This window comes from Ptychodera flava, unplaced genomic scaffold (genome assembly GCF_041260155.1).
Source record: "Ptychodera flava strain L36383 unplaced genomic scaffold, AS_Pfla_20210202 Scaffold_92__1_contigs__length_404208_pilon, whole genome shotgun sequence".
NCBI lineage: Eukaryota > Metazoa > Hemichordata > Enteropneusta > Ptychoderidae > Ptychodera > Ptychodera flava.
Window position 1 is genome coordinate 248388 of NW_027248414.1, and position 144179 is coordinate 392566.

General features: G+C 37.7%; 2 protein-coding genes and 2 long non-coding RNA genes across 4 annotated transcripts; 2 read left to right on the plus strand and 2 right to left on the minus strand.

The window, feature by feature from the left end:
* Nucleotides 1-2739: 2739 nt before the first annotated feature.
* Nucleotides 2740-10386, minus strand: LOC139129112 (uncharacterized). Its single transcript, XR_011551515.1, has 4 exons — nt 10058-10386; nt 6157-6296; nt 5209-5282; nt 2740-2902 (listed from the first exon to the last, which is right to left on the minus strand). It is a non-coding gene; the product is annotated as an uncharacterized lncRNA (long non-coding RNA).
* Nucleotides 10387-24723: 14337 nt separating this feature from the next.
* Nucleotides 24724-61117, minus strand: LOC139129110 (uncharacterized). The gene is made up of 3 exons (XM_070694765.1): nt 60979-61117; nt 26009-26263; nt 24724-25575 (listed from the first exon to the last, which is right to left on the minus strand). The coding sequence occupies exons 1-3, from the start codon at nt 61049-61051 to the stop codon at nt 25433-25435; spliced, it is 471 nt and encodes a 156-aa protein (XP_070550866.1). The 5' UTR covers nt 61052-61117; the 3' UTR covers nt 24724-25432.
* A 120-nt stretch (nt 61118-61237) lies between these two features.
* Nucleotides 61238-64335, plus strand: LOC139129108 (uncharacterized). The gene is made up of 3 exons (XM_070694764.1): nt 61238-61502; nt 62671-63803; nt 64267-64335. The coding sequence occupies exons 1-2, from the start codon at nt 61322-61324 to the stop codon at nt 62982-62984; spliced, it is 495 nt and encodes a 164-aa protein (XP_070550865.1). The 5' UTR covers nt 61238-61321; the 3' UTR covers nt 62985-63803; nt 64267-64335.
* Nucleotides 64336-65235: 900 nt separating this feature from the next.
* On the plus strand, nt 65236-68902 carry LOC139129111 (uncharacterized). The gene is made up of 4 exons (XR_011551514.1): nt 65236-65301; nt 65760-65979; nt 67205-67363; nt 68058-68902. It is a non-coding gene; the product is annotated as an uncharacterized lncRNA (long non-coding RNA).
* Nucleotides 68903-144179: the final 75277 nt, after the last annotated feature.

Genomic DNA, 144179 nt, shown 5'->3' on the forward strand with positions numbered 1-144179 from the left:
GCGATACAATTCCGCTGCATATTCGTCTAAGCTCATTACGAGATTTCCTGTCCGAGTTTTCGGAAAACATCTGATTTTTGTACTTTTTTGTTTCCAATACAAACAAAGTCTCGCAACACAAATTGGCAATAATGTAATACACGATAATCTAGACTTGTTTTCTGACTTACGACGCCATCTTGGCCTCATAAAAGTTTTACTGGTTGAGTACGTCGGGATCACGGTTCAATCTTCAGAAAATACTCATTTTATATTATTTCGACACCAAATTTAATAAAACATTAATTCTAAGAATTTGAGAGATTCGAACGATGCAGATCGTGTTTTTTGCATACCAGTATTTGACTTGTAATTTTGTGGATCAAGGTATAGACAGCAGAGGGGGAAATGGTCGAGGGCACTGTCCGCATCCGGTGCCAAGCGACACACTGCTGGAATCGGTGAAATCTGTAACTCGAAAGCAACAAGTATGGTGAAAATACCTCATGCCAAAATGTACGTACTCCTACGTGCTCATCGATGTTCAACGTGAATCTATGTTAAATCTACTAATATAGCGGTGTTTGACACAAAACAATGAAAACGATACAATGTTGACAGGGTGGAGTACCCACTAATGCGCGAACCTGAGATTGAGAAGGGTGGCTTTAAGGATTCCCCTGGCTTGTGCCAGCAAGCCAGTACAAGCTGGCTCGCAGGCATACCACTCTAGGGCTTTTATATGGCTTGCTGACAAGCCAATTCAATATGAACCATAATGGTGAATAATTATTTCTGACCATTCTTCAAACTCAAATTGCATTTCTTCAAATTTTGCAGACAAAGGGGAGGATTATCACCCAATAGAATGGCCTATTGGGTCCTCTATATGATGTCGCTACACAAAGCAGGATTGTAAAACATCTGAAACAAAAACAACAGCTGAACTAGTTAGAAATTCTGCAAGCTAGATTTAAAAAAAAACAACAACAATATCATCAAAATGAATTTCAGACTAAAATTTATTGCAACTTACAAGAAATGAAACAGTAATTGTTGCAACATAATCAAATCTAATACTTACAAGGGTATACTTGCAAAAAATTGACATTCTTATGAATGGTACCTGTAAAATCACATTGATAAGTAAACATAATTTGATGTTATAAATTTACCTTATGCATCTGATGCAAAATTGCTGGCTGTGTCACAGGTAAATTACCTGCACAGTACAAACCACTCATAATTGTCAGCCCATTTACCTTGCATGCCAGCTTTGCCAAGCCAGAAGTTCTGTTCTCTACAAATTGAAAAGTTCCTTTCACACATCAGATGTAATCAAAGTTTGAAACCCTATATAATTAAGCAAACGTAGCACGCATGTCTCTTTTCATGCTGCAGAATATCACACCTTCAAGAAGCAACACAAACTGCTTCCTCCTTCATGGCCGAGCACACCTAAACAGGGCTGCTGCTTTGCATCTCATCCTCAGAATGTGAGGTTTCCAGCATCCGGAATATAAAAGATTTAAACATTCAATATTTGAGGTACAAGAGTACCTCCTGGTAAAACACTCAGTGCCCAGCTACTAGTACAATGAGGGCAAGGCCTACACTGCAAATTTTTTCTGGTTTGCCGGCCAGCTAAATTCAAGCCCAAAATAAACCGGCTTGTTTGTCAGTAACGGATTGTTTCGAGTTGTGAATTTTGGCTTATATTTGGCTTTCTGGCATGCCAAGTCTGGTTTCTGTGCATGCCAGTTTGGGTTTTGATACGGCATATATACATGCCAAGTACAGATCACTTCAGCTTGCCAGTAAGCCAGTTAGTACTAAAGAATGGTTTACAGGCAATCCACTATTATATGAACTAGGCTTGCTAGCAAGCCATGTTTAAGATACTGTGGCTTGCCCATATACCAGATAATGCTGAACAGTAGCTTATTTTTAAACCAATACCACACTTCCATGGATCAATAGTAAGCCAATTCTGGTTCCATCTGGTTTGAAGATAAGCCAATATTACTGCAATGTGGCTTACAAACAAACCAATTTCTGACTAATTCTGGTTTACAGGCAACCACTGTAAGGATTCCTCTGGTTTACCAACAAGCCATTACAAGCTGGCTTGCAGGCATGCCAATCTATGGCTTTTTGTAGGGCTTGCTGACAAACCAGTTCAATATTAGCCATATTTCCGGGGGGAGGGGGGAGGGATAATTATTTCTGACCATCCTTCAAATTTAAATTGGATGTCTTCAAATTTTGTAGACACAGAGGAGGATTATCATCCCATGGAATGGCCTATTGGGTCCTCTATGTGATGGAGCTACACAAAGCAGGACTGTAAAATATCTGAAACACAAACAACAGCTGAAATAGTTAGAAATCCTGCAAGCACATTAAAAAAACAACAACAATCATCAAAATGAATTTCAGACTACAAAATGAATTTCAGACTAACATTTATTGCAATTTACAAGAAATGAAACAGTCTTTGTTGCAACATAATTGAATCTAATACTTACAAGGGAATACTAAAAATGACATTCTTATGAATGCTACTTGTAAAATCATACTGATAACATAATTTAATGCATCTGATGCAAAATTGCTAGCTGTTTCACTGGGAATCCCCTGTACACTGCAGACCACTCATAATTGTCAGCTGATTTACTTCTCATCCCAGCTTTGTCAAGCCAGAAGTACTCTACAAATTGAAATGTTCCTTTCACACATCTGATGCAATCAAAGTTTGAAACCCTACATAACTAAGCAACCTAGCACAACATTGTCTCTTTCCATGCTGCAGAATATAACACCTTCAAGAAACAACACAAACTGTTTCCTCCTTTATAGACGAGCACACCTAAACAGGGCTGCTGCTTTGCATCTCGTCCACAGAATGTGAGTTTCCAGCATCCTGCAATATAAAAGATGCAAACATTCAAACTCTGCAGTCCAAGATGAGCTCCTGGTAAAACACTCAGTGCCCAGCTACTTGTACAATGAGGGCAAGGCCTAGAAACTGGTATGTTTAGGGAATTTGTACAAGTATATAACAGTCATGTTCTTAAACACATATTTGACTGCAGAACACAATTTCAAGTCTTTCTTGGTGCATCAATAATCTGACATGACTGCTCAGGGCAAGTCTCTCAGTATGACAAAGATAGCTCTTACAAGTTACTGTCAATGTCATAGGCTTGCTGCAACAGTGCACTGGCAAAAAGTGTGTGAAACTACGGAGTGATATTTCACGATAATGAATTTAATTCAAGAATATCAAATGATTATTACAAGACAAGATATATCAGAGTCACAGTGCAATGTCCTTTTGAGACTTGCAAGTTAGTAGACCTTTGAGAAAGCATTTTATCACTCTGGCTATGCAACCCTCATCATTGATGACATCGATGATATACTTCACATGTATGTAGTTTGAAATAAGTAAATGAGGCTCATTAACTGTAACTTTTGTCTACTTCTTCAGTATTTCAGTACTGTTTATCAACTACAATTTCTTGCTCTACTTTCCACAGCATACTAAAATGCCAAGTTTTATAGCCTGTATATTTGATCATTTTTATAATTGACTAATGAAGTCTTGTACGGCCCTAAATGAAATTTTCAACAATAACAATGCTACATGTACATACTGTATTGAGTAGCTAAACATTAGGGATTTCATCATGCTTCAATGACTTGAATGGGAAACTGCAGTTGATAAGCAGAACAATTGTACTGGACTGTTCACACACTAGGTACATGGATGTAAATGCAGCTGTGCTAGTTATTTTTCTGACTATGCTATACTGGGGATATTATTTTAATAGCTGGTAGTCTCTGTTGCTTCTCAGGGCTCGTACAGCTGTGTGTACATCCCTGAACCAGCCCTCTGAAGGTAACAGGGTTGTATGAATATTCAAGTGTGGTGTTACACAATGTCCATGCACTGAATCTGACAGTAATCAAATCCAGCATGTTGAAAGCTCAATCAGCTGTAACTTTTAGCAATTTCCAAGTAATTTTATTTTGTGCAAAAAAACTGCAGTTTCTTGTTCTACTTCTTAAGGCATGATGAGTGTCAAAAATACATTATCAACCCAGTTCATATGTGCATATTTAGCATTGTTACTGTTGAAAATCAAATTTCAGTCTGGAATACACCCTTTGTGCCTGTCCTGAGGGGACATGGAACTATGGGAAAATACTAACCGGACGTGCGGTAAAACATACGACCTATACTTTAACATGGAAAGGTGCAATTTTCGAGTGAAAAAAGTGAAATACGAAGTGAATATTTATGCTACAACAAGAAAACACTAGTGGTGCATTGGGCTAGCTTAGGTAAGTGTTTGTGTGCATTGTTTAGCAAGGTAATATTTTATAACTGTAGATATCGGTGATTTTTGGCACGCGAAGCGGGCGAGTTGTAGACTTTCATTTCACTATGTAAATGTATGACGGCGTAACATGGCCAGTGTGTCAAACCTTCAGAATTAAGGGTAAAAATTAAAATTTTTACGAATTCATACTTTGTTGACTTATGTTTTCATTGCTGTGTTTTTTTTTGAAATATTTGAAAAAATTGAACATTCACGTAAACTTGTTTCCGCTGAGCTACTACGGGTCCCTTAAGTTCGGGAAGCGCACAGTCATCATACCGGCGCTACTGTCAGCAGGGCCATGTGACACAGTTTGCGTCACCCACTCTCATATCGAGTCTACAACTTGGCCGCATCGCAGGCTGAAAATTGCCGATATCTACAGTTATAAAATAATACGGATCTAAACATTGCACATGAACACTTACCAGAGCTAGTCCCATGCACCATTAGGTGTTTTCTTGTTGTAGCATAAATATGCATTTCATAGTTCACTCACTTTTTCCGCTCGAAAATTGCACCGTTCTGTGTTAAAGTATAGAAGTCGTCATATGTTTTACCACACTTCCGTTTAGTATTTTCCCCTAGTTCCATGCCCCCTGGCGACAGGCGCAAAGGCTATATAGAACTCATTTGTCAACAACAACAATAGTAGTTAAACATGTACACAGTACACTGTCAAGCAGAATATTGGTATTCATGAGACTGTTATATAGCTATCAAAACTGCAGTTTGTACACACAACAATGAAGATTCAAAATTGCTAAAATTTACAGCCAATGTGCCTTTACTAATTTGCACAGAATTATGGTAACAAATTTTTTCAACAAGCAATACTTACGTCAAAACCATAACCATTTGTCCAACTGCAGTTTTTCCACAAAAGACACTCTTGAGAACCGAGAAGTTTGATGCCTGTTTAACAATCAGGAAAATGGTAAATTATGTCAATTCTATTCTACTTCTATACATCAGACTAAGATTCAATATCATAAACTAGGTGCATGCAAGTGCCTCCCCTCATGTGATTGATTATTATACACCTGCTTCTTTAAGCTATTGAGTTTCGTTGTACTGTAAGTTTCAGTATCAGAGGATGCAGAGTCAAATAACTTTGTGGCGCAGTACAATAACATTTGGTGTCATTGGACGCTATTTGACATTTGCCCTCAAAAAACCTTTACGTCAGTGCAGGGAAAAATGAGAGATGATTTTAAATTTTTAACAAAAGTATACTTCTAAACATTCAGTACTTCACAACGTTACTAGTGGTGAATCAAAACCCTGTGAATTAGAGTTAAATTATGCTGCTGACGTACAATTTCTGAGCAGGTTTGAGTTTAGTTGACACGCTGAATGTGTTCTCAGTTTGCTTGCAATCGCCTGGTGAAGTATGTGACGGGCATCCCAAAAACACTTTGACTTTTTTGCGGAAAAATTGGACCAAAAAAGGTGTATAATAATAATGCTATTCACAAAATACCGAGATTTATGACCTTGTACATCGTACGCTTTAGCATTGTCCGAGAGGTGTAGCATCGAGGACAATACCTCCGCTGCACTATGTACTCGGACATAAATCCCAGAATTTTGTGAACAACCTTAAATTACAATAATAAGTGTAATGCTTATCATGTATGTTGTGTGACTACGACAAAGATATGTCACAGATATGTAATAACAGCTGAAATTTGAACAAAACCCGCATTGTTAGAGTAATATGTGGAAATATGAGGAACATTCATGGCTAACATGATTATTATCGCTGCACACAACGATAGTTGATCACCTTTTATAACCACTTTCTGAGTTCCACCATATCTGAGGGCAGAGTCTTCATTCTGTTTCCACATTGTGCTCAGAGAATCCATTGTTAATTTGTGGAGCTGAAGGCATTTTCTGTATCAAGTATATCTTGCCCTGGACCATCTGTTGAAAAAGAAACAAATAAGTATCTATTACCAGTAAGTGGAAGTCAATGGTCAACATTTGTACGTGAAGTTATTTGCTGGAAATGAATCACTTTAGTATCCCTTACGAAAGACCACAATTTGCCACAAGTTTGCATTCCTTACTTGTTACAAACTTGATACAAATTCTGACATCCAAACAAGCACCAATCTTGCTAGTCAGTTATATACACTTTGATTCAAGAATAGGCTAAGTTTGCAGCAAGTATGTGTGGAAAGTGTGATGAACATTGCACCAAGTTTGTACAGAGAATGTAGAGGTCATTTTGTTTTTGTTTGTATTGAGTGTGCACCAAGCTTGGAGATGCGCGGGGGGGGGGGGGGGATTCAATATCTGGGGCATGGTATCTGTTGCCTTAGCAACAGCAGACATACTGTTGCCCTGGTAACATTTCAGGGGATTTAGATGATTGTAATTCCTGACAGCGTCTTTTTCAAAGTAATGCTCACACAACATGTGGTACATGACATCATCGTGCTGCTACTCCCCATTGTATTGTAAACAAATGATTCTTTCTAAACTGGCTTATAAATGTACACTCTTTAGATATGTTTACCTTGTGAGCAGCACATTCAAAATTCACCTTCAAGTCATGTATCCAGATGCTAGGTTGAACATCTATGAAAAAGTTGAGAGGATATTACTACATCCAACACGCACTCACCCTATGACACATTCAACTACACTACACTGTAAAAGAAAAAAACTTCTCAGACAATAAATTTGTTAACTAAAAACACAATATATTACTGTAGAATACAGTATCTCTACTGTCATAAACATACAATCTTTGTACTTTATACTTAAAATGAGCTGTAAAATATATTCTTTTTGGCATATATGTACAGTACACTATAATTCAAAATATTCCCTGACAATGGAATTTACATTGAAAAATGGTAAATTCTGTCTCTTTAAAGAAGATCATACAGATCACAATTTTTTTCAATGTGTACCAAATAGAAACTGAATAGTGAAAAAATATTATGTTAAAGTCTCATAGATAGTTAACTATAAAAAACTTATTCAAAACATTTTGTAATTTTTGTGACATATACTTTTGTTGACGAATAAAATTCACTTTAAACATTTCAAAATACCTTTCCGATGGTATGTACATGGAAAACATGAGAGTTTTAAGTTAATGTTGTATTATTTACATGTTCAAATCAAAACGCAAAATCATGGAAAAACAATGTCCATAGCTACAAAAAAATGACCTTGACTTAACAGCGATATTTGAACAGACACTTACAGTCCAACTTCAAAAAGCAAACAACTAAACACAACCAAATTCCACATCACTTGGATGATAGATTAGTTCCGCCGAGTCCAAACATATTTCTTCCACCATTAGATACTGACAACTGTGACGAAAGTAACTCTGCCATGTCCGATTTGTCCAATGCACAGCATGCATGCAGTGGAGTTTCTATCATAAGTCCCAATGCAATGATCGATACGGACAGTCTCACTTCTTGTCATCATGATGTTCTCAAAGAACAGTGGTTGGTTTGAAATAGTCCTCTGTGGCATGGAAAGTGTCAAAGCAGCGAACTCTAGCTTGAAACTTAACTGAAATCCCGCGGAATTGTCCAAGGCCATTTGAGTGTATAACGGACATCCATGATCTACTGAATGTGTTTAACTTACATGAACTCTCGGTGTCGAATGCAGGCAATGTTCCTTCAATTTCAAACAACAATTGTACTCCCAAATCTCTTCTTTGTTCCCTTAATCGTCCGATGATAGAAATAATCTACAATTTCTCCCCAAAACGGCGGGTAAAAACGTTGTAAATTTGACAGCTGAAGCAATGCATGACTTCCTTAGTGGTACTGGAGTTCAAATGCTGGTGTTGGCAAAACTAGCCAATCAGATGTCTCTTTTTACCACATGTGATCTTGTAAGGTTGAAGTTCGAATACATAATTATCTGTGTGGACCTGTGACCTCGATGCTCTCATTTATCGGAAATGTCAGTTTCTCGAGAAATGGGAGAGTATATTACTTTTTGACCAACTTTTATGCACTTGAAATCAATCATTTGAAGACATTTGGTGTCAGCTGGGATCCATGGTCTTTGGACATGTGTAATAATGCAAGTAACGATCATGATTTATAGCCGTGACAATGACTTCCCTGCTCTGAGCATCACACTGGTATGACAGTGTGAATGTGTTTTGGCGGACATATGACAGGTATACTTTCAGTGGTTACGACTAGTAAACGGAACAAAAAAAGTCTTTAACTGGAATTCGAGTACCATTTTGGATCCTTATCATTATATGTCCAAGGAAACTGTTTGAAAAAATGGCAGCTGAACTAAGTTTTAGTTGACTTTTGATGTTTTTCATTCATGATGTTGCAATAGTTTGATCATGGATTTAGCTATACCTCCATGGTTTGATAAATTTGTACATTCCACGCGTAACCTAATTCATATGTGTTTAACAACCGAGAGTATTTAAAATTTTTAAATTTAAAAAAGAATTAATTTAAAAAAGAATTAATTTGTCATTTTGTACAATGAACACAGGGTTACCGTAGTAGTTCGATCATTGTTTCAGTTCTGTGATAAAACAGTGCCACGTGGGACAGCTAAAAAAATCTGAAGTTCGTACCAAACTTGATATGTATTTCACATATATCTACAAGCTTGGTACAAATTTCACAACTACCATGGTGAAAATCCCATAGTGTGTACCAAACTAGTACAAACTTGGTGCATATTTCACATGTTCAATTAAAGTGTGTATCAAATTTGTAACATATATGTACTAATATGTAGCAAGTTTTGATCTTTCGTACGGGTTGTACCTGTCTTGAATGACAAGATGGCTCACAGGATTTGTGTAAACAATGACGTTGAAGGACCCAAGTTAAAATCAAGCTGTGGAAACATAAAGTTGCCTTGAATAACAGAATCAACCATTACGTCATTTCGGACAAATGATTTGTGAGGTATGTTTGTCTGTATTAAATCATCTAAGTTGCCAGGTCGAGTTATTATCAACATAACCAAGAATATCATTCATGAAACAGTCTAGTTTTGTTATTGAAAGAATGGTATGAGGATACCTGCATCTACACCATGGCAAGTCAGTTTGCCGTCATGAAAGCCATACAAACACCGTATAAAAGGGACACACACACTAAAAGGGACACACATTCATCAGGCCCATTTGTTACATCCTGGCAATCATCATTGATATGAATATATGCACTAGCTGCAAAATTTGAAGCACTACAGTGAGGCGGTTGGGGAGTTTTGGTTTTTGCGACCTCACTCACCAGTAGCACTACAATGCCGACGGCCGTGTAGAGTTCCACCACATACATGAAATAAGCACATCCCACTGGACGAGGCGTGTTGATGTGAAATGCTACATATTTGCTGAATTTGGTCGTACCGATTTATCACTACTGAAGACAAACACTACACAACACTAACCTTGTCGTTTATGGGGTTGGAATTTGTTCAAACATGTCGATCGCGTTCCATAAACCATGGATGTAATTTTTTTTACATCCATGCATAAACATTGACTGAGCATACGGCATCTGTGTTTCACTGAGCCGCCTGTACCGGAAGTTGAATGGCGGCTCCAGAAATGTTTTCGGAATGCGATTGAAGTGTTTAAACAAATTCAAGCCCGGTTTAAATTAATGACTTTGCACATCTTACACGGAATATAACACGGAATAAAGCTTACTTGCCTCAAATTCCAAAGACGTCGGTTCTTTCTTTCTACCTCCATGCACAGATCTAGCGGGACTGTGCTCCATCGAGTGACTCGATGCATGGTTGAACAAATGAACACAAATACATGTAGTTTCGCTGTACATAACATGTTCTTCCAAAGTCATATTTCGTCGGTGATGGAAGCCATTGCTGTCGACTGTTATATGGGAAATTTTGGAGGTAAACTGACGGGGACTGCCGTAGTTCGGAAAGGACTTCGGAAAGGTTGGACGATCGTAGACTGCGTAGAGTACTGTCTCGGCTGCACTGCATCTCGGCTGTGGCTTGGCGCGCAGACAGAGGAATTCATCCGCCACTCCCTTTGAAGTGAAGGGGTGAGGATTCCACTAGCTCAGCGGTCACTTTAAGAGTACAATCAATCAGCAAGTACAATAATTCTTACATATGTCACGGTGATATAATATCTATAATGAAGTTCACATTGACTCGGGGAATCATTGTGTAAAATTGAACTATGTTAAAGCGTAATGTTACAAAGGCTGAACCATGGGTCAAATGTTTGTAAACACAGCCTGTATATTTGGTCATATTTATAATTGACTAATTAATTCTTGTCCGGCCCTAAATAAAAATGTTCAACGATAACAATGCAACATGTACATACTGCACTGAGTTGACTAATTGAGTTCAGAACAACAGAACTAAGCCATAATCTACCAAGTACACATATGAATCATGTGATTTGGAGTGTGATTGATGGCCATATTGGCCTTTCTATCTTGCACAAATTGACAAATGTAGATTTTGCATGGCCATGTCCTTGTACAACATCGTAGCACAGCTGTGAGGAGCACATCATTCTGTGTACCACCTATGTACTCAACAACACTGTAGCAGGACTACTTTTACACAGCCCTGATATAGGAATGTGTGCTGTAGGTATGTAACATGTCTAGCACTTTATGCATGTACCAGAAGGGCTATTCACCTCCCTGTACCAGGGCCTGCATTTGAGGGACAGTGATGAACGCATCCGCATACCAGCCTGTTGAAATTTTCAGCCCCTTTTCACCCTGTATCACATAAAAGCTTACCTCCCTGTACCAGCCTTATTGTAACACACAGTGACAAGAGTGTTGTGCTTATGTAGACATTCATGTACCAGTTATGTTGGAATTCCCACATAACGGAACTGCACACCTTGCTTCTACATGGTTGATTTGAAGGCAATGTTCAAGATGATTTTTTCAAACCCAAGTTGCATGTACTATTTGCTAACTATTGTACAGGACTGTCACACACTAGGTACATGGATGTGAAATGCAGCTGTGCTGGTTATTTTCTGACTATGCTATACCAGGGATATTATTTTCATTGCTGGTAGTCTCTATAGCTTCTCAGAGCTGTTACGGCTGTGTATACATCCCTGAACCAGCCCTTAGAAGCTATCAGGGCTGTGAGAGTTTTCCATTGTACGGTTATACAGAAGTACTGAATCTGACAGAAATCAAATCCGGCATGTTGAAAACTCCATTAGCTGTAACATTTGGCAATTTCCAAGTTGTTTTGTTTTGTGTAAAATCCTGCAGTTTCTTGTTCAATTCTTAAGGGATGATGAGTGTCAAACATACATTATCAACCTGTTCATATTAGTATATATAGCACTGTTATTGTTGAAAATTAAACTTCAGTCTGGAATAGAATTCATTTGTCAACAATAACAATGGTTGTTCAACATACACAGTTCATTGTCAAGCAGAATATTGGTATTCAAGAGGCTGTTATATAGCTATTGAAACTGCGGGTTGTACACACAACAATGCAGATTGAAAGTTGCTAAAACTAACAGCCAATGTGCCTTTAGTAATTTGCACTGAATAACTGTAACAGTTTTTTTCAACAAACAACACTTACGTCACAACAGTAACCATTTGTCCAAACTGCAGTTTTTCCACCAAAGACGCTCTTGAGAAACCAAAAAGTTTTATGTCTGTTTAACAATTAGAAAATGGCAAATTATGTTAATTCTACTCTTGATACATGAGACTAGATTCATTATCATAAACCAGGTGCGTGCAAGTGCCTCCCCTCATATGATTGATTATTATACACCTGTGTCTGTAACCTGTGGAGTTTTGTCGTACAGTAAGTTTCGGTATCAGAGGACGAGGAGTACCATAAATTTTGGTGTTATTGGATGCTATTTGATATTTGACCTCAAAAAACCTTTACCTCAGCACAGGGGAAAAAGAAGAGCTGATTTTAAATTTTCAAAAAAAAATATACTTCTAAACATTCAGTACTTCACAACGTTACTAGTGGTGAATCAAAAACCTGTGAATTAGAGTGAAATTATGCTGCTGACCTACAATTTCTATCACGTAAAGTGCGGACATGCTGAATGCGTTCTCAGTTTGCTTGCAATCGCTCAGTGCAGTGCGCGATGGGCATCCCAAAAACACTTTAATTTTGACTTTTTCGCGGTAAAATTGGACTAAAAAAGGTGTATAATAATAAGATTATTCACAAAATACCAGGATTTATGTCCGAGTACATCGTACGCTTCGGTATTGTCCTCGATGCTACGCCTCGGACAATACCTCCGCTGCACGATGTACTCGGACATAAATCCTGGTATTTTGTGAATAACCTTATATTATAACAATAATAAGTGTAAACATGTATGTCTGTTGTGTGACCACGACAAAGATACGTCACAGATATGTAACAATAGTCCAAGAAACACTCTCATGTCACGATGAAATGAAAACTTTAGGAAAAATCTGCCGTGTTTTGACAAACTACGCATTTCTGGCATCCACCGTTGTAATAACGCAACTCATTATCATAATGGAACGCCATCCGCATCGCTGAGCAACGCCATCAATGTCATCAGACTGAGATTCACCACTTTCTATGTGTGGACACCGTCCATTATGATAATTAGTTGCGTTTATTACAATGGTGGCCACCAGAAAACGCCGATGTTGTCAAAACGCGGCAGATTTCTTTTAAAGTTTTAATTTTATCGTGACATGAGTGTGTTTTTTGGACATTTGAGATCCTTCCGCATCTAACGAGATACTCAATGTAGGATTTGTGTTTATTTGTCGACGAGAACGAGCAGTTTTCTTTGCAGGCCGGATAATTCTGTTTCACAATTTGGTGATAAGGCTACGAAAGATAACTTTGGAACGTAACATAAACTACACTTTCACAAACTACCCAATAAGGGGGCATTCGTTTTTTACGGGGAGAGGGGTCGGTTGAATTGAGCGACAAATGAAATGTAAAACGCGACCCCCCTCCAATTCAAATTTCTAAAATTTGAACCCCCCACCAAAATTCATCAACTGTAAAATGTGACACCCCCGAAAAAATTATCAGATTTGATTCATTTACCCTTCGCACCCTATGGCCCTGGGCTGAAAAATTAGGTGCTTAAAAGTGGTTGCAAGAATAAGAGTTAGCAAAAAAGAGTTACCTACCCCAATTTCCATGCACAAAAAACAGTGACCCTCCCTAGATGTCACAGTCTGTATCAATAATATCTTAATTGACTTATAATTTCCAATTTGACCTTTGAACTTTCAAAGAATCCTTTATGAACTTTACAAATAATCACTGGGTGAAATTCCAATATCATATTGATTTTTCAGATCTGCTCTTTTAAATTTGATATTTTCGTCACGTATATTTACATCAAATTATCAAAGCACTGTTGTAAAAAAGTATTAAAAAGTTTCCTCACATACTATAGAATCAACATTTTTGGTGAAATTCCAAAATCAAATGTTTTGCACACACGTGAACTTGTAATCGCCCTTGTCTAATCAAGTACACTATTATCAATAATAAAGAATACATAAATACACAGATTTACCTAGTTTGTATTGGAAAAAAATTATTCATAGTTTCCTCATAGACAAGATAGTGAATCAACATTTCAGTGAAATTCCAAAATTAAATTTGTTGCTCACACATGCCCGGTAACTATCCTAGTCTGATCAAGAGCATTAATATCAATAATCAAGAGTCTACAAATACACAAATTCAGCTAGTTTTGTATTGAAAGGAATTATTCATAGCTTCCCATAGACTACTCACAGATTATGTATGGAGGACTGGTGTATTTTCTATTTTGCCTCGGAGTTCTTGTGTGTTATTATTGTATACCTAGGGAGTCTAGGACGGGAACTTTCCAGAGAGTGTTTTACGTTGCATGCTGCATTTGAAGTTTGAGTGTCAGTGTGTGTTTTTAAGTCAGATATTTCTGTACTTTGAGTTTTTCAAGAGTCAGCAGATATGTAAAGAAACTGGTGAGTGGCAGAGATCGAACTTTTTGCGGATCGGACTGTTTATTTGAACCCTACAACATTAGTCTAGTCGGAAGGTAGGGTTCCCATGCACCCCATGGATGTATTTTTTTAACCTACATTTTTGTAATCCTTAGGGTCTATATTTAATGAATTTTGATGTTCCCAAAATCAAATCGTGTCCATGGGGTTCATTTGGCGCCATCTTTGCCGCCATCTTGGCCGCCATCTTGGATTTCAACAATGGGGTAGGGGTCACGTATCTACCGCTCGACGGAAACAGAAACAATAAAATACTATAAACGTTACATTTTTAGAAAGCCAAGATCATGGCCTTTTCATTGATATATAACTTAATAGGGATTAATTAATATTCGAACGTCGATTAGACTTTATATCGGCCATTGGCCGTAAATCGTAAAATTTGCGAAATTTCACACCCAATAATTAAGTTCCCGTTCCTCCAAACAATTTTCATGAGGTATTTATATATTTTTTGGAAGAACTCAGTGCAATAAACAAGAAAAACAACATTAAAAGTATGTGTCTTGAGATTTAGTGGGTGCATGAGCTTGTTTTCTTATTACGCGGTATGCCACATATCCGTGTGTAACATAAGGGGTAGGGGTAATATTTCCTTTTCTGTTTCGAATCATGAATGATGAAACCATGAAAATATTACATTTTTTGAAAGTGCTGCATCAGACCTTTCTAAAAATATATAGATTTATGGGGAAAAGTTGCATATTTAAAAGTTACGAAGCTTAAACCTTTCGGTTTGTGTCGATTTCAAGTGATTTTTTAAGAACGAAATTACAACATATGGGGTAGGGGTAATGTTTCCCTTTCTGCCTCGAATCATGAATTATGAAACCATATAAATGTTATACTGTTTGAAAGCTCTGAAATGGGCCTTTCCAAACATGTATAGTTTTATTGGGAAAAATCCATATTTTAAACTTACAAAGCTTATGCCTTTCAGCTTGTGTCAATTTTAAGTGATTTTTTAAGAACGAAATTACAACATATGGGGTAGGGGTAATGTTTCCCTTTCTGCCTCGAACCATGAATTATGAAACCGTATAAATGTTATACTTTTTGAAAGCTCTGAATTGGCCTTTCCAAACATGTATAGTTTATTGGGAAAAGTCCATATTTGAAAGTTACAAAGCTTAAACCTTTCAGTTTGTGTCAATTTTAAGTCATTTTTAAGAACGAAATTACAACATATGGGGTAGGGGTAATGTTTCCCTTTCTGCCTCGAATCATGAATTATGAAACCGTATAAATTTTATACCGTTTGAAAGCTCTGAAGTTGGCCTTTCCAAACATGTATAGTTTCATTGGGAAAAATCCATATTTTAAAGTTACAAAGCTTATGCCTTTCAGTTTGTGTCAATTTTAAGTGATTTTTAAACAAAATTATAATATAAGGGGTAGGGGTAATGTTTCCCGTTCTGCCTTGAACCATGAATTATGAAACCATATAAATGTTATACTGTTTGAAAGCTCTGAAATTGGCCTTTCCAAACATAGTATAGTTTCATTGGGGAAAGTTGCATATTTGAAAGTTACAAAGCTTAAGCCGTTCAGTTTGTGTCAATTTTAAGTGATTTTTTGAACAATATGCACAAAACAGTTAGTCCGTTGGCCAGGTATCGAAATCATCCCCCCTTAGGCATTTTACCCACAATGATTTTCTGTTAGCTAGTATTCTCAGCTGTCATAATCTGCTTATTTTCCATTTAACTGATGGTGTGTGAGAGTGTAACGACTTGTTTGTGAAGGGCTGTCACGCCCTCAGTAGTAAAATAGGAATGGGTTAGGGGTAACATATTTACCGCTAGTCGGAAACAAAAACAAAAAAGTACCATAAACAATACATTCTTAGAAAGCCCAGATAATCCCCTTACCATTGGTATACAACTAAATGGGGATAATCGATATTCAAACATCGATTAGATTTTATAACGGACATGAAATGTAAATTGTAAAATTTGCTTAATTTCAAACCCAATAATTAAGTTCATGTTCCTCCAAACAATTTTTACAAGGTATTTATATATCATTTGAAAGAACTTAATGCAATAGAGAAGTAAAAACATTAAAGAGTGTATCTTCTTGAGACTTATGGGGTGCGTCGATTGTTTACCTAATATATGGTATGCCGTACATCGCTCTATAATATACATTTAAGGATAGGGGTAGGGTAATGTTTCCTCTCCTACCAAACGCAGCGAATAAGGAAGCCACATAAATATCATATCTCTGAAACACTAACGCCAGTTGTTTTTCCAACAAGATATGGCTTGATGGGGTAAACTCAAAATTATGCAGTGACAATGCCTAAACTCAAAAGTTTGTGTTTCTTTACTGACATTTACTTGTTAAAAGGAACATAGAAAAATACTCTATAGGCATTAAATAGCACTAAAAAGCTAAAATGGTGGTTAATAAAAGACGTTTTACTCATTTCAATAACTCAAATTAGGGAAAGAAAGTTAACAGCTATAATATGTCAAAAATTATATATTCCAAACCCACAAACACTAAATTGGATGTCATAGTCGTCATGCAAAGTTTATATGACAGCAGCAACAATCAATCCCTTTTCTTTAATTGTATCGCGAAAGATATATAAGCAATAAAGCACCACTTTGAGAGGATACCATACGGTTTCGACCGGTAAACGCACGAACTTCAGTCGTTTGTATAAGGAGTGAAATGGTCAAAACCGAGCTCGAGTGGAGTGGTGTACCCAACTTATAGGGGTTGTTTATCGCTATATTATATCAGTATATTGAAACTTGTGATGAAAATACAAACAATGTGAAAGAAACCCACTTTGGAGATAGGAATGGCCAACTTTACAGTATATAGTAAATACATGCACAGTCACGTGACCGTCTGGGCAAATCAGAGCTCACTATTAATAGTGTTACTTTTAATACCACACGGGAACACGAGAGAATCTTTTATCGCTGAAAACCAATCACCATTAATCCACAATATGAATGAATGAATGAATGAATGAATGCTTTATTTCACCAGATGCTTCACAGTATGTACAATAATGAAAATTATCAGAAACTGTGTATTACTGAAATTGTACAAAGTCAAAGAAAAGAAAAGAACATTGCAATATTGTAAAATCTGGTGGGGGCCATGAAAATAGTCTAAAAGGACTAGTCGAGTTCATGGCCCGTGAGTATACTAATAACTATTCGGTACAAGCTTAAGTGTGATGGAGGATAGAAACAAACACAGATTTAATGTAAATTCAGTAAGTGATGTTTCAATGCAGACTTGAAAACTTGTCTACTTGACAATTGTTTGAGATAGTCAGGCAGCGAATTCCAGTGTTTCACAGCTGCATACCTAATGTTATGTTGTGAAATTGTCAAATTTGAGCCTGGAATACGAAAATTTTCAACTTGTGTTAATCGTGTTGGATACGAGTGCTTTGGAATCTCAAAATAGTGTTCAACTGTATGAGGAAGATTGTTATGTTTCAAATCATAAACAAACATACAAGTACAATATTTACTCAGTTTGTAGATATCTAAAATATTCAGTTTGTAAAACAGAGGTTCGGAATGAGCAATGAAATGAGAAAAGGTAATTAAGCGAACAATCCGTTTCTGAAGGCGAAAAATACAGAGTTTGAAGAATTTCAGACAGCTGACTTTGAATGTCTTTGTTCTCTGTTTGGCTGTGCGGACAGAAGTCTCCAGTGTCGGCCATCTTGGTTTGCTTTGGCTCTGGACTGTGATCGCTACTTGTACTCAATTTGGTAGCTTCATGCTTCTTTGCTGGTTTTCTCGGCATCTTTTACTGGTTGAAGTTGTCAAACAGTGCTTCAGAATGTATAACAAAAGGTTTTCAGGTATACGAAGACATTTGGTAGCGAAAAACAGAGCAACATTGGACGAGCGATCTCACTGTGCGTCCTACCTCCATGACATGCGTGTATGTGACTATGTGATATAGCTTCTCCATAATAAGATAAGATGGATCGACAACACTTTACCTTCCTTACCAGAAAACAAGAGATCATAACCAATTTTTCGAAATTATTTTACAACGCAGAACACTATATACTCCCAATGAGGATTACATTTTCGACTGGGTACTAAAATTCAATAGCTAAATAATTCTGGAACTAAAACCCGAAAAGCCAAATGTCACAGAACGCATTCAAATTACGCAACTAAATAGTAAACAGAAGGCGAACAAACACTCTCTACACCAAGCAATAAGAAGGCGAGACAAACCTCAGAAAATGACTAAAAAGGCTTATATTCCCATTGACACCTCAATGTTTAAAATGCCTTGTGAGTGAATCTATCATTAGTTTCTTATCATGGATGACATTTAATCAATGTTAGACCCTGACGTCTTTGAAGCAAAGACCCTACAAACGGACGTTTTAGGGTCAATGCTTGAAGATACCATTCCCACCAGCATGATCGAATCAGAGAGACTAGATTGATCTAACTTTCGAGCTAGATCAGCCACCAGGAGCTGAGAAAAAATAAGTCAACATAATCATCAGAGTCAAGCGAGCTAGACAACGGCTTCACACATTATACTCCACAGAGAGGACATTCTTACACAATTCACAAAAAGCGTTCAAAAGCTTCGTTAAAGGCATTGTTCGCGATCCCAGGGACGGGCATGGCTGGTTGCGTGGCAAATGCAAAATGTTAGTCATGCTGAATCAAGGTGTAATCAAGTAATAGCTTATTTATAGATAGGGAAAATCCTAATCCTGATAGTAATGATGGAATATAAACTTTGCGAAAAGTTGAGAGAATTTGCCACTTCTTTGATTTGTATGTTTTACATTCCATGTTGTACTAGACTGTACTATACATGAACAGTCAATACATCCGGCAAGTATTCTGTGCTGTTCTTTTATAGTTAGGTCCCCGCAATCCGAGATAAGTCTTTCTATAGTGTCAACCATTCACTTCGATTACTGTAATCTACTCCAATAAATTCCCATTTAACTCATTTGTATGATTACAGGGAAGCCTAAGCCTATCTCTTACAATCTAAGATTTGAGATATTTGACAACAACATATATGCAATTTTCATATTTTTCATAGGCCTAAATAACACACAGAAGAAAGTCATACTCAATGTTTTGTCCAATTGAAAGTCAAATTTTCACCGAAACAAGTAGAGGTGGCCATCTGTAAGCCAAACGAGAATTAATATTAGCAAAGATGGATATTAATTAAGCCTTTCCCATTTCCTATCCCAGTTACTCATACAACGGGATATAAGCGAAAGCCAAGAGTATCGAATGTGTTGAAACCTAAGTGGCCCCTATTCAGTACCACGTAGCCTACAGGTACACCTTAAAGAATACTTACCAGGCCAAAATACCGAGTGTTGAATTCCTTCAAAAGTGGCAACACCTGGAAAGACACTGCGGCAACCAATTTATCACCCTGATCTCTAACTATTTACCTCTACACCCAATAAAGCACCGGGACTCAAGACAGTTGTACATCACAAACTTAAGAGAGCGATCGAAGACACTCGCTACACAGAACGCAGGATGGAAGGCTGCAAAGACGATTCTTCAAATAGGAAAAAAAAGAAGCTAAAAACAACACAAACATTCACAGCAACGACGACAGGTCGGGTTTTCTTCCTATACTACGGTACAAAACCAAACCAAAGGGTCTTTCAAAGGCCACCGCACTTCCCTTAAAGCCCGGCTCGAAATGGACTGGGATCATGATTAGTGCCAAGTTTGGTTGGGCGTTTTGGGGCATGGCTCTTCATAATGAGTCTGTTGGTAACGGTTGCGATCGTTCGCATTATCTGCGGATCTGTTAGCTCTCAGATCACGCTCAGGCTCGGACTAATATAGATACGTACAGCCTTCGTTTCAAGGTTCGTTTCAGTCATGCCATGGCAAATACTCGAAATAAAAAAGAAAGGAAAACTATCAACTTAATCAAACAAGAGTTTGCTTGAATGAATTTACCGAAGTTTTAGGCCATATCAACGTTCGTTATGTGAATGATTCAGCTGCTGACCGCCATGTACATACGGAATATTGGCGCCATCTAAAGTCGAATAATTATCAAAAAAGTAAAAAGATTATATCTGGGCTTTCTAAGAATGTATTGTTTATAGTACTTTTTGTATTTGTTTCCGACTAGCGGTAAATATGTTACCCCTAACCCATTCCTATTTTACTACGGAGGGCGTGACAGCCCTTCACAAACAAGTCGTTACACTCTCACACACCATCAGTTAAATGGAAAATAAGCAGATTATGACAGCTGAGAATACTAGCTAACAGAAAATCATAGTGGGTAAAATGCCTTAGAGCGGATGATTCGATACCTGGCCAACGGACTAACTGTTTTGTGCATATTGTTCAAAAATCACTTAAAATTGACACAAACTGAACGGCTTAAGCTTTGTAACTTTCAAATATGCAACTTTCCCCAATGAAACTATACATGTTTGGAAAGGCCAATTTCAGAGCTTTCAAACAATATAACATTTATATGGTTTCATAATTCATGGTTCAAGGCAGAACGGGAAACATTACCCCTACCCCTTATATTATAATTTGTTTAAAAAATCACTTAAAATTGACACAAATGAAAGGCATAAGCTTTGTAACTTTAAAATATGGATTTTTCCCAATAAAACTATACATGTTTGGAAAGGCCACTTCAGAGCTTTCAAACGATATAACATTTATATAGTTTCATAATTCATGGTTCAAGGCAGAACGGGAAATATTACCCCTACCCCTTATATTAAAATTTTGTTTAAAAAAATGACTTAAAATTGACACAAACTGAAAGGTTTAAGCTTTGTAACTTTCAAATATGGACTTTTCCCAATAAAACTATACATGCTTGGAAAGGCCAACTTCAGAGCTTTCAAACAGTATAACATTTATATGGTTTCGTAATTCATGGTTCGAGGCAGAAAGGGAAACATTACCCCTACCCCGTATATTGTAATTTCGTCCTTTAAAAATCACTTAAAATTGACACCAACTGAAAGGCATAAGCTTTGTAAGTTTAAAATATGGATTTTCCCAATAAAACTATACATGGTTGGTAAGGCCCATTTCAGAACTTTCAAACAGTATAACATTTATATGGTTTCGTAATTGATGATTCGAGGCAGAAAGGGAAACATTACCCCTACCCCATATGTTGTAATTTCGTTCTTAAAAAATCACTTAAAATCTACACAAACCGAAAGGTTTAAGCTTTGTAACCTTTAAATATGCAACTTTTCCCCATAAATCTATATATTTTTAGAAGGTCTGATGCAGCACTTTCAAAAAATGTAACATATTCATGGTTTCATCGTTCATGATTCGAAACAGAAAGGGAAACATTACCCCTACCCCTTATGTTACACACGGATATGTGGCATACCGCGTAATAAGAAAACAAGCTCATGCACCCACTAAATCTCAAGACACATACTTTTAATGTTGTTTTTCTTGTTTATTGCACTGAGTTCTTCCAAAAAATATATAAATACCTCATGAAAAATTGTTGGAGGAACGGGAACTTAATTATTGGGTGTGAAATTTCGCAAATTTTACGATTTACGGCCAATGACCGATATAAAGTCTAATCGACGTTCGAATATTAATTAATCCCTATTAAGTTATATATCAATGAAAAGGCCATGATCTTGGCTTTCTAAAAATGTAACGTTTATAGTATTTTATTGTTTCTGTTTCCGTCGAGCGGTAGATACGTGACCCCTACCCCATTGTTGAAATCCAAGATGGCGGCCAAGATGGCGGCAAAGATGGCGCTAAATGAACCCCATGGGACACGATTTGATTTTGGGAACATCAAAATTCATTAAATATAGACCCTAAGGATTACAAAAATGTAGGTTAAAAAATACATCCATGGGGTGCATGGGAACCCTACCTTCCGACCCGACTACATCCTCTACTTAGTCGATCGAACGAACATTGCTCACAAGTGAAAACCGTGCCATATATGTGCAATACGCACTGCACGCAGAGATAATAGTATCACCACAAGTTAAAAGCTGATCTTTCTGAATCGTCCTCGCTGTTATTAATGTATTGTCGTAATGTACAATTCCAGTTTAGAGATTAACCAGTGACTGTCATGACAATGGCTTGAAAATAGGCCGATTTATTTCAAGTGCTTGAATGGTTTAAACTTATACCATGCCCAAAAAGTTGCCACTTGTTGTTGACTTAAAGATGAGCCAATAAATTTGTCGGTATATAAACAAAACAGTGATGCCAGTGGCTCAAACTTAAATTATATTAAAAAGAAGCCATTCGGCTTAAATTTATGCCATGACGGGCTTGGCAATAAGCCACCTATGTCTTGGTATGAAGACACACCATTCATACTCTGTGTTGTGGCATGACTTCAAACCAAAAGTATTCGTGGATTACGGGCAAACCGAAATATTTCAAATAATATACACACTGGTTACCCGCAAACCATCTACAAACCAAGCGGTTATTTCAAGCCAGAATAATTTACAGTGTACAATTCTATACTCAATTTAAAAACTCGACTTTCTATGTCTCCTTCTACATTCTATTCTTAATCCCAAATTGCAACTAACATTTCTCTCAATTTTCTGTATTACTATTCCATATTTAATTTTACCACTCACAGTCTTTTGGTCAAAATTGTGTTTACGTTGTCAATGACGGCTTCATTCTATGGTTATGTAGCAAAATTGTACTTGCATTACTCGGTCAGAGCAATACATTACGTTTTTTGTTGGAACAGAGGAGAGATTGGCACAATTTTCACTGAATAAAATTTCACCCTCATTTACTAATCTGTACTGAGCGGAATGTTGTTCGTCAAACCGTCGAAAGTAAAAGACGTCGCAATTATTTTTAAAGATAAAAAGCCAGAAAATGTGTGGTTACGTACTTTCCAAGCGGGAACAATTTTAAATGTCGTACTATACTGAGTTTTGGCAGCAAATGAACATTGTCGTTTTAGTTGCTGACAGACGGGCTGTACCTGAATGTCTTTATCTTTGACCTCGTACCACTTGATCTGCTCTGTGTATTCATATTAACGAAGCAGCCCCGCGGTGAACATAAAATAATAAAAATGTATGAATTGTATTTAAATGTGTACATTGTTGGTTTGTTGGCTTCTGGGACACTATATTCACATCAAATTTTACTTTTCTAAAGTACAAAGGAGATACCATTAATCTTATAAATAACAGCACGAAAACGATTTCCCTTTAGCCGAAAACCTGAAATTTCATGAATTTTCATTTAAAAAAGTAAAATATCAGTTAAATTATGAAGATGTTCAGATTTGGAGAAGTAATTTTTGCTTTAGTTGCCTTTGCATATTCCATTGCTGATATTTATGAGGAAAACATTAATTTAAAGCATTTGGCAAGAAATCTCATACTTTCAAGTATGGTGAAAAAATCAACAATGATCAATGGTGTAAACATTTTTACAAATTACAAATGTAAAACTGATCACAAATTTGTTTAAATTAAAATTCAAAATTTCAAAGAAATGTTGATATCTGTACTCAATCACAGAAAAATTCACAACGAAAAAATCACAATGTGACATTTATGGTTTTCAAACCAATATTTTGTGTGTTATCTTACACTTAATGGGTTTTGTACTGTAAAGCCTATAATTGTTGCATAAAAAGCATCGATGGCCATTATGAAATAGATTTACAGGTTTTACACTAAAACACATGGGACTTGTTTCGTTTATGTGGTAATTCAAAGTTAGTTCTCATACAAATCAAGAAATTTCTTGCAACAGACACAACCAACCATGCAAATATTCTTACAAGGGACACACCAATCCATGCAAGAAATGTCTTGCAAGGGACACTCCCAACCATGCAAGAAATTTCTTACAAGGGACACACCCATCCATGCAAGAAATGTCTTGCAAGGGACACACCCATCCATGCAAGAAATTTCTTGCAAGGGACACACCCATCCATGCAAGAAATGTCTTGCAAGGGAACACACCATCCATGCAAGAAATTTCTTGCAAGGGACACACCCATCCATGCAAGAAATTTCTTAGAAGGGACACACCCATCCATGCAAGAAATTTCTTGCACAGACACACCCATCCATGCAAGAAATTTCTTGCAACAGACACACCCATCCATGCAAGAAAGTTCTTGCAAGGGACACACCCACAGATGCAAAACAATTGCAAGGGACACAACCATCCATGTAAGAAATTTCTTGCAAGGGACACACCCATCTGTGCAAGAAATTTCGTGCAAGGGACACACCCATCCATGCAAGAAATTTCGTGCAAAGGAAACAAAAAAGATACACTTCATAAACAGAATATTAAAAAAATCTTTTATTGTCTTGTTTATAATGAAACACTATCCTTCACAGAAAAATCAGCTCAACATAGAACAAATGTATGGGCGAACTGAACTTCAAAAAATGGTAGCCCAAAGGAACTACTGGTGGAAAAAGTTAATTTAAGTATTTCTAAGTTTCGCTAAATTTTGCTTGGTGTCAACTGACCTGTTCGAGCTTATTACTGTAAAGTTCACCAAATTTATAATATTAACTCTGTGTACTTCTTTTCAAGTAAAGCACTCACAAAAAACTTTCAAGATTTATTTAAAATAAATAATGAAGAATTTATCTATGTTGGCATTATTTCCCAGACCACTACGGAGGTATTATGTGTAAATAAAGTTCACAGCAGGCCACATGGTTAAAAAGTAACTGTTGTTTCAACTGCACATACATGTGTACATTACGAAAAACATTACCAAATACATTATGCATTACCAAATTACACAGTACAACACCAGACACTAAGTACAAATGTTTTTTTCTTATGGTAGCATAACCCTTTCAGTGTGGCTTGTTACAAATATGAAAATGTTCTGCCGTTTAAAAATAACACGTGTTTTTCTGCATCGAAATTGATTACAAACTAGCAGGAAATATGACACTACAATTTGACCAAAATTCCATCTACAGCCCAGGATGCACCTACACCTACCAAATGTGAGCTAATAATAAGACTACTCCATATCAGACATATCTCCTGAGTCTACAAGTCCAAGAAGAGATTCACATCTCACTTTGCAGTGAGAGATACATCTTTCATCGGTATCAATTCCCACTACACTGACATCATTCAACAGGCCAGCGATTACAGCAGTGCCTGAAAAATACATTTTCTTTTTGGTAAATGTTAATACATTGATTTGCCTTGCAGTAATACATCATTTTGATCACTTTTGTTTGAATTGTATCCTTATGTATGCAACTCTTTCCTGTCTGCAGTCAGGTATGTGTTCCAAACTAAAAGAGTAAGTAGTAAATGAAAATATGTATATCATTGCAAACAATGTGGTCTTTGAATTAGTGTACATAGTTCAAAACAATGTGTCTATACCTGTCATTCCCATGACTTGATGTAATATAAAATATACTGCTGGAAAAACGACATCAGTGCTAAATGTTCATTAAGGTGGTATTGGCTACCACTCTTTAATTGCTATCGGGAAAACAATGACGATGTCAATTAGCCAGTAACCTGATTGTGACAACATTTGGGTGGACTGTGGTGTGATGTATTTTGTTTTGTATCTCACCTGCACCACAGATTCCATCAAGCATCCATGATCCTGGTGGTGTAAACTCTTTGATCAGATGCTCATACAGTTGAAGTGGTTTCTGCCTTGTACAAATCACATCTCCCTCCCCATCCTTCTCCAGCACTTCTTGTTTGACACTCCAAAAATTGTGTCTCCCAGCACAGGATACCTGGTCAGCTGAAATCTGGGCTGAAGTTGACGCATAAGCGACAATTACACTCTTGACAGCACGTGTCAATGTCACCTTTGTCTCTGAAAGAAACATGAAGACAAATCAAATTAAATTGTTGCTAATGAATCTTTTAGTACGGTCTAAAATAGCAGTATGAATATGTTGTTTTCAAATATCTTTGACATCTGCTTAAGTGACATTTTGACCTATTGGCTTAAATGATGCACAGCGGGGAAATCTTGATTAAAACAAGTCACTGTCAAGGACATAGTCCCCACTTGTACTTGGGATATCAGTTGTAATTGAGCAGAGAAATGTGTGCATGTGGTAGTTGTATGTGTATGGCATAAATCATGCCCCTTTGCCAAATTTGAAAAAAATCAGTTGAGACATATCTGTATTATGCCATAAAACACAAAACATTGTACCAAAATGGCTGCCAGGTGCCCATATTGGATCATATCACAACAAAATCAACATGCATATATGTAAGGCATCAATCAATGCCCTTGTACCCAATTTGAAAGAAATTCACATGAAAAAATCATAACAAAATCTCTGCTAGGCAGCCATATTGGATCGTATCACAACAAAATCAATATACATATGCCTAACATAGATCATTGCCCTTGTATCCAATATGAAAGAAATTCACACACGTCTGTGTCACAGTGCTAAACATGAAAAATATAGAGACAATTGTCTCTGAAGCTACTATAGACATGAAGACTTCTGGAAGAGGTCTTCAGCACACAACACCAGACACCAAGCACAAAGGTCTTCTTTTATGACAGCAGTTTCAGTGTGGCTCATATTAGAAATATTGGCTGAAAATGGTCTGCTATGTCAAAGAAACCTCAATTACAGCTAATGTATTCCGTTTTATAGTATATCATCCAACTTTTGAAGACAGTTTAGCATTCATGTTAATAAGTCATATTATACCTAACATGTTACTTTATCATTCCTTGGCAACAGACTTGGTCTATCAATTGAAGTGCATAATTATGTGTTCTCACTGATGGCAGCCACATTTGGCTTGCAAGGCAAAAATTATATTAATGTGTGTTCTCTACCAACATTTGACAATTTTCTGTAGGCACACTCTGAGAAGAACTTTGGTTTCAGTTATTTTTGTATCACAATAAAAATTCATGTATGCCTATGTATGTCTGAAATAACCTTGATCCATTTACCCATGTCTGAGTTAGGGCCCCATATATGAAACTTATGTATATTGGCCCCTGACAAACATCTTGTATCACTATATCGCGAAAAAAGTGACGTGCAAACATACATTGGGGTACTGATGGAGCCCAAATAATAAGTCCCCAAGACTTTGTCTGCAGGGACCAAAAAACCTCATCAAAGTAAATTTTAGACAACCAATCTTATGGAAATACATGCGAGGATTTCAAGATTGTACTATTATTATGTGAATTATGGTTTTGAAAAAAAATATGTGATGTAGGGCCAAAAAAAAATATGTGCTGTCCGATTACCCGACCTACCCCAATTTTATCCCCCCGACCCTAGACTTTTTAGAGCTTCGTAAACCCGGAAGTAAAAATAATGATATGAAAAAAGTGAAACGCATGAAACTAATTTTAGTTCGATTTTGATACTTTTTGAACTACTTCAATAAAATGCTGTTGAAACAATACCACGCATAAATTTCCGTACGCTGATTTTGCATATGAAAGCCTATCAGCCAGTTGAGAGTTACGTTCACAAAAGTTCATTGCCCTAGCCCGATAAGGTTTCTGTGTCACATCATCTCTGTACGATTGAGAAAAGGAGACAAACTGAAGTTTTTGTGCATCATATGAATGTCCATAACACTCTGAAAATAATTCTGATAGCAAAATTGACACGAAAAATTGGACTTTACTGTCACAGAAACGTGTTCAGTGCAGACTGCACAAGCATTGAAGCAAGCTGTGGTGTCAATAGGCCCGGTTTTTGAATTCAGTGAACAGACACTGACTCATTTTTCGGGGCAAATAAACCCTAAAATTAACTGTCGGTGACAACCAACCTTTCTGTTTGTTATTTTCCCCATTCTAAAATGACTGAAAAAAAGCAACTGGAGCAAATCTGACATCGAGAAAAACTCGACTCCGCATTCAATTCAAAACAAGGGATCTGACCCTCTAAGTTGTTCGTTTTAGCTCTACTGAGTCTGCGCACAAGAATGCAAGACAGCTAGGTCACTAGAAAAATACAGCTCATTGGTTTGCAAAGGGCAATGTTGATCCAAACATAAAAAGTAGTGAGGGATGATATACGCACAGTAAAAACGTGACAAACAAGCACATTATTTTTTTTCAGAAGCTACAAAACATTCTTTTACAACTACAATAGATTTTTTTCTTCCTTTCTGTAGTGCAGACAATTCAGTGAAAATTGAAAAAAATCCCTTGAAGGTACAGTGGGAATTGCTGGCTGTTGTTAATTTTGATGTTTGAATGTACATTAAGCCCTATGAAAGCAGACTTACAGAATATGTGCAAATCAGCTCGGTAAATTAATTCTATTTTTATAGAGCCAAAATTCGGGCTGATCAAAGTACGTATAAGAATGATAGTATAATAACAAAAGCTTAAGCCACTTTAACAAATTTATTTACAGTTTAAGTATATGCTGTGCATACTTTGTGATCATATGCCAACGACCGCATCAGTGTCTCCTCTGACATGAACACGATTTATGAGCCATGACCAACTCTTTTGGTGTAACCCGCACTAATTTAAAGGCGACCACCTATAATTAAAACAGAACAAAACATTCTCAGCTGTCTTACGTCTGATCCCGAAAAGTTTTGTTTTTAAAAATCTATTCTGGGAAAATCTGGCCTTACGGTGTTCAGGACACTGTTGACGTGTTACACGTTATTTTTTTATAGATAAACACTGTACAGAGCCTTGTAATCGTACAATACTATCGAGAGTTGTCGTTGTCGGTCAGGCTGCGGCCAATCTTTTTGTTCAAGATATTTAGTATGTCAAAACGCGCAAACAAATGTCACTTAAATTGATAGCAAAGAACGATACAGACTAGATAGAGTAAATGAATAAATAAATGGAAATGATTATTGAACAAGTTTAACGTCATATTTTAAAAAAGAAAATACAATTTTCAAACAGTGTTATTCTTAATAGTAAATCACACTCTATGCAAATCGCGATCAGATTTTTTGTGCTGTATTGTCTCCTGCAGACTCATGTTAGCCATATGTTGACAAGCGCTCAGCCATATCATAATTTTTTGATACTTAAAATAATATCCAGACACTCGTCCCCCACCCTAGTAGAGGTAAATTCATTCCTGTAAACTGCTAAACTTTGGTAAATATCGCGGTAGTAATTCTTTGTGGACGCATGGACAAGATATGATACGGTCAAACAGTTCCTTCAAAATTTTGGCCACATCAAATTTTATTTTAGGTTTTCAATCAGTTCATTTAAATATAGTCGGTGGGATATGATAAAAAGGATGACATCCCATGTTATCACTGCTTGGTCGGGACACATTCGTCCTGTTTCTTAAGTGAGGTCCGAGACACATGTACCTGTCACAGTGATTGGTGTCTGCGGTCGTGTAAGGTCCGCTTACAATGAGGAAAGAAGCCTGGTACGATTGCTATCTCTAACAATAGTTACAGAAGTCAGACATAAAGCATATAATTCCAACATCATAACTGCCCGTAAAACAAAAAGAACTACCAAATTTTGAATGCTGCATCCCTTACTACCAATATCACTTGTTACCGTAAAAAATTGGGACGTTGAGTAGCAATGCTGTAAATATCGTTATATCGTAAGGTGTCGATCTGGTGGATTTACCGATATTTCGACGTTGGGTGGAATTACCGGAAATGTGGAATAAGGAAAATGGGAAATGCAATCCGGAATGTGTAGCATTGGGCGTTAAAAACTCAAACTTGTCATTGTGAAAATTTGAAAACACTCACTACTGTTTTTTTTTTTCCAACGTATACATACACTGCCCTGCGTACGATGCTGTTTTCCTGTGCGTTATACGGCCTGCCATCACAGCCCTGCTGAGGTCCATAGACAAAACAGGCGACATGCGGTCCTAATTTGGATCGCGCATGACTAATGACATACATACTTTTCCAGATCACAGTGTCTGAGCTTTCCGAATATGTAGTATAAAAACAGTAGAGAGTTTTTCTAGCATCTAAAAGTTGCACAAGCACAGATACAGCAAAAAATAAAGTCAGCATAGTCTCTCTGTTGTGCCGCGCAACAAAACATATGCAGCCATTGACGTTTTCACAGACAAAGCATACAGGCATAATAGCAAATGTCATGAAATCTTTTTTATTGAAAATAGGCGAGCGGCAAACTAACAAAAAGGGCCTTATTTTAGGAGTTTAATGTTACATACGGCCACATCATACATCATTTTTAAGCTTATTATCTCTACTTCAAGAAAAATGACGATGTGGAGCTGCCAAGAAGTGCCATAACCCCCCAATTTGCATAATTCACACGGGTATCCAATTTGCATAAATTCAATATAAAATTAGAACATTTGTTGTTTACTATTCTAAACATACTGTAAAACTATCGAGTGATATATCAAATAAAAGGTATCGCTACTTCAAGAAATTGACAATGTGGAACTGCCAAATAGGGCCATGGCGCCTAATTAGTATAATTCACACGGGTACCAAATTTGCATAAATGCACTATAAAATTAGAAACTTCATATTAACCGCTCTGAACACACTTTTATACTATCACATGATATATCAATGAAAGGTATTTGCATGCAAATACATAATTTATATTCAAAGAGACATTTAAAGTGATATTACTGAAATATTTCATATGTTTTTTGAAAACAAAATTTTTCCCCTTTAGAATAGCGGTATTGTATAGGTCAGAGGTTAGTTCTCCAAAACATGCCTAATTGTAGTGTATGATACACGCATTCGGAGCAAATGAAAACCTATTAATTACACTTTAGAATACTAACACTGTCTTGTAATATTGTAACCATGGCAACATGAGCAAACACTATAAACTTTTTGATATTGATTTTTAACATATAAATTATTTGAACAACAACATTTGTTATAAAAAATCTATTGGGAAACATCACTAATTAAAAAAACTTTCAGACAAAAAGAAAGATCCACAGGAACCATTCAATTATAGTAGTGAATAATAACTCTGTAACCGAAATAATGTGTCCGAGTAAGCTGCAGTCAGAGAATGGTATGATTCATGATACCTATAACTCATGGCAATACAGTATCATTCTTTTCGAGTAATTCTAGCAATTCCAGTAATTCATCATCCTCTTCTTAAGTAGCATCGCCATGAGTAAAATGGTTGCCACAGTTATAGCTGCCTTGGCAGGAACACAAGTCTGTGCAGAGGAGATTAATTTGACAGCAGACACAATCGTTGACACAGTGATTTTAACTGGAACATTTGCATATCAGATCTTGCATTAGTTCAGATGCCATTGGACCCTTGAAATAAATTGGCCATATTTGATCACCTTCTTTTTGCCATCCATGCTGCAGTGGCGAGCCAATATCTAGCATACCAATATGAGAAGACATCCATATCTTTGTCTGCCATGATGCTCTCTTCACATGCTCATCGAAACTGGATTCACATGGTGGTAGTTTAGCCAATGACCTATCCCTACTGCTCACTAGCTTTAGACGCATCTTTTCTTTCTGGTCGTACATTACAGCTACAAATGATCTTGCAGCTGAAGTGGCGACCTGATGATCACTGCAGTCTCCAAGTTTAACAAGATTTAAAAAGCGCTTAGCTCCTTAGATTTTACAATATTGAATACAGACTTCTTCCCAACACCAAAGAAAGACGAGACAGAGTCACATCCAGCTAGTGCATGTACTGCAGGTAATATATTACAAAAATCTGTCGTAATAGAGCTGCAAATCGCATGGACAGGACTAAAACGGCGCTTGTTAGTTGTTCTGGTTATGATTCCTGTTTCACTCCACATATGTTCTACGTTTTCCATTTTTCGTAAATACTGGAGAGCTAGGACTAAGACGTCTGTATCAGCTGACTTGATTCAGATGGTACTACTAACACCGAGTGATCTTAACTCATCATTGGCAGCTGTAGCATGCAATAGCATTCTAATGTCCGCCTCTCCTGGTTGCTGAATAGATTATGGTTTTCCCCAACGCCATCACCAGTTATAGACATTGTTATTTTAACCATTTGAAAAGCTGCCACCAAGAATAAGTTTGCAATGCGCAGGAACATGTTGCCTTGTATGTTTAACCATATATTCACAGAGAAATGTTATAAGAGCCTGTTTGTTAGCTGTAACATTAAGGAACTTTTACCATGGAGGTACAGGACGTCCACCAATCACTTGGTACTGCTTGTTCCCTACCCCACGTCCTGTTCTTTGTTGTCTCTCAGCAGTTTTGACAGACATACCGCTTTCATACCTGTCGATCAATTCAACTACCGTCGTGGCTTTCTCAAAGCCTCTCAGCACCTGCCTTAGGTATGCAGCAGCCAAATCATCAAATGTATGGAATTTGTCGCCTGCCATCATTTGAATTACAGCCATGGCATCTCGTATGTATATGGTTTGGCTTTTGTTACCTTCAGGTAGATTGCTGATCACTTCAACTTGAGCTTCAAGTTGGTGTGCTAATTCCGCTTTGTTTGTTTTCCTCATAGTGCCATACACATGGAAAAGTGATGCTGGCACTGGCCGTATTGGATGATTGAGAATTGTGGCCATCGACACATTATCTCTGTAGCTTGCTAATGATAGGGCTCTGCGGAACACCATTTCCGGACTTACTGCAACTGATATTGTCCCAGCCTTGCTGGACTTGAGTTTTGTCTTCTTAGCCACGTCACCAAAGGTTTTTTACATCAGATTTCTTGATTGGACTGAAATGCTGCGGGTTCCAGTAGATTGTAGGGTAGCCCTTACAAAGTTCTCTATCTGTTTTTCACCAATACTGGTTATTTCAGAAGAGGTTCTTGTATTTCAGGTTCTGCATGTAATCCTGTAGATATGTTGATAAGCACTTGTGGGTGTGTTTCAGGATCAAATTGATTTGTTATGTTGTTGATGACATGACTGGTGAGGGTTCTGACTTGCTCTTCATCCTTTTGCAATACAGATGTAAACTCCTGTTTGTGTAATTTGTCTTCCAAAATACTTGAAAGCCCACTTCTTTCAGTCAAGGCTTTGGCATATTTGCTCATCACATGTCCGGTAAGTGTCCATCTGATTAGTGCTTGCTTATTTCTTGTTAGCCCAACAATGCCACTGTTACCTTGGTTTCTTTGATTACAGTCTTTTATACTACCATATCTCTCCAAATCCCATTGAAGGATCCACAGGATTGGTGTATTGCAAACTGACCTGATTCAAAGGCACTTTGAACATCATGTGCGAGGCTTTAGCATATCACGGATGTAGATGGGTGTCCATCTGGAATAATTTACTTTATTTCCTGCAAAAAAGTATGGGAGCATGGATCGCTGTGTATGTAGGTGAAGTTTTCAATCTCCTTCTCGCTCTGCACGGACATTTAACAGTAGTATTTGCACGACCTGCTGAAAGTGATCCCAGAATTTGAATATAGGAGATTCAGAATGTCCCCATGGGTTGAAATCTTGTAATAATGGTAATATGTTGTCTGCTATTGCACGATCCACATTCTTGAGGGTTTGTTGTAAGGCTTCACCTTGTTCATATTGCAATGCTTTCTGTGCATCAGCCAGCAACTGCCAAACAGTGGTAGGAATGATGTGATCACTTCCATCACACCCACACCATTTAACAAACTTCACCGCTGTCAGTGCTTCAAAGACAAGGGTTAAATCACGAACAGCACAGTTGAACTGCTTTCCAGCAAGCATTTGCTCTGCTGTGGCTGCTGCATAAACATCGGAATCAACAAGTAGGTCTGGCAATCCTGCTTCTCCCCAGAATTTGCCAATACACGAAGTGAAGCAACAAAGGCTGTGAAAGCCTCCCAGACGAAGCACGGTGTCATCAAGTTCACCTGAATGAGACCATTTAACTTGTTGTGCTATTGCATACAGCTGTTGATCAACAGAATTGCGATGGCCTAAAGCTGGGGACATTTTCTTACATTTTACCATCGTGGTATAGACTGTAGTCATATCAGAAGGTTTAGCATCAATGATCGGTGCATATGAAACTGCTGTACAGGTGTTCCTCTTATTGGCCAGTTTGTGATTGAACCCAGTGCAAAATGAACCACCTGAGTGTGCACGATATCAATATCAATGTATAGGTAGCATATCAAGAGGAAGTAGTCGAAATAGGCACCATGAAATATATCGCACAGCTTTCATATTTAACATGCACGAGTTTATTGTCTGGAGTACATCATTTTGGCGTGTTGGTTCTGGGCGTCTCTGTGGTTTTTGAAATGTTATGCATTGCATGAGTGACTCAGATAATCCTTGAAAAGTAAGCAACTGTTCTGCTCCTCGTTTCACTGACATGCGTTGCGTTGAGGTATGTAAACCAATGGGCTGTTCCTGGAACACCACTCTAGCCATTGAATGTAAGGTACTCTTCCCATCAATTGTCTCTGTGCTAATGTCTACATTATCATCTCCTTCTTGAATTAGTCTACCGTTGTCAGCGCGTGGTACGATACCATTTGGCATGAATACATCTCTTCTGTAGTCTGCCTATTTCAGCTTTAGCAGTAGCAGTTAGAAAACGTCTCAGTTCATCATACCCAATGCAAAAACCATCTTAATGCAGAGTATCACTTAAGTGATGCAATCTAAACTCATGGTGCAACTGGACAGAAAGACCCATGTGGAGCGGGGTGATCATTTTGGAACTGTTGAAGATTATACTCTCAGCAATTGCAAGACATCGTCTGTGTATGTCTACTTCCGGAGTGTACTCATTGTTACCAGCAATATAAGCTTTGGTATCAATTAACCAAAGGACTATCTGTTGTAGTAACCCATGTACAAGTGAATTTGAAATTTCCGAACTGATTTCTTCTGGATTTGGATAATCATCAGAGAGTTCCATTTCAGCTATTTCACCACCAAGAATCATATCCATATGTTAGCCATATGTTGACAAGCGCTCAGCCATATCATAATTTTTTGAAACTTAAAATAATATCCAGACACTCGTCCCCCCACCCTAGTAGAGGTAAATTCATTCCTCTAAACTACTAAACTTTGGTAAATATCGCGGTAGTAATTCTTTGTGGACGCATGGACAAGATATGATACGGTCAAACATGTACCTGTCACAGTGATTGGTGTCTGCGGCGTGTAAGGTCCGCTTACAATGAGGAAAGAAGCCTGGTACGATTGCTATCTCTAACAATAGTTACAGAAGTCAGACATAAAGCATATAATTCCAACATCATAACTGCCCGTAAATCAAAAAGAAACTACCAAAATTTTGAATGCTTCATCCCTTACTACTAATATCACTTGTTACCGTAAAAAATTGGGACGTTGAGTAGCAATGCTGTAAATATCGTTATATCGTAAGGTGTCGATCTGGTGGATTTACCGATATTTCGACGTTGGGTGGAATTACCGGAAATGTGGAATAAGGAAAATGGAAATGCAATCCGGAATGTGTAGCATTGGCGTTAAAAACTCAAAACTTGTCATTGTGAAAATTTGAAAACACTCACTACTGTTTTTTTTTTTCCAACGTATCAGGATACACTGCCCTGCGTACGATGCTGTTTTCCTGTGCGTTATACGGCCTGCCATCACAGCCCTGCTGAGGTCCATAGACAAAACAGGCGACATGCGGTCTTAATTTGGATCGCACGTGACTAATGACATACATACTTTTCCAGATCACAGTGTCTGAGCTTTCCGAATATGTAGTATAAAAACAGTAGAGAGTTTTTCTAGCATATAAAAGTTGCACAAGCACAGATACAGCAAAAAATAAAGTCAGCATAGTCTCTCTGTTGTGCCGCGCAACAAAACATATGCAGCCATTGACGTTTTCAAAGACAAAGCATACAGGCATTATAGCAAATGTCATGAAATCTTTTTTATTGAAAATAGGCGAGCGGCAAACTAACAAAAAGGGCCTTATTTTAGGAGTTTAATGTACCCACCTTACATACGGCCACATCATACATCATTTTAAGCTTATTATCTCTACTTCAAGAAAAATGACGATGTGGAGCTGCCAAGAAGTGCCATAACCCCCCAATTTGCATAATTCACACGGGTATCCAATTTGCATAAATTCAATATAAAATTAGAACATTTGTTGTTTACTATTCTAAACATACTGTAAAACTATCGAGTGATATATCAAATAAAAGGTATTGCTACTTCAAGAAAATTGACAATGTGGAACTGCCAAATAGGGCCATGGCGCCTAATTAGTATAATTCACACGGGTACCAAATTTGCATAAATGCACTATAAAATTAGAAACTTCATATTAACCGCTCTGAACACACTTTTATACTATCACATGATATATCAAATGAAAGGTATTTGCATGCAAAATACAAAATTTATATTCAAAGAGACATTTAAAGTGATATTACTGAAATATTTCAATATGTTTTTGAAAACAAAATTTTTTCCCTTTAGAATAGTGGTATTGTATAGGTCAGAGGTTAGTTCTCCAAAACATGCCTAATTGTAGTTGTATGATACACGCATTCGGAGCAAATGAAAACCTATTAATTACACTTAGAATACTAACACTGTCTTGTAATATTGTAACCATGGCAACATGAGCAAACAATGTAAACTTTTTGATATTGATTTTTAACATATAAATGATTTGAACAACAACATTTGTTATAAAAATGTATTGGGAAACATCACTAATTACAAACACTGTCAGACAAAAGAAAGATCCACAGGAACCACACAATTATAGTAGTGAATAATAACTCTGTAACCGAAATAATGTGTCCGAGTAAGCTGCAGTCAAAGAATGGTATGATTCATGATACCTATAACTCATGGCAATACAGTATCATTCTTTTCGAGTAATTCTAGCAATTCCAGTAATTCATCATCCTCTTCTTAAGTAGCATCGCCATGAGTAAAATGGTTGCCACAGTTATAGCTGCCTTGGCAGGAACACAAGTCTGTGCAAAGGAGATTAATTTGACAGCAGACACAATCATTGACACATTGATTTTAACTGGAACATTTGCATATCAGGTCTTGCATTAGTTCAGATGCCATTGGACCCTTGAAATAAATTGGCCATATTTGATCACCTTCTTTTTGCCATCCATGCTGCAGTGGCGAGCCAATATCTAGCATACCAATATGGGAAGACATCCATATCTTTGTCTGCCACGATGCTCTCTTCACTATGCTCATCGAAACTGGATTCACATGGTGGTAGTTTAGCCAATGACCTATCCCTACTGCTCACTAGCTTTAGACGCATCTTTTCTTTCTGGTCGTACATTATAGCTACAAATGATCTTGCAGCTGAAGTGGTAACCTGATGATCACTGCAGTCTCCAAGTTTAACGAGATTTAAAAAGCGCTTAGCTCCCTTAGATTTCACAATATTGAATACAGACTTCTTCCCAACACCAAAGAAAATACGAGACAGAGTCACATCCAGCTAGTGCATGTACTGCAGGTAATATATTACAAAAATCTGTCGTAATAGAGCTGCAAATTGCATGGACAGGACTAAAACGGCGCTTGTTAGTTGTTCTGGTTATGATTCCTGTTTCACTCCACATATGTTCTACGTTTTCCATTTTTCGGAAATATTGAGAGCTAGGACTAAGACGTCTGTATCAGCTGACTTGATTCAGATGGTACTACTAACACCGAGTGATCTTAACTCATCATTGGCAGCTGTAGCATGCAATAGCATTCTAATGTCCGCCTCTTCCTGGTTGCTGAATAGATTATGGTTTTCCCCAACGCCATCACCAGTTATAGACATTGTTATTTTAACCATTTGAAAAGCTGCCACCAAGAATAAGTTTGCAATGCGCAGGAACATGTTGCCTTGTATGTTTAACCATATATTCACAGAGAAATGTTATAAGAGCCTGTTTGTTAGCTGTAACATTAAGGAACTTTTTCCATGGAGGTACAGGACGTCCACCAATCACTTGGTACTGCTTGTTCCCTACCCCACGTCCTGTTCTTTGTTGTCTCTCAGCAGTTTTGACAGACATACCGCTATCATACCTGTCGAACAATTCAACTACCGTCGTGGCTTTCTCAAAGCCTCTCAGCACCTGCCTTAGGTATGCAGCAGCCAAATCATCAAATGTATGGAATTTGTCGCCTGCCATCATTTGAATTACAGCCATGGCATCTCGTATGTATATGGTTTGGCTTTTGTTACCTTCAGGTAGATTGCTGATCACTTCAACTTTAGCTTCAATTGGTGTGCTAATTCCGCTTTGTTTGTTTTCCTCATAGTGCCATACACATGGAAAAGTGATGCTGGCACTGGCCGTATTGGATGATTGAGCATTGTGGCCATCGACACATTATCTGTAGCTTGCTAATGATAGGGTTCTGCGGAACACCATTTCCGGACTTACTGCAGCTGATATTGTCTCAGCCTTGCTGGACTTGAGTTTTGTCTTCTTAGCCACGTCACCAAAGGTTTTTACATCAGATTTCTTGATTGGACTGAAAATGCTGCGGGTTCCAGTAGATTGTAGGGTAGCCCTTACAAAGTTCTCTATCTGTTTTTCACCAATACTGGTTATTTTCAGAAGAGGTTCTTGTATTTCAGGTTCTGCATGTAATCCTGTAGATATGTTGATAAGCACTTGTTGGTGTGTTTCAGGATCAAATTGATTCTTGAGGGCTTGTTGTAAGGCTTCACCTTGTTCATATTGCAATGCCTTCTATGCATCAGCCAGCAACTGCCAAACAGTGGTAGGAATGATGTGATCACTTCCATCACGCCACACCATTTAACAAACTTCACCGCTGAACAAGGGTTAAATCACGAACAGCACAGTTGAACTGCTTTCCAGCAAGCATTTGCTCTGCTGTGGCTGCTGCATAAACATCGGAATCAACAAGTAGGTCTGGCAATCCTGCTTCTCCCCAGAATTTGCCAATACACGAAGTGAAGCAACAAAGGCTGTTAAAGCCTCCCAGACGAAGCACGGTGTCATCAAGTTCACCTGAATGAGACCATTTAACTTATTGTGCTATTGCATACAGCTGTTGATCAACAGAATTGCGATGGCCTAAAGCTGTGGACATTTTCTTACATTTTACCATCGTGGTATAGACTGTAGTCATATCAGAAGGTTAGCATCAATGATCGGTGCATATGAAACTGCTGTACAGGTGTTCCTCTTATTGGCCAGTTTGTGATTGAACCCAGTGCAAAATGGAACCACCTGAGTGTGCACGATATCAATATCAATTGTATAGGTAGCATATCAAGAGGAAGTAGTCGAAATAGGCACCATGAAATATATCGCACAGCTTCATATTTAACATGCACGAGTTTATTGTCTGGAGTACATCATTTTGGCGTGTTGGTTCTGTGCGTCTCTGTGGTTTTTGAAATGTTATGCATTGCATGAGTGACTCAGATAATCCTTGAAAAGTAAGCAACTGTTCTGCTCCTCGTTTCACTGACATGCGTTGCGTTGAGGTATGTAAACCAATGGGCTGTTCCTGGAACACCACTCTAGCCATTGAATGTAAGGTACTCTTCCCATCAATTGTCTCTGTGCTAATGTCTACATTATCATCTCCTTCTTGAATTAGTCTACCGTTGTCAGCGCGTGGTACGATACCATTTGGCATGAATACATCTCCTTCTGTAGTCTGCCTATTTCAGCTTTAGCAGTAGCAGTTAGAAAACGTCTCAGTTCATCATACCCAATGCAAAAACCATCTTAATGCAGAGTATCACTTAAGTGATGCAATCTAAACTCATGGTGCAACTGGACAGAAAGACCCATGTGGAGCGGGGTGATCATTTTGGAACTGTTGAAGATTATACTCTCAGCAATTGCAAGACATCGTCTGTGTATGTCTACTTCCGGAGTGTACTCATTGTTACCAGCAATATAAGCTTTGGTATCAATTAACCAAAGGACTATCTGTTGTAGTAACCCATGTACAAGTGAATCTGAAATTTCCAACTGATTTCTTCTGGATTTGGATAATCATCAGAGAGTTCCATTTTAGCTATTTCACCACCAAGAATCATATCTATATGTTAGCCATATGTTGACAAGCGCTCAGCCATATCATAATTTTTTGAACTTAAAATAATATCCAGACACTCGTCCCCCACCCTAGTAGAGGTAAATTCATTCCTGTAAACTGCTAACTTTGGTAAATATCGCGGTAGTAATTCTTTGTGGACGCATGGACAAGATATGATACGGTCAAACAGTTCCTTCAAAATTTTGGCCACATCAAATTTTATTTTAGGTTTTCAATCAGTTCATTTAAATATAGTCGGTGGGATATGATAAAAAGGGTGACATCCCATGTTATCACTGCTTGGTCGGGACACATTCGTCCTGTTTCTTAAGTGAGGTCCGAGACACATGTACCTGTCACAGTGATTGGTGTCTGCGGTCGTGTAAGGTCCGCTTACAATGAGGAAAGAAGCCTGGTACGATTGCTATCTCTAACAATAGTTACAGAAGTCAGACATGAAGCATATAATCCAACATCATAACTGCCCGTAAATCAAAAAGAAACTACCAAAATTTTGAATGCTGCATCCCTTACTACCAATATCACTTGTTACCGTAAAAAAATTGGGACGTTGAGTAGCAATGCTGTAAATATCGTTATATCGTAAGGTGTCGATCTGGTGGATTTACCGATATTTCGACGTTGGGTGGAATTACGGAAATGTGGAATAAGGAAAATGGGAAATGCAATCCGGAATGTGTAGCATTGGGCGATTAAAAACTCAAAATTTGTCATTGTGAAAATTTGAAAACACTCACTACTGTTTTTTTTTTCCAACGTATCAGGATACACTGCCCTGCGTACGATGCTGTTTTCCTGTGCGTTATACGGCCTGCCATCACAGCCCTGCTGAGGTCCATAGACAAAACAGGCGACATGCGGTCCTAATTTGGATCGCGCATGACTAATGACATACATACTTTTCCAGATCACAGTGTCTGAGCTTTCGAATATGTAGTATAAAAACAGTAGAGAGTTTTTCTAGCATCTAAAAGTTGCACAAGCACAGATACAGCAAAAATAAAGTCAGCGTAGTCTCTCTGTTGTGCCGCGCAACAAAACATATGCAGCCATTGACGTTTTCACAGACAAAGCATACAGGCATTATAGCAAATGTCATGAAATCTTTTTATTGAAAATAGGCGAGCGGCATACTAACAAAAAGGGCCTTATTTTAGGAGTTTAATGTACCCACCATACATACAACCACATCATCCATCATTTGAAAGTTTATTATCTCTACTTCAAGAAAAATGACGATGTGGAGCTGCCAAGAAGTGCCATAACCCCCCAATTTGCATAATTCACACGGGTATCCAATTTGCATAAATTCAATATAAAATTAGAACATTTGTTGTTTACTATTCTAAACATACTGTAAAACTATCGAGTGATATATCAAATAAAAGGTATCGCTACTTCAAGAAAATTGACAATGTGGAACTGCCAAATAGGGCCATGGCGCCTAATTAGTATAATTCACACGGGTACCAAATTTGCATAAATGCACTATAAAATTAGAAACTTCATATTAACCGCTCTGAACACACTTTTATACTATCACATGATATATCAAATGAAAGGTATTTGCATGCAAAATACAAAATTTATATTCAAAGAGACATTTAAAGTGATATTACTGAAATATTTCAATATGTTTTTTGAAAACAAAATTTTTCCCCTTTAGAATAGTGGTATTGTATAGGTCAGAGGTTAGTTCTCCAAAACATGCCTAATTGTAGTTGTATGATACACGCATTCGAGCAAATGAAAACCTATTAATTACACTTTAGAATACTAACACTGTCTTGTAATATTGTAACCATGGCAACATGAGCAAACAATATAAACTTTTTGATATGATTTTTAACATATAAATTATTTGAACAACAACATTTGTTATAAAAATGTATTGGGAAACATCACTAATTACAAACACTTTCAGACAAAAAGAAAGATCCACAGGAACCACTCAATTATAGTAGTGAATAATAACTCTGTAACCGAAATAATGTGTCCAAGTAAGCTGCAGTCAAAGAATGGTATGATTCATGATACCTATAACTCATGGCAATACAGTATCATTCTTTTCGAGTAATTCTAGCAATTCCAGTAATTCATCATCCTCTTCTTAAGTAGCATCGCCATGAGTAAAATGGTTGCCACAGTTATAGCTGCCTTGGCAGGAACACAAGTCTGTGCAAAGGAGATTAATTTGGCAGCAGACACAATCGTTGACACAGTGATTTTAACTGGAACATTTGCATATCAGATCTTGCATTAGTTCAGATGCCATTGGACCCTTGAAATAAATTGGCCATATTTGATCACCTTCTTTTTGCCATCCATGCTGCAGTGGCGAGCCAATATCTAGCATACCAATATGGGAAGACATCCATATCTTTGTCTGCCATGATGCTCTTCACATGCTCATCGAAACTGGATTCACATGGTGGTAGTTTAGCCAATGACCTATCCCTACTGCTCACTAGCTTTAGACGCATCTTTTCTTTCTGGTCGTACATTATAGCTACAAATGATCTTGCAGCTGAAGTGGTAACCTGATGATCACTGCAGTCTCCAAGTTTAACGAGATTTAAAAAGCGCTTAGCTCCCTTAGATTTCACAATATTGAATACAGACTTCTTCCCAACACCAAAGAAATACGAGACAGAGTCACATCCAGCTAGTGCATGTACTGCAGGTAATATATTACAAAATCTGTCGTAATAGAGCTGCAAATTGCATGGACAGGACTAAAACGGCGCTTGTTAGTTGTTCTGGTTATGATTCCTGTTTCACTCCACATATGTTCTACGTTTTCCATTTTTCGGAAATAGTGGAGAGCTAGGACTAAGACGTCTGTATCAGCTGACTTGATTCAGATGGTACTACTAACACCGAGTGATCTTAACTCATCATTGGCAGCTGTAGCATGCAATAGCATTCTAATGTCCGCCTCTTCCTGGTTGCTGAATAGATTATGGTTTTCCCCAACGCCATCACCAGTTATAGACATTGTTATTTTAACCATTTGAAAAGCTGCCACCAAGAATAAGTTTGCAATGCGCAGGAACATGTTGCCTTGTATGTTTAACCATAATTCACAGAGAAATGTTATAAGAGCCTGTTTGTTAGCTGTAACATTAAGGAACTTTTTCCATGGAGGTACAGGACGTCCACCAATCACTTGGTACTGCTTGTTCCCTACCCCACGTCCTGTTCTTTGTTGTCTCTCAGCAGTTTTGACAGACATACCGCTATCATACCTGTCGAACAATTCAACTACCGTCGTGGCTTTCTCAAAGCCTCTCAGCACCTGCCTTAGGTATGCAGCAGCCAAATCATCAAATGTATGGAATTTGTCGCCTGCCATCATTTGAATTACAGCCATGGCATCTCGTATGTATATGGTTTGGCTTTTGTTACCTTCAGGTAGATTGCTGATCACTTCAACTTTAGCTTCAAATTGGTGTGCTAATTCCGCTTTGTTTGTTTTCCTCATACGCCTGCATGAAAACGCAATAATTCAGATAAATTCACATTAATGAGTTGCCTGTATTATTGTGTAATTACACGTGACATTCACATGAATCCACATGAATACAGGCTTGCTGAATACAAAAAATGGATTCTTGACTGTATTCATCTGTATATGCACTCTTCAGCTAAAATACAGGCAATAATCCATGTTAATACAGTAAGTATTATAGGGGTTTTTATGCAGTGATAGTGCCATACACATGGAAAAGTGATGCTGGCACTGGCCTATTGGATGACTGAGAATTGTGGCCATCGACACATTATCTCTGTAGCTTGCTAATGATAGGGCTCTGCGGAACACCATTTCCGGACTTACTGCAAGCTGATATTGTCCAGCCTTGCTGGACTAGAGTTTTGTCTTCTTAGCCATGTCACCAAAGGTTTTTACACCAGATTTCTTGATTGGACTGAAAAAATCTGCGGGTTCCACTAGATTGTAGGGTAGCCCTTACAAAGTTCTCTATCTGTTTTTCACCAATACTGGTTACTTTCAGAAGGGTTCTTGTATTTCAGGTTCTGCATGTAATCCTGTAGATATGTTGATAAGCACTTGTGGGTGTGTTTCAGTATCAAATGGATTCGTCATGTTGTTGAGACATGACTGGTGAGGGTTCTGACTTGCTCTTCATCCTTTTGCAATACAGATGTAAACTCCTGTTTGTGTAATTTGTCTTCCAAAATACTTGAAAGCCCACTTCTTTCAGTCAAGGCTTTGGCATATTTGCTCATCACATGTCCGGTAAGTGTCCATCTGATTAGTGCTGCTTCTTTCTTGTTAGCCCAACAATGCCACTGCTACCTTTGGTGTCTTTGATTACAGTCTTTTATACTACCATATCGCTCCAAATCCCATTGAAGGATCCACAGGATTGGCGTATCGCAAACTGACCTGATTCAAAGGCACTTTGAACATCATGTGGGAGGTTTAGCATATCACTGATGTAGATGGGTGTCCATCTGGAATAGTTTACTTTATTTCCTGCAAAGAAGTATGGGAGCATGGATCGCTGTGTATGTAGGTGAAGTTTCCAATCTCCTTCTCGCTCTGCACGAACATTTAACAGGAGTATTTGCACGGCCTGCAGAAAGTGATCCCAAATTTGAATATAGGAGATTCAGAATGTCCCCATGCGTTGAAATCTTGTAATAATGGTAGTATATTGTCTGTTATTGCACGATCCACATTCTTGAGGGTTTGTTGTAAGGCTTCACCTTGTTCATATTGCAATACTTCTGTGCATCAGCCAGCAACTGCCAAACAGTGGTAGGAATGATGTGATCACTTCCATCACGATCCCACACCATTTAACAAACTTCACCGCTGTCAGTGCTTCAAAGACAAGGGTTAAATCACGAACAGCACAGTTGAACTGCTTTCCAGCAAGCATTTGCTCTGCTGTGGCTGCTGCATAAACATCAGAATCAACAAGTAGATCTAGCAATCCTGCTTCTCCCCAGAATTTGCCAATACACGAAATGAAGCAACAAAGGCTGTGAAAGCCTCCAGACGAAGCACGGTGTCATCAAGTTCACCTGATGAGACCATTTAACTTATTGTGCTATTGCATACAGCTGTTGATCAACAGAATTGCGTTGGCTTAAAGCAGTGGACATTTTCTTACATTTTACCATGGTGGTATAGACTGTAGTCATATCAGAAGGTTTAGCATCAATGATCGGTGCATATGAAACTGCTGTATAGGTGTTCCTCTTATTGGCCAGTTTGTGATTGAACCCAGTCCAAAATGGAACCACCTGAATGTGCACGATATCAATATCAATTGGTATTGGTAGTATATCAAGAGGAAGTAGTCGAAATAGGCACCATGAAATATATCGCACAGCTTTCAAATTTAACAGCACGAGTTTATTGTCTGGGGTACATCATTTTGGCGTGTTGGTTCTGTGCGTCTCTGGGTTTTTGAAATGTTATGGATTGCATGAGTGACTCAGATAATCCTTGAAAAGTAAGCAATTTTCTGCTCCGCATTTCACTGACATGCGTTGCGTTGAGGTATGTAAACCAATGGGCTGTTCCTGGAACACCACTCTAGCCATTGAATGGAAGGTATTCTTCCCATCAATTGTTCTCTGTGCTAATGTCTACATTATCATCTCCTTCTTGAATTAGTCTACCGTTGTCAGCAGCGTGGTACGATACCATTTGGAATGAATACATCTCCTTCCTGTAGTCTGCCTATTTCAGCTTTAGCAGTAGCAGTTAGAAAACGTCTCAGTTCATCATACCCAATGCAAAAACCATGTTAATGCAGAGTATCACTTAAGTGATGCAATCTAAACTCATGGTGCAACTGGACAGCAAAGACCCATGTGGAGCGGGGTGATCATTTTGGAACTGTTGAATATTATACTCTCAGCAATTGCAAGACATCGTCTGTGTATGTCTACTTCGGGAGTGTACTCGTTGTTACCAGTAATATAAGCTTTGGTATCAATTAACCAAAGGACTATCTGTTGTAGTAACCCAGGTACAAGTGAATCTGAAATTTCCAAACTGATTTCTTCTGGATTTGGATAATCATCAGAGAGTTCCATTTTAGCTATTTCACCACGAAGAATCGTAGCAGCATTGTACAACACATTTCTGCAGTTTGAGCCTCATCACCGACTTTCAAAATATCCACCATCTGTGCTGATGAATGTAGTTCTTGTTTAAGTTCATTTGCAGCGTGCAAAGCATCTGCCAATGTAATTGTACTGCAGATAACAAAAGTAGATTTACCTTGTCCATGTTGTGCATGAAATGAAATAGCAGAACCATAGTATTTCTCCGAGCCATGCTGGTGTAGCTTTCGGAATCTACATCTGGAGGAAGTAGTGTTTTGTATTGCAGTAGCAATGTTGAAAGTAAGAGTGCTCGCTTATTGTGCATAAGATCGTCATTTATCTTCTCAATCAAACGATGAAATGCATTATCATGTCAGGATTCTGTTGTTGCAGTCGAGTGGAGGATTGCCTCATTGCCTGAGATGATTACTTAAGTATGTCGAAAGACAGTCTCTGTGACAAAATGCATCCTTGGCTATGAGGTTTTCATCTGATATTCTCCTCAGCATACTTTTATCTTTTCTTATTCTGCCGAATCCCTTAGATTGGCGACTCTTGTAAATGTTTCTATTTTACAGAGTTTTTGTCCTGCTTGTGTTTTTTTTCAAACAAATGATGCAGCACGACCAATCTGTGGCTGGCACACTTGCCTCCTGTAGTTACGGTAGTACTGGAATGTGGCATGGCCTGCTCCGCATTGTCTTTCGAAAAGCACCGTACATCTCTAATATGGGCCAAATTCGATTTACTTGTATATCTCTGAAAGCAGCTTCTGTGATACATTATTTGTGGCACGTCTTCTAAACTGTTAAACTCATCTGTCAACAGTTGATCCAACCAAGGGATAATAGCATTGCATAAATTCCTCTTATATTCACTTGATTGTCGTAAATGTACCTTTCCTGTCCATTGATTAAAATGGAGTCTAATACATATATGAGCACGAAAAGGAAAATCTTTTTCAGTCACTTTGCTTACGAATATGTTTTTTGATATGATGACTCTCACCTAAGACACTTGCACTTCCTCATTTTGTTCAAACTACGTATCTCTAATGCAAAAGCTTGATCGTAGGAACGATAGATAAGGATGTGAGAATAGTTATACTTTTTAATGAAATTGAATGGTTTAAGTATTTATAACGTAATTTTTTTTTATCTTATTGTTTTCATCTAGAGTCTACTGCCGAGTACAAAGGTGATCAATCTATCATAGAAACGCAGAAACTATTGACAGATGTCCTCATAAGCGGAATGGTCGAGAATCCCTCCCGTGGTGCAACACAGAAAAAACACACAGGAAACAACAATAGCCGATGTTGTCGATGTATTAGATGCAGTAAAACTGGAAGGAGAACGAACACGTCAAGCTCATGGAAGGTTATATGATCAGTTTCGTGAAAAGCGGGACCGACGATGGATGCGCGAAGTGAGGAGTGGAGAATCAGATGTATTCTTCAGTTTATGGGATTTTGCAGGACAGAGTATATATTACATCACACATCAGGTTGGTTTCTATTTTACCATGATATTTGTTTGAAGAGTCAATTTTCAAAAACAGATACTTGTCCGATTTTAAGTATATACTAGCTTCATTAAATTTAGATAAAACCTCGTTGGTCAGCCGATAGAAAGCTTATTATATGGGCAATCAAAATGCAAACTTCACCGATAAAGTAATCGATTTTATATTTATTTTGAGAGATTTATTGGTGATGAAATATTTACGAAGTAGAAAACATATCAAAATAGCATGATGCATGGTTGAAATAAAGTTACACTAATACTTGACTTTCTTATACTTGACTTAATACTTGACTTATCCCAGTGACGTGGGCCTTTTACATCAAAGGTAGAAATAATTATTGAGTATATATAATTTGAAAAACTTTTTTACGATTTCCATAAACAGCATTTCATGTATATCTGTCTCTCTGTCACTCTCTGTGCTCTCTCTCTCCTCTCTCTCTCTCTCTCTCTCCTCTCTCTCTCTCTCTCTCCTCTCTCTCTCTCTCTCTCAGGTATTCCTCGCAAGTCGGGTCATCTATATTCTTGTAACTGATCTCACCAAGTCTCTTGACGACATTTTGCCTGTCGGTGATGGTGAATATTGGACGGTGAAGCGTAAGTACCTAAGGTGGCAATGAAGTGTTTGATAGTCAATCTGAAGTTCTTTGTTTGTCTATTCTTCCAGGGTCTCGGTTGTCATATGTCAGACGAGTGAATATACAATACGCGTATCTCGTAATTAACACTTTCACCGCGGGAGGGCGCATTCTGCGCCAACGGCCAGACTGCGGGAGGCGCGTAAACGCGCCAAGAACGTACGCGTTTATATGCGTTCGATATACGTTGGCTTTGTTTGATCTACATCATGTTTGTTGACTATTTCCTCAAGCCTAGCGTAGTGCACGAGATAGAGGTCAAACCTAAATGAGCATGCGCGCCAAATTTGTAAACAAATGCCGCCATACTCGATCATTTCTCGGCCGTGATTTGTAAGGATCGTGTGATCAGTTGTTGTTTTTCTTTCAGAGGGTATTTAAAAATGGCGGTGCGGGCACAGTTTAACACCCACTAAGCCCTTGAGCATGTTTTTCTAGACGCTAATAGTGGAATTGTCACTGATCGTGAAACTGAACTCGACGGAGATAGCGGAAGTCAAATTTCAAATTACAACTCTAATACGAACTTGAATATGTTCCCAAACCAGTTGAGCAAAGACAGAGATCGCAAGCAAGACAGGAAGGTAGGCAAGCTGAGCATGCTGAGAGAAAAGTGCGACAAAGGGACGGTGACTGACATCAAAAACGTTGATGGGGTATCCTGTGGATGTTGTATGACATCAATCTATCAATGACAATTACGCATCGGACTGGCTACAAGTATAAGCTTATATATAATATAGTTTTCTTTTGAATGTCAGATGATACCTGTTGTTCGAATTTGAACTTGTAATAAATATGCATATTAATCTCATTTATGTTGAATATGTTTAAGACTATGTGTTCCCCCTACTGAATTTGAGTTAATAAACCGTAAGTAGTAATTTTTAAAGTGTTACGCTGTGAAAAATACATTTATATATTGAAATAACCAAAAATGCAACATTTTATGATTTTTTGGGGGTAAAATCCAATATGGCCGCCATGATCACGTGATCTTCAAGGTGTGTCACATGACCTTTTGTACTTTTTTATGATGCTCTGTCATATTGCAATACTCACTGAAAAAATTGTTCCGAATACTCTAATAATTGCAAAGATACAGCTCATGCATGTAAATCAATATTTATAAGGCCATACATCCATAGAAAACTACGCACAGGAATGCACGTATAAAAATTAATTACGCAGTGAAAGTGTTAATCGCACCATTTCGCATCCGCATCGCATCGTCTTCATATCGCCTCGCATATTGGCCACATCAGCATCGTATCACAATCGTTTCCGCATCGCATGGGCTAAATATCCCATCGCTGATTTTGTTTCATCGGAATGGCATCATTCATGGATTTCAGCGATCGCTTACGTGTCATATCTCATACGCATCATCGTTGCTTGTAAAAATTGCATCAATGTTGTCAACTTTCATCATTATAGGGAAATCTCGAACATACTCGATGTATAGAAATAATCGAATCGTACCTCAACAAACTTTCAAAACGTTTGTTTCTATATTTAATCCTGGTAAAATCTAACAATTTACGTGTTGTTATCATAATCAAATGTTTGACACCACTTTAACATTTCGGTCTATAGGTTTAAAACCTCAAACATCCTTTGACCGATATGTGACGATAAATAAGTAATTTCGTACTGTCGTAATGGTTTTGTACGAATTATATGCTTATGTCTACAAGTCAAGAGTTATCTTTTTGTAATAAAATGCGACATCGGCAAATTTGTCTCAACATAGAACATTCGATATGAATAACCATTATCTCGTAGATGTCGGAAATAATGGTTTACAGAAATACTATTATCATGTCAACCAGGTCGGAAAGTTCCATCACAAATTAAAACACTTGTCACGTCAGAATTTTTTTTGAAATCGAAAATGAAAGGGATACACTTGTTGCCAATAAAAAGCTTTTCTCAAAGAAAAGAACCTAAGAAAGGGACATCATTGTCAGACATGTACGCAAAAGGTTATATTTGAATGTCCATTTACTGTCGTTACAGAGATAATTCTTTATTCAGCATAATTCTTTAGCACGAAGAGTTACTACTTATTTACCAAATTATTTTTTTTACAAATTCAACCTTGGTTTGAACGGTAAAATGTGACTGATTGAATAAAATGTACTTTCAATGATGTACCTTTGTCGATCTGCGATCCCGGGGATGCGACGCTACCTGAGGTGGTCGATCGATGCGATGCAATATTTCCTCTACTGCTATAATGATGCGATCTACGTTTTTTCCCTGTTGATGCGATGCGTATGCAATGTAGGAAAATAATGATTCGATGCGTAGCAAGATACGCATGCGAATATATGAGGTTCATATGCGATGTAAGAAAATAATGATGCGATGCGATGCGATGCATCCTTGGGCTGCGACAATGATACAATCTTCGTTTTCCCCTGTTTATACGACGCGATGCTTATGCAATGCGGATACGATGCTTATGCAATGTGGGATAATATTGATGCGATGCGATGCAGATGCGAAAAATGCGACTGATTATGCGATACACGTACTGTAGGTTGACATACACTTGATGATGCGATTTTTATGATTTTGGAACGCACTGGGTCGTCTGACAGCATTTGCTAATACGTTAAAAAAGTTGATAAGTCAAGGTATTATTTTAATATGGCTGTGTAAATATTTTATATGCATGCGAATAAAATAATCTTTACGGCCCAGATACGAGTTTTAAGGACAAGGGTTGTACGGTGGTAGATTTCGACTATGTGCGCAGCCGTATGTCGTATGGCCAACACTCGCCATGACAGCTTTTTGCCATACAAATTTCTGCAAGAGCTTTTGCCAGCTTAATGAGTTAGTGGGTGTGTGTGTCAATATGTACCGACTGATAACAATGAATTTTAAATTTGGCGCCTAACCCAAGCATGGCCAGTGATAGGACAGAAACGCCGTTCCACTTATCACGAACACCCCCACCAAGTGTAACATTTTGTCCTAAACACTATGTTCAGACGTGAGCTGAGCACAATTATAGACCAAGCATAAAGAAAAATTTTCACTGGCGGTTTACACAGTGTCGCATGACTATATGCTTTCTCAAAGAAGCAGGTCTTTAGTCAAGATATTAAAACTTCAGTACTTAATGCTGAACGAATATGACTAGAAAGTCTATTCCACAAGGAAGCAGCGGCATTCATCTATGCAGTCATAGCTCTCGTTTTCCCCGAGGAATATGGATTGAACCGGAAAACTCTGAGTTGTGTGACGGAAAAAGAGTTTTTCCGTCGCAACGGACGAGAGCTATGGCTGCTGCTACAGCGACATATGAGAAAGAACGATCATCATAATTTGAGTCTTGTTGGTTGAATTTAAGAGAAACTTCATCACTTGAACGGAGAGATCTGAATTCTGGTTTATGAAATCGAAAACTTTTGTGTATACACAGTCCCTCATAACATGACTAGTTGGCAATAGTGTAATACTGTCAGTAAAATTGTACTCGGGTTCATTGGAGGAGAATGGAGAAAATTGAGACATGATTCTTGAAGTTGGCCGGCAATGTTAGCCGTGAGTTGCGTACAGCCTCCGTGTGTTCCCGGCGTTACACGGGCCAGCCGGCATGTAAGCATTTTTTCTGTTTGTCTGTGAATAAGTCAGCATATCAAAATTTGACTTCAATATATCAAAATTGGACGACTGACCTTACACTAGGCTTACATAAAGGATAAAAACAAATAAATAAAAATGGCTAAGTACAAAGCTGGGATCGAGGTACAGGCCGGGGTACGGGCGGAGTGAATCCTTGTCCCCGGGAACGCTAGCGCTTACAAACAGGCGAAGTTGGTCAGTTTTTGTTTTAGTGTTATGTCCCATTGGCCGAATGTTCTGCACCTGTGAATGCCGGACCCTTGTCCATAACAACGGAGAAAACATCAGTTTTGTAGTCATTCAAGTCACTTGAACTGGACAATTGATACATGTCATACCGTCGTACCGATCGACTCGATCGCAAGCTAGCCCTTACCAAACCTGCAGATCTGCATTTAGCTGCTCCAGCTCTGATTTCAGTCTGCCACAGCTCTGTGCAGCTCAACTGCAGATCTGTTTTGGTTGTCTTGAGCTGTAGTTTGTTGGCAGCAGACAAAACTGATAATTTGAGCTGTCTACTAAGTCAATGCAGACAACCGTCAGCTCTGTGCAGACCAAATTCAGCTCTCCCTAAGAACTTTGTTTACATTTGTATAAATGGATCATTCTGAAGACTGCTTGCAGCTCAAAGAAGGATGCCATGTCAAATTGTAATGTATATCACTGTTGGCCAACAATACATGCATAGCAGTCACGACCAATGTGATGTGCATGCCATCACAATGTTTTGGTGTGATACGGTGCTTGCTGATCTGATTCATATGCACTGTACAGTTCTACTAATGAAAATTCAACAGAAAACCATATATGCAGATATCCGAGATTCAATTTTAGACATTTACTTTCTGTTTGACATATCTGTACATAATTGAGACACGCTCAAGTATCATGGAGTATCTACAAATTTATTCAGATTTGGAAAGTGACGTACAAAACACTGACCTTGAACATGTGAAAACTGCATACCGGTACAAATGCACTTTCCAGCACTCGAAAATTTAGTCTCCTTTTTTGAGATTTGGAAAGTGATCTACAAAACACTGACCTTGAACATGTAAAACTGCCTACAAATGCACTTTCCAGCACTACATGTACGTCAAAAATTTGATCTCTGTCTTTCAGATTAGGAAAGTGACCTACATAACACTGACCTTGAACATCAGAAAAATGCATACATATGCACTTTCAAGCACTTTAAAATTTAGTCTCTCTCTTTCAAATTTGGAAAATGACCTACATAACACTGACCTTGAACATCTGAAAACTGCATACAAATGCACTTTGCAGCAATGCTACGTACACTTATGCAATCTACTTTATCAGAAATACTAACAACTGACACATGGAAACCAGATGCACTTGTGACATCATCTTTGACGAGTGATACCTCTTTGTTCACTGGCAATTTGTTCACAATTGCCAAATTTTGGACACAACAGTTACAAGTTGCAGCATTTACACAAAAACAGTATGGTTTCAATTGGAAATAAAACTCAATCCAGCCATACTCAAAATGACCGTTATTATTGTAAATAACTGTATAAGAGTAACGTTTATATGATCGTTTGTATGCTACAGAGTGATATGTCTTAAAAAACAAAAGTGTATTATAGTTGGCGATTTCAATATTGATGTTATGTCGACTTGAAATGCCGCCACATCTTATTTAACTCTGTTAAAGTCGTATAACTTTGAACAAATTATTAATACTCCCACTCGTGTCAATGACTTTTCAAGTACTACAATAGATCATGTGATCACAAACATCACAGACCACTTTTTAGATTGTGGATGCATCGACACAGATATTACTGATCACTTGTCAACCTTTGTAATTGTGAATAACTTGAGATATGTTTTTAAACAGTTTAAATCACACATTAAGTTTGATTTTACTCGGTACAATTGCGAAGCTTTCTTGAATGAATTGGGAAATGTCACCTGGCAACCGATTTATGAGAGTCATGACCCGAATACGGCTTATGACCTGTTCTACGAAAAATATTACAGTGTAGCGTCAAAGCACCTTCCAGTTAAGATGAGTAATTGCCGTAAATCAACAATACATAAACCATGGTTGACAAGGGGCATTCTTATTTCAATTAAGAAAAAATATTCTTTATATTCAAAGAGGAAAAAAGCGCCAATGAACACTCATATAAATCAATATTATAAGAATTATAGGAATATTTTGACGAAAGTCTTAAAACATGCAAAGAAACGGTACTTTTGTGATAAGTTCAACAATGCTCATGGTAACTCTGGGAAAACATGGCAAGTTATAAACGAAATCTTAAATAGTAACGTTAGAAATAGTTTAACACCAAATAAGTTAAAGGTTGATAATGAAGAAGTAACTGACAGCACAAAAATTGCTGAGGTTTTCTGTAATTATTTTCAAATGTTGGTCCCAATTTGGCGTCACAAATTACAGCCAATGTCAACTTTAAGCAATATCTTAGGAGAAACCACAATAGGTCCTTTTTCTTTCATCCTGTTGTTGCAAGTGACGTCGTTAATGAATTACGCTCCATAGATCCAAAAAAGGCCACCGGTCATGATTATATTCACCCTTTATTAGTCAAGGATGCTGCTGATTATATTTCCAGTCCCCTAGCACATATTATCAACCTTTCTTTAGCTCATGGTTACTTTCCAGATGCACTTAAATTTGCCAAAATTACAGCTCTTTATAAAAAGGGGTCTCCTTTTGATGTTGGGAACTATAGACCGATTTCAGTTTTACCTGTCTTTAGCAAAATTTTTGAAACACTTGTAAATAAGCAGCTTATCTCCTTCCTCGAAAAACATAACATTCTCTCACAAACTCAATATGGCTTTAGAAAGAAATATAGCACCAAACTTGCCCTGGCAGATATTATTGCAGAATTAACAGATCAAATGGATAATGGTTGCACAATTGTTGGTATAGTTGTCGACACTATCAACCATGATATACTTTGACAAAAACTTGAATTTTATGGAATAAGAGGTCACCCACTACTTTGGTTTAGAAATTACTTTGAAAATCGCAAGCATTCAGTTGTAATAGATGGAAAAGCGTCAGAACCACGTCAAATAACATGTGGAGTTCCACAGGGTTCCATTCTAGGGCCAACTCTTTTTTTGATATATATCAATGACATCAATAACTCTACTAGCTACTTTAATTTCAGACTTTTTGCTGATGACACAAATGTTTTTAAATCTTTAGACTCTCAAACACTACATCTCAACCATATAAATAGTGAATTTCATAAAGTCAATGACTGGTGCATGGCGAACAAATTAACTGTTAATGCAGAAAAAACTAATTACATGGTAGTTAAAACACGTCAAAAACGTGTAACTTTACACGGTAATTTATACCTTGGAAATCAACAGATTAAGGAAGTTTCATCAGCTAGTTATCTTGGTGTAACAATTGACAGTTCCCTTTCCTGGAAACCACACATTAAGAATGTGATAAATAAAATAACCCCCAAAGTTGGAATTATCTCACGTCTTCGACATTTCGTTCCAAAGTTTATCCTACTTCAACTCTACAATGCCTTCATTCTACCACACTTAACGTACTGCTTAGAAATATGGGGAAATACTTACACTACTTTCCTTGAACCTATTTACCGCCTACAAAAAAAAATTGTCCGTTTGATTACTTTTTCTGATTTTCATGCCCACTCAAATCCCCTCTTTCGTCAACTAAATTCCTTCATATTTTTAAATTAAGTAATTACTGTTCTTGCCTTTTTGTTTTTGATTTCAAAAATAACGGTTTTCCAATCACTATTAACAATTGTTTTGAACTTCCTCGCCATGGGTACTCTACACGATCAGTAGAGCATAGCAATTATTGTATTCCTAAAACAAGGCTTACAGTCACACAACACAACATTAAGTATGCAGCAATTAAACATTGGAATTCTCTACCTTCTTCATTTAAGCAAATAACGTGTAGACAAATGTAATGCAGCAATTAAACATTGAATTCTCTACCTTCTTCATTTAAGCAAATAAACGTGTAGACAAAGGTTCAAAGTAGAATTAAGAAACTACTTAATGAACATATAACAATATGTATCTTTTTTCTTGAGTTGTTTATGTATTTAATGTATTTATTTCCTCTATCTCCGATATGTATTTTTGTCTACTTGAGCCCTTTATGGCATCATCGTTTGCAGTTATTAGCTGAGCAGTGGGCCATGGACTCGACTAGTCCTTATGGACTATTTCTATGGTCCAAACCAGATGAAGTCATACTTTCACAGTGACTGTAATATTTTTCTTGTAATTGTCCGTTTATCTGGTTGAATAAACAATTCATATTCATATTCATATTCATAAATGGTTGAACCGATTTTAAGTCATTGATATTTGTTTACTCTCCTACTGTCTGGAGCATGAGGTAATATTTTAAGCAGAGCACTGAATTATTTCATCAAGATTATGTACTTCAGATGAACCCAAGGAGTATATTTCTCCTTCCAAATGAACTGCATTGGCAGTTTTTTCAGCTTTTAACAATGTTTTGTAAAATTTCAAAGCTGACTGACTGCATTCTAAATGTTCTACTAAACTTGGCAGGCTCTGAATGAAAGAAACCGCACTGACAACCTGCAACGGAACATTCTGGGTTCCATGAATTAACTTCAGTAGAAAACCATTTGTGTCTTCGTAGTGAAAGCAGCTGTGGGTCCATAAGGGACCTAAGAGTTTTACATCATCCGTTAAATGCAAAAGGAGTGCACATTATGTGTCATGTATCTTTCGCCATAAAGGCTTGCAAAAAGAAGGCAGAAGTGTTGCAATAGATTGTCTGCCAGTTCCAGATGCTCCATGCTAATGACTCCTGAAGGAGAATGAAGATGGCTTCTGACAGAAGAGCAAAATGCTGATAGTACACATCAGGTAAAATGCCGTGCATAAGTGGCAGTCCATAGTACAGTAGAAATGATCGTACTTCTGACGCTTTCCAGTATTTCCTGTGAGCTTCAAGTGACCTTGGACAGCGAGATTTTTCACTGGGTGGGCGAATTTCCTCCAACCGATTATCTATGAGATGCACCTTCTGTGAAAAACTGAAGTCTTCAGAAGAATTTGTAGTATCAAACCACAATGAAAACAAGTTCTTCATAACTCCTTGTAAGATGCAATGCATGTAATCTATAGCCTTTCCTTTGACAAGATCATATACAGCAATCCCCCAAACCAACAAGGTCCCTTAATGCCATTTACCATTTTACCTGAAAACGAAAATTAAATACCATTTAAATGACAATTGAATGATGATTATGACAGGTTCCTTGACCAATACTGCGCTATAAAAACTGCAATTGATTATCAGATTTGAATGGCTGCATTTTGTCCTACAATTAATATAATATTCCATGCTATTATTTAAATTTTACAGTACTTTGGAAGAACAATTATGAACTATGCTATTGGTGTATGTCATTACACGTAATTGTACTATGCGTACAGTACTCTTTATGCATATAATTAAAGTTCTATATCAAAACAACACTTTTTAATCATAAATTCCTTTAAATTTTGTTAAATGTGCTAGTACAGGCCTCAAAATGCGCCCATTTTAGTCGCATAGGCGACCAAATTTTACCCAGTTGCTCCTAACTCATTTGGATCACTCGCATTTTGCGAGCAAACTTGATGCTAGAGGGATTCATCATTTGTTTATCATACTATGAAAGATATTGCCAAACTCTCTGTTTTCTGTCGACATCAGTTTTACTTCAGCTGTCAATAATTACAGATTCATCGGTCAACTGACAGTAACACAGAGCAGTATCAAATTCAAAGATTTCAATAATATTTATTCAAAGTAAATGAATAGAAATTATATACTGTGATTTGAGGTAATACATTTATTACTAGTTTTAAAATGCCCCCAATGTTTTCATTTTGCCCCTAATTTTTTTTACATAGAGGCAAAATGCTACCAACCAAAAGAGTAAACTTTGAGCCCTGTAGTATCAAGTCAGTTAAAAAAATACTTCCTGTGTGATTACCATAGTGTATAACAGTAATGCTTTGTAATATCTAAAGCAGAAATGTTGAAATGACAATGATGTATGCACATATTCTAAAACTGCTATTAATTAAACCACAGAAATTACATTATTTAATAGCATTTAGATGCATAATGTAGAGACCTACCTTTGACACAGGCAGAGTTAGCATCTTGATGAACACTTTCATGATTCCTTGCTGGCCCTGTAGGATTGCCTTTGTCAAACAGGAAAGCATTAACATGGCCTTTCTTAGTTTTGACAGTTGAACCTGGTTGCAAACATTTTAAGCACCCATAAAAACCATTGAATTGAATTGAGTTGCACACCATACTCCTTGCCGGCAGATCACATGTGCCACTCATCAGTATTATTTTAGATGTAAATGTGTCCCCGTGAGTTCACGTGAATCCCTTCATTTTCCAGTGAGCTGAAAGATTGGTGGAATGGTTTCAAGAATGTAAGCATTTCTGGTTTTGAATCTCCAAACCATAACCCAGCAAATATCATATTTTCCCTTTTCACTCGCTCATGGAAGGGAAGTTCATTCACTGTCAAATACAATGGCCATAGGGAAAATGATGATGATTTAAAAAACAGGCACACCATCTGTATTACACATCAGTGAGATGTTGTGACTGTCTGAAAGGACACCGCCGTCTTGAAATAGGGTTTTATACAGTTCCCCATCATATATATCTTCTATGCTTGAAGGATGTTCCTTTTTACGCCTGAAACGGTGTCCAATGTTATGGCAAAAATCTTCTTTCAGAAACAATTTCTTAATTTGTTCATTGATTGGTACTTCTATAAAAAAATGTTTTGCCCCTCTCTTTGTGAAGTCAGCATTACAGATAACATTTGGACATCTGTCTGTAAATTCCGAGCGCCTCCTTGCCAGAAATGAAAAAGATTTATTTTTTGAAAAATAAAACAATAAAATGTACGGAAAAAAGTTGACAGTTATTTACAAGCAAAATGCAAGCTTGAGCGTCGATCCTGCAGGCTGCAAACGTAATTCTCATCGATCTTGCAAATCTCGCGAGTTTGTGATGTCATCCGAGATCATAAGCCATGTGCAACTCATTCATTGATGCACCGTCCCTCCTCCCTCGTGGGTGGAGGGACGGTGATTGATGGCAGCCATATTTGCATGGCACAGGCCGTACGTTAGCCACGGTCAGTCCCTCCATAGGGGCCGTGCATTAGGTAACCGACTTAGCTGTATAAACATGCCTAGGAACTTGAGGGTAACCAAGGACAGCAGAGTACTCTGAAGTTTTTATAGGAGGTTAGAATTTCGCTTGTGTATTCCTTCCCAAAGCAAAACGACCTATTGTTAGACTCGGTCGGACGTGTACGTGTATCAGGCTGAGAACACATAAGCGTAAGTGTTATGGTGATAATTTTGACATCGATGAATAAATGTATGTCTGTCGCTATGTTTTCGTTTTCAAAAAAATGTAATCTTCATTGAAATCAGTGAACTGGAATAAAAGTTATGGAACACTGTCTCAGATTTCTTTTCCTTTGAGCTTTTTTATATGAAAAAAATCTGAAAAAATACTCCCCAAGTGCCACCAAATAACACTATTTTAATCTCTGTTTTTCAAAAGCTCCAATGGCTTACGCGGTCGCTTGTGGTGCTTCGCACCACGTCTTCGCCCTCTTTTAACAAAATCCTGGGGAGAACACTGTGCTACATGATTTTACAAATATATGTAGGATACCATATCTCTTCTGATGACACCAGTGATGTTCTCACAAAAGTTTTCACAGTAAGTTTGTTAATGCTTAATGTAAAACTCAGTAATCAGGTTGTTTGATTTGTATTTTCAGTGTGTACCCATGGTATAAATAAGATCTATAAACTGATATTTTTGTAAAGTGAATCAAAAATGTACATGTATTTACATATCTTTATTTAGTTTCTTGAATATAGTCTGTGTGCGATAGAACAGCATCTTGTTACTGGGTGTGAAAAAACCAAGCAAACGAATATTGCACCAAAATTTAGTTAAAAAAATATATCTCAAAGAAGGAAGTGAAAAAAAAGTTGCCAGCATATGCCCTGTAGAAAAAATAATTCATGGTGAAGCAGGTGGGAAAAAAATAATGGCTCTCCACCAATCTTCCAGCCCCCCAGGATATCAAATGGTCCACCCCTAAGCTTATTATGAACACTTTTACCCATACACAGACCAAGCAAACTGAAGAGAATAAGTTGGGCTCGCTCTAAAAATGCTCTAAATAAACATAGACCCTCTAGAAATACAAAGGAGTTGTGTTTGAATGTACTGGCCGTGTGTGAAATCGCGAATAAATACATGTAGGAAAAATCCACGTCCGTAACACAAGGTAAATCCTGGACAGAGGCAAATGGCAGTAGAATTTTTATAGCTGTAGACAGTCTAGAAGTTATAATTCAAATTGCCTTAAAAGTGGGATGATGGCAGACCATAGGCACTCCTGGTGAAATTCGAGTTTCGATCAGCTCGGCATGCAGCGAAAATGGTGTACCGTCAAAATCAAATTCGATCGAGGAAGGTCGCGCATGGAACCAGGCAGAAGGGCATTATTAAAATATACCTTTTTACCGATACGAATTTACGGATTTTTTTACCCACCTAAAAGATCCCTAACGGTAGTTCTTCTTCTGTTGGTACCATCTTCCTGACAGGAGTCGTTTCTTTTTGCCATTGTGGAGATCGGACACGTACGCGTAAACTGAAGTCACACTCAGCGCTGTTGTTTTTTTTCATTCAGTTCCGGTTCATGGTTACGGCACATGCGCAAAGACGTTATAGTGTCATGTGACATTACTATCCAATAGCGCGTCTCCAAAAAGCACGGTTACTAATGTTTATTCTTTTCAGTAACCGCCACGTCCCATTCATTCAGTCACGATTTCTTTGTTATTTATTAGCAAATTTTGACCTTTACTCACATATTCATAGTTTACGGGCGATTATGGGTGGATGGGCATTAGTGTATTTTGCGGACGAGGATGCATATGGATCCGTACCCTGCGCAGACATAATCAACACAGTTTATAGAGAAAAGGACGTCATAAACGTGAAATGGAAGCATTTCGATGCCGTGGAAAATGAAACAATCGAGAAGGTATACGAAGCAACAGTGTTAAAATTTGGTAAGTTTTTTTACCTCTTATTTATAGGCAACTCTGATCGGATTGGCTTGTAACTGTTCTTCCCAAGAGCCCTATTTAGCAATAGCCATGATGACTGATCAGTGATCGTCGCATATCGGCAATGTCGACTATTTTTCTACTCAGACGTTTACAATACATTTTGGGGAGGTCGTCAAGTGTCCGATTGAAAGAGAAGCCTGTCCAAGGTTGCTGAAGCATTCGGACGACGGGATATACGGCCCCAAGTTAGTTCGGAAATACAAGTCATGGCTCAGTAGTCCCGAATTCCACTGATTTGAAAATCCTTTACGGCACTTCGGTTAAGCTTACAATAATGACAGCGTTTAATGGCTACAGCTCTTTTTCTAAAAGCTAGTCCGAAGTTGACGAAAAACAAGAAAACACAGTTTTGATTTTCTACTCGTACAGCGTGAACTCGCCACGCACATGACACAAGGTAGGCAGTTTGTAGCTCTGCGTGGCAGGGCTATGCCTCCCCAACCACACACAGCCGTTAACAACACAGCCCTGCCACGCAGAGCTAACCATAGACAGTAAAGCTATGAGCTAACATGGCCAAGCAGTTTGCAACACTTCACGAACTTCCTGATAATGATCATCACGATAATGAGAACAAAATATAATTAAATGCCTATGTCCAATTTGCAGTTGGCCGTCTGACGTTTGTTGTATGACTGAATTTGGCATGGTCATCAATTACAGCACTGTTGTCAATAATGTGTAAATATAACTTAAATAATGTGGCTTTGTATTTTCAAAGTTCAAATTTTCAATGGCTGCTCGTGTTTCAGTAAACATATAAGGTTCATAATTTGTTTATTTAGGTATTGGATTGATGATATGCCTTACTTCTGACATGGTATATTAGGTTTATGAAAAAAAATTGATCTGTAGAGAATGCCCAACTACAAATCCACATATATTTATTATACAGAATTCTTGGTTGTGGGTTGAATAAGTGTCCAACTTGGCTTATTTTTTTGCACATCTATTTATCTTTAAGACTACAAAATGAAGTGCTGAATTGTTTATTTTTAGTGTCAGATGACTTAAGGAATACTGTGGGTGCACATGTCGATTACATGATTCATCCATATTTGCTTGTATTTCCTGAACTTACATGTACATTATGTTAATTATCTTACAGGAACCAAGAAGGTGGTGAATAAGGCAGAATTGGAGTTTTCTGCTAAATTAAAAGAAGCCAGACAAAATGAAAAACTGAAAGGGCCAAGAGAAAGAAAAGCCACAGCACGAAAGCTGGCCTATGATGAATCTGAAGCAGCAAAATCCCCTGTAAAAGCAGCATCAAAGCACAGTCCAAATAGGAAAAGGTGTGATAAAGGAGAGAAGTCAAACGAGGACAGAGTAAGTAAAAAGAACAGTCCTGCTAAAAGAAAGAGTCCGAATACACCAGACAGCCCACAGAAAAAACCCAAAGAACAGTCATGTAGAATCTGAGGAAACACTTGCTGTAAAATCTGGTAATTCAAAAAAAAGTAACTTCATCAAACAGTTCCCAGAAGAAAAGAAAAACAAAAACATTCAGGAAGAATCTCAGGAAGTACATAAGGAAAAATCAGCAAAGTCAAAGAAGGAAAAACATTAAATAAAGGAAGCAAGAATCAAGACAGCAAAGCTCAAGCAACAGAATTTTTGCCAAAAAATTCCCTGGAAATGCTCACAAATACACAAATCAGAAGTTACCTGCTAATGACAATGAAAGCAAGTCAATCCAACAGATTTCCACTCTGTGTGTATCACCAGTTCCAGCTACTCCTGTTTTTACTCCAGTAAACCGTCCCATTGCCGCTCTCAAGGCAACTCCGGAAATACAAGTACATACTAAACATGTTACACCAGTCACTGCTGCTGCGGCTACCTCCACTCCAGTATATGGTTCGGGAAATCCAAGGCAATTCACATCAGATTCAGCACACAGCTCATGTACCAAAAGCAATGATGATGAATCATCTGAACTTGAAACTGATTTTACACTACCTGAAACACCTGTGTCATTTAGGGATTACTGTCCTCGGATATTGATGACAAAACACAGCAGTGTACGGAATGGCTATGTCAGCTATAAATACTATGGAACTGAAATGCCTTGTTATGGTACTGTAAGTCCTCAAAATACGCCAAGTTCTGCAACAACGTATGAATCCACTTACCCACAAGGGAAAACTACACAGATTATTGTTCGTGAACAGTCTACCTGCCCCAAAAAAGATGTTGATGTGGCTGATGCCTTCAGACCAAATTTCATGATGATACCAGGTAAAAAAAAAGTTTCTAGCAAAACACATTTCTATATAATCCCCTGGAAGTATGGGGACAGTCTTGTAATTGTAATCCATGGGAATATCTTCACCTTGAGAATTTCTGCTGTATTTTCAGGAAAATAATGCCAATATTGTCAATACTTACCATAGCACACAAGAAGTTAATTGGACTTCCAAGAATGCAAAGGAAATATTGATTTTATCCTTTTCACCGATGTAGGTTTTAGGAAAATTATTTATGTCTTGATTCATGTTTAATTTGGCATTATAGCTGACTGTCTTTTACAGAACTCAATGGTTGAAATATCAACCTAAACAAAATTACATTCTTTTTTTTAATTGCGTTCATCAAGCTGTTCATTTAATTGGAAAGAGCTGATTGATTGTAGGGAACAGTTTTTTTTATTAAGGTAATCAAGTTAACACATTATCTATACAGGTATTACTATTTCTTTCAGTTCCTCCTCCATAATGTATGCTGTACTTGAGGAAACTGCTGTCAGTTCTTGTGGGTTTAAAAACAGAAGTGAGTCTTTTCTGTAATATACAAGTGTCTTTGAAAGTCACATACCACTTTTTTCAGACATGACATCTTCACCAATTTTTAATAACTTAAGATTAAGTAGCAAAGGGCCTATGTGGTATCACTGCATATATTAAACACCAGCACATTGTAGTTTCATCATGCTATGTGACTATATGAAGGGACTGTAGCTGTAACTGTTGATTTCTGGTTCATGATTTTAACTTTTTTTTTAAACTCACTCTGTTCTCAAAATATGTTTAAATTCCAGTTTTAAGCTCATCAGCACAGCCTGTATGTCTTAAGTACCATGGTACTGTGTATACGTGAATTTAGTAAAATCAGACTGAAATTCACTTGTAAACAGGAGCAGTGCTGACTACATGTATATGTACAAGATATGTTCACAAGATAGGCAATCATAATTTGACATGTCTTTAAAGGGACATAACAGTAGCTGTAACTTTTGACTATTTTTTATTATTTTGGTTCTGTGTATCAACTAGTTTCCTATCCTAATCTAGATACCGTAGCAAGATTGTTCGGAGTTATGCTTGTCAAACGCGGCTTGTACATGAGGAACAACTATTGTTATTATTTACAAATGAATTCTAGTCTGGACTTGAATACGAATTTTCAACAGTAACAGTGCAATATTATATAGGTTGTGTTGATAACCTAAATACTTGGCATTTCATCATTTTTCAGGGGTTCAAACCAGAAACTGTAGTTGATACGTAGAACAAACAAAATAAGAAAATGATCAAAAGTTACAGCTAATGGATCTTTATAGGCAATATAACAAGACGCTTCAATTTATTGCCAAAAATCGTCAAAATTAACGGTCACTGTCCCTTTACCAACTCAGAGTTTAAACATAAGATATGTTTATTTTTTTCTTTAGGAAAACGCAGATAGTGTACTACCATCATCTTCAAAGATGACACCAGCTTCAAGTGTTTCCACAGCAGTAAGTCATACCTGTCATAGTTTGGTTCACACACATATAATGAGTATTTCCATTTACTTTCATGAATGCAGGTGTTAGTATGGTGATATTAAGATTATGTGAATAATGTGCTCTGCATTGATTTTGTAATTGTTGAAAAAAGGGTTGATCTGAAGCAGTCTCGCAAGGCTGTTAGTGATTGGTCAATTGCTTTGCCAACCCACTATTAAAACAGGTGCACGCCAGGTGCATGAATGATGTATCCTATGAGAATAAATCTACTGAGGCGCTGCAAACCATCCCTGAAAAGATGGACGTGTACTGATATGACTATCATACTGGTGGAGAGTCTTAATGTAGACCTAGCTTTGTATCGTTTTGCAGATAAATTTATAAACAAAGCAAGGCCTACATGTATCATTCTCTCAATTACCGAGTTTGAATTATTTGGATATTTCATATCCATGATATTTTTTCAGGGAATGACAGAATTGGTGCCAGGAAGAGGTGTTTATATACCATGTGTACTTTTGAGCAGCCTTTAGTCTGAATGTCATCGTGATCCGAAGAAGCTGTTCCACAAGTTAATTGACCATTACTTTTCAATGGACGTCCTAGCAGTATCGACAGCATGTGATATAAGGAAGTCTGGACTTGGGAAGCAACCACTTGACCAAACCATGGTTAGTGCTATTAAAAGTAAGTAAATTGTTCAGATTAAGAAACACTTTCTCTGAGGTTACCCTTTTCATTACAAAAAGTCAGTAATTAACTGAAAGCATAGAGTGATACTGAAGAGAGAAAGAAGGGAATTCTACACCATGCCTTGTGCCAAAACAAGCATGATGGTAGGGATATTGGCATACTCATCCCTGTGTGGTTTGGTGTGGTCAAATGTTTATTCAAATACAAACGTACATGTTGAACATGTTGCTTTCACAGTCATGATCTTGACTATTGTCTTTACATATTTACAAAATATTAGTGACAGAAATGAGTATGCGGCAACTACACTGTAGGTAAAATTTGGTTGTGTTCCACAGCACCACTTGAAAAGTATTTCTGACATGCTTTCATGCTGCATGTACATCCATTGAATGCAGTTTCAATAAAATACGTGACGTTTCAGTCGTATAAGGCAATGTTGAGTTTTTGCTATCTTGAAAATCGCATAGTGTTATGGGGCGACTGGAGGAGTAAACCAATCTATCTTCTACAAAACTATAATTAAAAGTTCAGAGTAAAGTTCTTTTAGTTATTTTCTGTGGTGAAAATTATTAATATTATCATTGAGTTGTTTTAGATGATTTTTGAGTTGAGGATGCCAACAACATAGTGTGTCTGTAGTGTTGTTTATGTGTTTTGACTGTGTTTGAGTCGAATTTTTGTGATATTGATGTAGAACGGTCTGCAAAAAAACTAGACTGTTTGCACATGGTGCAGATCATTGCAATCATTTGTAGTCTGGTTTGTTGGATTTTTGTAGGAGTTTGAAAAACAAACTTGTCAGAAGCACATGAACAACAAATGGTAGCAATGGAGCAACACAAAATGTCATGTGGGTCCTCAAAAATCTTAAACAGCTCAATGATAATAATAATTTTCATGATAGAAAACAGTTACATGTAAAACAAATTAATCTAAACTTTGAATGATAGTTCAGTAGAAGAGAACAGAAATAGCTAAGTGTCTTGATATGATGTCCATATTAGAATGCTATGGCTTGAGTGGCATACTTCCGTGTTTAAACCCCCCCTCCCCTCTTCCTGTAGTCCAGTAATGCTGTGCAATTTCCAAGATGGGCAAAACTGATCAAACCTTTCCGTCATGGAGATAGGTAGATGACACAATCCATTGCTTTTTTTGGATTCAAAATTACCCCCGTTTATAATAAAGAGTGCCAAACGTATTGCTTGCATTTCAGCGTACGTGATGGCATCAGCAAGGAAGCTAGACATAGTATTAAATGATAAAGAGCTTACAAGAATACTGACTAATAGATGTTCTGGTGCCAGAAGAGCTGTCACTAAAAAGCTAACACCTAGCACATTGACCAAGCCCATTGAGAATTGAGGAATCAAAGGTAAGTTTAAGAAGTTTAAAAAGATTGAATCTCCATTTGCTGTTACACTGCTGCTATTTTGTCAGTGCCTTGGTTCTGAATTTCAAAAACAATTCCTAAGTTGAATCTCTGAACCGTGGCAAAATACATGTACCCTGAATCATGATGAAATGCCGAGTCTTCAGCAGCCTATCAACACATTCTCATATGTCATCCAGACTGTTATTGCTGAAAGTTGTATACAATTCTGTACTAGTATATGCCAACAATTACTGGTCATTTCACATAAATAGGCTATGTTAACAAGCACAATACAGGTCATGGCAGCATGAAAAAAAGGATTAGAATAAGAAACTGTAGTTTATATGCACAGAGTCAGAATGACCTAAAAAGCCAAAAAACCACAGCTAATGTCTCTTAAAAACACCGTTGGCTGTGGCTTTTTCCTCAAGAGGCTTTTGTTTGTGCACTGAGTGTTTCCTATTCTATCAACAAAGCCTAATGTGAAGAGTCAGTTTTGTTACTAGCGAAAGTGAATTTCAGTCCGACCAGAATTCATTTCTCATCAATGATAGCTGCCAATATATAATAGAGGCTGTGTAAAAAACAATGTAACCAAATCGGTTGAATATCATTCCAGGTTCTGCTGACCAAAAAATATATATTGTCCAAGTCAGTGCATGGCTGATATTTTCATGTGTATCTTTCAACATAGGTGTCAACAAAGGAAAAAGAGATGCACAACAAGCTTTAGTCACAGAAGAAGGATGAAAAGGTCTTTTTAAGCCATGTTTTGTGCTGTAAGGTAACCAGGCAATTCACCTTTTCCTGTGTTTACCCATGTTAGGCTTTACTATGCACATGTGGTCAAGGATTTTGAAGCCTGCATGCAGACTGGTAGGACAGTTAAATCCTGCATGTTTTTTTGTCAGTGGGTAGGTCTTTGACCACATTCTCTATATGACAAATTAACATGACAAGTCTTTGAATACCTTTATGTGTTGGCTCACATAATGTAATGAAGTGATTGCTACCCATAACCACTTTGTAAAAAGTATAACTTACAATTTGGTACTGATGTACAGAACATCCTCTTGAGCCTTCAAGACACATAACTTTGACATGGGGATTGGCTTATAAAATCTATGTAGGCTTGAAGGTGCATGTGTAAGGATAGGAGCTATTGTAATATCAATTTTATTCCGTTCAGTTTCTCTAATCAGTACTTTTAAGCACATATCACTACCCACTTTGAAGGGGCATGACTGGCTTAAAAGCCCATACATGTATTTGTTGACGATAGAACGTTGATATTTTTATCAATAGACTTTTTATCAATTGAAAACATTGGAGGAGGACAAAAGTCATCTGTACATGCAACTTTTCTCCCTCAAAACTTGAGCACTAAATATTTCCAAATTATTTTTAAGGTTTAGTTTTCTACTACAGTCAAATTTATGAACCAAAAAAAAACTAAAACAAAATGGCAGAACTAATTATTTATAACAATGGGTCAGTGGAAATGAATGCTGAATTATATAAAAATCTTATTGAGAAAGAATTTTGATACATATTGCATTGTATCATGGCTTCACAGTGAACAAGCCACTTGCATGACCCCGTAATGACCTTCGTGAGAATGTGCAATAGTCAAGCTTTTGGTTGACTTAAGGGAGTTTTTTTCTTGATAATTACTATGCTTGTTCAGAAACCAAGTCATTCAAAAATAAAGCTTCAGAACAATAATTGCTATGGCCAATTTCATATCATTCAGCAATTCCAAAAAAAGAAATCGTTTTGCATGTACATCTGCATGAATATTTAGATAGATGCTTCCTTACTTCACTATAATAATTTTTGTCAAAAAATTTCCTGCAGTATAGCACCTCATGTAATTTTTCAATATAAATTTTAATTCAGAGACGATGATTAAGTAAACTGATAATTATTAACTAAACTTTAGATTTTTGCTCAGAACTATTGCAGTAGACTTTATTATCCCTTAGGGAAACATGTTTTGATGTTTTGATATTAAATATAGTTTGTCCAAATGTGTTTAACTAGTAGTAGCTTGTTGCTGAAAATATGCTTATTTTCTATAGATGAAATTTGTACTGATTTTTCTACTTTTCAGTGATTTTCATACATGATAGGATTCATATAGTGAAAGGCATAGAAATTCAGTTCTCACCTTTGTAAAATTATAGTTAAGATGCAACTGATTTGCATGCACCTACTTTGATATTGTTTAAAGGGGAAGGTTACCAGTGATTATGTATTCAGCAATAAGAAATCTATAACAAACTGGTGCGAAATCTGTTTTTGTTATTAATTTCCACTTACTGATAGCACGATGGCATCCATTTGAAAACCTTTAGTTATAGGTGGAAGTGACATAAGAGCCTACGACTGCACTGACACTTGTGGGGCTTCCTCGGCTGAAGACTACGGGGAAGCCCTATAAGTGCCGGTGCATTCCTAGGTTCTTATGTCACTTCTACCTATAACCTATGGTTTTCAAATGGGTGCCATCGCGCCTTTGGTAAGTGAAAGTTGATAACAAAGACAGGTGTCGCACCATTTTTTCATAGATTTTTTATTGCTGAACATACAATTTCTGGGTAACCTTCCCCTTTAAGATAATAATAGTAAAGATGGTTACTGTTAGGATAATTAGTGTAACGTGTTATATAGCTTCAAAGTTACAAAGTTGCTTGTTACAAAGAGTAATCAGATAAATTTTCATTATAAGATAACCAGGTATGTTTAATGAAAAAGGTCCACAGATTGTTTCTATTGCAAAGCCATTGGATGTTCTGATCACACCATAATTACACCCCTGTCGAAATTTGGTACTTCAATTTTAATATTTTTGAGGACATGGTCATGTTAAGAAAGAAGAAATGGTAATATTGAGTACACTCTAATGGATTACCACATCTTTCTGTCATAAAGTCTTATTACAAACCACATTACATTTTTTTGCAACATGATACTTGACGAAAAATTTATATTTTTCACCAGAGGAATTGCAACTACTGTCTGTCATTCATATCAACAAAATCCAGAGATACATTGCATTATTATGACATTTTCAATATTTTACCCATGTGTACCGTTTTCCTATTTATTATGCCAACTTGTTCTTTCAATTTTGCCATTCATATTGTCCACAGTACAGCCTCATTAAATATTCATTGCTCTTAGGTACATTTAAGAAGGACTTCTGTGTTAAAAAAATATTTTTAAAATTATTTTATTCTTTAATCATAATGTAGTACTTGCATTTAATAATTTTGTACTGTAAAAGTTAATAGTAGTAACATTTTTTGTATTGCAATATTTGAAATGACAGTAATATTTTCCTTTCATGATTTGCTACTATTGTTGTTCAGTTTGTCAACTGCACTTTCTTGCTCAGCTCCCTGAATTTTGTTGAAATATCCACTTGTCAGCCTATCAGCATGATCTGTATATTTACATATAGATCAGACTTCATACAATGCATGGTCAACTAGTACAATTTTGACTATAAAGGTAATAGACTGTTAACATGATAATAGTAGATATTTCAACTTGCTTTTGGCAATAGAACAAGAAAATGTAGTTAATACAAAGAACAGAAATAGGCAGAAACCAGTTGTTACAGCTACTGTTAAAGTACATATCAGTATTTTACTAGAAGTAATTGGCCTTTAATGCAATATTTTTCACAAGTCAACTTGGCTCAGTTATCTCAGAAATATACATTTTATGTAAACACTTTTTTAAAAATATGTTATTTTATTAATACAAACTTTGTTAAAATTATATAGCTCTCAACTTGTTTTATTTGTGTATGAAGGTGTTGTCTGCTGATTTTACCACTCTTGTATTGCTTCTTTCTCCTCTGTAGAGGTCCAACTGTACCAGAGAGAATATGGACTTTGATCAAATCACTGGATAAAAAAGTTAAGGTACATTTTATCAAAGGCTGAATGCACTGGATTATTTTTTGTATGCTGAATCTTAAAAGTACAAATATGAAATCCATTGCATCAGCTTTATCAGTAAAGAAAATGGCCCAATAAAATTGCATTTCCCCATGCACCATTTTTGAGCCTCTTTGTAGGGCATTATACATATGCCACCACAAAAAGCCAACAATTGTTGTTGGCTGCAGTGGGTGTACACTGATTTGCCGTATAGCCATGTTTAATCCCATCTAGCTAACTACTTGTGACCTCATTGTCATGAGCTCGGCCTGTTAGCTTCCTTGACCTTTGATGTCTACCCCCTTCCCCAAAGCTGCAGGTTGTCTGTGAGAGGTCTGTCTCAGAGCTGCAAGATGTCTGCAAGGTCTGTCCCAGAGCTGTGGGTTGTCTGCAAGAGGTTTGTCCCAGAGCTGTGGGTTGTCTGCAAGTGGTCTGTCTCAGAGCTGCAATAACTAATTATATATTCACAGAATCAGCTTACTGCAGCTCTGTCCAGAAAGCTGCAGTGAGTCTGTTTGTGCAGATCTGCCTCAGCTCTTAATCAAGTCTTTGCAGATCTGCAGGTTTCGTAAGGGAGCACTCGTCGCTGACGTGTAATGCATACCCACAATGTCAGCTTAGAGTGTACGGACATACGCGAGCGTGTTCATGTAAGCTTATGGCCCTTGTTTGAGGGACTGGGGGGCTTTAATACTCGAAATTATCGTGTGTTGCGACGCATTTCTTTTCATTTTCAACCAAAGCTGGTGACTTTGTTATTTTACAACATGACATGCACTTTTAATAGTTCGCTAGTATCCATTTCAATTCATTGGACACTGGAAACATCGTTTGGTGTCGCCGTTCTGAACTACAGAAAATCCAGTCGTTGTAGACTGAGCAGTGGGAGTGCAGAGAAATACTTAGAAGAGCTAAGTGTTAGAATTTGGATGGAGTGGGGATAATTTGTTTGCGTTCCTGTCAGCCTTATCCGAAGCATTCTTTGTAGTTTTATCGCCCTTGTTCACGCTGAATATTCATAGACGTAGGCACTATCCAGTTCTCGGGGCCTAGACCGGATAGTGCCCACGTCAAAATTTGTATGGCCAAAAGCTGGAATGGCAAGACCCATATCAGGGTCGGATCAGTTTTATCTGATACATTTCTTAGGTCAGAAGTAACAGTGTAATTATTACTTTTAACATTTTGCTAATGACATTGTGATTTCATAAGAGCAAGCTAAAGCCGAAACACCTTAAGTTTGCAGCGCACATGTCTGACACAAACAAATTGCACTGATGTAATGCATTATTGCCTTTCACGATGAATATTGCATTGTAACAAGTTTCTTCTCAACATCACGGACAGTGCGACGAAACAGCAGAAATGTGGAAAAAGTTACACAATAGCAGACAAACTGTCTCTAAATCACCGACTATCAGTCTCAGAGTTGCTCTCTCCTGCAAGGGCGTTGGCGGCTGTTTGTTTTCTGCCTTCATTGCAAGCAACGCGAGAGAGTAGAGTGACAATCTGTTTGATGTCCGTCTCGAGATTAATGTCACATTCTCAAACATTCTGCAAGAAAATATGTGCCGATTGTCCTTCTGAGAGAGCTATGCAATTTTTTGTGCTCATCGCAACCATGGAGTTCAAAGTTCGTGGTAAGGGAGGCGTTATGATTTACGGCCGGGAGGGGTCGGAGGAATTTCATCGGAAACTCTGAAATTAGGAGTAACCCCGCCCCACCAACCATGATGAATTCGAGTAAACTGCCTCTCTAACACAGATATTTTGACTGTCCCCACTTAGAAAGTTAAATATAGATACATGTATTTGTAAACTTTATAAAATATAGCAATAGTAATGACCTTCGAATCATGGTATACCATACTAAATTATCCAATCATCAATTATCTCATGACGGTTGAAAAAGGTGAAAACGACTAAATGAAATTCAAAGTCACCACAAAATATTTATAAAAACTCACGCTATAACTAGTATCCAACCATAAAGTATTGTTTAAATCGGATGGGTCTCATGACAGGGTTCTCATTAGGATATATGACTTAAAGTACGGCGGGGAGAGAACATGCGAGAGGCTTGGGGAGTGTCAGGGTGTCCCCTATCTAACCTGGAAAAGGTTGAGAAATTGTGTGCAATGGTGCAGTCTGAGAGGTATTTTAAATTTATATTTTTACTAACAAAAAACTGTTCGAACGCCCCAAGAGAAGAGCACGAGAGGGGGCTTCCCTACCCCTCGCATCGAAAATTTTGAGAATTGATGTGTGTAATGATGCAATCTGATAGGTGTGTCAATCGGTAAAACTCTTTACAAATGACATCAAGCGACGGTATATTTATCACATTTTTGCGTGATCAGTGTTTGACTCACAATATCCAATAATAAAACAAGGACAATACATTTCGTAAAAAAACATTGCTCAGTTTGCTGAGATTGAAGACCAAAGAATATGCAGGAATGGAAAGTCTTCGACCTTCTTGTGTCATTTGCAGAATCTTACATTTTCGATCACGTTATTAGAGGACCACCAGTCAGAGTCAGTACATTTTTGCTCTATTCATTAGTTTTTTGTAACCTCGCCAGCCATATAAATTCCCCAGCAGCCAGCTTCTAAATGAAAAGCCTGAATTACGGTATGTTTAAAGGGACAAAGTCGGCCATTATTCATGAATTTTGTTTGACACGAGACCCCATTTATAGTGTTTGACATGTTGAAAGATACTGAATGAATAGGTGACCATGCATATATTCCATCCCGGTTTTAGACACGATAAATAAAACCATCGCGAGAAAGATCTAGAATTGTTGGTCATGACCAACAACTTGGCTGTTCACCGCTGTGAGTAGTGTGAGCATCCGCGTGTGAAAAAAACCACACACAATGACAAGTCCCATAGTAAGAGAGGCTACCCACAATTCAACTTGATTTGTTCATTCAGACAATTCATAAAGGTTCAAACGATGTGTTCCTGTTCATGGCATGACTTTACGGTATTCACAGCAATTAGTGATCAAGGCCGATTTCCTATAAGCGGCTATTTGTTTTTGTTTAGCGGTCAGGCAAACCATCATCAGTCAGTGCAGCAAAAGCTGCAAAAACTGCCATACAATGCGAGTGACCGGAAGACAAGGGCAAGTGCTGCTATTTGAAGTCGCAGTCATTGCCATCCATGTACTCACTTGTGGTTCAACTCTAACAAATAATTACATGACGCACAGAGAAACCCCTGTTCAATAACATTCGCAGGGATTTTGTGTGTCAAGAGGTAACCAACGATCGATAGTACTCAGCGGTTCAACGTTGTCACCGGCGTTCATTTGCAACTCCGGGTGCGATGTTATGTCCTAAGTAAAAGTCTACGAAGATGCAGGTTTATGATTAAGATTTGCTCACCATAAAATGCAAAGAAAATGTATGACTCTGTAACTGTTTCACTATCAGTAACACGAACACACGGTAGCAATCTTACATGGTTTTAGTTTTATCGTAGAACAATTGGGTCAATGGTATTATTTCTGTTTCACAGTCCGTGTCATTCGATAAATAGGTAAGTTTACGAGCAAACCCTTACGAAACCTGCAGATCTGCAAAGACTTGATTAAGAGCTGAGGCAGATCTGCACAAACAGACTCACTGGAGCTTTCTGGACAGAGCTGCACTAAGCTGATTCTGTGAATATATAATTAGTTATTGCAGCTCTGAGACAGACCACTGCAGACCACCCGCAGCTCTGGGACAAACCTCTTGCAGACAACCCACAGCTCTGGGACAGACCTTGCAGACATCTTGCAGCTCTGAGACAGACCTCTCACAGACAACCTGCAGTTGGGGGAAGGGGGTAGACATCAAAGGTCAAGGAAGCTAACAGGCCGAGCTCATGACAATGAGGTCACAAGTAGTTAGCTAGATGGGATTAAACATGGCTCTACGGCAAATCAGTGTACACCCACTGCAGCCAACAACAATTTGTTGGCTTTTTGTGGTGGCATATGTATAATGCCCTACAAAGAGGCTCCAAAAATGGTGCATGGGGAAATGCAATTTTATTGGGCCATTTTCTTTACTGATAAAGCTGATGCAATGGATTTCATATTTGTACTTTTAAGATTCAGCATACAAAAATAATCCAGTGCATTCAGCCTTTGATAAAATGTACCTTAACTTTTTTATCCAGTGATTTGATCAAAGTCCATATTCTCTCTGGTACAGTTGGACCTCTACAGAGGAAAAAGAAGCAATACAAGTGTGGTAAAATCGGCAGACAACACCTTCATACACAAATAAAACAAGTTGAGAGCGATATAAATTTTAAACAAAGTTTGTATAAATAAAATAACATATATTTTTAAAAACAGTGTTTATATAAAATGTATCTTTCTGAGATAACTGAGCCAAGTTGACTTATGAAAAATATTGCATTAAAGGCCAATTACTTCTAGTGAAAAACTGATATGTACTTTAAAAGTAGCTGTAACAACTGGTTTCTGCCCTATTTCTGTTCTTTGTATTAACTACATTTTCTTGTTCTATTGCCAAAAGCAAGTTGAAATGTCTACTATTATCATGTTAACAGTCTATTACCTTTATAGTCAAAATTGTACTAGTTGACCGATGCATTGTATGAAGTCTAGATCTATATGTAAATATACAGATCATGCTGATAGGCTGACAAGTGGATATTTCAACAAATTCAGGGAGCTGAGCAAGAAAGTGCAGTTGACAAACTGAACAACAATAGTAGCAAAGTCATGAAAGGACAATATTACTGTCATTTCAAATATTGCAATACAGAAATATGTTACTACTATTAACTTTTACAGTACAAATTATTAAATGCAAATACTACATTATGATTAAAGAATAAAATAATTTTAAAAATATATTTTTCAACTGAGAAGTCCTTCTTTAATGTACCTAAAAGCAATGAATATTTAATGAGGCTGTACTGTGGACAATATGAATGGCAAAATTGAAAGAACAAGTTGGCATAATAAATAGGAAAACGGTACAGTTGGGTAAAATGTTGAAAATGTCATAAATAATGCAATGTATCTCTTGATTTTGTTGATATGAATGAATGTCAGTAGTTGAAATTCCTCTGGTGGAAAATTTAAATATTGCAAAAAATGTAATGTGGTTTGTAACTTAGACTTTATGACAGAAAGATGTGGTAATCCATTAGAGTATACTCAATATTACCATTTCTTCTTTCTTAACATGACCATGTCCTCAAAAATATTAAAATCTAAAGTTTAGTTAATAATTATCAGTATATTTAATCATCGTCTCTGAATTAAAATTTCTATTGAAAAATTACATGATGTGCTATACTGCAGGAAAACTTTTGACAAAAATTATTATAGTGAAGTAAGGAAGCATCTATCTCAATATTCATGCAGATGTACATGCAAAAAGATTTCTTTTTTTGAATTGCTGAATGATATGAAATTGGCCATAGCAATTATTGTTCTGAAGCTTTGTTTTTGAATGACTTGGTTTCTGAACAATCTGATAATGGAATACACAAAAAAATTGTAAAATCTGTCCTTTGAAAGACCCACGGTAAGATCAACAGATCACTATATTTAAAATGTGTATCAAATAGAAAGTGATCAGTTAAAAAATGTTATGTTAAATTCACATATATATATAAAGAAATTTAACCATGAAAAACTTATTCAAAAACTTTGGAATTTTTGTTACATGTACTTTGTTGACAAATAAAGTTCACTTTATATATTTCAAAATGCCTTTCCTTAAAGTGAAGTGTACATGGAAAACATGAGAACTTTGATTTATGTTTTATCATTAGATGTTGAGTTTCAGCCAAAATAAACATCATGGTAAACAATGTTCAATTGCTACATGTAAAAATCAGGATTAAGGCTGAGTCTGTGGTATGTGTCCTTCATGATAAGAGCGATAATGAACAATAAAACATGCAAAAGAAATGAATCACAGTACAAACCAAGCCACCACCGGCACTACTTGGAGAGAGTAGTTGTATCAAGTCCGAAAACATTTCTTCCATCATTAAGACATCGATGCATGGTCGGCAACTGAGACGAGAATAAAACTGTATCATGTCCGATTTATTAATGCACTGCATGCAGTAGAGTTGCTATCATAAGTACTAATCCATAATGATCGAAATGAGCATAGATCACTTCTTGTCACCATATGTTCTCAACTTCTCAAAGAACAGTGGTTGGTTTGAAATAGTCCCCTACGATGTGGAGAGTGTCGAAATAGCAAACTCTCAGTTGAAACCTCACTAAAAGGCTGAAAAATTAAACATGTCCACGGCCATTACACTGTAAATAACGGACATCCACTGATCGAAGTTAACTTACATAAACTCTAAGTGTCTAACGCAGGCAACGTCCTTCAAACATTACAGTTGTTCTCGTAAACCTCTTCTGTGTTCCCTTTATCGTCCACTGAGAGAGGTAATCGACGATTTCTCCCTAAAACCGTGGCTTAATGGAGTGAATGATACCTGCAGACTCACACATTCAACTGTTCAACACTGGAATTCAAAATGGCAGCCTTGACAAAATTGGCCAATCAAAAGTCTTGTTTTACAACATGTGATGTTGTAAGGTCAAAGTTCGAATCACACTCCAAACAGTGGCGGCGCTCCCACTTCCGTTTCACTCTGCTCCCGCTTTCACCACTGTCACCGGTGACAAAAATGTGGTGATTTACCACATTTTTACGAAGTTCGCTTGATTGCAAATTTCAACAATGTCATGCTCTGTATGGCTATATTTAATTTCAAAGTCAAAGAATAAAGTATAAAACGATGCTTTATGTTGGTTTTTGTCGCATATTTGCGAAAATCGTTGGACCTACTTTTCGCGGGTGAATGTGTCTGATACAATAATGTGAGTGAAGGGTGGCACCGAAGCAGACAACACTTACGGCACTTTCATTTTTCAACTTACTGCATGATAACACACTTTGGAAAGTGAGCAAGTACAATGAAACATGACCACATCTTGAAAACTGCTGCCAGATAATGGCCAGCATTGAAATGAACTTTACGGGTGATAACATAAAAAATTATTCTCATATAAACTTTCAAAACTAGCAGCACTCACTGATGAGGAAAAAACTTTTGTGTCTTTTGTGTAAATACATTTTGAATGGCTGTAGGCCTATTTGAATTTTATTTCATTTTATTTAAATTTCTATCATCACTTTACTAAATAGCAAAAATGAAAGTCTCTATCACATGATACTCTCACATTGCCTCTGACACTCATTTAAATTACTGGTAAATAATCCGTGATATTTTGCGGCAAAACAATACATTAGACATATGGACATAGGTTTATTGCTTAAATATCACTTTCATTTCTTTTCAGTGCATCTGAACGACACGCTTTCAAAAACTTGTGGCACGCCATTCTTTTATCGCCGTACACAATATGGCCAAATGATTATTTCAATTATCTTCAAGTTGTTTTAACTGGATGAATACGTATATCATTGATCCAAACATGTTATTTAAAGGAATGTAGTCGTCGCATGGGACTCACACGACCAATGTGAAAATCCAGGATACGGTGGTGATGTGATGAAAGTTATTCACATCTGTCATAATCTACATCGTATAATTTAATGTTACAGCTATGATTATGAGGTGCACCTAGATATTGTGCATGAAATACATTGTTTGTAAAGAAGAAACTCGCACAGGCACAGTTACGAATACTGGTTCCTTTTGATAATATGTATTCGGTATTTCGGTATTTCTGTTTTCAGTCAAATACTAGATTTATCTATTGCTAGATTGTCGCATTTGATTTGCTGGGAATTTGGCCGAGGGGTGCAGAGGGCTATAAGTGATTTGCTGACATAGTGGCAACATGTAAGAATGCAAAAAAAAATGTCGACAAATGTCAAAGTGTTAATTCATACAATCTTATGTAACCTGAGCCTTCTTGATGGCGGCATCTTATTTCATTCGAATTCGGTCGTCATTTGCAGTTTCTCTGTGGATGGTTTTACTTCAAGCTATTTTCAAGTGTCGACCATGTAAAACTTAGTTTTGAAAAGGAAATTTGACGACGACTTTGAAATTCGTGATTAAACTTGCTCAGGATAATATTTCATTAGTCATAAAATGAGGGCTACTAATTTTGTTTGCTCGAGAAATATGCCATGCGTCGCTTGCCATTTTTCCCTTCCCTCTAACTCTGAGCCTACATTGACCATTTTGCAATCACCCTTGCTCGTAAAGTAACATAGTCTTGAGGGAACGACAGCGTGTTGATTGAGGCAAATGACATGGTAGCAGAGATGCTACGATTGCACAAGAGGAAATAGCAAATTTCAGTGACGGCACAGTACTTTATAGGCGTATGGCTGTCGTCATCGGAATGTGATGTGGTTGACATGTGTACGATTTGTTGAGTATAAAAGGAGGGTTTCCAATACGAAAATAATGATGACAACATCATTAATCTTTACCAACTTGGGAGCCTTCAGTGCCGCAGTTATCATTATTACAATAATGGGGATTGGTCCAATTGCGTATATGAGAAACTTAAAGTTAGAAATAAATATTCCTTAATGCAACATGTGATAGAAAATCACATTTCCCAGATTACTTTAAATATAAATTATTAGGTTAATGTTCCAAAAACCGAATGGCCGCCAAAATCAAGATTGTCCCATATATGTAAATCGTCATGCGAGATATCAATAGGCCTACATCAGTATATGCAGGGATTGACCGAAAATGCAAGTGTGAAAATCAAATAGGACATTGGCTTATTGCCGAAATACCGATATGTCGATTTACCGATTTCAACTATATATATCGATTTCCCGCAAAATATCACGAATTACGAATATTCCTATTTCTCATCTTTTGTATAGACTTCATTCATCCCTGTTGGATGTGGTCTCAAGTTACAAGACAATAAGATGAAAATGATACAGAAAAGAGAGCAACAATTACGTCTGCTGCCATAGGATTACGTCAGATGATAAAAAACTCAGTTCTTCCATTGTAATTTTCATGAAACTTGACACACACTGCCCAGTCAAAACAGATCAGATTTCATTATGCTAGATATTCAGATACACCCAGGCAAAGGTTTCAAAAGATATGTGAAAATACGTTATTGACAAAATTAGGGACCTTAATTGTATTTTTAAAACTAGAGCGGTGACCTAATTTTTACCTTGAAAATCCGCGTTCTAAAATGACATATTCACTTTACTTATTGTACATTCTCAAAAGCAAATATTTATTCAGTGCACAGTGCTACACGGCAACACAGAAAACCTTGAACAGGGCCCATGGGCTACATTGCAGCTATTCGGTGGTATGACTTATAAACCAAACAAAAAAAATTGTAGTTTCTTTTCCAGAAATTCGTCATGGCTATTTTGAAACTTATCATTTCAAAACAATGTCCAGAGAAATAACCTTATGCATTGATGTTTTTCAGTACATTTATTTCATATTCCAAGGTAATGTTGCATGGTTTGATAAATTTGCGCATTTCACACACTATTTGACCTATCTAATTTTTTTTTTCAAAAAATAGTATTTCTCAAATCATTAATCCTTTGACTTTTCTTTTTCTTAAGGATTATGTGGTATTTACAGTACATACCACATATAACTTACCATGTAGATTTTTGTTTATGTATTGAGTGATTATGATATTTGGTATCCTGTTGTTTTCATCATTGGACGACTGTGTTAAATTCTGCCTGAAAATATTCTTTATGACTTGTTGAAGAGAATTTTGCAATATTACAATTTAACCAAAATAAAAATTTAAAACTAAAAAAAAATCATGTATCATTTTGTACGAACATACTGGGGTTTCTAAGCTTTCTTTCATTGTAATATACTGTACATTATACAGTGCCACTTAGGACAGTAAAAATCTGGCTAGTACCAAACAAGATATATATTTCACATATATCTACATGTTCAGGGTGCAAATTTCACCATTATCATTGCGATAATCCCATTAGTGTTCACCAAACTATAACAAACTTGGTGCAGATTAAAAATGATTAACTAGAGTGTTTATCAAATTCGTCACAAAGATAATGCTTATATTGTAAGTTTTGATTTAACTGTGGTCATCAACAATGTTTGTTGGCCAACAGTGATTACATTACAATTTGACATGGCATCCTTCTTTGAGCTGCCAACAGTCTTCAGATGATCCATTTATACAATTGTAAACAAAGTTCTTAGGGAGAGCTGAATTTGGTATGCACAGAGCTGACATTTGTCTGCATGACTTAGTAGACAGCTCAAATTATCAGTGTTGTCTGCTGCCAACAAACTACAGCTCAAGACAACCAAAACAGATCTGCAGTTGAGCTGCACAGAGCTGTGGCAGACTGAAATCAGAGCTGGAGCAGCTCAATACAGATCTGAAGGTTTAGTAAGGGAAGTCCCTTTTACATATAAGTTTCAGTATATAACAGTAGTTCATTTTGGCGTGTGTTCGTCGTTTTCCATTGTACTGAAGATTGCATGAAGGGTACAGGCCACTCACGCACTCTTCCAAACGATGATCTGAAGTAGTGAGCGCATAATTTATTATGTGATGGTGTTCAACCTTGGCGGTTAATTCAAATCGCCCGGACGCCCAGGCGAGCATTGAACATTGCTGTAAAGAGCAAGAAGGCGCTTTTATATATCCTTTAAGCCATCTATGGTCACTATTTGGGTCTAATATTGATTTGACTGAGGAATTTTGCTATCGAAAAATTTGTAGAAAATGGCCGACTTTGTCCCTTTCAATATCGAAATGGTTATTGAACTGAAATCAATTAAAATATGTTTAAGTGATAATAGAGGATGAATTCACAACTTTGTCCTTGATCCTGTGTACTTTTTGAGAAATTCAAGTGTGCAATGGTGCAATCTGAGAGGTGTTTCTAATTTGCATTTTTACTTTTGTAAAACTGTTAGAACACCCCAAGGGGAGAGCACGAGAGGGGGTGTCTTCCCTCTCTCGCATCAAAACGTTTGACAAATTAATGAGTTGAATGGTGCAATTTGAGATTTTTTTCAATTGAGTAAAATTGAGTAACCACCTTCTTTCTCTTGACATTTTTAGCGAGCCCTTTGTTTTCAATTTTTGAGTGACGTCCATCAGAGTCCTCCGATCCCAGGCCGTAAATAATGACGGCTCCCTAATGATGCCCAATAACGTAAAGATTATTGTTACCAATCCTTCTTTCAGAGAATGCCTGTCTTCTTCCTTCAATGGCATAAATAGCCTCAGATACTCAATATTACTTCCCATTCCATGTTCTTTGTAGTTACATTCGCTTTGCCTTCAATGCTTCGTTCGTCAATTCAAATGACTTATCTGTAATATATTGGGATATATACTAAAGATTGGTTCATCCAAGAACTACTAGACAGACACGATGCTTTGGTAAACTGAATGTTCCCGGGGCTAGGAACTGTTTTATTTAACTGTACTGCACATGCTCGCAGGCTCGTGCAAGAACTCAAAGCAGAATACATCCAATTACATATTCAAAATACTACACTGCTTTCTCCTAAAACATTTGGCTGTTCAGTAGTGTAATTCAAAACCTCACAGATCAAGTCTGATGACGGGCTTTCTCACCCTTTGAGATCTCCTAACAGGTACACATTGAAATGGAGACTTCACAAGACTTGGACCGACTTGATCTGGTTTGTAACTCTGAATTATGCTTTCTGTCTGCTTTGATTTATCAGCAGCTGAACAAATAACACTTGTCTTTGTTTGTGTTACCTCTTGGTCAATGAACTCAGGTATAACAATTTCTGGTTCAACAACATCTGACACATCATCATGTGCTTTGATCAAATGATCTTTGAATGACCAATTTGCACAATGTAACTCCTTTGACCACATACTTTTACATTAGTACCAGGAATCCACTTTTCCAAATAGGAATTTGGTTTTTTTTTACGTACTCTTACTCTATCATACAACTAAAAACCCTATCTTTTGTAGACTTATCATGCTAGAATTTCTGTTTCTCTGTTTATGTTCAACAAATTTGGCAAGATCTGGCTTTACCAAACTCAACCTTGTTCGCAATTGTCTTTTCATCATTAACTCAGCTGGTGATACACCCGTAACACTATGTGGTGTTGTACGATATCTCAACAAAAAATTGCCAATTTGTGTTTTATAGACATACACTTGATACCTTGAAAAACCTGTTTGAACAATGCATTTTTTACTGTTTTCACTGATCTTTCAGCTGCACCATTTGATCTGAGGATGGTAAGGAGGAACCAAAGTATGTTTAATACCATTTAACTCCATGAACCTCTTAAACTCAGTGGAAGTAAATTGTGGGCAATTGTCTGAAACGACTTCCCCAGGCAAACCATGGTCAGCAAAAATTAGGCGTAATTCATCAATTGTACGTTGACTCGTAGTGGAGGTCATATGCTTTGCCTCAATCCACTTTGAATGACTATCAACTAGTATTAGACAGAAATCTGTACCCTTCTGACAAAAATCAATATGTACACGCTGAAATGGTCGTGTTGGCCACTTCCATGGTATTAAAGGAGCACTACATGGAGAATTTCTCACACTCTGACAAACAGTGAATTCATTCACCATTTCCTCTATTTGCTTATCCATGTTGGGCCACCATACACAAGTACGTGTACCACACACACCTGAATGCTCCCAGTGCAGTTCCTTCAACATTTTCTGTCTGAAAACCGAAGGAATTATAACTCTGCCTCCCCATAAAATGCAGCCTTGCTCAATAGACAACCCAAATCTACGTGTATGATATGGCTTGAGACTTTCCTCAATTCCGCTGTCTAACCATCCGGTCTGTACAAACTGATACACTCTACTCAGAACTGGGTCTGTACTGGTAGCTTTCACTATATCAGTAGCTGTTATTGGGAATTTTTCACCTACAACATTTATGTGGTGTATTTTGCTCTCACTTGCTAGATCAGAATTCTCATGTGGTAAGCTTGAGAGTGCATCACAATTAGAATGATCTTCAGACTTTCTATACTGTATCTCATAATCACAAGCAGACAATATTAATACCCATCTTTGCGTACGAGCTGCTGTCAATGTTGGAATGGCTGATTTTGGAACCAGTATTGCCAACAATGGCTTGTGATCAGTAATTAATGTAAATTTTCGACCATATAAAAATTGGTGAAACTTTCTCCCTCCAAACACAATCGACAATGCCTCACGTTCAATTTGTGCATAATTTTCTCACTTTTGTTTAACCTACGGGACGCATATGCAATCGGTCTCTCTTGACCGTTATCCATGACATAGCTAATGACAGCTCCTACGCCATAACTACTAGCATCGCATGCTAGTCTAAGCTCATGCTTTGTATCATAATGTACTAACAATGCATCACTGGTAAGAGCAGTCTTACAAGCATTGTATGCTCTTTGGCATTCTGGTGTCCATTTCCACTGAACGCCTTTTTTTAACAAAACTCATGAAGTGGTGCTCATATAGTTGTCAATCCTGGCAGAAACGAATGATAATACTGAACCATACCAGGAAAGACCTTAGGTCCTGAACATTGTTTGGAACTGGTGCCTTTTTGATGGCATCAACCTTTTCATCAACAGGATGTAGCCCTCAGCATTTATCCTAAGTCCAAGGTATACAACCTCTGATTGCAGAAATTGCATTTATCAAGCTTGAGATGAATGTTATGATGATGTAAACCTCTCTAGAACCTGATCAAGGATATTTAGATTTTCTTTCCAGTTACTTCCACCAATCAGTATATCGTCCTGTTTACAGACACACTTGGGAATACCCTGCAAAATTTGATCCATTTGGCCTGAAACAATTTTGGCGCAGACTTAACACCATAAGGCAATTTTGTATATTTATACAATCCTCTATGAGTATTTATAGTCAAATACTCTTGACTTTCTTTATCAACACTTAACTGTGCATACGCATGAGACATATCAAGTTTTGTAAAAACTTTAGAACCAGTAAATTCGGTATACAAGTCTTGTGCAGTTGGAAGTGGATATTGCTCATCCTCGACAGCTTGGTTAATAGTTACTTTATAGTCTCCACATATTCTCACAGACTTATCTGCTTTTGGGACAACCACAATCGGACTGGCCCACTCAGATCTCTCTGTTTTGACAATTACACCATGTCTCTCAAGTTTGTCTAACTCTTTTTCAACTTGATCTTTGAGTGCATATGGAACTCGACGTGGCTTGATGAAAACTGGTTAGGCATCATCACGAATGATAATGTGCGCTTCAAACCCCTTCATGCCTTCATAACTGTCATCAAACAATGATTTATGTTTGACCAAAAACTCGTCAAGTTGCTCTTTTGCATTTTGGTAGGTGTAAGTCATAGTATTTCTTGCAGTGACACTGAAAATTTCACCCCAATCTAACTTGACTTTTTGTAACCAATTTCTACCCAAAAGTGTAGGTTTATGTCATGATTTGCTACTATCATGGGCAATGTCATCTTTTGACTTTGGTACGCCACATTACAGCTCATCTCACCAACAATGACGAGCATTTCACACGTATAAGTTTTCAGTTCCACCCTTGAGGGTGAAAGAGAGGCACATGTCTAAATTTCTCATTGTACACATTTTTGCTCATGATCGAGAAATCAGCAGCTGTATCTATCTGCATTAGACATGGTATCTTATTTACACACACTTCCACAGTGTAACCTTTCTCTCTTGTAGGTTTACCTGTGTTCATAGAGTACAATGAATATAAACCAGCATTGTTCTCATCATCACTGTTACCAGTACAATTTGTACTTTCCCTTTTGGTTTGCTTTTCTCATATATGTGGGATTTTACATGTTTCCCATTTGTATTTGCACGGCTACGACACACAGATGCAATGTGACCAATTTTCTCACATTTGTAACACTTAGATGTTTTAAATTTGCATGTATGTGGAGAATGATTGCCTCCGCATCTATAACACAGTATTTGTTCATTAGCCTTAGAGTTATTGACCCTTAAAGTTCCCAGCTTGCTGACGGTACAGCTTTCTTTGTCTGGGTTGCCACGTACATTACTGTGGCAGGACGAAATTCCCTAGTTTTCCTTTCTGCCATCTCCATCGCTGTTGCAATTTGGCAAGCACGGGTAAACGTAAGGTCAGCTGTGTTCAACAGCTTGTTTTGGATCCTCTCATCGATTAACCAACAGACGAATCTGTCTCTCAGTGCTTGGTTCAGAAAATCGCCATAGATGCAATGCAGCGAAGGTTTTTTCAAGGCAACAATATATTTGCTTATCGACTCACCCTCTCTCTGGTTGCGTGTACCAAAATGAAAACTCTCAGCTATCTCAAGTGGTGCTGGGTTATAATGGGTCTCAAGAGCTCGCACAATTTCATCAATTACTTGTCTTTTGGCTTTGAGGGCGACAGTAAATTCTCTAACGTGGAATACACTTCCGGTCTGATTTCTGTTGGGAAGATTGCTCGTTTTCTATCTCTAACAGTCTCATTATCGTCAGTGTGACCCTCACCTGGCTTTTCCACGATACCATTGGCAACAAAAAATATTTCCATCCATTCGACATACGAACTAAATGTCTCTCTCTCTGGCAAAAATTCGCCAAGTTTACCAATGAGGCCAGTCGCTCCTGCCATTTCTACGCAATGTAACCAGTTGCTGCTCACTCGTGTCGTCGTTGGGAAAATTCACCAAGACTTTCTCCAACGAAAAATCTAGTGTAACGTCCTGGAATTTCCTCGTGTTACTCACTACACGTAGAAAGTCCCAATCCTCGTCGCCAATGTAATGTATTGGGATATATTACTAGAGATTGGTTCATCCAAGAACTACTAGACAGACACGATGCTTTGGTAAACTGAATGTTCCCGGGGCTAGGAACTGTTTTATTGAACTGTACTGCGCATGCTCGCAGGCTCGTGCAAGAACTCAAAAGCAGAATACATCCAATTACATATTCAAAATACTACATTATCATTCTGAGAAGTGCCGTGCCGCTCTTCAAATAAATATCTCTCAATGCCGTGTTTCAAGGACGAGATAAAATGAGGCTCGCAGTCATTCCTGTTTCCCTTTTTGTATTGAGTGTAAAATACGGCCGAGTAATCATTCATAAGATGGTTGTTTGAGAGTTAGAGAGCTCTCGATCGTCATCGAACCCACATGAGATAAGTCATCGCATCTTCTTTACATCTCTTCCGGCCTCTGTGACAGTACTGACCCTTTGTCTCAGATTTGATGAAGATGGTCACGGAATCCTTGTCTTCCCCTGTGAAAATGGATTTCTTCATTCTTGTCTTTGCAAAATCATCGTTGGTATTAATGAACAAGAGACTAACATTTTTTTTGCGAGTACCCCCTGAAAACTCAGCATTATTTCGACAGCTTTCTCCCAGCTTCCTCCCAGGACTTTCAATCGATATCAGCTATACGCACACAACACTGTCCGAATCAGTTGTTTGATTTTTGCATGGAAATTCATCTGTGTTGGTAGCCAAATTACAGTCAATTGAACTTTTGATCTCAACACGCTAGATTTTAGTCACTGAAATTTTCGGTTGCAAGAAATCTGGTTTTTAGAGATCTCTCCGTTTCACCGATTTCAAATTGTGTGCAGGGGCCCTTATCGGTCTGACCTTGACACGGAATCATGTAAACGGGACCAGTGATGTCTTTCTTGGCAGTTTTGTCCTTGGGTGCAACCAGTAACTGGCGTAGTGTTTGAGTAGGTTTGAAACAAACCATTATGCCGTAGAAGTTGAAAGTCCGTTTCAGGGCCTCAGAAATACCCTTCACATACGGTAGAACAATCTGTCCTTTTAGTCCAGTCAAAATATGAAATGACCCACCACAAATTGCAACAGAATTATTTTTCCACAGAAAAACCCATAGAAAAACATATCAAGAGTCTTCCAAAATCCAAGGAGTGGAAAACTGCCTAATTTGCATTAATCCAAATGGCCGCCAGGGTATTATAGTTTCAATGCTTTTGGCCACTTAATGCCAAATATTGGTCCGATTTTGGTGTTTCTTTATTTCCGTGTACCTTGTACATTTTCATCATATTTTAGACATGTTCACATATATCTACATGTTCAGGGTGCAAATTTCACCATTATCATTGCGATAATCCCATTAGTGTTCACCAAACTATAACAAACTTGGTGCAGATTAAAATGATTAACTAGAGTGTTTATCAAATTCGTCACAAAGATAATGCTTATATTGTAAGTTTTGATTTAACTGTGGTCATCAACAATGTTTGTTGGCCAACAGTGATATACATTACAATTTGACATGGCATCCTTCTTGAGCTGCCAACAGTCTTCAGAATGATCCATTTATACAATTGTAAACAAAGTTCTTAGGGAGAGCTGAATTTGATATGCACAGAGCTGACATTTGTCTGCATTGACTTAGTAGACAGCTCAAATTATCAGTGTTGTCTGCTGCCAACAAACTACAGCTCAAGACAACCAAAACAGATCTGCAGTTGAGCTGCACAGAGCTGTGGCAGACTGAAATCAGAGCTGGAGCAGCTCAATACAGATCTGAAGGTTTAGTAAGGGAAGTCCCTTTTACATATAAGTTTCAGTATATAACAGTAGTTCATTTTGGCGTGTGTTCGTCGTTTTCCATTGTACTGAAGATTGCATGAAGGGTACAGGCCACTCACGCACTCTTCCAAACGATGATCTGAAGTAGTGAGCGCATTAATTTATTATGTGATGGTGTTCAACCTTGGCGGTTAATTCAAATCGCCTGGACGCCCAGGCGAGCATGAACATTGCTGTAAAGAGCAAGAAGGCGTTTTATATATCCTTTAAGCCATCTATGGTCACTATTTGGGTCTAATATTGATTTGACTGAGGAATTTTGCTATCGAAAAATTTGTAGAAAATGGCCGACTTTGTTCCTTTCAATATCGAAATGGTTATTGAACTGAAATCAATTAAAATATGTTTAAGTGATAATAGAGGATGAATTCACAACTTTGTCCTTGATCCTGTGTACTTTTTGAGAAATTCAAGTGTGCAATGGTGCAATCTGAGAGGTGTTTTCTAATTTGCATTTTTACTTTTGTAAAACTGTTAGAACACCCCAAGGGAGAGCACGAGAGGGGGTGTCTTCCCTCTCTCGCATCAAAACGTTTGACAAATTAATGAGTTGAATGGTGCAATTTGAGATTTTTTTCAATTGAGTAAAATTGAGTAACCACCTTCTTTCTCTTGACATTTTTAGCGAGCCCTTTGTTTCAATTTTGAGTGACGTCCATCAGAGTCCTCCGATCCCAGGCCATAAATAGTGACGGCTCCCTAATGATGCCCAATAACGTAAAGATTATTGTTACCAATCCTTCTTTCAGAGAATGCCTGTCTTCTTCCTTCAATGGCATAAATAGCCTCAGATACTCAATATTACTTCCCATTCCATGTTCTTTGTAGTTACATTCGCTTTGCCTTCAATGCTTCGTTCGTCAATTCAAATGACTTATCTGTAATATATTAGGATATATTACTAAAGATTGGTTCATCCAAGAACTACTAGACAGACACGATGCTTTGGTAAACTGAATGTTCCCGGGGCTAGGAACTGTTTTATTTAACTGTACTGCACATGCTCGCAGGCTCGTGCAAGAACTCAAAGCAGAATACATCCAATTACATATTCAAAATACTACACTGCTTTCCCCTAAAACATTTGGCTGTTCAGTAGTGTAATACAAAACCTCACAGATCAAGTCTGATGACGGGCTTTCTCACCCTTTGAGATCTCCTAACAGGTACACATTGAAATGGAGACTTCACAAGACTTGGACCGACTTGATCTGGTTTGTAACTCTGAATTATGCTTTCTGTCTGCTTTGATTTATCAGCAGCTGAACAAATAACACTTGTCTTTGTTTGTGTTACCTCTTGGTCAATGAACTCAGGTATAACAATTTCTGGTTCAACAACATCTGACACATCATCATGTGCTTTGATCAAATGATCTTTGAATGACCAATTTGCACAATGTAACTCCTTTGACCACATACTTTTACATTAGTACCAGGAATCCACTTTTCCAAATAGGAATTTGTTTTTTTTACGTACTCTTACTCTATCATACAACTAAAAAACCCTATCTTTTGTAGACTTATCATGCTAGAATTTCTGTTTCTCTTGTTTATGTTCAACAATTTGGCAAGATCTGGCTTTACCAAACTCAACCTTGTTCGCAATTGTCTTTTCATCATTAACTCAGCTGGTGATACACCCGTAACACTATGTGGTGTTGTACGATATCTCAACAAAAAATTTGCCAATTTGTGTTTTATAGACATACACTTGATACCTTGAAAAACCTGTTTGAACAATGCATTTTTTACTGTTTTCACTGATCTTTCAGCTGCACCATTTGACTGAGGATGGTAAGGAGGAACCAAAGTATGTTTAATACCATTTAACTCCATGAACCTCTTAAACTCAGTGGAAGTAAATTGTGGGCAATTGTCTGAAACGACTTCCCCAGGCAAACCATGGTCAGCAAAAATTAGGCGTAATTCATCAATTGTACGTTGACTCGTAGTGGAGGTCATATGCTTTGCCTCAATCCACTTTGAATGACTATCAACTAGTATTAGAAAGAAATCTGTACCCTTCTGACAAAAATCAATATGTACACGCTGAAATGGTCGTGTTGGCCACTTCCATGGTATTAAAGGAGCACTACATGGAGAATTTCTCACACTCTGACAAACAGTGAATTCATTCACCATTTCCTCTATTTGCTTATCCATGTTGGGCCACCATACACAAGTACGTGTACCACACACACACTGAATGCTCCCAGTGCAGTTCCTTCAACATTTTCTGTCTGAAAACCGAAGGAATTATAACTCTGCCTCCCCATAAAATGCAGCCTTGCTCAATAGACAACCCAAATCTACGTGTATGATATGGCTTGAGACTTTCCTCAATTCCGCTGTCTAACCATCCGGTCTGTACAAACTGATACACTCTACTCAGAACTGGGTCTGTACTGGTAGCTTTCACTATATCAGTAGCTGTTATTGGGAAATTTTCACCTACAACATTTATGTGGTGTATTTTGCTCTCACTTGCTAGATCAGAATTCTCATGTGGTAATCTTGAGAGTGCATCACAATTAGAATGATCTTCAGACTTTCTATACTGTATCTCATAATCACAAGCAGACAATATTAATACCCATCTTTGCGTACGAGCTGCTGTCAATGTTGGAATGGCTGATTTTGGAACCAGTATTGCCAACAATGGCTTGTGATCAGTAATTAATGTAAATTTTCGACCATATAAAAATTGGTGAAACTTTCTCCCTCCAAACACAATCGACAATGCCTCACGTTCAATTTGTGCATAATTTTTCTCACTTTTGTTTAACCTACGGGACGCATATGCAATCGGTCTCTCTTGACCGTTATCCATGACATAGCTAATGACAGCTCCTACGCCATAACTACTAGCATCGCATGCTAGTCTAAGCTCATGCTTTGTATCATAATGTACTAACAATGCATCACTGGTAAGAGCAGTCTTACAGCATTGTATGCTCTTTGGCATTCTGGTGTCCATTTCCACTGAACGCCTTTTTTTAACAACTCATGAAGTGGTGCTCATATAGTTGTCAATCCTGGCAGAAACGAATGATAATACTGAACCATACCAAGGAAAGACCTTAGGTCCTGAACATTGTTGGAACTGGTGCCTTTTTGATGGCATCAACCTTTTCATCAACAGGATGTAGCCCCTCAGCATTTATCCTAAGTCCAAGGTATACAACCTCTGATTGCAGAGAATTTGCATTTATCAAGCTTGAGATGAATGTTATGATGATGTAAACCTCTATAGAACCTGATCAGGATATTTAGATTTTCTTTCCAGTTACTTCCACCAATCAGTATATCGTCCTGTTTACAAACACACTTGGGAATACCCTGCAAAATTTGATCCATTTTGGCCTGAAACAATTTTGGCGCAGACTTAACACCATAAGGCAATTTTGTATATTTATACAATCCTTTATGAGTATTTATAGTCAAATACTCTTGACTTTCTTTATCAACACTTAACTGTGCATACGCATGAGACATATCAAGTTTTGTAAAAACTTTAGAACCAGTAAATTCGGTATACAAGTCTTGTGCAGTTGGAAGTGGATATTGCTCATCCTCGACAGCTTGGTTAATAGTTACTTTATAGTCTCCACATATTCTCACAGACTTATCTGCTTTTGGGACAACCACAATCGGACTGGCCCACTCAGATCTCTCTGTTTTGACAATTACACCATGTCTCTCAAGTTTGTCTAACTCTTTTTCAACTTGATCTTTGAGTGCATATGGAACTCGACGTGGCTTGATGAAAACTGGTTTGGCATCATCACGAATGATAATGTGCGCTTCAAACCCCTTCATGCCTTCATAACTGTCATCAAACAATGATTTATGTTTGACCAAAAACTCGTCAAGTTGCTCTTTTTTGCTATTTTGGTGTTATTTCATAGTATTTCTTGCAGTGACACTGAAAATTTCACCCCAATCTAACTTGACTTTTTGTAACCAATTTCTACCCAAAAGTGTAGGTTTATGTCATGATTTTACTATCATGGGCAATGTCATCTTTTGACTTTGGTACGCCACATTACAGCTCATCTCACCAACAATGACGAGCATTTCACACGTATAAGTTTTCAGTTCCACCCTTGAGGGTGAAAGAGAGGCACATGTCTAAATTTTCTCATTGTACACATTTTTGCTCATGATCGAGAAATCAGCAGCTGTATCTATCTGCATTAGACATGGTATCTTATTACACACACTTCCACAGTGAAACCTTCCTCTCTTGTAGGTTTACCTGTGTTCATAGAGTACAATGAATATAAACCAGCATTGTTCTCATCATCACTGTTACCAGTACAATTTTGTACTTTCCCTTTTGGTTTGCTTTTCTCATATATGTGGGATTTTACATGTTTCCCATTTGTATTTGTACGGCTACGACACACAGATGCAATGTGACCAATTTTCTCACATTTGTAACACTTAGATGTTTTAAATTTGCATGTATGTGGAGAATGATTGCCTCCGCATCTATAACACAGTATTTGTTCATTAGCCTTAGAGTTATTGACCCTTAAAGTTCCCAGCTTGCTGACGGTACAGCTGTCTTTGTCTGGGTTGCCACGTACATTACTGTGGCAGGACGAAATTCCCTAGTTTTCCTTTCTGCCATCTCCATCGCTGTTGCAATTTGGCAAGCACGGGTAAACGTAAGGTCAGCTGTGTTCAACAGCTTGTTTTGGATCCTCTCATCGATTAACCAACAGACGAATCTGTCTCTCAGTGCTTGGTTCAGAAAATCGCCATAGATGCAATGCAGCGAAGGTTTTTTCAAGGCAACAATATATTTGCTTATCGACTCACCCTCTCTCTGGTTGCGTGTACCAAAATGAAAACTCTCAGCTATCTCAAGTGGTGCTGGGTTATAATGGGTCTCAAGAGCTCGCACAATTCATCAATTTACTTGTCTTTTGGCTTTGAGGGCGACAGTAAATTCTCTAACGTGGAATACACTTCCGGTCTGATTTCTGTTGGGAAGATTGCTCGTTTTCTATCTCTAACAGTCTCATTATCGTCAGTGTGACCCTCACCTGGCTTTTCCACGATACCATTGGCAACAAAAAATATTTCCATCCATTCGACATACGAACTAAATGTCTCTCTCTGGCAAAAATTCGCCAAGTTTACCAATGAGGCCAGTCGCTCCTGCCATTTCTACGCAATGTAACCAGTTGCTGCTCACTCGTGTCGTCGTTGGGAAAATTCACCAAGACTTTCTCCAACGAAAAATCTAGTGTAACGTCCTGGAATTTCCTCGTGTTACTCACTACACGTAGAAGTCCCAATCCTCGTCGCCAATGTAATGTATTGGGATATATTACTAGAGATTGGTTCATCCAAGAACTACTAGACAGACACGATGCTTTGGTAAACTGAATGTTCCCGGGGCTAGGAACTGTTTTATTGAACTGTACTGCGCATGCTCGCAGGCTCGTGCAAGAACTCAAAAGCAGAATACATCCAATTACATATTCAAAATACTACATTATCATTCTGAGAAACGCCGTGCCGCTCTTCAAATAAATATTTCTCGATGCTGTTTCAAGGACGTGATTAAATAAGGCTCGCAGTCATTCCTGCCTCCCTTCTTTATATTGAATGTAAAATCGGCCGAGTATTTATAAGATGGTTGTCTGAGAGTTAATGAGCTCTCGATCGTCATCGAACCCACATGACATAAGTCACCGCATCTTCTTTACATCTCTTCCGGTCTCTGTGACAGTAATGACCTTTTGTTTGAGATTTGATGAAAATTGTATCGGAATCCATGTCTTCCTGTGCGATAATCGATTTCTTAGAACTTGTCTTTGCAAAATCATCGTTGGTATTAATGAACAAGAGACTAACATTTTTTTTGCGAGTACCCCCCTGAAAACTCAGCATTATTTCGACAGCTTTCTCCCAGCTTCCTCCCAGGACTTTCAATCGATATCAGCTATACGCACACAACACTGTCCGAATCAGTTGTTTGATTTTTGCATGGAAATTCATCTGTGTTGGTAGCCAAATTACAGTCAATTGAACTTTTGATCTCAACACGCTAGATTTTAGTCACTGAAATTTTCGGTTGCAAGAAATCTGGTTTTTAGAGATCTCTCCGTTTCACCGATTTCAAATTGTGTGCAGGGGCCCTTATCGGTCTGACCTTGACACGGAATCATGTAAACGGGACCAGTGATGTCTTTCTGGCAGTTTTGTCCTTGGGTGCAACCAGTAACTGGCGTAGTGTTTGAGTAGGTTTGAAACAAACCATTATGCCGTAGAAGTTGAAAGTCCGTTTCAGGGCCTCAGAAATACCCTTCACATACGGTAGAACAATCTGTCCTTTTAGTCCAGTCAAATATGAAATGACCCACCACAAATTGCAACAGAATTATTTTTCCACAGAAAAACCCATAGAAAAACATATCAAGAGTCTTCCAAAATCCAAGGAGTGGAAAACTGCCTAATTTGCATTAATCCAAATGGCCGCCAGGGTATTATGTTTCAATGCTTTTGGCCACTTAATGCCAAATATTGGTCCGTTTTGGTGTTTCTTTATTTCCGTGTACCTTGTACATTTTCATCATATTTTAGACATGTTCACATATATCTACATGTTCAGGGTGCAAATTTCACCATTATCATTGCGATAATCCCATTAGTGTTCACCAAACTATAACAAACTTGGTGCAGATTAAAAATGATTAACTAGAGTGTTTATCAAATTCGTCACAAAGATAATGCTTATATTGTAAGTTTTGATTTAACTGTGGTCATCAACAATGTTTGTTCGCCAACAGTGATATACATTACAATTTGACATGGCATCCTTCTTTGAGCTGCCAACAGTCTTCAGAATGATCCATTTATACAATTGTAAACAAAGTTCTTAGGGAGAGCTGAATTTGATATGCACAGAGCTGACATTTGTCTGCATTGACTTAGTAGACAGCTCAAATTATCAGTGTTGTCTGCTGCCAACAAACTACAGCTCAAGACAACCAAACAGATCTGCAGTTGAGCTGCACAGAGCTGTGGCAGACTGAAATCAGAGCTGGAGCAGCTCAATACAGATCTGAAGGTTTAGTAAGGGAAGTCCCTTTTACATATAGTTTCAGTATATAACAGTAGTTCATTTTGGCGTGTGTTCGTCGTTATCCATTGTACTGAAGATTGTATGAAGGTTACAGGCCGCTCACGCACTCTTCCAAACGATGATCTGAAGTAGTGTGCGCATTAATTTATTATGTGATGGGGTTCAACCATGGCGGTTAATTCAAATCGCCTGGACGCCCAGGCGAGCATTGAACATTGCTGTAAAGAGCAAGAAGGCGCTTTTATATATCCTTTAAGCCATCTATGGTCACTATTTGGGTCTAATATTGATTTGACTGAGGAATTTTGCTATCGAAAAATTTGTAGAAAATGGCCGACTTTGTCCCTTTCAATATCGAAATGGTTATTGAACTGAAATCAATTAAAATATGTTTAAGTGATAATAGAGGATGAATTCACAACTTTGTCCTTGATCCTGTGTACTTTTTGAGAAATTCAAGTGTGCAATGGTGCAATCTGAGAGGTGTTTCTAATTTGCATTTTTACTTTTGTAAAACTGTTAGAACACCCCAAGGGGAGAGCACGAGAGGGGGTGTCTTCCCTCTCTCGCATCAAAACGTTTGACAAATTAATGAGTTGAATGGTGCAATTTGAGATTTTTTTCAATTGAGTAAAATTGAGTAACCACCTTCTTTCTCTTGACATTTTTAGCGAGCCCTTTGTTTTCAATTTTTGAGTGACGTCCATCAGAGTCCTCCGATCCCAGGCCGTAAATAGTGACGGCTCCCTAATGATGCCCAATAACGTAAAGATTATTGTTACCAATCCTTCTTTCAGTGAATGCCTGTCTTCTTCCTTCAATGGCATAAATAGCCTCAGATACTCAATATTACTTCCCATTCCATGTTCTTTGTAGTTACATTCGCTTTGCCTTCAATGCTTCGTTCGTCAATTCAAATGACTTATCTGTAATATATTGGGATATATTACTAAAGATTGGTTCATCCAAGAACTACTAGACAGACACGATGCTTTGGTAAACTGAATGTTCCCGGGGCTAGGAACTGTTTTATTTAACTGTACTGCACATGCTCGCAGGCTCGTGCAAGAACTCAAAGCAGAATACATCCAATTACATATTCAAAATACTACACTGCTTTCCCCTAAAACATTGGCTGTTCAGTAGTGTAATTCAAAACCTCACAGATCAAGTCTGATGACGGGCTTTCTCACTCTTTGAGATCTCCTAACAGGTACACATTGAAATGGAGACTTCACAAGACTTGGACCGACTTGATCTGGTTTGTAACTCTGAATTATGCTTTCTGTCTGCTTTGATTTATCAGCAGCTGAACAAATAACACTTGTCTTTGTTTGTGTTACCTCTTGGTCAATGAACTCAGGTATAACAATTTCTGGTTCAACAACATCTGACACATCATCATGTGCTTTGATCAAATGATCTTTGAATGACCAATTTGCACAATGTAACTCCTTTGACCACATACTTTTACATTAGTACCAGGAATCCACTTTTCCAAATAGGAATTTGTTTTTGTTTACGTACTCTTACTGTATCATACAACTAAAAAACCCTATCTTTTGTAGACTTATCATGCTAGAATTTCTGTTTCTCTTGTTTATGTTCAACAAATTTGGCAAGATCTGGCTTTACCAAACTCAACCTTGTTCGCAATTGTCTTTTCATCATTAACTCAGCTGGTGATACACCCGTAACACTATGTGGTGTTGTACGATATCTCAACAAAAAATTTGCCAATTTGTGTTTTATAGACATACACTTAATACCTTGAAAAACCTGTTTGAACAATGCATTTTTTACTGTTTTCACTGATCTTTCAGCTGCACCATTTGACTGAGGATGGTAAGGAGGAACCAAAGTATGTTTAATACCATTTAACTCCATGAACCTCTTAAACTCAGCGGAAGTAAATTGTGGGCAACTGTCTGAAACGACTTCCCCAGGCAAACCATGGTCAGCAAAAATTAGGCGTAATTCATCAATTGTACGTTGACTCGTAGTGGAGGTCATATGCTTTGCCTCAATCCACTTTGAATAGGGTGGCCAAAGTTAAGCTAAAATGTTGCGACATTATACGCAACTCACGCACACTGAAAGTGAAATTTGATTTTTCGTGAAATTTTAAACGCCATTTTTTCTTAAAATAAGTAGCTCAGTTACTAAAAAATGGATATTTCCAATTAAAATCGATGTATGAGGCAGGTTTCATTAAAAAACTGAAGAAAAAACGATAGAAAAATAGTGTTTTTCCTCTCCAAAAATGCCACTTTGTACTGACCGGCCACAGCGCTCGAGCGGTCGCCGCTCATGGCACGCACTTCTGAATCCAGTCAATACCTATTTCGCAACGGAACTGCTTTCGGGCCCTGTGCACGCTGTCATAGAACTGTGAAACTTGGCCAGGAAGTGGCAGACCATCCCATTTACATGTAGTGGTGAGTTTTTGTTATATTCTGGGAATTTTAGCCAGCAAACACGAGGTAAAGTGAGTACGGTAAATTCGGTGTAGATTTTTCCCATTTAGATACATATTTTTGCCATAAAACTTGTAGCATGCTCTTTTTAAACATCATTCCAACATTTCTGTGAAATATGACGAAAATCTGTCCACGAGCACAAGTACGAATCATAAAAACAAAATCGTGTTCATTCATAGACCTCAGTACAGTGTGACTCAAGATGGCGGCGGAAGGCAGTCACACTGACACACCATTGACAGCCTGCCTGAGGCTGAAGTTAGGGACAGCTATTTCTTACAATTTCATGGCTGAAAATGAACTGCATTTAAAGACAATTGGCAGTTTAAATTGATTTGTTGGAATTGAGTGTTATTATATAACATTGTGACAAAATTTCATTGTATTGTGAGCTCTAGTTTTTAAGTTATGTGAATTCAAAATTCATAAAACATAAAAATCCATCCGTTTTTCTATGGTACGTGCAGTGCCGCCGCAATTTTGACTAAGTCAGACAAAATTTTTCAATTTTCAACACTCACAGTTTCAAAATCCAAGACTGTGCATCAGTCAAATCTTGATTTTTCCGTAATATTGGGTAAATCTGTGCACAAGACACATAGTTTAATGATTCCATGTGAAGTAAATAAAAAATTATGGTTGCCAAACTTGAAGGAATCGGCATTCATTGAAATAATTTTAAAATTTGCCGAAAATTGTCCGCGAAAAAATGGCATTTTTATTGCTTTAAAAATTCATAACTTTTGATTGGATACAGCTATTTGCATAATTTTTTTTTTATTTTTCTTCTTTTACCCCATTCTTGCTAAAAATTCATTTAAACTGTGTGTATAAACAAGAGAAAAAAATGGCTTGGCCACCCTACTTTGAATGACTATCAACTAGTATTAGAAAGAAATCTGTACCCTTCTGACAAAAATCAATATGTACACGCTGAAATGGTCGTGTTGGCCACTTCCATGGTATTAAAGGAGCACTACATGGAGAATTTCTCACACTCTGACAAACAGCGAATTCATTCACCATTTCCTCTATTTGCTTATCCATGTTGGGCCACCATACACAAGTATGTGTACCACACACACCTGAATGCTCCCAGTGCAGTTCCTTCAACATTTTCTGTCTGAAAACCGAAGGAATTATAACTCTGCCTCCCCATAAAATGCAGCCTTGCTCAATAGACAACCCAAATCTACGTGTATGATATGGCTTGAGACTTTCCTCAATTCCGCTGTCTAACCATCCGGTCTGTACAAACTGATACACTCTACTCAGAACTGGGTCTGTACTGGTAGCTTTCACTATATCAGTAGCTGTTATTGGGAAATTTTCACCTACAACATTTATGTGGTGTATTTTGCTCTCACTTGCTAGATCAGAATTCTCATGTGGTAAGCTTGAGAGTGCATCACAATTAGAATGATCTTCAGACTTTCTATACTGTATCTCATAATCACAAGCAGACAATATTAATGCCCATCTTTGCGTACGAGCTGCTGTCAATGTTGGAATGGCTGATTTTGGAACCAGTATTGCCAACAATGGCTTGTGATCAGTAATTAATGTAAATTTTCGACCATATAAAAATTGGTGAAACTTTCTCCCTCCAAACACAATCGACTATGCCTCACGTTCAATTTGTGCATAATTTTTCTCACTTTTGTTTAACCTACGGGACGCATATGCAATCGGTCTCTCTTGACCGTTATCCATGACATAGCTAATGACAGCTTCTACGCCATAACTACTAGCATCGCATGCTAGTCTAAGCTCATGCTTTGTATCATAATGTACTAACAATGCATCACTGGTAAGAGCAGTCTTACAAGCATTGTATGCTCTTTGGCATTCTGGTGTCCATTTCCACTGAACGCCTTTTTTTAACAACTCATGAAGTGGTGCTCATATAGTTGTCAATCCTGGCAGAAACGAATGATAATACTGAACCATACCAAGGAAAGACCTTAGGTCCTGAACATTGTTTGGAACTGGTGCCTTTTTGATGGCATCAACCTTTTCATCAACAGGAGTAGCCCCTCAGCATTTATCCTAAGTCCAAGGTATACAACCTCTGATTGCAGAAATTTGCATTTATCAAGCTTGAGATGAATGTTATGATGATGTAAACCTCTATAGAACCTGATCAAGGATTTAGATTTTCTTTCCAGTTACTTCCACCAATCAGTATATCGTCCTGTTTACAGACACACTTGGGAATACCCTGCAAAATTTGATCCATTTTGGCCTGAAACAATTTTGGCGCAGACTTAACACCATAAGGCAATTTTGTATATTTATACAATCCTCTATGAGTATTTATAGTCAAATACTCTTGACTTTCTTTATCAACACTTAACTGTGCATACGCATGAGACATATCAAGTTTTGTAAAAACTTTAGAACCAGTAATTCGGTATACAAGTCTTGTGCAGTTGGAAGTGGATATTGCTCATCCTCGACAGCTTGGTTAATAGTTACTTTATAGTCTCCACATATTCTCACAGACTAATCTGCTTTTGGGACAACCACAATCGGACTGGCCCACTCAGATCTCTCTGTTTGACAATTACACCATGTCTCTCAAGTTTGTCTAACTCTTTTTCAACTTGATCTTTGAGTGCATATGGAACTCGACGTGGCTTGATGAAAACTGGTTAGGCATCATCACGAATGATAATGTGCGCTTCAAACCCCTTCATGCCTTCATAACTGTCATCAAACAATGATTTATGTTTGACCAAAAACTCGTCAAGTTGCTCTTTTGCATTTTGGTAGGTGTAAGTCATAGTATTTCTTGCAGTGACACTGAAAATTTCACCCCAATCTAACTTGACTTTTTGTAACCAATTTCTACCCAAAGTGTAGGTTTATGTCATGATTTGCTACTATCATGGGCAATGTCATCTTTTGACTTTGGTACGCCACATTACAGCTCATCTCACCAACATGACGAGCATTTCACACGTATAAGTTTTCAGTTCCACCCTTGAGGGTGAAAGAGACACATGTCTAAATTTCTCATTGTACACATTTTTGCTCATGATCGAGAAATCAGCAGCTGTATCTATCTGCATTAGACATGGTATCTTATTTACACACACTTCCACAGTGTAACCTTTCTCTCTTGTAGGTTTACCTGTGTTCATAGAGTACAATGAATATAAACCAGCATTGTTCTCATCATCACTGTTACCTGTACAATTTTGTACTTTCCCTTTTGGTTTGCTTTTCTCATATATGTGGGATTTTACATGTTTCCCATTTGTATTTGCACGGCTACGACACACAGATGCAATGTGACCAATTTTCTCACATTTGTAACACTTAGATGTTTTAAATTTGCATGTATGTGGAGAATGATTGCCTCCGCATCTATAACACAGTATTTGTTCATTAGCCTTAGAGTTATTGACCCTTAAAGTTCCCAGCTTGCTGACGGTACAGCTGTCTTTGTCTGGGTTGCCACGTACATTACTGTGGCAGGACGAAATTCCCTAGTTTTCCTTTCTGCCATCTCCATCGCTGTTGCAATTTGGCAAGCACGGGTAAACGTAAGGTCAGCTGTGTTCAACAGCTTGTTTTGGATCCTCTCATCGATTAACCAACAGACGAATCTGTCTCTCAGTGCTTGGTTCAGAAAATCGCCATAGATGCAATGCAGCGAAGGTTTTTTCAAGGCAACAATATATTTGCTTATCGACTCACCCTCTCTCTGGTTGCGTGTACCAAAATGAAAACTCTCAGCTATCTCAAGTGGTGCTGGGTTATAATGGGTCTCAAGAGCTCGCACAATTTCATCAATTTACTTGTCTTTTGGCTTTGAGGGCGACAGTAAATTCTCTAACGTGGAATACACTTCCGGTCTGATTTCTGTTGTGAAGATTGCTCGTTTCTATCTCTAACAGTCTCATTATCGTCAGTGTGACCCTCACCTGGCTTTTCCACGATACCATTGGCAACAAAAAATATTTCCATCCATTCGACATACGAACTAAATGTCTCTCTCTCTGGCAAAAATTCGCCAAGTTTACCAATGAGGCCATCGCTCCTGCCATTTCTACGCAATGTAACCAGTTGCTGCTCACTCGTGTCGTCGTTGGGAAAATTCACCAAGACTTTCTCCAACGAAAAATCTAGTGTAACGTCCTGGAATTTCCTCGTGTTACTCACTACACGTAGAAAGTCCCAATCCTCGTCGCCAATGTAATGTATTGGGATATATTACTAGAGATTGGTTCATCCAAGAACTACTAGACAGACACGATGCTTTGGTAAACTGAATGTTCCCGGGGCTAGGAACTGTTTTATTGAACTGTACTGCGCATGCTCGCAGGCTCGTGCAAGAACTCAAAAGCAGAATACATCCAATTACATATTCAAAATACTACATTATCATCTGAGAAGTGCCGTGCCGCTCTTCAAATAAATATCTCTCAATGCCGTGTTTCAAGGACGAGATAAAATGAGGCTCGCAGTCATTCCTGTTTCCCTTCTTTGTATTGAGTGTAAAATACGGCCGAGTAATCATTCAAAGATGGTTGTTTGAGAGTTAGAGAGCTCTCGATCGTCATCGAACCCACATGAGATAAGTCATCGCATCTTCTTTACATCTCTTCCGGCCTCTGTGACAGTACTGACCCTTTGTCTCAGATTTGATGAAGATGGTCACGGAATCCTTGTCTTCCCCTGTGAAAATGGATTTCTTCATTCTTGTCTTTGCAAAATCATCGTTGGTATTAATGAACAAGAGACTAACATTTTTTTGCGAGTACCCCCTGAAAACTCAGCATTATTTCGACAGCTTTCTCCCAGCTTCCTCCCAGGACTTTCAATCGATATCAGCTATACGCACACAACACTGTCCGAATCAGTTTTTGATTTTTGCATGGAAATTCATCTGTGTTGGTAGCCAAATTACAGTCAATTGAACTTTTGATCTCAACACGCTAGATTTTAGTCACTGAAATTTTCGGTTGCAAGAAATCTGGTTTTTAGAGATCTCTCTGTTTCACAGAAGTAAAAGTGTGTGCAGGAGCCCTTATCGGTCTGACCTTGACACGGAATTATGTAAACAGGACCAGTGATGTCTTTCTTGGCAGTTTTGTCCTTGGGTGCAACCAGTAACTGGCGTAGTGTTTGAGTAGGTTTGAAACAAACCATTATGCCGTAGGAGTTGAAAGTCCGTTTCAGGGCCTCAGAAATACCCTTCACATACGGTAGAACAATCTGTCCTTTTAGTCCAGTCAAAATATGAAATGACCCACCACAAATTGCAACAGAATTATTTTTCCACAGAAAAACCCATAGAAAAACATATCAAGAGTCTTCCAAAATCCAAGGAGTGGAAAACTGCCTAATTTGCATTAATCCAAAATGGCCGCCAGGGTATTATAGTTTCAATGCTTTTGGCCACTTAATGCCAAATATTGGTCCGATTTTGGTGTTTCTTTATTTCCGTGTACCTTGTACATTTTCATCATATTTTAGACATGTTTACAGTAATTCCATTATTTTTATTTACAAAACAGGAACATAAGTCTGAATTTTATGGTGAAGCAATGGTATTCTCACAAACTATGTCTTCTAATCAAAACTTGTTTCATGATTTTATAAGGTGCAAATGTCTGAAATTTTAAATAAATAAATAAATAAATAAATACACAGGAGTGGAACGAAGACTAATTTGCATAAATTCAAAATGGCCGCCTGGTATTATGGAATCAACACTATATGACCACATATTGCGCGATATCAGTCCGATTTAGACAATGTTTTTTTTTTTCTTATAAATTGTACATTCTCTTCTAATTTCCAACATTTTTAGGGCATTTCCAATTGTAGTTATAATAAAACAGGCAACAAGTCTGAATTTCACGGAAAACAATGGTACACAAACACACTTCACCTTCCAATCAATACTTGTCTAATTTTGCAAGATGCTAACGTATAAGGTGAGAAATATATAAATAAAAATAAAGCAATCTCAGTATAACTAATACAGAATATGTATCCATTTTGTTTTCGGTTGGTAATTTGCCAATAACCTATTCCTTATTTCACATTAAAGCCACCGGCTGAACTTACGCAATGTTTAGAACATTCTTCCTATAAAAAGTGGGCAGTTTATTCATATCAAACACAGCTACAGTAACCTGGTTTGAAGTCTAGTTATATCTAGTGTGGTGATATTGTGTTACCAGGGTACACTGTGGTCATCACAGTTGTGAAACTCAACATGCCCTGTTCAATACTCGCTGGTAATTTAAAATTACCAGTTTCTCAAATGCTGTTTATTTTACGCCAAATTGTAGATAAACAGCAGCGCCTGAATTGACAGGGTGTGCCAGCGCTGGAGATCCGAGCCAAGGGAGATGGGGTTTAAAGTCTCCTGGAAGGTGTACAGATCACACGGGAATTAAATAGTATTGGTAGTAAAGGGAAAGCAACTCCACACATCGTTCATATTTGGGTTGTTTGCGTTTTGTGTATGATATTGTGTATAATATAAGTGTATATCATGTTTGGCTGTTTTATGTAAAATGTTGCTTAGCCATGGCGAGACATACCTGTAATCTACGTGTCTGGTGTTAATCAGCACTGAAACGGAGAGATTGCTGTGACCTGCGATCCTTTGCCGATATGTTTTGAAAACAGAGTTTTCTTCATCAGTCGCTAAAAATTCATTTTGATTGGGGAGACATGTTCAATGGTTGATTGTTTTTATTTGGTAATATATTGTTCCACTTACGTTTGTTGTCCAAGTAGGGAAGCTAGAAGTCTACTGTTTGATCCCGTTGTGTTTGTGCAGGTTCGTGTGAACCTGAGTTTGAGCTATTGTAGTTTTTGTGAAGTCTGGCGCTTATAAATGTGTCGCCTATATTTCTGTTCCTTCTATATGCGATTATTGGTTGGTTTTGGAACAGTTTTTTTAGTGTTTCGTCTTTTTCAAGTTCACTCCAGTTTTCTGTCAGGGCTTGCTTGATTTTTGTTGTTTCTATGTACGGGCTATATGTTGTTATGAAGACTATTGTATTGTTGGTGGCGTTATATCTTCTTTTTGTTGTTCAAGTAATCTTTTTCTGTTTTTATAATCTGTCTCTCTGATAATGCATTCTATTTCATTTTTTTGTATTGTCAGTCTTGTAATTTTTCACTAAATTGTGTGACTTTCTGTGTAAAATCGGTTTCGTTGTTACATGTTCTGATGTATCGTAATGTTTCACCTTTGATCAGACCTTTGAATGTTGCTGCCGGATGGCATGAGTTTCTTTGTAAGAATTGATATGTATCTGTTGGCTTTGTGTGTGTCTTGATGTCGAGAATATTATCTTTGTTGTATCGACGACCTTTGTAGATAGTCAGGTCTAAATATGTGATTTCTTGAGGGGAGCTTTCAAACGAAAATTTGAAAGTAGTATGCATTGTGTTGATGTTTGATATGAATTCATTGAGTTCGTGTTGTGTTCCGATGAAAATCAGAAAAACGTTGTCCCTGAACCTCAGCCAGGTCGGTATTTGTTGTTTGTGTTTCTGTATTATTCTCGTTTCTGTCTCGGGAAACGTAATATCTGCTATTACTGGAGAAGACGGGGAGCCCATCGAGCATCCCCATATTTACCGGTAGATTCATTGTTGAATTCAAATGTGTTGTTTTTTAAGATTATTTCTAGCAGAGCTATCATGTATTTCGTCTTGATTATGTAATCGTCTGATGATCTTTCCTGATTTAATGCTCTGCCGACTGATTCCATTGCGTTAACATGTGGTGTATTCATCTATATGGGAATAACATCCAGTGTCACTAGTGTCGCTTTCGCCGGATCTTTGATTGTCTCAATTTTCCGTATAAAGTCTGTTTTCCGTATAAAGTCTGTTGTCTTTGATGTATGTTGGTTGTTTCTTGACGATTTGTTTGAGAAAATGGTCAATGAATTCTGATATGTGAAATGTTGGACTGGAGCATTCACTTATGATTGGTCGTCCTACGAACATTGCTCCTGGTGGTGGCATTTTGTGTATTTTTGGTAGAAGGTACCAAAGTGGTGTTCTTATTTTTCTAGTGACTGAATTCAAATATTCATATGTGTGATGGTCAATGTGTTTTTCTTTGTACATTTCTGTAATGAGATTGTGTATGTCTTCTATTGTGTTTTTTGTGTCATCTGTTGCCAATTTTGTGTAGTATTGTTGATCGTTAAGTTGACATTGGCATTCTCTTATGTAATCATCAGTGTTTAAAATTGTTGTCCCCCGTCCTTTATCAAACGGTTTGATGGTTATCTTCTTGTTTTTATAGCGTTTTCAACGCTATTTGTTCTGCACGTGTCATGTTGTTTTCTGTGTTTCGAATAGGTGTGTTAATAGACATCAAATCAGGTCCAATAATCGTTATCATTCAAGGTAACTATGAAATTTACCTGGTCCAAGGAACATATCGATGATGACAAAGGCAATTGGGTCATCTTGAACCACAAAATAGTGGTGGTACCAGGTGTCCGGAATGGGTAAGCGTACCCTGCCAGCTAGCCAATTTTGTCGCTTTCAAATAATTTTTTAGTTTTGTGTTCTCGGTTGTATGTGGGATCCATTTCGAGTTCATTTTGAATGCGTGTTGTACGGTCTTTTTGTGTCTCATGATATCGGAGTCTCATTTTTCCGAATCTATTTTTTTAAGTCCCCCAACAGGTGGATTCTGTTAGGACGATTTGGTGTGGGAATGAATTTTAAGCCTTTGCTATCTAAGTACGTTGAGTTCAATGTTGGTGAGTTTGTGTGTCGATAGATTCTTAATGAATCTGAGTTTGTTGTTTGAGACAGTGCACAATTTTGTTCAATTGCGACGTTTCATTATTTTTGTCATACTATGATTCCTGTTACTGTGCTTCCTTTTTTAGCTTTGAACTTGGTCATACTAAGACACAATACAAAGCTGTCTCCGGCAATTCTGTCTCTCTCTAACTCGAACCAATCTCCAAGTGTGTACCCCAGCGCCCAAGTACAATGTAACGTAGTGTCACAGCAATCTCTCTGCTCCAATGCCGATAAACAAAGACACGTAGATTCGGGTACGTCTCGCCATGGCTATTAGCAACATTTTACATAGCCAGCGAAACATGTTATAAACTTATATTATACACAATGTCATACACAAAACGCAAACAACCCAAATATGAACGATGTGTGGAGTTGCTTTCCCTTTACTACCAAAGACGAAGCAAAAACTGATGAATAATTTTGTCTTTCTTGTCTCTCTTTCTTTTTTTATTATTTATTTAATTATTTATTTATTTATTTGTTTTATATTTATTTATATATGTATTTATTTATATATTTATTTCACATTACAGACATTTGTACCGTATAAAATGAACCAAATATTGATTACAAGACATAGTGTGTGAGAATACTGTTTTACCGTGAATACAGACTTATGTTCCTATTTTGTAAATAATAGCGAGCGCAGCGAGAGCGGCCGAAGGCCGCTCGCGCAGCGAGCATTAAGACTAACGTGTGTACAAGAAATTTAGAATGGAATCTATATATACCTACGAGTTTTGAAAAGAGAGCACTTCCATGGAGGCGGCAATTTGGAATACTTTTACACGGATTGCGTGAAATTTAAGATATAATCTACCACAAATCCTCCTCGACAATGTGTATTTCCGACAAAAGAATCTCTCTATTCCAACGAAAGTGTGAAATTTGGTTCAAAATGACTATTTTCGATCACTTTTGAAAGCCCGGATTGGTCATCACTAGGCGCCGCCATTTTGAAACAAGCCAACTCTCGCGAGAACGAACGGTCAACTCACGTGAGAATTAAAACAGTGTGCTGAGACAACCGCCGACGGGAATAGTACGTGTTTTACATTGACCGCCTCTGTTCCCATCCCTGTTACAATAAACTGTTCTAAAACTGGTAAATTATAAAATTATAAAATAATTATAAAATTTACCATTTTAAATAATTTTCGTTAGTGAACTTGGCATTTCCGAGTTAAATTGCTATAATAATCTATAAATGTTATTCTAGAAAACAATCGACAGCAATTCAACTCAATGGCCAAAATATGCGTCAGGCATCAACATCAATGACGATATACCCTACGCTGCGCTCGCTCTCAGGTCAGACCTGTTACATATTAACGATGGAATTATCGTAAACATGCCTAAATATGAAGGGAATGTACAAGGTACAGTGGATTTAAAAAAAAATATCAAAATCGGACCAATATTGGACAGTAAGTGGCCAAAAGCGTTAACCTATGATACCAGAGTGGCCATTTTGGATTTTGCAAATTAGGCTGTTTTCCACGCCTTGGATTTCGGAAGACTTTTGATATGTTTTTATATGGGTTTTTCTGAGATGAATGGTGAAAAAATAAATTCTGTTGCAATTTGTGTGGATTACCCCCTTTTTTTGGCATAAATGACTGGACTATTTGCGAACGAAGTCTTTTCGTGCTTTTAAGGTGGTCGCTTTTTGGTTTACTCTGTTTACTGATACGATTGAACGTCCATGATGGATACCCACATTTCGCGAGAGCCTGCGTAATGTGTTGCTTTTCTTCTACACAATCAGTCGTATTGGTGAAACGGAGAGATCTCTAAAAGCCAGATTTCTTGAACACCGGCGTCCCAGCTCTACAACATCGGAAGTTCCCCAACATATTAATCACCAGACCAATTTGTGAACATTGAAAATGTAGAAATTCTTGATAGGGATCCCCGATACTTTGAAAGGGTGTTCAAGGAGGCGATATATATCCGACTTAACCAGCCATCCCTTAATAGAGACAGTGGAAGGTATAAATTATCAAAAGTCTATGACCCGATTTTGATGTCACGTGTCCGAAAGGTCACGACATTTAGATCAGGTTATTCTGCTGACGAAGGTTGTAGTGCTGCAACCGAAAATTCCAGTGACTAAAATCTAGCGTGTTGAGATCAAAAGTTCATTGACTGTAATCGCTTGATTGTTTTTAAGTTAAGAGTGAACAAACAGCAACACAACTAATAACCAGAGTGAAGGTCGGTCACAAATGCGGTTGCTCATATTTAGGCAAAGAAGGCAGAAATGTGGAAGGCGCTCTTTGCCATTCGCATTGCACGAAATAAGATGACAGGAAGAAGAAGCATGATGCTACTTAAAATGCTGCTGACTTTCACCGTGACAGATGTAGCATTTTCAAATCTTCATAAAGACGCTATTAGTGCAAGATACGGGGCATATTTATATATAATCCCGTGGTATTTTTCTCTGTTTGACCTCATCGTATATGAGTATTTTTCACGGAGCCGTACAACTTCGAACAGAAGGCGAAAAGTTGTGCGGCTCCGTGCACAACTTCTTATTTTTCTTTTACGTAGATCGATCAAAATTATCGTAACAAATTGCATGAACTTAGTCACGATTTGTGTTTTATTTTCGCGGATTACTTCATTTAAAGAGTAAAGCGGCCCGTCACCCAGGAGATACTTTCATTCATAAATCCGTCAAGCTGAAATTTGATACATCGGATGGTATCTCTACAGGGTCTCACGAGCAATATTCGTTTATAAGTTATGAATGTGATCAATAAATGTCTTGTATTAAACTATTTTTTTCATCATATAAGCCTTACCTATGTCTATTGTGTGCCTATTACTTAACCAAAGCTATCTGAGTATAGTATTTCAAAGAAAACAGTCTATATCTGTCAATTGCCCTCCCTAATACCCTTCATTAATTTGTTCTGTCGATCACTGACGCGGGGGCTTATCGCCTTGACCAAATACCTCGTTAGCAGCTCATAAGGTAGTAGACGGAAAGGGCTGAAACTCAGGGTCCGTAGCAAGAGGATGGAAGTAAAGTACCTAGACACATAATTTATGCATGTATGCATAGATAAACGGAATAAACAACGTATACTATTAGGTATGCATCTATGCGTGAACGCCATTACGTAATCTTGAAAGTAGTGTCCGCTTTGAATTTTCATGTAAAGTCATGGATGCGAACATATTGAAGTCGGGAGAAATATTTTGTCCCCTGATGTCTTATAAAATAAGGCCAAATGAAGTACTTTTCTTATTATTGTGAGAGAAAATAATTGATTATGAAGCGTACAGGTTGCTATGTACCTCCAAGACTAGACTGGCCCTGGTCGTTTGGAATTTCTCGGGCATACGCTGTACCATGGCTTTCCAAACTCCACAATTTATGCGACCTGTACGTGTTGCTTCTATCTCGCGACAACTTCACAACTAACGCGACAGTCTGCCGAAGTTTATTACTGCAATCTAGCTATTGTGTCTTGATATCTAAATGCCTCAGACGCGTCAGACTTAGGCAAGTGTAGCTACCACCTTTCTCTGTGCGTCGGTCATTATACAAACCATAGAGGTCCCCCCTTTCATTCTACCTCCATGTATACAGACCATGGTCCCGCCGTGTTTGTGGCTTAGTAGCGTTGTAGTTGTGTCTACCAAATGAAAGCCTGGGAAATTTGAACAAACTTAATGTGATGTGTCTGTGTGTGTAGTGTGTGTGGACACAGGGACAGACACTGTTGTAGACTTGATGTCTACACTAGAACTGATTACTTTATTGTCTAATAGTAAAGACTGTAACATATCACGTCATGGATGCTTAATCCTTGGAATGTGATTGTCAAGTCGGTATATTGACTCAAGGATGTTTACTTGATAGAAGTGAGCAGATGTGAGATAGTGTCCCTTACAAAAAAGTCCTATTGGACTCCAATAGGAATCAGTCTGATAGGATTGTCCAATAGTATTTTGAGACAATATCCTATGAGACAGTCCCATAGTAGTCCAATAGGAATGCGACACCTGTCCTATGAGACAGTCCCACAGTAGTCCAATAGGAATGCGACACCTGTCCTATGAGACAGTCCCATGGTAGTCCAATAGGAATGCGACACCTGTCCTATGAGACTGTCCCATGGTAGTCCAATAGGAATGCGACACCTGTCCTACGAGACTGTCCAATAGTAGTCCAATAGGATCATTAGACATGTCCTATTAGACAGTCCCATGGTAGTCTAATAATAATATGTCCTATTAGACAGTCCTATGGTAAACCAATTGGAACATTAGAACGTTCCATTGAACTCAGTGTGTACATGTGTAGACATTGTTATTGTTGAGAAATGAATTCTGGTCTGGACTAGAATTAAAATGTAAACAATAACAATTTGCATTTTACACATAAAGACACTAAGAAGACAAGCTATATAGCGGGTATTTCAACGTTCATTAGGGAGCAAAGAAGAACTTGCAATGGATATACTTTTGAACAAAGAAACTTTATTTCTATAATCAGAAAGAATGACAGGAAATTGAAGAGAAGTATAAAATATTATACAAAGCTGTGTGTAACAATTATCTAATTTAACTATTATAGCTGAGACTACAGAAGCATATTACACATACAAATTAAGTTCTGCCTACATGAAATTTTTGAGTAGCAGCTTTATATGGCTCTTGTTTTAAGTGATAAGTTCATTTGATGCTGCTATGTAATGTATCCAAAAGTTATGACACAAAACATTCAATTTTCAGTATCATAATTTTAATAATTCAATAGCCAAATGAGCTCTATCAGCATAGAAACAATTCAGGTTTCATGATGGCAATACATGAGCAGAAATCATTGAGATATCAACTTCCTGTTTGTTATGTAACAGGGGGTCCAACCCAATCGTTCCATTGCTCCTTTGTCTCACATTAATATCAATGCATTTTGGACCATACCGGTATGTATCCAATCATTAACTACATTACTACCTTAGCTTTAAACTTCACTCCTGTTTATATTCTTTGTGTGGACTGAAATGCCATAGTCAACAAGCTAGAAGTCACACAATGGGCATACACTGATCATGAGCAGGCAAGTAGACAAAGGACTATTGTAAACCCGGCTATTTCCGCAACTATTCAGTCTTCAAAAGGAAAACACTGACATATAATAATCTGTCCTACCTAACTTTGCTGTACTACAGTGATATAAAAGCTGTACAACACCCTGTTATGCTGCCACACAGTCATTTTTCAGAGCTACAACTGCCTTTTGTCTGTTCTGCAGCGGCCATCTTGTTTTGATGATGCTAGCCCATAATGCACTGCAGCTGCCCAAATGCATTCTGGGCTTAAGTTTTCCAATAGGACAGTCTAATAGGACTTTAGAAAGGTGTACAAAATATGTGTTGATCAGACATAGATAAGATAATGTGGTGATATTGATTCTCATTTATGAATTTGAAGTGCTGGTAGTTGTAATAGTCCTAAGTCTGTGGAAACTCAATGATATTGTAAGTGTGCGTTACTTATATGTATGTATGAGCCAGCATGTAAACTTAATTGCTAGGCCTATTAGTGATTTATTTTATTGATTTAAGTGTTTATTTATTTATTTATGTATTTTGCTTGCTTGTATATTTTTTTTCATTTAATTTTAGAAATAGCAAAATGTGACATTTTTACAAACCATGTTTCCTTCAGTACCAGTCCAAAGATTAATTGCAAATTAATTTGCAAAATATTTTGCTCTCAGAGAATGGAAGAATAATTTTGTCAGAGCAACGGCAAAAGCTAATGATTCTGACAGAATTGAATAATCCTATTTGAATGTCATTTACAAAGGATTGTCCTGTAGGACATTCAGGAATTGTTCCCATAGGACAAGCATGGTCCCACAAAGTTCCTATTGGAATTTCATTTACAATGGGATTGTCCAATAGGACTTACAATCATATTCCTATAGGACAAGCCTGGTCCTAAACCATTCCTGTGGTACGCCTATTGGACCACGGTCAATCCCATTTGGGTCCTATAGGACTTTTCCGTAAGGGTGTTGAAACACTACACTTAACATCGCAACTTTGACTCAATGCCAGTGTATTTTAATGTACTAAAACACAGTGGGGAGACTTAATTCGAGTAACTGATAGTATATCAATCGACTTTGCATTCCAACTTTTCCCCACACAGAAACTGGGCAGTTTGGATTATTCTTACCTATCTTAATCCTACTGTTCGTAATGTTTATGTCGTAAACACATCTATCGCACACTTTAAACAACTTTCCCGGGTTCTTGAATCCGGTTGGTCAAAATTGGCTGTTCTGGCCTTTTTGATCACCCCTTAAAAGTTTCATTAGCAATTAAGCCAAACACTGGAGACATCATGAGACACGAACAATCGCAACAACACCAATTCAAAGAAAAGTCAAATTGGACTCCACGAACAGCAAAAAATACAAAAACCTTAAAGCTATCTGAGCTGCTAAACTCGCACTTCTAGAGATACCCTTTCAAACAAGGAAACAAAAAACATGTCGCTTGCCCAAAGAATCGCGATAAACCAGCTTGCAAACAGTAGTCAAATTACCATAAAAACCCTTCGACAAGGGTCGGGTTTTGTCTTTGTCGACACAAAAGATTACGTACACGAATGCGAAAGGCAATTACGCAACACTAAGTATGTACATAACTAGCCAGTGACGACACAGAACAAACAGTAAACAAAGTACACGAACTATTAAACAAAATGTACAAGAACAAACACATCGATCATGATACTTGTAAGTATCTTGATCCAGAAAACATAAAATCCGTACCCCGCAGTGGTACTTATTGCCTAAAAATTCACAAACCTCCGCAAAAATCTAAAAGACACCACTATTCAAAACAAAATTTACTGAAGTAAAGAAACATAGAACAAACAAACTGAACCACCAAACGGACTCACAACGAGACCCAAACATTAATATACTTGCCTCGCTACTCGAAGAGCAAGACCACTAAAATGCATTAAAATAATTTTTCACAAACACAAACTAAGGAAAGAATCTACACTGCGACTGATGAGAAACCACACTCGTGTTTCGAAACGCAAGCGTCAAGGGCCACTCTATCAACTCCATAACACAATGGGTCCGGCTGCATCTCGCCATAAGCTTTCCCCAAACAAACAAAACATTACCGTACACACTGATCCAAACTTCCCTACAAATATCCGAGGCGAAACAAACATTTTTGTTAACACAAACAATCGGATAAGAATGTAGGAACACATTATTGAAACGAATCAAACACAAATTCGACACAAAAACATTTTGGATAGTTAGGTGGGGAGCCTCTTTCACGCTTTTTACATTCATTGCTCTTGTGTGGGGGGTTGTCAACCTGATGTAATCGCAAATCCTCAGATTTCCATCTGATATAAGTATGTACGTAAACAAGAAAAGTAAACTCATGAATTTTAATAGACGGGGTGGCTATGACCAATTTCAAGCCACATTGGTCACAGCCACCCGTCTAAGTCTGTGTGGGGAAAAGTTGTCATGGACACTCAGCGAAGCTTTTGTGGAAGTACGCAAATTATATTTACAACTTGCCCATTTGCTCGCTCCCGTAAACAAGAGCGAGCATAGAGTCAAAGGTCGCGACTTCCGTCTTCCGGCGTTACTCCCATCATGCTACCTCCATGCTCCCATCCTCATACCATATCGACTGGTAGAACCACTCGATCGTTGTACTCTGTCTTCGACCATTCGAACCCTGAAAATAACTAGTCAGCGTTCTTGTTTGCTTAAGGACAAAGCTGATGCCGACTTTTTTCATAAATTTACGTCACCTAAACTGTTCGAAATGAATATTTTATGAAATCTGACCCTGAGAGGTTCAGCTCTTTCCGTCTACTACCTTATGAGCTGCTAACGAGGTATTTGGTCAGGGCGATAAGCCCAAACGTCAGTGATCGTCAGAACAAATAAATGAAGGGGATTAGGGAAGGCAATTAACGGATATAGATTGTTTTCTTTGAAATACTATACACAGAACAATTGGTAAAGTAATAGGCACACACTAGACACAGGTAAGGCTTTATAATGAAAAATATTTTAATACAAGACATTTATTGATCATATTAATAACTTCTAGACGAATATTGCTCGCGACACTCTATGGTATCTCCACCAACCGAACGTACGGATTCAGTCACGTGAACGTGTCAATCATTGTCTCGCACTGTACCACAGAGTAATAACATAGACAGAGTGGCAACAGCTATTGTTTAAGGTGTGAAGCGGTTACGTAAGCAATCCATGTTTGCCTCGCCTCACAAAGCTCTTGGCTCTCTTTTCCGAAGAGTGCCGACCATGCACCCTTCAGTAATTTTCGGATTTTCACCAATCGTTAAGCAAAAGTATGTTCGACAAAGCTTGTGTTGTTGTTGTCGTTTGGTGCTGATTGGAAGTGATGTGCTGGCGAAAACGGGAGTGTTTTGAGCTTCAGGAAAGTGGGTTTTACCGTTTTAAAAATTCCTCTCATATTTTTATGAATATATAATGAGTGTGTTTGGACCAAATTTAAAAGTCTTTTATCGATACTGTCAGGTTTTACTCAATGGTTTACGGTCAGTCATACCCTATTTTACACGTGCGTCAAGAAAGGACATGTTTATGAAACTGCTGGCGTGTTATGTTTTGATTGGCGTGAAGCAGTGTTTCTGGCCTGAGAGCTCACAAAGTAACTATGGTTGCTACGCGACTGGCAGTACGATGCCATCTCGTCGTATGTTTCGCATAATCTCGTGTAATTATCAACCACAAACAAAGCCTCCAAAAAGTTTAACACCTTTTAAGCTCATTTTAATATGAAAAGCCAATAGTCTACCGAGACGACCATGGAACAAAAGGCATGCAAGTGTTGCCACTCTGTCTATGTTACTCTGTGGCTGTACCGATGCCAATGCAAGTCGGCCATCGCGGACGTAGTTTTCACCGTGCTTGCAATGGATAGCCATAGTATTCAGGGTTATTTAGAATATTTATAAATAGATTTATTAAGTTAATGCAATGGCACAATCGAAACAGTAATTCTTATTCTTAGAGATGCCATGGCTTTCAAAATATCACACCAGTTTACGACCTTTGCGAGTGCGATTCCGTTTGATGACACACTCATTGCATTTTTGTGCCCACAACGCTATCTGCCGGTGTCAACTCGTCAATCCCGATCTCGGTCGTCAATGTTTTCGTCCTACGGACTTTGATGTTTGCAGTGACACATATCTCGCCCATGGATACATCCTAATTTTGTTACTTGACGGAAACTCTGTTTTGAGTGTTGTCCGAGTCAACTTTCGAAGTACACCGGATTCCACAGTTCACAGCGCTGCACACAGCTCGACAGCTTATGTCTTCGCTACAGCCTTACGCCGCGCTGCAAGTTTGATTCCGAGCGAGAATTTACGGAATTTTTGTGCGATGAAGGGAATCTATCATTGACAGTCAAATGACTTTAGTCTGGATTTATCGGGTCACCTTTTTGTACAAGTAACGTCAGAGCTATCACGGCATCGATCACAACAAATCTGTCTGTGTCACGACGCCTGCATGTATGAACGCTACCATGCATGAAAAAAGTTCCAGTTGATGACGTACAACAGGGATAAATCGGATTTCTTATCCGTCCTGTTCTACGTCACACAGGTGGAGATTCGGGCCAGTTCATGTGATAATAATATTAATTTATGCACATCATATTAATGAGCATTATTTCAGTGTTGAATTTTTTTGCTAATGATTCATAATCAATGTGGAATATTTATGTGCCTTGAATCTTGCCTTTTCTAATAAGGTGATGGATAAAGTTGATTTTGTAGGTAAATTTTCTGCTTAAGTAAGACTTGACGCTTGACATTGAATTTATTTTGACGGATAAATTGCACAGATATAATGCTATATTCACTTTGTTTTTAAATATCCTTTTCAAGCATAATTTCCGTTTGCCTTATTTATTAACTGTGATGTAAACATGGCACTTCTTGTTGATGGCAGACATATTTATTTGTGAATAAATTTTACTTTATTTTCAAAAAAGAAAAAAAAAGAAAGAAATGTAAGATGGCGAATATGGAAAGTAAATTCACCTGTGCAAAATCATTTGGTATACTATGGCGTTAGTTCTTTGTATCTTTCCTTTAGAATTTCTTACTTTTTGGATGAATTCAATTCACACACATGCAAGCCAGGGATCTCAAGTTCATCTCAAGCAATCAGACGGAAGTGATAAGACAGCAGTTGCACCACCCGTCATCATTTTAGGAACAAAGAAAGACCTCTTAAGAAAGGTAAGTTACAAAAGAGTTACCCTAATGTTTGTAATTAAGATTTATGGAGTGGTATCTAAAAATCATTAAGGAGGCAGTTCAACCAGTACTCTTTGTCCTCTAACGATCTTTATTTAAATTATATACCGACGTTTCGGCAACACAGAAGTTGCCTTCTTCAGGGTAAAAGCTGACAAATAAAAGTGAGCACATAAAAAAGTAAAAATCAGACTGACAAAAACGTAAACTAAGGGTAAAAACGAAATCAAATGAAAATTAAAACTGCAAGCAGCGTTGGATGGGCCCAAGCAGTTAACATGGTTTCTTGCACTGATGATATTATGTGCAAAATTTGAGCTTGGAAAAGTATTTTGTATATTTCAGCTGAAGAAGGATTTTGAGCATCATGTCGTAGTTACTGTAGGCTTCACTTGTAATCTGTATCTTTTATGCAAAATAAAATATGGCGGCCAAACTACTCGATCAATCAAAGTGCTTTTTGCAGACTTGGAAGAGATCACACTTAGGCTGACATGAGTGAAATTTCATTTCAATCAGTGTTTTGGTTCTGGGGTAGAAGATATTTAAAGATTAAATTGTGATTTTTCGCAAAATCCAATATGGCGGCCAAATCATATTACCGATCCAAATGTCTTTTCAAAACTTGAAAGAGATCACTCTGAGGATGAAATGAGTAAAATTTAAGCTCAGTCGGTGTTTTACTTCTTGAGAAGAAGATTTTTAAAGATTTAATTAGTATTTTTTTGAAAATCCAATATGGCAGCCAAGGTCACGCGGCCGCATGCAATTTTATTTGCCAATTCTTATGACCTTAGGTCATGCTTGCTATATAAAAAATTCAAACTGACTAGACCCCTAGGTCAGCAGGAAAAGCCATTTTTAGGTTTTTGGAAAATCCAATATGGCCGCCTAGTCACGTGACCAATCAAAATTTTAAGGATAATATGCACGAGTACTCATAGGTACTTACTAGCCCTGCAAGTTTGAGTAGTGCATGTTCAGCGGTTTCTGAGATCAAGAGTGACAAAAAAGTGACGGAAGAAGAAGAAGAGGAAGAAGAATATTGAACTCCAGTAAAACCAATAGGGGCCCAAGCCGCTAGGCTTGGGCCCCTAATTAAAGCTGCAAGCAGCATTGGCGGAGCCCAAGCAGATAACATGGTTTCAAGTTCTTGCACTGATCATATTATTTGCAAAATTTGAGCTTGCAAAAGTCTTTGAATCTTTCACCTAAAGAAAGATTTTCAACACTGTCTCATAGTTACTGTAGGTTTCACAGGTTATCCTTATCTTTTATGCAAAATCTAATATCACGGCCAAACTACTTGACCTATCAAAATGCTCTTAGCAAACGTGGAAGAGATCACACTTAGGATGACGAGAGTAAAATATCATTTCAATAAGTGTTTTGGTTCTAGGGTAAAAGATTTTTTAACATTAAATTGTGATTTTCGCAAAATCCAATATGGCGGCGAAAAATTATGACGGATCCAAGGTTTGCAAACTTGAAAGAGGTCACTGTAAGGATGACATGAGTAAAATTTCAGCTCAATCAGTGTTTTAGTTCTGGAGAAGAAGATTTTTAAAGATTAAATTGGTATTTTTCGAAAATCCAATATGGCGGCCAAATCACGTGACCGATCCAAATGTCTTTTGCAAACTTGAAAGAGATCAGCCTAAGAAAGACATGAGTACAATTTTAGCTTAATCAGTGTGTTAGTTCTGGAGATTTTTAAAGATTAAATTGGTATTTTTCGAAAATTTAATATGGCGGACAAATAACATGACCGATCCAAATGTCTTTTACAAACTTGAAAGAGGTAAGCCTAAGGATGACATGAAAAAAATTGCAGCTCAATACGTGTTTTTATTTCTGGAGAAGATGATTTTTGAAGATTAAATTAGTATTTTTGAAAATCCAATATGGCGGCCAAATCACGAGACCGATCCAAATGCGTTTCGCGAACTTGAGAGAGATTACGTTTAGGATGGCATGAGTAAAATTATAGCTCAATCGATGTCTTAATATCGGAGAAGAAGATTTTTATAGATTAAATTGGTATTTTTTCTAAAATCCAATATGGCGGCCAAATCACGTGAGCGATCCAATGTCGTTTGCAAACTTGAAACAGATGCTTAGGATGACATAAGCAAAATTTCAGCTCAATCAGTGTGTTGGTTCTGGAGAAGAAGATTTTTAAAGATTAAAATGATATTTTTAGAAAATCCATTATGGCGGCCAAGGTCAAGTGACCGCATTCAATTTTATCTGCGAAATCGTAAGACCTTAGGTCATGCTTGCCATATTAAAAATCGCAAATTGCGTAGACCCCTAGGTCAGCAGGAAAAGCCATTTTTGGTTTTTTTGGAAAATCCACTATTGCCAACAGGTCACGTGACCAATCAAAATTTTAAGGATAATATGCACGAGTACTCATTAGTGGCTATAAGCCCTGCAAGTTTGAGAAGTTTATGTTTAGGGGTTTAGGAGATCAAGAGTTATAAAAAAAGTGACAGTAAAAGAAGAAGATGAAGAAGAAGAAGAATTAAAGCTGCAAGCAGCGTTGTAGGGGCCAAGCAGCTCGCATAGTTGATGAGAAACATAAGGTGTCACCTTGAGATCTGCAATTATACCAAACATGAAGGTTTTTGTACTAATTGTTTTTCACGTTTAGGTAGATACGTATATTTGAGGTTGAAGGGTATAGCACTGTTGTTACTGAATTATGGAAAAATATGTATTTTTAGGTCAAAGGTCAACAAGGTCGTGTGACATATGTAAAAAAAAATTGTATCCCATACTTATCCCCATATACCAAAAATCAGACTTCTAGCTATATTGGCTTGCCCAGAATTAGATATGTGCATGTTTAATGAGGTTTATGATGTTGCATCATAAGCTCTCCCATCCTACCAAATATGAAGGATATAGTACTTGTGGTTACTGAGTTATGGACATTTATGCATATTTGAGGTCAAAGGTCATCAAGGTCACTTGACATTTTGTCAAAAAAAATTGTATCCCATACTTATCCAAATTTACCAAAAATCAGGCCTCTAGCCCTTTTTTCTTGCTGAGATTTAGATATGTGCATATTTAATAAGGTTATGATGTGGCGTCATAAGGTCTCCCATCCTACCAAATATGAAGGGTGTAGCACCTCTTGTTACTAAATTATGGACATATATGTATATTTGAGGTCAAAGGTCATTGAGGTCACATGATATTTTGATCGAAAAAATTGTATCCTATACTTATGCCCATATACTAAAAATGAGACCTCTAGCTCTATTGGCTTGCCCAAAATTAGATATGTGCATATTTAATGGAGTACGGGATATGGTACCATATGGTCTCCCATCATACCAAATATGAAGGATGTAGCACTTTTGGTTCCTGAGTTATGGACGTATATGTATATTTGAGGTCAAAGGTCATCGAGGTCACATGACATTTTGTTGAAAAAAATTTATCCCACACTGATCCAAATATACCAAAAATCAGACCTCTAGCTGTGTTTGCTTGCCCAAAATTAGATATGTGCATATTTAATGAGGTACCACATATGGCACCATAAGGTCTCCCATCATACCAAATATGAAGGATGTAGCACTTGTGGTTCCTGAGTTATGGACGTATATGTATATTTGAGGTCAAAGGTCATCGAGGTCACATGACATTTTGTTGAAAAAATTGTATCCCATACTTATCCCCATATACCAAAAATCAGACCTCTAGCTCTATTGGCTTGCCCAAAATTAGATATGTGCATATTTAATGAGCAACCACATATGGCACCATATGGTCTCCCATCATACCAAATATGAAGGATGTAGCACTTGTGGTTCCTGAGTTATTGACATATATGTATATTTGAGGTCAAATGTCATCAAAGTCATGTGACATTTTGTTAAAAAAATTGTATCCCTAACCTATCCCCATATACCAAAAATCAGACCTCCAGCACTATTGGCTTGCCCAAAATAAGATATGTGCATATTTAATGAGGTGCATGATGTGTCATCATAAGGTCTCTCATCATGCCAAATATGAATGATGTAGCTCTTGTGGTTACTGAGTTACGGACATATATGTATATTTGAGGTCAAAGGTCATCGAAGTCATGTGACATTTTATTAAAAAAAATTTTTCCGTGGTTATCCCTATATACGAAAAATCAGACCTCTGGCTCTATTGGATTGCCCAGAATTAGATATGACTCTTACATAGGCCAAAATATGCCATTGATATAGCTTATCTGCAGAAGTATAGGGGAGGTCAAAGGTCATTGAAAAATCAGAAAAAGTAATACTTTAAAAATCTTCTAATCAAAAACTGCAGGGTCAATTTCCTTGAAATTTAATATATAGCATCTGGGTAGTATTGCCTATAAAGTTTGCGAAAAGATTTTGATCAGTCAAATTTTATGGAAATTGGACAATAAAACATTTTCATTTCAAAAGTGTAACATGCACTACCTCTCATTGACCTTAAACATTGTAACAAATTTCAAAACATTTCATTGAGCAGTTTCTGAGATTAAGGACAAAAAAACGCGCAGAAGAGAAGAAGAAGAAGAAATTAAAGCTGCAAGCAGCGTTGGCGTGGCCCAAGCGGTTAACATGGTTGAAAATTGTTGCACTAATTATATTATGTGCAAAATTCGAGCTTTGAAAAGTAGCATTTTAACATAATCTCATGGTTACTGTACATTTCACATGGAAATGCATGTTTTTACGGAAAATTCAATATGGCGGCAAAACCATGTGACTGATCGAAATACTTTTCGCAAACTTGAAAGAGATCATACTTAAAAAAATACGAGTACAATTTCAGCTCAATCTGTGTGTTGGTTCTGGAGAAGAAGATTTTTAAAGATTAAATGACGATTTCTCAAAATCCAATATCGCGGCCAAACCACGTGACCGATCCAAATGTCTTTCGCAAATTTGAAAGAGATCACACTTAAGATGTTACATGTCAAATTTCAGTCGAATCGGTGTGTTGGTTCTGGAGAAGAAGATTTTCTAAGATTAAATTACGATTTTTGCAAAAATCCAATATGGCGGCCAGACCACGTGACAGATCAAAACGTCTTTCACAAACTTGAAAGAGATCACACTTAAAATGTTACATGTCAAATTTCAGTCGAATCAGTGTGTTGGTTCTGGAGAAGAAGATTTTCAAAAATTAAATCACGATTTTCTCAAAATCAAATATGGCGGCCAAACATCGTGACCGATTAAAATGCCTTTCGCAACTTGAAAGAGATCACACTTAAGATGTTACATGTCAAATTTCAGTCGAATCGGTTTGTTGGTTCTGGAGAAGAAGATTTTTAAAGATTAAATCACGATTTTTGCAAAATCCAAGATGGCGGCCAAACCATGTGACCGATCCAAACGCCTTTTGCAAACTTGAAAGAGATCACATTTAAGATGTTACATGTCAAATTTCAGTCGAATCGGTTTGTTTGATTCCAGAGGAGAAGATTTTTAAAGATTAAATCACGATTTTAGAAAATCCAATATGGCGGCCAACACACGTGACCGATCAAAACGCCTTTCGCAAACTTGAAAGAGATCACACTTAAGATGTTACATGTCAAATTTCAGTCGAATCGGTATGTTGGTTCTGGAGAAGAAGATTTTCAATGATTAAATCACGATTTATTCAAAATCCAATATGGCGGCCAGACCATGTGACCGATCAAAACGCCTTTCGCAAACTTGAAAGGGATCACACTTAAGATGTAACATGTCGAATTTCAGTCAAATCGGTGTGTTGGTTCTGGAGAAGTAGATTTTTAAAGATTAAATCACGATTTTCTCAAAATCCAATATGGCGGCCAAACCATGTGACCGATCAAAACGCCTTTCGCAAACTTGAAAGAGATCACACTTAAGATGTTACATGTCAAATTTCAGTCGAATCGGTGTGTTGGTTCTGGAGGAGAAGATTTTAAAGAATAAATCACTATTTTCCCAAAATCCAATATGGCGGCCAAACCAGGTGACCAATCAAAACGCTGTTCGCAAACATGAGCAAAATTTCAGCTCAATCGGTGAGTTGGTTCAGGAGAAGAAGATTTTTAAAGATTAAATTGGTATTTATCGAAAATCCAATAAGGTAGCCAGGTCACGTGACCGCCCGTGATTTTATTTGCCAATTCTTAAGACCTTAGGTCAGGCTTGCTATATAAAAAATTTCAAACTGACTTGACCCCTTGGTCAGCAAGAAAAGCCATTTTTTGTTTTCGAAAAATCCAATATGGTCACCAGGTCACATGACCAATCAAAATTTTAAGGATAATATGCACGAGAACGCATAAGTAGCTATTAGCACTGCAAGTTTAAGGAGGTTCTGTCCTGCGGTTTCTGAGATCAAGTGTGACAAAAAAAGGGACAGTAGAAGAAGAAGATGAGGATGAAGAAGAAGAATATTGAACTCCAGTAAAACCGATAGGGGCCCAGCCGGTAGGCTTGGGCCGCTAATTAAAGCTGCAAGCAGCATTGGCGGGGCCCAAGCGGATAACATAGTTTAAACTTTTTGCACTGATACATAATGTGCAAAATTTAAGTTTGGAAAAGAAGGATTTTGAACATCATCTCATAGTTACTGTGTGTTTCACTAGCAATTGCATACTGTACGCAAATCCAAGATGGCGGCCAAACCACGTGTCTGATAAAAATCCTTTTACATACTTGAAAGAGATTAAACTTAAGATGATAAGAGTAAAATTTCAGTTCAATCTGTGCGGTGGTTCTGGAGGAGAAGATTTTAAAAGATTATATTGCGATTTTTGCAAAATCCAAGATGGCGGCCAAATCACGTGACCGATCCAAATGTCGTTTACAAACTTGAAAGAGATCACTCTAAGGATGACATGAGTAAAATTTAAGCTCAATTGGTGTTTTGGTTCTGGAGAAGAAGATTTTTAAAGATTAAATTGGTATTTTTTCGAAAATCTAAGATGGCGGCCTTATCACGTGACCGATCCAGATGTCATTTACAATCTTGAAAGAGATCACTCTAAGGGTGACGTGAGTAAAATTTTCAGCTCAATTTGTGTTTTAGTTCTGGAGAAGAAGATTTTGGAAGATTAAATTGCGATTTTCGCAAACTCCAAGATGGCGGCCAAATCACGTGACCGATCCAAATGTCTTTCGCAAACTTGAAAGAGATCATTCTAAGGATGATAGAGTAAATTTCAGCTCAATCGGTGTTTTGGTTCTGGAGAAGAAGATTTTTTAATGATTAAATTGCGATTTTCGCAACTCCAAGATGGCGGCCAAATCACGTGACCGATCCAAATGTCTTTCGCAAACTTGAAAGAGATCATTCTAAGGATGATAAGTAAATTTCAGCTCAATCGGTGTTTTGGTTCTGGAGAAGAAGATTTTTTAATGATTAAATTGCGATTTTTGCAAAATCCAATATGGTGGCCAAATCATGTGACCGATCCAAATGTATTTCACAAACTTGAAAGAGATCACTCTAAGGATGACATGAGTAAACATTCATCTCAATCGGTGTTTTGGTTCGTGAGAAGAAGATTTTTGAAGATTAAATTGCGATTTTCGCAAAATCCAAGATGGCGGCCAAATCACGTGACCGATTCAGATGTCGTTTGCAAACTTGAAAGAGATCGCTCTAAGAATGACATGAGTAAAATTTCAGTTCCATCGGTGCGTTTGTTCTGGAGGAGAAGATTTTTGAAGATTAAATTGGTATTTAATGAAAATCCAATATGGCGGCCAAATCACGTGACCGATCCAAATGTCTTTCGCAAACTTGAAAGAGATCACTGTAAGGATGACATGAGTAAAATTTCAGCTCAATCGGTGTTTTGGTTAAGAAGATTTTTGAAGATTAAATTGGTATTTTTCGACTCCAATATGGCGGTCAAATCACGTGACCGATCCAAATGTCTTTCGCAAACTTGAAAGAGATCACTCTAAGGATGACATGAGTAAACATTCATCTCAATCGGTGTTTTGGTTCGTGAGAAGAAGATTTTTGAAGATTAAATTGCGATTTTCGCAAACAAATGCCGCAAAATCCAAGATGGCGGCCAAATCACGTGACCGATCCAGATGTCGTTTGCAAACTTGAAAGAGATCGCTCTAAGAATGACTTGAGTAAAATTTCAGTTCCATCGGTGCGTTTGTTCTGGAGGAGAAGATTTTTGAAGATTAAATTGGTATTTAACAAAAATCCAATATTGCGGCCAAGGTCATGTGACCGCATGCGATTTTATTTGCAAATCCTTAAAACCTTAGGCCATGCTTGCTATACAACAAATTTCCAACTGACTAGACCCCTAGGTCAGCAGGAAATGCCATTTTTAGGTTTTCGGAAAAATCCAATATGGCCACCCGTTCACATGACCAATCAAAATTTTAAGGATAATATGCACGAGAACCCATAAGTAGCTATTAGCATACTAAGTTTGAGAAGTTTATGTCTTGCGGTTTCTGACATCAAGAGTGACAAAAAAAGGGACAGTAGAAGAAGAAGATATGGAAGAAGAAGAAGAATATTGAACTCCAGTAAACCAATAGGGGCCCAGCCGGTAGGCTTGGGTCCCTAATTAAAAGCTGCAAGCAGCGTTCGCAGGGCCCAAGCGGTAAACATGGTTGAAAGTTCTTGCACTAATGATATTATGTGCAAAATTCGAGCTTGGAAAAGTAGGATTTTGAACATCATCTCATAGTTACTGTACATTTCACCTGGAATTGCATGTTTTACGGAAAATCCAATATGGCGGCCAAACCACGTGACCAATCAAAACGCCTTTCGCAAACTTGAAAGAGATCACACTTAAGATGTTATATGTCAAATTTCAGTCAAATCGGTGTGTTGGTTTTGGAGAAGAAGATTTTTAAAGATTGAATCACGATTTTCTCAAAATCCAATATGGCGGCCAAACCACGTGACCGATCGAAACGCCTTTCGCAAACTTGAAAGAGATCCCTCTAAGGATAACATGAGCAAAATTTCAGCTCAATCGGTGTGTTGGTTCTGGAGAAGAGATTTTTAATGATTAAAATGGTTTTTTTCGAAAATCCAGACCCCTAGGTCAGCAGCAAATGCCATTTTTATGTTTTCGGAAAGTCCAATATGGCCGCCCGGTCACATGACCAATCAAAATTTTAAGGATAATATGCACGAGTACCTATAAGTAGCTATTAGCACTGCAAGTTTGAGAAGTTTATGTCATGCGGTTTCTGAGATCAAGAGTGACAAAAAAGGGACAGTAGAAGAAGAAGATGAGGAAGAAGAAGAAGAATATTGAACTCCAGTAAAACCAATAGGGGCCCACGCCGGTAGGCTTGGGCCCCTAATTATAGCTGCAAGCAGCGTTTTAAGGGCCGAGCAGCTTGCATAGCTAATGAGAAACATAAGGCGTCACCTTGAGATATGCAATTATGCCAAACGTGAAGGTTTTTGTACTAATTGTTGCTTACGTTTGGGTACATACATATATTTGAGGTCACTGTCGGTTACTGAGTTATCGAAAATTATGTATTTTTGATGTCAAAGGTCATCAAGGTCACGTGACATTTTGTCAAAAAAATTGTATCCCATAGTTATCCCTATATACCAAAAACCAGACCTCTACTCTATTGGCTTGCCCAAATTAGATATGTGCATATTAAATGAAGCATGACATATGGTACCATAAGGTCTCCCATTATACCCAATATTAAGGGTGTAGCCCTTGTGGTTACTGAGATATGGACAGATATGTATATTTGAGGTCAAAGGTCATCGAGGTCACGTGACTAATTGTCAAACAATTTGTATTCCATACTTATCCCCATATACCAAAAATCAGACCTCTAGCTCTGTTGGTTTGCCCAAAATTAGATATGTGCATATTAAATGAAGCATGACATATGGTACCATAAGGTCTCCCATTATACCCAATATTAAGGGTGTAGCCCTTGTGGTTACTGAGATATGGACAGATATGTATATTTGAGGTCAAAGGTCATCGAGGTCACGTGACTAATTGTCAAACAATTTGTATTCCATACTTATCCCATATACCAAAAATCAGACCTCTAGCTCTATTGGCTTGCCCAAAATTAGATATGTGCATATTTAATGAGGCATGACATGTGGTACCATGAGGTCTCCATCATACCAAATATGACGGGTGAAGCCCTTGTGGTTATGGAGTTATGGACATATATGTATATTTGAGGTCAAAGGTCATCAAGGTCATGTGACATTTTGTCAAAAAAATTGTATCCCATAGTTATCCCTATATACCAAAAATCAGACCTCTAGCTCTGTTTGCTTGCCCAAAATTAGATATGTGCATATTAAATGAGGCATGACATATGGTACCATAAGGTCTCCCATCATACCAAATATGAAGGGTGTAGCTCTTGTGGTTACTGAGTTTTTGAGAGATATGTATATTTGAGGTCAAGGGTCACAAGGTCTTGTGGCATTTTGTGAGAAAAATTGTTTTCAATAGTTATCTCTATATACTAAAAATCAGACCTCTAACTCTATTGGCTTGCCAGAATTAGATATGTGCATAATCAATGAGATATAGAAACATGCTAGGGTCATAGGTCAAGTTCATCCTCAAATATTGATTTGCAGTTTGATCCCCTGTTGGTCATTGTTCAGTAGTCACTAGCCCCCCCCCCCCCCCGGACTCTTACATAGGCCAGAATAAACCTTTGGTATAGCTTAGCTGCAGAGGTATAGGGGAGGTCAAAGGTTATTGAAAAATCAGAAAAATAATACTTTAAAAATCTTTTCCTCAAAAACTGCCTGGTCAATTTCCTTGAAATTTATTATATAGCATCTAGATAGTATGGCCTATAAAATTTGCGAAAAGATTTTGGATCGGTCAACTTTTCTGCAAATGGGACGGTAAAAAACATTTTCATTTCAAACTTGTAGCCAGGTCACATGACTAATTAAATATTCAAGACGAACATGCACTACCTCTCATTGACCTTCAACATTGTACCAAGTTTCAAAAAATTTCATTGAGCAGTTTCTGAGATTAGGAAGGACAAAAAAACGGCAGGAGAAGAAGAAGAAGAAGAAGAAGAAGAAGAAGAAGAAGAAGAATTAAACCTGCAAGCAGCGTTCGCGGGGCCCAAGCGGTTAACATGGTTGAAAAATCTTGCACTAATGATATTATGTGCAAAATTCGAGCTTGAAAAAGTAGGATTTTGAACATAATATAATAGTTACTGTACGTTTCACTTGGAATTTAATATTTTACGGAAAATCCAATATGGCAGCCTAACCATGTGACAGATCAAAACGCATTTCGCAAACCTGAAACACATCACACTTAAGATGTTACATGTCAAATTTGAGTCGAATCGGTGCGTTGGTTCTGGAGAAGACGATATTTAAGATTAAATCATGATTTTAGCAAAATTCAATATGGCGGCCAAACCACGTGACCGATCAAAACGCCTTTCCGCAAACTTGAAAGAAATCACACTTAAGATGTTACATGGCAAATTTCAGTCGAATCGTTTGTCGTTTCTGGAGAAGAAGATTTTCAAAGATTAAATCACGATTTTCGCAAAAATCCAATATGGCGGCCAGCCCAAGTGACAGATCAAAACGCATTTTGCAAACCTGAAACACATCACACTTAAGATGTTACATGTCAAATTTCAGTTGAATCGGTGTGTTGGTTATGGAGAAGAAGATTTTTAGAGATTAAATCACGATTTTAGCAAAATCCAATATGGCGGCCAAACCACAAAACCATCACAAATGCCTTTCGCAAACTTGAAAGAGATCACACTAAAGATGTTACATGTGAAATTTCAGTAGAATTTGTGATTTGGTTCTGGAGAAAAAGATTTTTAAAAAAAGATTTTTAAGATTTATCGATTTTCGCAAAAATCCAATATGGCGGCCAGACCACGTGACCGATCAAAACGCCTTTCGCAAACTTGAAAGAGACCACTTTAAGATATTACATGTCAAATTTCAGTCGAATCAGTGTGTTGGTTCTGGAAAAGAAGATTTTTAAAGATTAAATCACGATTTTCTCAAAATCCAATATGGCGGCCAAACCACATGACCAATCAGAACGCCATTCGCAAACTTGAAAGAGAACACTCTAAGAATGACATGAGCAAATTTCAGCTCAATTAGGGTGTTGGTTCTGGAGAAGAAGATTTTTAAAGATTAAATAGGTATTTTCGAAAATCCGATATGGCGGCCAAGGTCACGTGACCGCAGGCAATTTTATTTGCCAATTCTTATGGCCTTAGGTCAGGCTTGCTATTTAAAAATTTGAAGCTGACAAGACCCCTAGGTCAGCAGAAAAAGGCCTTTTTAGGTTTTTGGAAAATCCAATATGCTGCCAGGTCACGTGACCAATCAAAATTTTAAGGATAATATGCACGAGTACTCATAAGTAGCTATTAGCACTGCAAGTTTGAGAAGTTTCTGTCATGCAGTTTCTGAGATCAAGAGAGGCAAAAAAAGCGGCGGTAGAATAAGGAGATGAGGAAGAAGAAGAAGATTAAAGCTGCAAGCAGCGTTGGCGGGGCCCAAGCGGTGAACATGGTTGAAAAATCTTGCAATAATGATATTATGTGCAAAATTCGAGCTTGAAAAAGTAGGATTTTGAACATCATCTAATAGTTACTGTACGTTTCACTTGGAATTTAATATTTTACGGAAAATCCAATATGGCGGCCAAACCACGAGACCGATCAAAACCTATTTCACAAACTTGAAACACATCACTTTAAAGATGGTATATGCAAATTTCAGTCAATTCGATGTTTGTTTGGGAGAAGAAGATTTTTAAAGATTAAATCACGATTTTTGAAAAATCCAATATGGCGGCCAAACCACGTGACCGATCAAAAGGCCTTTCGCAAACTTGAAAGAGATCACACTAAAGATGTTACATGTCAAATTTCAATCGAATCTGTGTATTGGTTCTGGAGTAGAAGATTTTTAAAGATTAAATCACGATTTTCGCAAAATCCAATATGGCGGCCAAACCATGTGACCGATCAAAACGCCTTTCGCAAACTCGAAAGAGATTACACTTAAGATGTTACATGTCAAATTTCAGTCGAATCGGTGTGTTGGTTCTGGAGAAGAAGATTTTCAACAATTAAATCAGATTTTTCGCAAAATCCAATATGGCGGCCAGACCAAGTGACCGATCAAAACGTGTTTCGCAAACTTGAAAGAGATCACACTTAAGATGTTATATGTCACATTTCAGTCGAATCGGTGTGTTGGTTCTGGAGAAGAAGATTTTTAAAGATGAAATCACGATTTTCGCAAAATCCAATATGTCGGCCAGACCACGTGACCGATTAAAACGCCTTTCGCAAACTTGAAAGAGATCACACTTAAGATGCTACATGGTCAAATTTCAGTTGAATCAGTGTCTTTGTTCTTGAGAAGAAGATTTTTGAAGATTAAATCACGATTTTCGCAAAAATCCAATATGGCGGCCAGACCACGTGACCGATTAAAACGCCTTTCACAAACTTGAAAGAGATCACACTTAAGATGCTACATGTCAAATTTCAGTTGAATCGTGTGTTTGTTCTGGAGAAGAAGATTTTTGAAGATTAAATCACGATTTTTGCAAAATCCAATATGGCGGCCAAACCACGTGACCGATCAAAACGCCTTTCGCAAACTTGAAAGAGATCACACTTAAGATGTTACATGTGAAATTTCAGTCAAATCGGTGTTTTGGTTCTGGAGAAGAAGATTTTTAAAGATTAAATCACGATTTCGCGAAATCCAATATGGCGGCCAAGGTCACGTGACCGCATGCAATTTTATTGGCAAATTCTTAAGACCTTAGACCATGCTTGCTATACAAAAATTTCAAATCGACTAGACCCCTGGGTCTTCTGGAGAAGCCATTTTTAGGTTTTGGAAAACCAATATGGCCGCCAGGTCACGTGACCAATCGAAATTTGTATACCCAGGTGCACGAGATCTCATAGGTACCTATTAGCCCTGCAAGTTTCAGAAGTTTGCGGTAAGCGGTGGTTGAGTTCTAGGTCGACAAAAAAAGAGCGGAAGAAGAAGAAGAAGAATTAAAGCTGCAAGCAGCGTTGGCGGGGCCCAAGCGGTTAACATGGTTGAAAAATCTTGCACTAATGATATTATGTGCAAAATTCGAGCTTGCAAAAGTAGGATTTTGAACATCATCTAATAGTTACTGTACGTTTCACTTGGAATTCAATATATTACGGAAAATCCAATATGGCGGCCAAACCACGTGACCGATCAAAACGCCTTTCGCAAACTTGAAAGAGATCACACTTTTTATGTTACATGTCAAATTTCAGTCGAATCGGTTTGTTGATTCTGGAGAAGAAGATTTTTAAGGATTTAATCATGATTTTCACAAAATCCAATATGGCGGCCAAACCACGTGACCGATCAAAACGCCTTTCGCAAACTTGAAAGAGACAACACTTAAGATGTTACATGTCAAATTTAAGTCAAATCGGTGGGTTGGTTCTGGAGAAGAAGATTTTTAAAGATTAAATCATGATTTTCGCAAAAATCCAATATGGCGGCCAAACCACATGACCGATCAAAACGCCTTTCGCAAGCTGAAAGACATCACACTTAAGATGTTACATATCAAATTTCAGTAGAATCGGTGTGTTGGTTCTGGAGAAGAAGATTTTTGAAGATTAAATCACGATTTTCGCAAAATCCAATATGGCAGCCAGACCACGTGACCGATCAAAACGCCTTTTGCAAACTGGAAAGAGATCACACTTAAGATGTTACATATCAAATTTCAGTAGAATCGGTGTGTTGGTTCTGGAGAAGAAGATTTTTAAAGATTAAATCACGATTTTCGCAAAATCCAATATGGCGGCCAAACCACATGACCGATCAAAACGCCTTTCGCAAACTTGAAAGAGATTACACTTAAGATGTTACATGTGAAATTTTAGTCGAATAGGTGTGTTGGTTCTGGAGAAGAAGATTTTTGAAGATTAAATCACGATTTTTCGCAAAATCCAATATGGCGGCCAGACCACGTGACCGATCAAAACGCCTTCCGCAAACTTGAAAGAGATCACACTTAAGATGCAATTTATCAAATTTCAGTAGAATCAGTGTGTTGGTTCTGGAGAAGATGATTTTTAAAGATTAAATCACGATTTTCGCAAAATCCAATATGGCGGCCAAACCACGTGACCGATCAAAACGCCTTTCGCAAACTTGAAAGAGATCACACTTAAGATGTTACATGTGAAATTTTAGTCGAATCGGTGTTTTGGTTCTGGAGAAGAAGATTTTTAAAGATTAAATTGGTATTTTTCAAAAATCCAATATGGCGGCCAAGGTCACGTGACCGCATGCGATTTTATTGGCAAATTTTAAGACCTTAGGCCATGCTTGCTATACAAAAAATTTCAAATCGACTAGACCCCTAGGTTATCTGGAGAAGCCATTTTTAGTTTTTTGGAAAATCCAATATGGCCGCCAGGTCACATGACCAATCGAAATTTGTATACCCAGGTGCACGAGATCTCATAGGTACCTATTAGCCCTGCAAGTTTCAGAAGTTTGCGGTAAGCGGTGTTTGAGTTCTAGGTCGACAAAAAAAGAGCGGAAGAAGAAGAAGAAGTAGAAGAAGAAGAAGAAGAAGAAGAAGAAGAAAGTTGAACTCCTATAAAACCAATAGGGGCCCAGCCGGTTGGCTTGGGCCCCTAATTAAAGCTGCAAGCAGCGTTGGCGGGGCCCAAGCGGTTAACATGGTTGAAAAATCTTGCACTAATGATATTATGTGCAAAATTCGAGCTTGCAAAAGTAGGATTTTGAACATCATCTAATAGTTACTGTACGTTTCACTTGGAATTCAATATATTACGGAAAATCCAATATGGCGGCCAAACCACGTGACCGATCAAAACGCCTTTCGCAAACTTGAAAGAGATCACACTTTTTATGTTACATGTCAAATTTCAGTCGAATCGGTTTGTTGATTCTGGAGAAGAAGATTTTTAAGGATTTAATCATGATTTTCACAAAATCCAATATGGCGGCCAAACCACGTGACCGATCAAACGCCTTTCGCAAACATGAAAGAGACAACACTTAAGATGTTACATGTCAAATTTAAGTCAAATCGGTGGGTTGGTTCTGGAGAGAAGATTTTTAAAGATTAAATCATGATTTTCGCAAAAATCCAATATGGCGGCCAAACCACATGACCGATCAAAACGCCTTTCGCAAACTGGAAAGACATCACACTTAAGATGTTACATATAAAATTTCAGTAGAATCGGTGTGTTGGTTCTGGAGAAGAAGATTTTTAAAGATTAAATCACGATTTTCGCAAAATCCAAAATGGCAGCCAGACCACGTGACCGATCAAAACGCCTTTCGCAAACTTGAAAGAGATCACACTTAGATGTTACATGTGAAATTTTAGTCGAATCGGTGTTTTGGTTCTGGAGAAGAAGATTTTTAAAGATTAAATTGGTATTTTTCAAAATCCAATATGGCGGCCAAGGTCACGTGACCGCTGCGATTTTATTGGCAAATTTTTAAGACCTTAGGCCATGCTTGCTATACAAAAATTTCAAATCGACTAGACCCCTAGGTATTCTGGAGAAGCCATTTTTAGATTTTTGGAAAATCCAATATGGCCGCCAGGTCACGTGACCAATCGAAATTTGTATACCCAGGTGCACGAGATCTCATAGGTACCTATTAGCCCTCCAAGTTTTAGAAGTTTGCGGTAAGCGGTGTTTGAGTTCTAGGTCGACAAAAAAAGAGCGGAAGAAGAAGAAGAAGAAGAAGAAGAAAGTTTGAATTCCTACGAAACCAATAGGGGCCCAGCCGGTAGGCTTGGGCCCCTAATTAAAGCTGCAAGCAGCGTTGGCGGGGCCCAAGCGGTTAACATGGTTGAACATTCTTGCACTAATGATATTATGTGCAAAATTCGAGCTTGCAAAAGTAGGATTTTAGACATCATCTAATAGTTACTGTACGTTTCACTTGGAATTTAATATATTACGGAAAATCCAATATGGCGGCCAAACCACGTGACCGATCAAAACGCCTTTCACAAACTTGAAAGAGATCACACTTTTTATGTTACATGTCAAATTTCAGTCGAATCGGTTTGTTGATTCTGGAGAAGAAGATTTTTAAGGATTTAATCACGATTTTCACAAAATCCAATATGGCGGCCAAACCACGTGACCGATCAAAACGCCTTTCGCAAACTGGAAAGAGATCACACTTAAGATGTTACATATCAAATTTCAGTAGAATCGGTGTGTTGGTTCTGGAGGAGAAGATTTTTGAAGATTAAATCACGATTTTCGCAAAATCCAATATGGCAGCCAGACCACGTGACCGATCAAAACGCCTTTTGCAAACTGGAAAGAGATCACACTTAAGATGTTACATATCAAATTTCAGTAGAATCGGTGAGTTGGTTCTTTTTTAAAGATTAAATCACGATTTTCGCAAAATCCAATATGGCGGCCAAACCACGTGACCGATCAAAACGCCTTTCGCAAACTTGAAAGAGATCACACTTAAGATGTTACATGTGAAATTTTAGTCGAATCGGTTTGTTGGTTCTGGAGAAGAAGATTTTTGAGATTAAATCACGATTTCGCAAAATCCAATATGGCGGCCAGACCACGTGACCGATCAAAACGCCTTCCGCAAACTTGAAAGAGATCACACTTAAGATGCAATTTATCAAATTTCAGTAGAATCAGTGTGTTGGTTCTGGAGAAGATGATTTTAAAGATTAAATCACGATTTTCGCAAAATCCAATATGGCGGCCAAACCACGTGACTGATCAAAACGCCTTTCGCAAACTTGAAAGAGATCACACTTAAGATGTACATGTGAAATTTTAGTCAAATCGGTGTTTTGGTTCTGGAGAAGAGATTTTTGAAGATTAAATTGGTATTTTTCAAAAATCCAATATGGCGGCCAAGGTCACGTGACCGCATGCGATTTTATTGGCAAATTTAAAGACCTTAGGCCATGCTTGCTATACAAAAAATTTCAAATCGACTAGACCCCTAGGTTATCTGGAGAAGCCATTTTAGATTTTTGGAAAATCCAATATGGCCGCCAGGTCACGTGACCAATCGAAATTTGTATACCCAGGTGCACGAGATCTCATAGGTACCTATTAGACCTGCAAGTTTCAGAAGTTTGCGGTAAGCGGTGTTTTGAGTTCTAGGTCGACAAAAAAAGAGCGGAAGAAGAAGAAGAAGAAGAAGAAGAAGTAGAAGAAAGTTGAACTCCTATAAAACCAATAGGGGCCCAGCCGGTCGGCTTGGGCCCCTAATTAAAGCTGCAAGCAGCGTTGGTGGGGCCCAAGCGGTGAACATGGTTGAAAAATCTTGCAATAATGATATTATGTGCAAAATTCGAGCTTGAAAAAGTAGGATTTTGAACATCATCTAATAGTTACTGTACGTTTCACTTGGAATTTAATATTTTACGGAAAATCCAATTTTTACGGAAAATCCAATATGGCGGCCAAACCACGAGACCGATCAAAACCTATTTCACAAACTTGAAACACATCACTTTAAAGATGGTATATGCAAATTTCAGTCAATTCGATGTTTGTTCGGGAGAAGAAGATTTTTAAAGATTAAATCACGATTTTCGAAAAATCCAATATGGCGGCCAAACCACGTGAACCGATCAAAAGGCCTTTCGCAAACTTGAAAGAGATCACACTAAAGATGTTACATGTCAAATTTCAATCGAATCTGTGTATTGGTTCTGGAGTAGAAGATTTTTAAAGATTAAATCACGATTTCCGCAAAATCCAATATGGCGGCCAAACAATGTGACCGATCAAATTGCCTTTCGCAAACTCGAAAGAGATTACACTTAAGATGTTACATGTCAAATTTCAGTCGAATCGGTGTGTTGGTTCTGGAGAAGAAGATTTTAACAATTAAATCAGATTTTTCGCAAAATCCAATATGGCGGCCAGACCAAGTGACCGATCAAAACGCGTTTCGCAAACTTGAAAGAGATCACACTTAAGATGTTATATGTCAAATTTCAGTCGAATCGGTGTGTTGGTTCTGGAGAAGAAGATTTTTAAAGATTAAATCACGATTTTCGCAAAAATCCAATATGGCGGCCAGACCACATGACCGATTAAAACGCCTTTCGCAAACTTGAAAGAGATCACACTTAAGATGCTACATGTCAAATTTCAGTTGAATCGGTGTGTTGGTTCTGGAGAAGAAGATTTTTGAAGATTAAATCACGATTTTTGCAAAATCCAATATGGCGGCCAAACCACGTTACCGATCAAAACGCCTTTCGCAAACTTGAAAGAGATCACACTTAAGATGTTACATGTGAAATTTCAGTCAAATCGGTGTTTTGGTTCTGGAGAAGAAGATTTTTAAAGATTAAATCACGATTTTCGCAAAATCCAATATGGCGGCCAAGGTCACGTGACCGCATGCGATTTTATTGGCAAATTCTTAAGACCTTAGGCCATGCTTGCTATACAAAAAATTTCAAATCGACTAGACCCCTGGGTCTTCTGGAGAAGCCATTTTTAGGTTTTTGGAAAATCCAATATGGCCGCCAGGTCACGTGACCAATCGAAATTTGTATACCCAGGTGCACGAGATCTCATAGGTACCTATTAGCTCTGCAAGTTTCAGAAGTTTGCGGTAAGCGGTGTTCAAGTTCCAGGTCGACAAAAAAAGAGCGGAAGAAGAAGCAGTAGAAGAAGAAAGTTGAACTCCTACGAAACCAATAGGGGCCCAGCCGGTAGGCTTGGGCCCCTAAATATTGAACTCCTATAAAACCAATAGGGGCCCAGCCGTAGGCTTGGGCCCCTAAATATTGAACTCCTATAAAACCAATAGGGGCCCAGCCGGTAGGCTTGGGCCCCTTAAAGCTGCAAGCAGCGTTGGCGGGGCCCAAGCGGTTAACATGGTTGAAAATTCTTGCACTAATGATATTATGTGCAAAATTCGAGCTTGCAAAAGTAGGATTTTGAACATCATCTAATAGTTACTGTACGTTTCACTTGGAATTTAATATATTACGGAAAATCCAATATGGCGGCCAAACCACGTGACCGATCAAAACGCCTTTCGCAAACTTGAAAGAGATCACACTTTTTATGTTACATGTCAAATTTCAGTCAAATCGGTTGTTGATTCTGGAGAAGAAGATTTTTAAGGATTTAATCATGATTTTCACAAAATCCAATATGGCGGCCAAACCACGTGACCGATCAAAACGCCTTTCGCAAACTTGAAAGAGACAACACTTAAGATGTTACATGTCAAATTTAAGTCAAATCGGTGGGTTGGTTCTGGAGAAGAAGATTTTTAAGATTAAATCATGATTTTCGCAAAAATCCAATATGGCGGCCAAACCACATGACCGATCAAAACGCCTTTCGCAAACTGGAAAGACATCACACTTAAGATGTTACATATCAAATTTCAGTAGAATCGGTGTGTTGGTTCTGGAGAAGAAGATTTTTGAAGATTAAATCACGATTTTCCGCAAAATCCAATATGGCAGCCAGACCACGTGACCGATCAAAACGCCTTTTGCAAACTGGAAAGAGATCACACTTAAGATGTTACATATCAAATTTCAGTAGAATTGGTGTGTTGGTTCTGGAGAAGAAGATTTTTAAAGATTAAATCACGATTTTCGCAAAATCCAATATGGCGGCCAAACCACATGACCGATCAAAACGCCTTTCGCAAACTTGAAAGAGATCACACTTAAGATGTTACATGTGAAATTTTAGTCGAATCGGTGTGTTGGTTCTGGAGAAGAAGATTTTTAAAGATTAAATCACGATTTTCGCAAAATCCAATATGGCGGCCAGACCACGTGACCGATCAAAACGCCTTTCGCAAACTTGAAAGAGATCACACTTAAGATGCAATTTATCAAATTTCAGTAGAATCAGTGTGTTGGTTCTGGAGAAGATGATTTTTAAAGATTAAATCACGATTTTCGCAAAATCCAATATGGCGGCCAAACCACGTGACCGATCAAAACGCCTTTCGCAAACTTGAAAGAGATCACACTTAAGATGTTACATGTAAAATTTCAGTCGAATCGGTGTTTGGTTCTGGAGAAGAAGATTTTTAAAGATTAAATTGGTATTTTTCAAAAATCCAATATGGCGGCCAAGGTCACGTGACCGCATGCGATTTTATTGGCAAATTTTAAAGACCTTACGCCATGCTTGCTATACAAAAAATTTCAAATCGACTAGACCCCTAGGTTATCTGGAGAAGCCATTTTAGGTTTTTGGAAAATCCAATATGGCCGCCAGGTCACGTGACCAATCGAAATTTGTATACCCAGGTGCACGAGATCTCATAGGTACCTATTAGCCCTGCAAGTTTCAGAAGTTTGCGGTAAGCGGTGGTTGAGTTCTAGGTCGACAAAAAAAGAGCGGAAGAGAAGAAGAAGAAGAAGAAGTAGAAGAAGAAAGTTGAACTCCTATAAAACCAATAGGGGCCCAGCCGGTCGGCTTGGGCCCCTAAGAAGAAGTTGAATTCCTACGAAACAATAGGGGCCCAGCCGGTAGGCTTGGCCCCTAATTAAAGCTGCAAGCAGCGTTGGCGGGGCCCAAGCGGTTAACATGGTTGAAAAATCTTGCACTAATGATATTATGTGCAAAATTCGAGCTTGAAAAGTAGGATTTTGAACATCATCTAATAGTTACTGTACGTTTCACTTGGAATTTAATATATTACGGAAAATCCAATATGGCGGCCAAACCACGTGACCGATCAAAACGCCTTTCGCAAACTTGAAAGAGATCACACTTTTATGTTACATGTCAAATTTCAGTCGAATCGGTTAGTTGATTCTGGAGAAGAAGATTTTAAGGATTTAATCACGATTTTCACAAAATCCAATATGGCGGCCAAACCACGTGACCGATCAAAACGCCTTTCGCAAACTTGAAAGAGACAACACTTAAGATGTTACATGTCAAATTTAAGTCAAATCAGTGAGTTGGTTCGGAGAAGAAGATTTTTAAAGATTAAATTATGATTTTCGCAAAAATCCAATATGGTGGCCAAACCACATGACCGATCAAAACGCCTTTCGCAAACTGGAAAGAGATCACACTTAAGATGTCACATATCAAATTTCAGTAGAATCGGTGTGTTGGTTCTCGAGAAGAAGATTTTTGAAGATTAAATCAGATTAAATCACGATTTTCGCAAAATCCAATATGGCGGCCAGACCACGTGACCGATCAAAACGCCTTTTGCAAACTGGAAAGAGATCACACTTATGTTACATATCAAATTTCAGTAGAATCGGTGTGTTGGTTCTGGAGAAGAAGATTTTTAAAGATTAAATCACGATTTTCGCAAAATCCATATGGCGGCCAAACCACGTGACCGATCAAAACGCCTTTCGCAAACTTGAAAGAGATCACACTTAAGATGTTACATGTGAAATTTTAGTCGAATCGGTGTGTTGGTTCTGGAGAAGAAGATTTTTGAACATTAAATCACGATTTTCGCAAAATCCAATATGGCGGCCAGACCACGTGACTGATCAAAACGCCTTCCGCAAAATTGAAAGAGATCACACTTAAGATGCTATTTATCAAATTTCAGTAGAATCAGTGTGTTGGTTCTGGAGAAGATGATTTTTAAAGATTAAATCACGATTTTCGCAAAATCCAATATGGCGGCCAAACCACGTAGACCGATCAAACGCCTTTCGCAAACTTGAAAGAGATCACACTTAAGATGTTACATGTCAAATTTAAGTCAAATCGGTGTGTTGGTTCTGGAGAAGAAGATTTTTAAAGATTAAATCATGATTTTTGCAAAAATCCAATATGGTGGCCAAACCACATGACCGATCAAAACGCCTTTCGCAAACTGGAAGAGATCACACTTAAGATGTCACATATCAAATTTCAGTAGAATCGGTGTGTTGGTTCTCGAGAAGAAGATTTTTGAAGATTAAATCACGATTTTCGCAAAATCCAATATGGCGGCCAGACCACGTGACCGATCAAAACGCCTTTTGCAAACTAGAAAGAGATCACACTTAAGATGTTACATATCAAATTTCAGTAGAATCGGTGTGTTGGTTCTGGAGAAGAAGATTTTTAAAGATTAAATCACGATTTTCGCAAAATCCAATATGGCGGCCAAACCACGTGACCGATCAAAACGCCTTTCGCAAACTTGAAAGAGATCACACTTAAGATGTTACATGTCAAATTTCAGTCGAATCGGTGTGTTGGTTCTGGAGAAGAAGATTTTCAACAATTAAATCAGATTTTTCGCAAAATCCAATATGGCGGCCAGACCAAGTGACCGATCAAAACGCGTTTTGCAAACTTGAAAGAGATCACACTTAAGATGTTATATGTCAAATTTCAGTCGAATCGGTGTGTTGGTTCTGGAGAAGAAGATTTTTAAAGTATTAATCACGATTTTTGCAAAAATCCAATATGGCGGCCAGACCACGTGACCGATTAAAACGCCTTTCGCAAACTTGAAAGAGATAAAACTTAAGATGCTACATGTCAAATTCAGTTGAATCGGTGTGTTTGTTCTGGAGAAGAAGATTTTTGAAGATTAAATCACGATTTTGCAAAATCCAATATGGCGGCCAAACCACGTGACCGATCAAAACGCCTTTCGCAAACTTGAAAGAGATCACACTTAAGATGTTACATGTGAAATTTCAGTCAAATCGGTGTTTTGGTTCTGGAGAAGAAGATTTTTAAAGATTAAATCACGATTTTTGCAAAATCCAATATGGCGGCCAAGGTCACGTGACCGCATGCGATTTTATTGGCAAATTCTGAAGACCTTAGGCCATGCTTGCTATACAAAAAATTTCAAATCAACTAGACCCCTGGGTCTTCTGGAAAAGCCATTTTTAGGTTTTTGGAAAATCCAATATGGCCGCCAGGTCACGTGACCAATCGAAATTTGTATACCCAGGTGCACGAGATCTCATAGGTACCTATTAGCCTGCAAGTTTCAAAAGTTTGCGGTAAGCGGTGGTTGAGTTCTAGGTCGACAAAAAAAGAGCGGAAGGAGAAGAAGAAGAATTAAAGCTGCAAGCAGCGTTGGCGGGGCCCAAGCGGATAACATGGTTGAAAGATCTTGCACTAATGATATTATGTGCAAAATTCGATCTTGCAAAAGTATGATTTTGAACATCATCTCATAGTTACTGTATGTGTCAGTGGGAAATGCATGTTTTACGTAAAATCCAATATGGCGGCCAAACCACAGGACCAATCAAAATGCCTTTCACAAACTTGTAAGAGATCACACTTAAGATGTTACATGTCAAAATTCAGTTGAATCAGTGTGTTGGTTCTGCAGAAGAAGATTTTTAAAGATTAAATAATGATTTTCGCAAAAATCGAATATGGCGGCCAGACCACGGACCGATCAAAACGATTTTCGCAAACTTGAAAGAGATCATACTTACGATGTTACATGTCAAATTTCAGTTGAATCGGTGCGTTTGTTCTGGAGAAGAAGATTTTTGAAGATTTAATCACGATTTTTGCAAAATCCAATATGGCGGCCAAACCACGTGACCGATCAAAACGCCTTTCGCAAACTTGAAAGAGATCACACTTAAGATGTTACATGTGAAATTTCAGTCAAATCGGTGTTTTGGTTCTGGAGAAGAAGATTTTTAAAGATTAAATCACGATTTTCGCAAAATCCAATATGGCGGCCAAGGTCACGTGACCGCATGCGATTTTATTAGCAAATTCTAAAGACCTTAGGCCATGCTTGCTATGCAAAAAAATTTCAAATCTACTAGACCCCTGGGTCTTCTGGAGAAGCCATTTTAGGTTTTTCGGAAAATCCAATATGGCCGCCAGGTCACGTGACCAATCGAAATTTGTATACCCAGGTGCACGAGATCTCATAGGTACCTATTAGCCCTGCAAGTTTCAGAAGTTTGCGGTAAGCGGTGGTTGAGTTCTAGGTCGACAAAAAAAGAGCGGAAGAAGAAGAAGAAGAGAAGAAGAAAGTTGAATTCCTATAAAACCAATAGGGGCCCAGCCGGTAGGCTTGGGCCCCTAATTAAAGCTGCAAGCAGCGTTGGCGGGGCCCAAGCGGTTGCCATGGTTGAAAGTACTTGCATTGATGATACAATGTGCAAATTTTGAGCTTCCATGTGTTTCATGTGTAGAGAAATCTTTAGACTAGTTGTTAACACATGTGAAAATACATTTATAAGCTCACGCATCTCAATTCCCATGTGAAATGATTGTGAAAAGTATGCTTGACAGAGAGAGCGAACAAGCATTTTAAGTACAATTGATGTAGAGCATCATAGCTCATTCTGGAAATTTACCATGTGTCCTATGTGTTGACAAATCCTTTGACTAGTTGTTATAAGTGAAAATTTCCTGTCAAAGATCATTTTTCTCATTTCCCATTTACATGATTTTGAAAAGTGTGTCATAGACAAACGGGAAATAGCATTACAATAAATTTCCACTGATTGTGTGGTCACTTGTCAGCCATACAGACTGACGTGATGACAAGAAAAATAAAAATTTTGTCTGTCATCCTCGTGCCCGTCAATTCAGATCCGCCGCGTCAGCTTTATTCTGCTCATGGGGAAATAATTAAAAAACAAAATAAACACAAAAAACTCGGCGATAGTATATGTATAAAACAGAAGCTTAAAAAAATAATTGACACTTATATTCCATTCAGAACTGTACTCATATGTAACTCTTATATTGCGCTGTCAAAACTGTGCAAATGCTGCGCTCAAGTTAATCAAAGAACTGTTGTTATACACAAATAATTAAGCAACACTGCTGTGCAGTCTGCGTGCATTCTATGATGTTGTCATGTTTAACTCCGTGTTGTTGATTGAAGAATAAAAAAAAATTACAGTAACAAATTCCTGCCTCACCACATCATTTTATGTCTAGGCGAACCAGCATTTTAAGCCAAATTGATGTATACCATCCTAGCTCATTCTGTAAATTTAATATGTGTCCTATGTGTTGATATATCCTTGAACTAGTTGTTATACATGAAAATTTCGTGTCAAAGATCATTTTCCCCATTTCCCATTTACATGACTTTAAAAAGTGTGTGTCATAGACAAATGGGAAATAGTATTACAATAAAAGTCCATTAATTGTGTGGTCACTTGTCAGCCATACAGACTGATGTGATGACAAGAAAAATAAAGTTTTTTTTCTTCCTCTGCGTCCTATTTTCTGCTAATGAGGAAATACATGAAAAAAAACTGCAAAAAATACATCACGATAGTGCATGTATAAAACAGAACCGTACAAATAATTGACACTAACATTCAGATCAGAACTGTATACATATTTCACTCTTATATTACTCTGTGAAAACTGTGCAAATGCTGCACTTAAACCGCTGAACTGTTGCTGTACAAAAATAATAAAGCAACGCTGCTGTACATTTGT

Excerpts from the sequence above, each read along its gene's own strand:
- LOC139129110 (XM_070694765.1), bottom strand. The coding sequence starts at position 61,051 with ATGGCAAAAAGAAACGACTCCTGTCAGGAAGATGGTACCAACAGAAGA. Across the intron at positions 26,264-60,978 it reads TACCGTTAGGGATCTTTTAG|AGACAAAGGTGACATTGACA; the intron begins GTGGGTAAAAAA and ends TGTTTCTTTCAG. Across the intron at positions 25,576-26,008 it reads TGATGGAATCTGTGGTGCAG|GCACTGCTGTAATCGCTGGC; the intron begins GTGAGATACAAA and ends TGTATTTTTCAG.
- LOC139129108 (XM_070694764.1), top strand. The coding sequence starts at position 61,322 with ATGGGTGGATGGGCATTAGTGTATTTTGCGGACGAGGATGCATATGGA. Across the intron at positions 61,503-62,670 it reads AGCAACAGTGTTAAAATTTG|GAACCAAGAAGGTGGTGAAT; the intron begins GTAAGTTTTTTT and ends ATTATCTTACAG.